Source organism: Schistocerca piceifrons, chromosome 2, assembly GCF_021461385.2.
Source record: "Schistocerca piceifrons isolate TAMUIC-IGC-003096 chromosome 2, iqSchPice1.1, whole genome shotgun sequence".
NCBI classification, from domain to species: Eukaryota; Metazoa; Arthropoda; class Insecta; order Orthoptera; family Acrididae; genus Schistocerca; species Schistocerca piceifrons.
In genome coordinates, this window is record NC_060139.1 from 1,027,734,506 (window position 1) to 1,027,878,684 (window position 144,179).

Genomic DNA, 144,179 nt, shown 5'->3' on the forward strand with positions numbered 1-144,179 from the left:
GAAGCTTTCTTTGTTTCCGTAGTACCTTTCGTACATGATTGTTATACCACGGTGGATCTTTCCCCTCGCTTTGGACCTTAGTCGGTACTAACTTATCTAAGGCGTACTGGACGATGTTTCTGAATTTTTTCCATTTTTGTTCCACATCCTCTTCCTCAGAAATGAACGTTTGATGGTGGTCACTCAGATATTCTGCGATTTGTGCCCTATCACTCTTGTTAAGCAAATATATTTTCCTTCCTTTCTTGGCATTTCTTATTACACTTGTAGTCATTGATGCAACCAGTGACTTATGATCACTGATACCCTCTTCTACATTCACGGAGTCGAAAAGTTCCGGTCTATTTGTTGCTATGAGGTCTAAAACGTTAGCTTCACGAGTTGGTTCTCTAACTATCTGCTCGAAGTAATTCTCAGACAAGGCAGTCAGGATAATGTCACAAGAGTCTCTGTCCCTGGCTCCAGTTCTGATTGTGTGACTATCCCATTCTATACCTGGTAGATTGAAGTCTCCCCCTATTACAATAGTATGATCACGAAACTTCTTCACGACGTTCTGCAGGTTCTCTCTGAGGCGCTCAACTACTACGGTTGCTGATGCAGGTGGTCTATAGAAGCATCCGACTATCATATCTGACCCACCTTTGATACTTAACTTAACCCAGATTATTTCACATTCGCATTCGCTAATAACTTCACTGGATATTATTGAATTCTTTACTGCTATAAATACTCCTCCACCATTGGCGTTTATCCTATCCTTGCGGTATATATTCCGTTCTGTGTCTAGGATTTCGTTACTGTTCACTTCCGGTTTTAACCAACTTTCCGTTCCTAATACTATATGCGCACTATTTCCTTCAATAAGAGATACTAATTCAGGAACCTTGCCCTGGATACTCCTGCAGTTTACCAATATTACGTTAACTTTTCCTGTTTTTGGTCTCTGAGGACGGACGTTTTTTATCAACAATGATAATGTCCTCTCTGGTAAGCCGTCAGGTATTTTATCGTTTCACCCAAGGGGGGGTCCCTCTAACCTAAAAAACCCCCGTGTGCACGCCACACGTACTCTGCTACCCTAGTAGCTGCTTCCGGTGTGTAGTGCACGCCTGACCTGTCTAGGGGGGCCCTACAGTTCTCCACCCAATAACGGAGGTCGATGAATTTGCAACCATTATAGTCGCAGAGTCGTCTGAGCCTCTGGTTTAGACCCTCCACATGGCTCCAAACCAGAGGACCGCGATCGACTCTGGGCACTATGCTGTAGATATTAAGCTCAGCTTGCACTCCGCGTGCGATGCTGGTTGTCTTCACCAAATCAGCCAGCCGCCGGAAGGAACCAAGGATGGCCTCAGAACCCAAGCGGCAGGCGTCATTCGTTCCGACATGTGCTACTATCTGCAGCCGGTCACACCCAGTGCGTTCAATAGCTGCCGGAAGGGCCTCCTCCACATTACGGACGAGACCCCCCGGCAAGCACACCGAGTGCACACTGGCATTCTTCCCCGACCTACCCGCTATTTTCCTAAGGGGCTCCATAACCCGCCTAACGTTGGAGCTCCCTATAACTAATAGGCCCGCCCTCTGTGACTGTCGGGACCTTGCCGGAGAATCGGCCACTGGCCCAACAGGCGAGGCATCCTGTGGTGGCTCGGAAACGATGTCATCACCACTAGGAAGCACCCCGTACCTGTTGGAAAGGGGTAAGGCAGCTGCCACGCGGCCAGATCCCACCTTCGCCTTTCGGCCAGGCACGCGCGAGCCCACCACTGTCCGCCATTCACCCTGGAGTGATGGCTGACCGGTAAGATGCTCACTGCCGGAAGACGCAGCGACATCAGGGGTTCCATGTGATTCCAAGGCCACTGAAGTAGGCATAGGTCTCACCACAGTTGCCCCAACGCCACTACGAGCCGACGCCTGCGCCTCGATCTCGGTGAGCCTAACAGACAAAGCCTCCACCTGCCCCCGAAGAGTGGCCAATTCTCCTTGCGTCCGCTCACAACAACCACAGTCCCTACACATGACTATGTTTACCCTACTCTATACGGTGACAAATTCCCAAGATAATCTTCTGATGAGCTACTCTGATAATCAAGAAACACTCACTGAAATACGAGACGCGAAAACTACGCTAGGTTTTCCCAGAAAAACTATTTAAAAGCTAAGCGCAGCAAATAAGTACAAAAACGCTTTATACAAACAGTACTCGCTGCTGCTGGTGCTCTCACTCTGGCTGTCACAAGACAACTGCTGATTCAAGTGACTAGTGGCTAACGGCCGCGAAACAAACAAAAGACGGTTTTAGGGCGCTTTCTGTTCTAAACGATCAAGAAAACACTAAGAAATCTAACACGAAAACTACGTAAAGTTTTATCAAGAACTGTTAGTTACTATGCAGAGCAGATAAACACAAATAGAATCCCTTCCTTAGTGGAAGGTCGTAAACAAAATGCAAAATAAACGCATTATACAAACAGTACTCGCTGCTGCTGGTGCTCTCGCTATAGTGTAACAGGAAATGCTGCAAAATGGTTCAAATCTTATATCTTTGTCAGGAAACAAAGGATGTTATTAGGAAAGAGACATGTATCAAGCTATCAGGCATCATCCAATGGGGAACTAATTACATGTAGGGTCCCACAAGGCTCCATTTTAGGGCCCTTACTTTTTCTTGTGTATACCAGTAACATTACCAGATGCCAAGTTCGTTTTGTTTGCTGATGATTCAAACATTGCAATGAACAGCAAATCAAGTGTAGTCTTAGAATGATCAGCTAATAAAATATTTGTGGACATTAATCACAGGTTCCTAGCCATTTCCTTATCACTAAACTTTGAAAAAACACACTACATGCTGTTCAGAACTTGTAAGGGGTGTCCCACGAGTATATGCCTAACATATGATGACAAGCAGATAGAAAAAGTGGACTGTGTTAAATTCTTGGGATTACAGCTTGATAATAAACTCAACTGGGAAAAGCACACCACAGAACTGCTGAAGCGTCTTAACAAATCTCTATTTGTAATGCGAATTGTGTCAGACATAGGGGATAAAAAATGAAAAAGCTGCCATACTATTCTTACTTTCATTCCGTAATGTCGAATGGGATTATTTTTTGGGGTAATTCATCAAGCGAAGCTAAAGTTTTCCGGGCACAAAAATGTGCAGTAAGAGTTATATGTGGTGTGAACTCAAGAATATCCTGCAGAAGCCTGTTTAGGGAACCAGGGATACTAACTACTGCTTCCAAATATATTTATTCTTTAATAAAATTTGTCATTAAAAATACATCACTTTTTCAAACCCACAGCTCAATTCATGGAATCAATACTAGAAATAAGAATAATCTTCACAAGAATTTAAATTCACTTAGTCTTGAACAAAAAGGTGTGCATTATTCAGGAACACACAATTTCAATAACTTGCCAGCAGCCATAAAAAGCTTAAGAACCAATGCAATTCAATTTAAAAGAACCCTAAAGGATTTATTGGTAGCCAACTCCTTCTACTCCATTGATGAATTTCTCAGTAGAACCAATTGATTTGTATATATATATATATATATATATATATATATATATATATATATATATATATATATATATATATATATATATGTGTGTGTGTGTAAATAAGTGTGTGTGTGTGTGTGTGTGTGTGTGTGTGTGTGTGTGTAAGTGTACTCTAACTTCTGCATCATTTCAGTGCAGTAATGTGTTCATTGTGAATTACACGTTTATTACCTTATAAATAACTAAAAAAACTTTTTCGTTTTAAATTCAGTGCATTAGTATTTGTAAAATGATTCTTTCATATGATGTCCATTAAAAAAATGACGATCATTCCACTTGGGACCTGTGGAATGGTACATTAGGTTATTTGTTTGAGTTGTAAATATGTGTAATGTATTGTTGTTTTTCTGACATCTTCTACATCATGGAGCACCTCCTCACTACGGATAAATTGGAATGAAAGTAAATCTAATCTAATCTAATCTACAGATCTTTCTTCAAGCGAACTGTGGAAAATGATCGTCCAGTATGGAGCTATTGCATCAGCATACTCTGAAAGTAACCTAACTGGTATACAGTATTAATCGAATTCGTTAAGTGATTTAAGTTGCTTCACCACTCCGATATCTACTTCTACGTTACTCGAGTTGGCTGCTGCTCTTTATTCGAATTCAGGATATTTACTTGGGAAGGCTGTGTTTAGTATCTCTGCTTTGGCACCACTGTCTTCAATAGTAGCTCCACTGACATCATGTCTTGCAACTAGCATACTTCACATACGACCAGAATCTCTCTGGATTTTCTGCCAGGTTTAGAGATAAAGTTTCGTTGTGGAAATTATTATAAGCATCTCCCATTGAGGTCCATCCTAAATTTCGAACTTATGTAAAAGATCGCCAATCTTGGAGATTTAGCATCTGTTTAAAGTTGACATATTTTTTTCGTTGTTTCTGCAACAGAGTTATAACCAGTGTTGTGTACCAAAGAGGATCAGCTCTGTCATTTGTCAATTTATTTGGTATAAATCTTTCATTGGTTGCCAACACGATTTCTTTGAATTCAAGCCACATCTGATCTACACTTATATTGTTAATTTGGAAGGAGTAGAGATTGTCTCTCTGGAAGGCATCAACTGAATTTTTATGTGCTTTTTTGAATAGGTATATTTTTCGTTTAGTTTTGGCGGATTTGAGAATTACAATATTCAGTCTCACTAATCCTTGTATCCGTTTTGATACTTGTTATTAACTCAGGATTATTCATTGCTAAGTGGTCAAGTGTGTTTTCACAATCATTTACTATTCGCTTGGTCTTGTGAACTAACTGCTCGAAATAATTTTCAGAGAATGTGTTTAACACAACTTTGGATGATGTCTTATTTGTACCTCTGGAATTAAACATGTATTTTGGTCAACACAAGAAGGATAAATTAAAGTCACCACTATATTAAATTGTACGAGTCGGGTACATGTTTGAAATCAAACTAGAGTTTTCTTTGAACCTTTCATCAATTGTATCATCTCAATTGGGAGGTTGGTAAAAGGATTCAATTATTATTATATTCCGATTGGTAACAGTTACCTCTGCCAATACTAACTCACAGGAACTACCTACTTCAATTTCGCAGCAAGATGAACTATTTCTAACAGCAGCAAACACTCCACTGCCAACTGTGTTTAGCCTGTCCTTTCAGAAGACCGTCAGGTTCTTTGCAAAAATTACAGCTGAGCTTATCTCTGGCTTTAGCCAGCTTTCAGTGCCTTTAACAATTTGAGCATAAGCGCTTTCTATTATCGCTTGAGGCTCTGATACTTTCCCAACCCAGCTACTACAATTTACAACTGTTATACCGATGGTTCCCGTATCAACATTCTTTGGTTTGGCCTGTGCAGTATATTTTAAACAACGAATATGTTGAATTATGGAACGAATTCTAACATTAACTTTCAAAACTGATTGTGGAAAAACATGCAGGTAAAATATTTTGGAAACAAGTTCTAAATAAACTAATGAAGTTGCTTAGCGACTAGCAATATGGGAAGTTGCAGCAGTCTCTATGAGCCACCCAGAAATATGGGTAATAACCACCAGCGTACATTATGGTGTTTTGGATGTTACATATCTAGGTGTCGCATGAGTCAGCACAGCAGACATCTGTGGTATGAGGGTAGCATCAGCGACTAGTGTGTGCAAATCACAGGTTTGAGACATGCATTAGGATAGATTTTAATATGTGGGGTTGGTCAGCACAACCTTTGTATGGATCAGAATGATTGTATCAACTGCCAGCTTTGATTAGACGTGGTGTTCACGTGTGAAAATTAGTTCTACGAAAAATATTATGAAAATGATAGATGGATACTCACTGTAAAGATGACGCATTGAGTTTCAGACAGGCGCAACAAAAAGCTAGCACACATCATGCACATAAGACTGCTGTTTCCTACCACTCTGGCCAGAATGCCACGAACCACGGACCTTGTCAAGGTGCAGAGGGTTGGTGTGTCTCAGTGTTACAGGTAACCATACTGTAGATACAACCACAGCCCAGGGGTATCTGTGGAGAGGCCAGACTACCCTGTGGTTCCTGAAGAGGTGCAGCAGCTTTTTCGGTAGTTGGAAAGGCAGCACTCTGGATTATTTACTGACTTGGCCCTGTAACAATAGCCAATGTGAGCTTGCTATGTTAGTACTGCATGTGGCTGAAAGTAAGAGGAAACTACAGCCGTAACTTTCCCAAGGGTGATCAGCTTGGCTGTATAGTTAAATGATGACAGCGTCCCCTTGTGTAAAATATTCCGGAGTTAAAACTGTTCCCCATTCAGATCTCTGGGAGGGGACAACCCAGGAGAATGTCGTCATCAATAGAAACAAAAGTGGCATTCCACAGATCAGAGTGTGGAATGATAGATCCCTTAATCATGTAGAGGGGTAGGTTAGAGAATTTGAAAAGGGAAATGGATGGGTTGAAGTTAAATATTATAGGAATTGGTGAAGTGTTCAAATGGCTCTGAGCATTATGGGACTTAACGTCTGAGGTCATCAGTCCCCTAGAACTTAGAACTACTTAAACCTAACTAACCTAAGGACAACACACACATTCATGGCCAAGGCAGGGTTCGTACCTGCGACCGTAGCGGTCGCGTGGTTCCAGACTGAAGCGCCTAGAACCACTCAGCAAAATGGGCTGGCTGGTGAAGTGTGGTGGCAACAATTACAGGGCTATAGATCAAGTCGGTACAGGATTATCAACACAAAATCAAATAGGGGTAATTTCTAGAAAGACTAAAAGCTGCAAAATTTATACCACTGCGTAAAAATGGCGCCAAATCCGAAACTGATGGTTGTAGGCCAGGTTCAGTTTTTTCAGGCTTCAACAAAATTATGGAAAAAATGTTCCTCAGAAAAGCCTTCTCGAATAAAGAAATACTAATAAAAACTTGCAGTATGGGTTCAGAGCTGGAAAGTCAAATCAGCAAGTTTTAATTTTTTAAATGAAGTTCCGTATCTGGAACATTTCTTGATGGCAGCATTACCTTCAACCTTATAAATGAAGATGTTGCGTAACTGCAGGGCAGTCCAAAATATGGATCCAAGCATACCACAATGATCGTCAGTATATTATGGAAATAAAATACAAAGGCAACGAAACACAAAAAATTTCTGGTTTTAACAGTAATAAGAAGTAAAGAAATCAAGTATATCGTCCCACAAGGGCTGGTCCTGGCACCTGTACTTTTTCTCCTGAATTTAAGTGAATGGGCAATAAAATAAATGACAGTACCATATACTCTTTCCAGATGACACTAACATACTAACTACATCAGAAGGTGAGAAAAATCTTCAGGAAACTGTAGCATCAATTAGGAAAAGTTTAGTGGATTGGTCCAGAACCAACTGGATAACCAAAAAATCTAAAAAAAACTGTGGTAGTTAGCTTTCGTGTCATACAAAACCTCCATCCTGCAAAAACTAATTTCAAAATTAAAGGGAAAAATGTCTTAAATTTGAGTCATACAGAATTTTCAGGGATATGTATTGAGGAGGATATGATGTGATAGATGTACCTTAACAATCTAAATAAAAAACTAAATAGACTTATGTAAGCCAATAGGATTCTTACTAAAAACGTCTGCAGCTCGTGGTCTAGTGGCTAGCATTGCTGCCTCTGGACCACAGGGTCTTGGGTTCGATTCCTGGCTGGGTTGGTGATTTTCTCCATCTGGGGACTGGGTGTTTCTGTTGTCCTCATCATTTAATCATCATTCATAGAAGTAGCGAGGCTGGACTGAGTAAAGACTGGGAATTTGTGTGGGCGCTGATAACCGCTCTGTTGAGTGCCCGACAAACCAAATATCATCATCTTACTAAAAAAGCAAGTTGCTCGTCAGTGATGGCGTTGTACCAGGGCACTATCTGATTTTCTGCTGATCTACAGAACAACTCCACAACTTAAAAAACTTTAAAATATGGAAAAAAGATTTTTAGAGTGATAAGGTTAGCTAAATTCGTGGAGACCTCCTTTAAAAGAATAAATTTGCGTCTGCCTTGTTTGTACATGTATGAAATATTAATCTTTACGAAGGTAGTAGCTTAAAAAAGAAAAGTCCTCAAACTGAACTATGATTCACACACATAAGAAGCCAGACAGAAACTTAATCTGCCCACAAACACAGTGGGTACAAGCTTATGCAAAACAGGATTATCTACTACTTGAGTTATATAATGCAAGTATCGGTGTTTAATATGTATATGTGTATATATATATATATATATATATATATATATATATATATATATACACTCCTGGAAATTGAAATAAGAACACCGTGAATTCATTGTCCCAGGAAGGGGAAACTTTATTGACACATTCCTGGGGTCAGATACATCACATGATCACACTGACAGAACCACAGGCACATAGACACAGGCAACAGAGCATGCACAATGTCGGCACTAGTACAGTGTATATCCACCTTTCGCAGCAATGCAGGCTGTTATTCTCCCATGGAGACGATCGTAGAGATGCTGGATGTAGTGGCTTGCCATGCCATTTCCACCTGGCGCCTCAGTTGGACCAGCGTTCGTGCTGGACGTGCAGACCGCGTGAGACGACGCTTCATCCAGTCCCAAACATGCTCAATGGGGGACAGATCCGGAGATCTTGCTGGCCAGGGTAGTTGACTTACACCTTCTAGAGCACGTTGGGTGGCACAGGATACATGCGGATGTGCATTGTCCTGTTGGAACAGCAAGTTCCCTTGCCGGTCTAGGAATGGTAGAACGATGGGTTCGATGACGGTTTGGATGTACCGTGCACTATTCAGTGTCCCCTCGACGATCACCAGTGGTGTACGGCCAGTGTAGGAGATCGCTCCCCACACCATGATGCTGGGTGTTGGCCCTGTGTGCTTCGGTCGTATGCAGTCCTGATTGTGGCGCTCACCTGCACGGCGCCAAACACGCATACGACCATCATTGGTACCAAGGCAGAAGCGACTCTCATCGCTGAAGACGACACGTCTCCATTCGTCCCTCCATTCACGCCTGTCGCGACATCACTGGAGGCGGGCTGCACGATGTTGGGGCGTGAGCGGAAGACGGCCTAACGGTGTGCGGGACCGTAGCCCAGCTTCATGGAGATGGTTGCGAATGGTCCTCGCCGATACCCCAGGAGCAACAGTGTCCCTAATTTGCTGGGAAGTGGCGGTGCGGTCCCCTACGGCACTGCGTAGGATCCTACGGTCTTGGCGTGCATCCGTGCGTCGCTGCGGTCCGGTCCCAGGTCGACGGGCACGTGCACCTTCCGCCGACCACTGGCGACATCGATGTACTGTGGAGACCTCACGCCCCACGTGTTGAGCAATTCGGCGGTACGTCCACCCGGCCTCCCGCATGCCCACTATACGCCCTCGCTCAAAGTCCGTCAACTGCACATACGGTTCACGTCCACGCTGTCGCGGCATGCTACCAGTGTTAAAGACTGCGATGGAGCTCCGTATGCCACGGCAAACTGGCTGACACTGACGGCGGCGGTGCACAAATGCTGCGCAGCTAGCGCCATTCGACGGCCAACACCGCGGTTCCTGGTGTGTCCGCTGTGCCGTGCGTGTGATCATTGCTTGTACAGCCCTCTCGCAGTGTCCGGAGCAAGTATGGTGGGTCTGACACACCGGTGTCAATGTGTTCTTTTTTTCCATTTCCAGGAGTGTATATATATGTGTGTGTGTGTGTGTGTGTGTGTGTGTGTGTGTGTGTGTGTTTTATCAACATGTTAGCAGAGTGTGGTTGGTAAAGTTATCATGAAGTGCAACAGTTGCAGCAGATTTCATCAATAACTCGAAGTTATAGAAATGCAAAAGGCGACACAATGTCTGACAAAAGAGAGTAAATTGAAAAACTTATTAGCGAAGAAAACTGGGGAACTTAGGGAAACATAATAAGAAGCATCTTAGAGTGTGACAAAATTTTTGATGTCATAAATGGTGAGCTGACCAAGCAAGAAAAATATGGGCAAAATTACGAAACCAATCCTGATAAATGGGCAATAGCTAATGCAAGAACAAGGAACTGCATTACGAATGCAACATACACAATAATGGCGCAATATTCTACAATACTGTAGAATATTACTTCAGCATTGTGTGTGTTTCATTCATAATGCAATGATGGAACAGTCAACCAATGTAAGAAAACCACTTATACTATCACTTGACCCAAAGCCTTTACCTCTTATTGGGGAATGCAAGATCACCTAGAATATTTGTGATAGGCTAGATAAGGTTTATGATGTTTACTGATTTACTTAGATATAAATTTCATGACATTATCAGAGAAAGTGCTGGTGGTATAGAAGGCCATCTAGCCAAATTTGATGTCATACAAAATCAACTTCCTTTGATAATGAACTGATCGATGACAGTGATCTTTGTGGACAGTTTTTGCCAATGTTGCTCAATAAGTTCAACTACGTTTGTGTTACATGGTACAATTTTCCTGTTGAAGAGAAAACATGGAATACATTACGAAAACAGTGGTCAAATTATGAGCTGAAAATAACAGATCATGATGATAAAGTATTGCGACAGCAATGATGTCGAAAATGAAGTATAACAGACAGCAACAATGGTGCAATCAAATTACATCTAAAGTAAGTATATCAAAACGCTCATTATAAAAACAGAATGAACATAGAAAATGCTTTTCACATAGTAAGTAGGTCACCCATGAAAAGAGTTTGATTTGTTTTATGTAAGTAAAATGGCCACTGATCAAATGAATGTACTAGTGTAGACAAAAGAGAAGACTGTACTATACTGTCAACTAGTTTAACAACAGTGGGAAGATGAAAAAGTCGTTTCCATGCAGGTAGTTCAAAAACCGAGAAGAAAGTTACAATGGTGAGACACGAGATTTTTTTCTCTATGTATAAACAAACTGTAGTGTGATGAATGGTATATTGACAGTACTGTGACACATTGCAAAACGAATCAACGTGAGTGGTTCGCTACATATGAAACATTTGAAACTCCAAGGAGGTGGATAATGCCAAAAATGATGTACAAATTGAAGCATGTGGTACAGGACGAATTAATGTACAGGTATTCAATGGACAGAAAGGAACAGAGTGATACTTTGAAAATGTTTGATTTTGCCCAGGTGAACCTTGTAACTTATGCTTTGTTTAGAAAACTCAACATAAAGGATTAAATCAAATAGTTAAAAATGGTGGCAAATAATAGGTCTTTTTCAAAAACAATATGGCAATTGTGTTGTAACATCCAGTGGTGAAAATGTATCTGTGTATGCAAAGGAGGAATTATAAACGAGCAATGCGGTTCGAAAATACTGAAGAATGGAAGAAAGGAATGGAGGAACAAATGAATGGTTTGTAGAAAAATAAAATATGGTGCGTAGTTTGCAGAACTATAACAAATATCGCAACCAAAAAGTGATGCGTTTTTGCTACAAAATTAAATGATTTTGCTCAACGTTTTAGAATAGTTTACATTGAAACATTTAGCCCTGTGACAATTTTGAGATCACGTGTGCACTGTTGAGTTTTGGAATTCAACATGATTGGTGTATAAGGCATTTTGGACAACACTTCCTAATAATATTTTGGAGGAGGAAGTCTGCATTTATCCAGCAGAGGGCTTTGATGATGGTAAAGGGTGTGTATGCAAATTACTGAAGAATCTGTATGGTTAAAAGGAAGCCTCAAAATGCCAGTGTGGATGTACTGTTAAATATCTTACTGAATATAGGTCACAGGGAGCTGTATAGATCCACATGTGTTCTATGGGGAAAAGCCGGTACTGCTGTTTAATGTTGATGGATTTGCTATGGGCTCTATTGATGCAACGACTGAGTTTATTCAACAGTTGGGTAAATGATTTCAGATCTCTGTAGAAAAGACTGATTACTTCCTGGGCTTGCAAATCAAGAAATTTGACAATTTTATTCGAGTAAATCAGTCTATACACGGGAAGCGAGTTTTAGAAAAATGAGGTATGCCAGATTAAAAACCATTATTTTCATCCATTGAACTAGGGTGGATACTGGGTGAGTCTCTTCCTTTTAATAATACTAAACTTCAGTCGGAAATTGTTTGCCTTTGATGTAGTTAAGACAAGTTATAAGACCAGACACAGATGTATTTTGCATTGCTCAAAAGAATATTCGGGAATCATAAATCAACAATTGCAGATAATATTAGGTTTGAGAAGGATGACTACTGTAACACTGAAGCTTAGAGTGATGCTGATCGTGATGGGGATAGAGGCACAAGATATTAACAAGTGGCAGTCTCCTCAAGTTTCATGGGGATCAGATGCATAGAAAAGTTACTTACAGTAACATTTTGCTTATTTTTGGATAGAGAGATAATATGTGGCTACAAGTGGATCTTGCAAATCACTTGTATGGTTCAATCGACTTCTGAAAGAAATTATAGCTGTGGATGAGTCCTTCAGCTCCTATTTTGCAAGTAGAACACGAAAATGCTACCAAATTAATTAATAGATCACTGTTTTATACACAATCAAAAAACATAAAGAGAATGTATCATTACATTTGTCAACCGGTTACTGAGAAGAGGGTAAGGGAGGATTACACACCAACTAGAGGAGAGGCACCAAACATTCTGACCAAAGGGTTACCATTTACAAGGCTACAGATGACAAAGGTACTTGTTGGTATTGTGTCTGCTTCATCATATATATAAAAGGTTGTGGGAGAGTGTGAAAGTATTAGTGTTTATTTAACGTTATTGATCTTTGAATGTTGTCAGTTGTCATTATAGAAACTTCTTGCCTTCACTACAGACTATTGTTGGTTTTGTATTAGTCTTCTAGAATTACTGCACTTTTATGATGTTTTTAATGAGTGACTCGCTTTAAAACAGCATTTGATGTTTCATCAAGATATATAACCATATAACTTCTTATTTAAAATGTCTACTGACATTAAATACATTTAAAGTAAAGATGGAACAGTTCTTGCTTAACTGATGCTTCAACTCTCTTTCTGAAACGTCATAATCACTTAACCTAATTAACTAAATATTGTTTATTGTATAATTATATTTTATGTCAGTTTATATTATTACTGATCTTGATTGTGTAGATCATGTAGTCTCACTTATTAACTACTATAGTGATAAATTAATTGTGTTCCTCCTTGCTTGCCCTATATCGTAGATACAAAGAGTGTAGCATGCCACTTTATGTTATTTTATGTTACTGTTGTGTGCATTGTGTTGATCATGTAGTCTCACTTAATAACGATTGTAATTATAAATTAACTGTGTTACCCCTGCCTAGTCCTATGTCATGTGTATGGACAATGTAATAAACGTGATTTACTGGACCAAATGAAAATAAATAAATACATAAAATAAATAGTGACTGACATCTCTGCACGACTTGCTTTCTGAGAGAAGTTTTAAAGAGACTTGAAGAGACGTTTAGTTAAATGACGGTTATTGCTTCTCTGCACAAGAAAGATGACAAGTCTTGTACTAATAATTACCACCCAGTCTCACTTGTACCCATCCTTTCGAAAGTACTACTGGAATATTTCTCTAAGTTCCAAATCACTCAACATGTGTCTGTGAAGAACATTCTTAGTGACTCACAATATAGCTTCACGTCCAGCTTCTAGTCAAAAAAAGCTGTTGAAAATATTGATAATATTCTTCTCAGGGCTCCAGCGCGATCATGAATCATATTGACACAATTCCACAGCCATCCACTTGGCTGCAATCTTCAAGTGAGTATGCTGGTGCACGTAGTCACCAGAACTGTTTGTGAGAGTTCCAGCGCGTTCGTGCACAAACATATTCACTTGAAGATGGCGCCCAAACGTACCATGGAAATATTATGTCAAGATCACTCATGATCCACCTGCAGAATCAAAAAGAATGTTATCAGTTATTACAACAGGAGAGCATACGTAGTCACAGTTGACAGTATTGTTTCATTTATGATATCTTCATTTCAATCGAGGATATCTGTAAGTACTATACTTCTGAATCTCGCCAAGGCACTTGATTCAAGTCAGCCACGTAAATGTGCTATAAAAACTCTACAACTATACTTTTAGTGGTTCAGAACTACCTGTGATGAGATAATATCCGAGTGACAGAATACAGACTGTACAGTTCAACTATATGAGGTCAAATTTCTTGGATATGACGCAGGGCATTCCACAGGGTTCACTTGTTGTTCATAATACATGTAAATTTCGTGCCCAGTATTATGTGGTGTAAATCCACACTCTAACCAGATAATACAACTTTTGTCGTTTGGGAAAGACTTAGGAACACTGAGGCAGGAAATTAGCGATCGCCTCAGAGCAGCCAGTAAATGATTCCAAATCAGTGAATTGTGTATTAATCATTGAAAACTGTAAATATTCTCTTTAGCTTATGCATTAAAGATGGCGCCAATGACTGAGCTTCCTCGAAACTTCTTCGGATATATCTTGATTGAAAATGTATATCGAAGAGTCACGCCGGTTATATCCTTAATCTGTAATTAGTGAGTATGTTTTATATATATATATATATATATATATATATATATATAAACTAAATTTTTGTGTTAGAATTAAACTACTGCATCAGCTTGACAAATGCTGTTTGTTAAGGGGGAATTCCCTTAAGCAAAAAAAGTTCTCGTTTGATAAAAGAAAGCATCTGTGGAGTCACAAAAAATGACTCTCCATATCACATTTTAAAAAATTAAGATACCAACAGTTATATCCCTTTTCATTCTAAGTTCTAATATATATATAAAAGAAAACTAACGCTGTCAGAAACTATGTCGATCTGTCCATCAATATAACATACACCTAAAACAGCAGACCGACATCCCAATCGCTAGATATAAGCAAACTCACGATATATATATATATATATGTAGGGGGTAAAACTATTAACATGTTGCCAGTACAGGCACACAATGTGTCACAGGCTATATTTAAAAACGCGACAAGAAATGGCTTGTAGAAAAAAAAGCATTTTATACAATATTACAGATCAAAATTTCTCCTAAAGCTGATCTTATATACCAATATATTTTAATCTATAATAAATTTATACATGTGAATATATTGTACATTTCATGTGTAGCATGTTGGACAATTGTGTAGACAATAATGATCTTAAGTATCTTTAACAATATGGATTTACTTGTATTGTGTATGAACACAAAAGATGATGTCGATTGCATTTTTAATGCTTAAATATGGATAATAAATAATAGTAAACGGCACCATATGATATCGAAGTCAGCCTCTATTCGTTGTGCGAAAATTTTGTGTAATATGTATTGCTGATGGAAATGTGTATTATAAAATACATAGGTTTCGCCCAAATGCTTCATAAACTGTCAGGTGACTATGTCTGGGGGAGGAGTATCTGTGCCTAAATTTCACTGATTGTGTTTACTTGTACCAAGTGTCAATGTTGTGTTTATTGTTATGGATGTGTAGATGTGCATGTGTGTGATATTTTTTCCGCGATGACAGACCACCAGGAAGAGTTCTTAAATGACTTTTTTAATAATGTGTCGCAGCTTAATTTTGAAAAGGCCAGGGAGCTAGCGGTGGGCATTATCTTCGCTTTAAGACTCTAGCAAACAAACGTACAGATCAGACGATTTTCTTGCGCAAAAAATTTTCCCCGTTTGTGGGTCCCTGTGATAAAACGATATGTTCGGCTTTGTTATTCTATTCGTCTGATTTAATGTTATTAATATTAGGTTCAAAAATTTGTAATTCTAGGGGTTGCAAATATTATTTCTGTGAGAAAACAATGTTTCTGTGGTACACTGCATCGAAGCTCTCTCCAAAAAGCGTCATTTTAGTACGAATTGTTGTTCTGAAGTGTTGGGAATGTGATGTTGACACGTAAAAACTTTACATATATGTATATAGAGAATTGTTATGAGAGGCAGAAATATAAATCGTAGAAAACCTGTATCTCGGAGATTCGTCAGTTTCATTATCATTCGCTAATCGTAATAACATCCCCATCCTCTTGTTTTGAAACTTTTAGACCTTTTGCTCTTAAACGAAAGTTATACGATTAGAAGACTAAAGTGTGTTATTATTATAATTCGTTTAGTGTAGCATTGAAAATTTGTAGTAGACCAGATGACAAATATCATGTTTAAGAGTACTTTCCGGCCACCAATATCAGACCAGCATAAACTTTCAATAGCACTTAAATTTTTTCCCTATTACTTCCAAATAGTACAAGTAGAGATTCGTCCACAGGGTAAATACGAATAGTCGTACTAGGCAGATGGGTAAAGTTTCCGTCAGATGCAACCAAAATCAGTGATATCGCCCATAAGTGACGATTGAAGATTTTTAAACTACCGTGCCGCTATGTTTATTCATTCGATAACATTTTAATGTTGCTTCAATTTATGTTCCTTGACCCAATATTGATATTTTATGCAGAACTGAAACCAGTTAGATGCAGAACAGATTTATTCAAGTATCGTTTGTAGATTCAGTTTTTTCAGTATTTATTGTTGAATAGTAGATGTATTGTGACAGCTATTTTGGAAAAGGTTACGTAAAATTGCAGTAGTAGACGAATCTCAAAACTTTTTACACTTTAGTCAGTGTTACATTTCAGGGGCATGGCTTAGCTACTCTTCCAGTTTGAACTTAGATTGTTGACACAACTACCGCTCATTGCTTTCCACTGTGTATGGAGTTTTGGACTCTAGAGGACAAGATGCTTGCAGGACAAGTCCACATCTCGGAAGCTGGCTTTTCTTATTTTTCTGTCTAATGAGAGCTATGCAAGATTGTTGCCATATTATATTGTTGGAGACAGTCACCTGGGGACATACACATTTCCTAGTATATGTATGTCATTCAGTGGCTGCTGCTGTTATCCAACATTTGTGCCGTCCAGAGTTCAGGATGGATGTGTCTCTTATGTATCTCAGCTTTCAAATGTGTTAGGACTTTGGTAAGCTCTTACCTAGCGGCTAGATTACCTTGATTCTCACTGATTTGCCACTGATATCACTGCCACACTTTCTAAATGACACTAATTTGTATATCTTCCTTAGACATCACCTTTCAGTTTGGAGTATTCCGTAATCAGAAATTTGACTCCACGTAGCCTGTTTTGTGATAATCAGAGTCCAACATGAGCACAATCATGTGATGCCTATACTTGTTGCTGTAATGTTAGTCTTACGAATGCAACACTCATGGCATCATCAGTGCAGAAGAAGACCTTCAGACACAACCTCATGGAATAGTGTCCATGACTATGATGAACAACAGCCGTTGCAGCACCCCCACACCTGATGCAGAGCACTGTTAACTTGTTGGATAGGACAGCTTCAAAGCGAATGCCACTTTTCATGCTCTTGTACACCCGTTTGACACAGTCAGGGATATCTCACGAAATTCCGTAAAACTTATGGAGTTCTCAAAGTTCCTATGAGGAAGTGAATTGTTCAGTGATGGAAAGAAATATTGTGAATTATTTTATTACAACTTACTCCGAGATTCTGCTGTGGAAAAAATCAGTTGTGGAATAACATGAGGAAAGGTGAAAAAGGCCATTGAAAGATTTTAGTATTTGTTACTTGACAATAGGCTATCTCTAGTGCATGCACTGTCCTCAGGAATCATGTTATGAGGGGGGGGGGGGGGGGGGAAATAGCCTGAGAACCCACAGACAGTAACAATTGTCCACTGGTACTCAGCCACGTTTCTCTTTGCATGGTTGTGAGTGCAGTGGAGTGTAACTGTGAATTCATCATTCACACAAAAAGCAAGCTTTTTTTCTAATTTTGTAAAAAAAATGTACATACAGATCCATATTAGATAACACACGTTTTGTAGACCTTGATAGTTAGTTAGTTTCAGTTTTTCACTGGTTTCAATATAAAGTAGTATTTTGCAGAATTTCTTGGACTGTCATGTTTCAAGTCATGATGTGTCACTATGAAAGTCTATTGATATTACATTCTAGTGATAATTGTTTGAGGCATGTTCCTGTATGGATTTCTCATGTACTAGAAGTTATTGCCAAATGATAGGACACAGTATTAAATGGATTGATAACCACCGATGACAGTAATGAAGGAAGAGTTTATCACTTTCAGTATCATTTCCAAAGTTTAAAAAAGTAGCTGAGCTTGAAAACAAAGCCAGGATGTCACAGTATGGTGGAGTTACAGATCATATATGTAATTCTTGTATAACTTTGAGTTTTCTTTTCTACATATAATTTTAGTATTTTCCCACAGTTAACTGTTTTATGTAATCTCGGCTTCATGAGGTATTTACAATCCTACATCTTGTTTCTTCAGGGAATAAACCGGAATAGTATTTATGTCATTTGTAATGTAACGTCAGCATTGGAAATGATCAACCTATATCCGTGATGACGGTTTATGTAATTAAGCTGTTAACATTGTTTGTGCCCTGTCATTACCCTTAAAGGGAATAGTTCTGCAAATAGAAACTTCTTGCTTCTTTGATTTGTTATTCACTATAAATCTGTTCTCATAATTTCACATGTTTTCAATATTTCTATATGGTCTCCTTTTTCATGCATTTTCCTCGACCATTTGTATTCTTTGATACAGGAAAAAGAACGAGAGATTTCGCGACTTGGGCTAACAGGACCATGGGGAATGCTGCTAACACATTTGTCTCAGGTAGCACTTGCTGAACGTTCCTATGTTGATTTAGGGTTTTTTGTAACAAAAAATAAAGGCTTCCTACGCAAAGATGTAAGTATTTTTGTTAAGAATATCTATTAATGACAAGTAAAATGCAATGTACATATCATTAATAAAGACCTCTATTCACCATATAGAAGAGATGTTGAGTCACAAACAAGCACAACAGAAAGACTGCTATACATTTGAGATTTCAGCCAAAAGGCCTTCTTCTAAAATAGAAGACACACACACATGGATGTTCTTGCAAGCACAACTCACATGGATCTGACCACTGTGTGTGGGCACTGAGGCTGGATTTGTTGGCCAGAGACAGTGCTCATGCATGTGCAAGTTGTGCTTGCATGAATATGTGTGTGTTTTCTACTTTAGAAGAAGGCCATTTGGCTGAAAAGCTCAAATGTGTAGCAGTCATTCTGTTGTGCCTGTATGCAACTCAACATCTCCTCTATATGGCGAGAAGGAGTCTATTCTTACAGTATTGTCATTACTCTATCCTGGATTTTCCATTGCTCGACAGTGTACAGATCTCTTTACATAAGTAAACACACTTTTTTTTTTAACTTTACTGGAAAAATACCCAGGAAGTCATTAGTGTTTGACATGTGTAAACCGGGACAAAGTTTAAGAAAATTGGAAAGTATTGTAGGTGGTGCATTTTGAAATGAATGTTATTAATATTGCCTATATCGAGAAACTGTAAAGGAAATCTAATTTTTTTACAATTTTACACTGCTACATTATCTGATCCAAAAGTTCTATGTGAGCTGTTCAAAAAGTATCTGAGCTTATTTTTTATTGTTGAAACCAACAATGTCATTGGGGTGCATGCACACTCTTTGTTTATAGGCATACACAGTGGACAAGCCTAGTTTTTCTCATGATTGCAGTAACAACCAGTTGCTGGCTAACTGTTGACAAGTGAACACATTAAGTCAGATTTTGTGTTGTGGGAAAAATCAGTGAAGAGTGGCACACATTCAGGTAGGCTCTCAACATCCACTGAAGAATTCTTATTGACCACATAAAGACTCTGGTGATGCAGACAGACGGAAATACAGAAGCGTCCGATCCCGCCCGTCTGCTTTGACCGATGACGTCACAATTATGGCGGAAACGACCATAAACAATGATTCCAATATGGCGCATATAAAGTCGTTACGTGCACATTATGAGGACGAAAATACATCGAAAAACAAACAGACACACGTTCCACAAAAAGACTAATGACACTAACGGGACAAGCCGGGAAACGGGGTTTTTGGGTGGGGACAAACAAAATATAAACAAATTTAGACACCCACCCCCATACAAAACCACGCAAAACGACGAAAAAAACCAACATTACAAATCTCCCTAAATACCACTAAACACAATATCATCTGGAATCGGACACTACCCTTGACCTAAATAGCTCAACAGCACCTCCCGATCCCATAAATTAGGACCTAACACTTCCCTTGACCTATATAGCTCAAAAACATTTCCTGATACCAATACCAACATTCACAGCCACACATTGGGATCGAACACTTCCCTTGACCTGTTATCCTTACGACATCTCTACATACAGCCGTACCTGGTCCGAGATGCCGGAACTTTAAGTAAGCCTCATTTATTAATGAAATACTGAACACTTCACGACTTCATCCAAAAATCCGAATAATTGAAGAAATTTTATTAGAGACAACGCACTGTCCCCCATCATAGCCGACAACCAAAAACTGTTGACCCTGTCAGTCATATCCATACCTACCTGACATAAAAAAAAGCAATTTACCAAAATTCACACACGATGCCACACTCACAAACTAAGCCCAAAAACATTACCTAACACACCACCAGAGAGCACCACCGATCGCATCGAAACGACACATACAAACACGCCACTCTCACGCCGCCATGACATCACACACCACAACAGCCTTACGTCACGGGTCAAAGCCGACGGGTGGGATCGGGCGCTTCGGTCGACCCAGACAGACAGATCATGACTGGAGTACTTGCAGATGTGGCTAAAATTAGTATTGGATCCATTCATTCCATTTTAATGGAACATTTTGTCCTCAGGAGGATCTTTGCAAGATTTATTCTAATGTTGCTAACAACTGAGTAAAAGCAACTTTGAGCAAGACATCACTCAGGACATGACTCGATACTGTGAACAGTGATTCCAAGTTTCTTAATACAGTGACAACTGGTGAAGAGTTCTGGGTTTATGGGTTTGACCCAGAAAGAAAGAACTAGTCATTGCAGTGGAAACACCCATCATCCCTGAGACCCAAAAAAGCAACGCAGGTCCGCAACAGTGTGAAAATTGTGCTGACCATCTTTTTTGACTACAGTGGTTTTGTAATGAGTACGCTCCAGAAAGTACTAATGTCAGTAAGAGTTGCTACCACTAGGTTCTGCAATGCCTTCATGAAACAATGAGACACAATCAATCAGACTTGTAAGCAATGGGCGGTTGGCACCTTCACCACGATAATGCACCCACTCGTCGTTCCCAATTAATTCACAGTCTTTTGTCCAAACACAGCATGGATGTGGTTATTCAACCTCCCTATACCCCCCCGACCTAGCACCAAGTGACTTCTGGCTTTTCCCTAAACTGAAAAAAAACTTTGAAAGCGACCAGATTTCAGAAAAACGAAGGCATTATCCAAAATTTGATTGGGCAGCTGCACACTGTACCAAAGGGCTTTTCCAGCGATGCTTGTAGGTGAATAGTGTCAAATAGTTGTATCTGAATAAAGATAGACTTTATAAATAGGATGACCAAATTATGTAATAAATGGCAGAGAACTGTCGAAGTTGCTATATTAATTTCCTCTATTAGTTGATGACTAGTTTTGAGCCTGAGCGCATTATCAAATCATACATAAGTCCCATAGTGCTCAGAGCCATTTGAACCAAATCATACAATGAACTATGCAATATCATACATTACAAGAGCCACATGAATTTTCATTTTAGTTACACACATATTTATTATAAAGCATTAAGGTTCTGAACTTCATTCGCTTAATGAGAGTTCATGTAGCTTTTGTAATGTATGTTATTGCATAGCTTATTGGATGATTTGATAATGAGCTTAGGCTCAAAATTCGTCCTCAAACAATAAAAGAAATTAATACAGCAACTTTGCTGATTCTGTGTAATTTATTGCATAGTTTGGTTAACCAGAATATTTGCAGACATCATGCCTTCCAGAACTCTGGAAATTAGTAAAATGTTGGATACTTTTTGAACAGCCCTCATTCTGGGCGATTATTTCGACTTATTGCTGGTACCAAAAAATGTTGACATTTATTATAAACACATCTTTTTTGAATATGCAGTTAATAATTGTATATTTGTGACCTTTTTATTTAGGTTTGGTTATAATAATCTAAAACATTTTAAGAAGTAACTAGTAAGTTCTTCAGATGTACATTTTACCTCCCAAAAGAACAATCTGTAACTTTTTTTGGGACTGTTATGTGGCAGAATGACACTGTGAGGTGAAAAATGAGCATACATTAAAAACTGTGTGACTGAGCAACATTTTTGTTAATTACTGAAAACCACCATTTTTTATAATGATTCAAGATTGATCCCAGTAACTTCCATATTCTGCTGAATTTCATATTGTTGTACAAGCATTCAGTATCATGGTAGCTTCAAATCAGTTAGACAGAGTACAACCTTAGGTTGCAAAAATGTGATGGATGGCTTGTGCTGTGACCATGCAGCTGTCCAAAAAACTTATGAGAAAGTTCATTCAGACAGCACCGTGTAATTCAGCTTCCAAGTCTCCAGATGCCTCCAGAAATGATCCTCAGCAGAACTCCAAATGACAGATTTGTCTCTCTTGATAGTGATTAGCAAATCCTTAACTAGCTGCTCCTTTGTGGCTTCAGTATTGTGATTGGGACTGTGCCATATTGTACTGGTTCTATTTTTGAACTATGAATGGAACAAACACACACTCTCTCTCTCTCTCTCTCTCTCTCTCTCTCTCTCTGTGTGTGTGTGTGTGTGTGTGTGTGTGTGTGTGTGTGTGTGTGTGTGTGTGTGTGTGAAAAATGTAATTGTGGCTATGGAAAGAAAGGAATCAAGAATGTAACACAGCAAATAAGATGTGATCAGAAAGGTGGTAAATGTATGGAATGAGGAATCAACAGTCATTAGGGCTGGAAGAACAAAAGAGACAAGAGTTTTGTCAATGAAGAAAAGTGAAATTAATTAAGGAACAATGAAAGTGATTTTATTTATTTAAAGTGGAGCGGTAAGGGATATTGTACTTAGCATTTACAATATGATTTCAATACTAGGCAGAGTAAAGGCGTTGAATCGCCAAATAGTGAGGCACTGATTGGTCAGTAGGCACATAAAACAAAACTGCAAATGTTGTTAAGCATTCAGATGATGTCCTTTTCAGAGCTATGTTGTACTAGCATAGCAGCTTATGTAAAGAGGGAGGTTCTATTGGATGCAGTGGATCAGAGGAGAAAGGAGGTGTAGGGAGGATTGGAGAGAAGGATGACTGACAGCTGGGATGAAAAGGCAGCAAATACATGAGATAGAAATGTGGCACCACACCAGTGAGCTCATTATAGTGCAGGCAGCAGGAGATACTTATGGTGCACAGTGATGTATATATAGGAGTGGACTGAGAAGAGGCAAGAAAACAGAAGAAGGGGGTAGCTGCTAAGGGAGGAGGGTGGGGATGTAGAACAAGTGAAATGGGCAGCATTTGGGCTATGGTGGAGGAGAATGTGAGACATGGGCTAGCAAAGGTTGAGACCAGAAGGATTGTGGGTTCAAAGGACATGTTGTAGAGACCATTCCCGTGTACATATTTCAGATAAGCTATTAATTGGGGGGAGGGTGTCCAGATTGTATGGGTCATGAGGTAGTCATTGAAACCAAGCATGTTGTATTGAGTAACTTATTCTGCCTCTGGGTGATCAAATCTGTTTTTGGACACAGTTTGGAAGTGGTCATTTATTCAGGGGAACTGCTATGTCAACATAGAAGACTGCCAAAGTTACAATATGCTTAGTTGGTGCAAAAGACCAGTCCTGCTTATGTGCCTACCAATCACTCTGCACCTCAATTACCTATATTCCTTTCATTCTTTACATTCTGCTAAGGACTTCCCATTGTCATATGAAAATGGTTTAGAATCTGGAACCTATGTAGTGTTCTCTTTGTCAGAAAAATTCCTCAGTTTGCAATACTAAAAAGGAACAAATATTGTTTTTATATTACCTGGTATGTGTGTGTCCTTGAAATTCCTTAGCAAACTCACCAGATGGCAGGGCTGTGCTTAAGAACACTCAGTGTGCATTACTGGCATGGTAATTACGGTTACACAATGGATGCTGATTGTGAGCAGAGAGTGAGCATTAAGTTCTATGTTAAGCTTGGGAAAACTCCTAGTGAAATGTGGCTGATGATTAAGCAAGCACTTTCAAGAAGTCTTGTTTTCGAGTGGCACAAAAGGACTCTTGTAGGCAGAGATTCAGTGCAAGATGATCCCAGAGCTGGTCTCCCATCTACCGCACATACCTGTGCAAACATTGAGCATGTAAGGCAGTTATTGCTAGAAGACCATTAAGTAGCTGTGCTTGTGATATCAGAAGAACTTAATTTGAATTGTGATGTGTCTCATAAGATTTTATACAAGGATTTAGGAAAGGGAAACTTGATGTAGAACTAGTCCCTCATGCACTAACAGACAAACAGAAAGAGGAAAGATGAATTTCTTCTGAACTACTGGATAGAACCAGATGTGACCCCACATTTCTGTCAAAGACTATTTCTGGGTATGAAACTTGGTGACACCTGTATGACCCTCACATAAAGCATCAAAGTGCTGAATGGCGGAGTCCTGGATCACCAGCCTCGGAAAAAGTTGAACGACAACCTTTGAGAATAAAGACAATCTTAATCGTATTCTTTGATTGTAAAGGATTAGTTCACCGCGAGTATGTTCCTCCAGGCCAAACAGAGAGCCAAACTCTGTACATCAAAGTGTTGAGACATTTGCGACAAGCAATTCGATGTTGCCGCCATGATGGGTGGCATTCTCAGGACTGGTTCTTACTGCATGACAATGCAGGATCCCATACTGCTTTATCTGTTACCAAGTATCTGGTCAGAAATTCTGTTATTGCAATCTCACATCCAGCATATTTGCCCAACCTGTTGCCATGCAATTTTCTCTTTTTTCCATGAGTGAAAAGGCGACCGAAAGGAAAGCTTCATCAAGATATCGCAGAAATCCAGTGATCTGTGGCAAATGAGCTTACCAGCATCGCAGTTGAAAATTCCCTGGCTTGCTTCCAAGATCCCCAGAAACATTGACAGTTGTTTATAGATAGCCTAGGACTACTGTGATAGGAGCTAGGATCATTATGTAGTAAGTGCAGTTTTTTTTTTTTTTTTTTTAACTGTCCTGGAGCTCTTCTGACAAAGAGAGTATTTATTTAGTTTAACATACATCATAAATGTGGTAGGAAATAAAAAAGCAGATGAAGCAATTTATCATAGAAGTGTTCAATCTAGCATTCTGTCATAACTTTTATTTGTTTTTCAGAACTCCCTCAAATCAATGTATGACGGTTTACGTACAGATCTGAGCCGTTTGGAAGAGCTGACGAGATCAAGTGGGCCTGATAAAACTGTGAATACTGTTGCAAATCAGCTGACACAATTTTTAACAGCTCGCATTGAACTAATAGACTTGTATCCTTTTGTTAGATGCTAATTCTAATGAATTTGATGTTTTCTGAGAAGAGAAAAAATGCAACATGATGTTGGTTATTAAGTATGAAAAAGTTAGGAACAATGGAGTGCATTTGATTCACTGCACATGTACTTCTTGTTTCATGTAGAAAGCAGTGGAAATGTTTCGCACCTGCTGTTACTATAATTAACTCTATGCATAAACACCTATAACTCTATGCATAAACACCTAAAAAATTCTGGTGTCTTTATTGTGGTCTGAGACCACTGTAAGTCAGAAAGTGTAGTGAGAAATGTAATGTTCACCATTGATTTATGCTATCTTAAACAATATCTATGACGGATGGGTATCTACTCAACTCTGCTTGTCAATCACCGAAACAGGAACAACCGGAGTACAGTGGACAGGAACGCAATAGATGTAAATGATTCAGTGGGTACTGTCCGCAATACAAAAGATTTCAAGTGCCAAATGTACTTTGCTTGTGTAATGGAAACATAAATATTTGTACATTTTGTGAGCTCTATGTCTGTATGTGAGAAATTAGTTGGCTTATCAGTCATGAGAACTTCTTATTAGGCTGTATGTGGTGGCAGTGATAGGGAAGAGTTTATTGGCCTATTGACAGGATAAAAACTGTTGATCATTGTCTCTAATACCTTTTGTCCTGTACTGTGCTACCAATGTTTTTTATTAATTAAACAAAATTTTTCTTTATGATTGTCTTGTAAAGCCCACAATCATGGTACAAAGCAACTTCAAGTAATGTTAAACTGTATGAACACTGTCATAGCAAATACCAATCTAGTAAAAGAAAATCATTCCACCCTCCTTTTCTTAGGAATAACATATGTGGCTACATTATTTATGTAAGTACAGCAATGAAATATTGGAACTGCAAGAGAGAAGTAAACTACCAGGAACAAAGTCCCATCCTTGGCATTTGACAAAAATGTTTACCATTAGCGAATTCCTATGTTGATTAATGTCAAACTTATAAAAGCAGTTCTAAACATTTAGAAGATATAATGCAATAGATATTAAAAGAGTGACTATGACAGGTTATATGCTGTGGTAGTCTATATGAAGACAACAGAATTTGTATTCAACAGTTGCTGACCATACTACTAGGGCACTTTATTAGCCACATTCACTCAACAGTTTAGCAGTGTGGGTCTAGCAGAAGTCACATCAACCGCGCAGTGTCTCTGTTGTGCAGCATAGCTGTGGGTCACTTTATGTGACTGCCAGGAATTGAGATTTTACATACACTATGCTTTGCGGGCGATAGTGTCAGCATTGCTCCAAGAACTTGCATTCTTGAATGTAACTGTTCAGACCAGAACCACACATTTTATATTTTGTACATACCGTAAGTCCCCAAAAATGAAGTGATTTTCTTAGAAAAATGTTGTCTCTGAATTAATTAGTTGAAGATATGACAAACTGGTAATATAGATTGTCATATAGAGCATTAGTAGTCTTTTCCTAGTTATATTTGTTATTGAAAAATTAGGTTAATTCGAGAAATAGACTATTAAGTGCTGTCAGAAACAGCAGCAGCTTCTGCCGTTCCCCCAGAAGCAAAAAGAAAACGTATTACATCTCTAAAAGTAACAAGAGTAATAGTAAGAGGCACAAAACAACAACAAAGATATATGCTACAGGTTGAGCAAATTTAATAACAGAGGTTACCATTGTGTGCTCGTGTTTCACCAGCTCCAGCACAGCTCACACTTGTCCCATTTCTGCCATTTGACAGCAGCCAGTCAGACTGGTTTGGGCATGTGATGCACATGTTCCACCAGTTCAAAGCAGAAAGCAGTAGACATTTTGATCATTGCTGTGATTATTCTTAGTGTTATGTGGTTCTGCTGTTTTTTTGCTGTTGTTGGAGCAGAAGGAGCCCGCCCTCCACTTTCACCCTGGATGAGCTCCAGTGCCGTGCTCACTCAGTTGTGCAGGATATGGTGACCAATGCACAGTGGCCAGTTTTTGTTCAAAGAGCTGGGCGAGTTCATTCTTTTGTTCAGAAGGGGAGGATGACAAGTGTTTGCGACCTTTCGGCCGGTTGGAAATGACAGAATTGACACCCTTGCCGTGCAGTCTTTCTCAAACAATTTTACAGAAACTGTTCAATAAAAAAAAGTCATTTTTGCTTTAGTTGTAGCTTTATATGTCAGGTTCATTATGATGTGTCCATCATTTCTACAATGTCCATAGTTATTGGAATATTTACGTGGAAGTAAGATTCTGCTTGAAATTCAAAAAAGTTTGCAATGAAAAATAGGTAGCTAACATATTGAATTTTTATTTAAACTTGGTTGGACATCTCTGTCTGTCACCAATCTTAGCAAAACTGATCTGACATAGCACACTCATTTGTGATTGCACCACACCAGTGATAAAGCCAGAGTGAAATATCCACAGCATTCCTCATATTTCATAACCGGTTTGAGATATGAAAATGAGATTTTGCCAAATGATAGCACGCAAAGAGGAGAGTATTTTGTTGTGTCGTTATTATGCATAACTTCTTTATCTACTGTATTATTCCAGTAACTAAAGACTTTCCTGATGAAAGAATGTAATTTTTAAGGACCACCGATAGTAGGTGAAATGAGAAATTCTGTGGGTTTGGAACAACATAAGTGAAGTCATTACACATTTATTTTGTGCTTTTTGATGAGATGCTGACCGTACTTTTCCTCAGTTCCTCACTTAATAAACCACTGTTTCAGAATTCTCTCTCAATTGCATCTGCACAACATGTTAGTGAGGTGAGACTGTTTAAACTGCTGAGTTTTGGCAAAAGAAGCAAATTTTAAAATGGCAACAATAGTAAAGTGTAGGTTTTACTCAAAATTCCCCATTTGTGACTCTTCTCTGAAAGTTACAAATGCTATACAAGCAAGGAAAAAATAAATCGGTGCATTTTTGGCAGAATTCTTTTTAAATACTAACCAAAGAAGTAGTGACAGGTCTTTTTGAATGGTCACCATGCACGTGTGAGTGTGGAGAAGCCCCGCTTAATATTTACCAAAAATTTGAGTGCAGGTTTCAGTTTAGAATGGCACTTGCCCTCCAGCACTAGGCATTTCCATCACAGTGCTTTGAGTGACTCCCCACCACTGCTGCTCGCCCCAAGCTTCCCCAGCCGACTACACATCCAGCAACCATGGCATTTTACGTGCGCTATACTATGATCACTGCAGGCAAGTCACATCCATATGGCTGCAATTTTCTTCAGTGCTTGAAACATAATCAGGCCAGTTATTTTTTGAGTTTCAGTAGACCAAAGCTTGAACCTAGTTTCCCAATTTGCATTTACTGGCTCTGAATATTTCAAATTGCATGGTGACACTTGCATATGGAATGGTCTGATGTGAGATAAGATGAGCCAGATCAACAGGTTTTGGCTGACATTGCTTACTTGTCGAATCCTTCTCTCAGTGAAGTGTGATTTGTTGCAAATTTTTTTTAATTGACAGAAGCAGCTGAGTTTTTACCCACGGATCCAGAAGACATTGCTTTTAAAGCATCCTAACCTTATCATTCCCAAATGGTGCCTAGACCCAGCTTGCTCACTCTGGCAGTGCCATCAGATATTACCATCCTGCACAAACTTCTTCCAGTGTCACAATTGTGTAGTGTGCCATTAATGCTGGGCTATCTGTGATGTCTTTGGTTACTAGGAGAGCCTTGAAGTTGTCTGTCAAATCGTAACAGGTACTACAGCTAGGCTCCTTCACTGATGCTGATTGAAGTGGCCACAGGGTGGATCTGTTGTAAGCCAGGCTGTTATCCACAGTGATACATCACGGTATATACGCCCCAGGAAAACCGGGAAATCTAAAAAAAAGGGAATTTTTTCGCCTGCAAAAAACCTGAAATTTTTTTAGAATTCCAGTAATTTTCATTGTTTTATTTTTTTGTTAAATTTTTGTTATTTTGACTGGCAAGAACTGATACTCTAACAAAGAATTTACTTTAGCCCCCTACTGCAGATTAATACTGCCGCAGCAAAACATAAAAGAGAGAACAACACCAAAATAAAATTTTAGTTGCAGAGAAAATGCGCAGTTTACAACAACATAGTGCTTGCACAAGCATCTGCCACCAGCAAAATGTGTCAAAAGATTTAGACAAAGACTGTGCCGTACCATAACAACAAACTGCTTTCCATGAATGTGACATCACAGTGTTTACATTTCTAACAGGGTCATGGCAAAATATTGTGAATGGTGGTTTGAAAAGTGTTACTTTCAAATTAAATTTCCTTTCAACAAGATGAATTATGTTACATGTGAGAATGTATGCTTAACTTCTTAAATCATTGAGCATTTGATGCCATATTTAAAATTTACCGTCAAATTTGTGTTTGATGTATCATAAAGGGTAACACACCAAAAAAAGGTCAGGCTTCAAAGATAGTTTTTCATATTTACTTTAACAACTTAAGGAAAAGATAGTGTTACTTAACCATAAAGATGACACATTAAGTTGCAGACAGGTATAACTAAAAGACACCTACATGCTAGATTTTGGCCACAGCCTTCGTCAGAAAAGGAACCACACACACATTCACTCACACAAGGAAGCACACCTCACGCACATGACTGCCATATCCAGCAGCTCGGACCGGAATGCATTGGTAGGTGATTTGTAAGGGATTCATTGTTTTGTGCATCAATAAGCAGTATGTGATAAATTTGCAGGCATGGAGCATGTGGTGAAATTGGTGGTACTAATAGTAAATTTTTGTAGGTCACATACATTATTATAGTGTTAATTGCCACAGTTTTTTATGGAATTGAATGAGGAGTATGGGTACATTATACACTACAGCAAAGTATGGTGCTTAAGTGAAGTAGCATTTCTGGAATGATTTTTCAAATTAAGACTTGCAATTGTTGAATTTGTGAAGAAAAAAGGAAAGTAGGTGTAAAAATTAGAAAATTTGTAATGGATTGCAGGCTTCACATTCTCAGTGGACTTGACTGCACATTACCCATAGTAAGATGTTGCAAGGTGGGAAACAACTTATTTTTGATTTGGTGTGAATGCATTTAAAAAGCAAATTGGATTGTGGAAGGACAGTTTCTGGGGTGAAAGATCGTCCACTTCTCTAAGCCGCTATCATTAAAGAAAACGTGAATTTTGAACAATTCAGTGTGGTGTTGGAGGGGGGAACACACACACACATTTTGAGGGCACTATGTATCGTACATCTTTTGGGCTGTTTTCAAGGTCATTTGCTGTTTTAGTTTAGAGCACCCTTGTGTTTGTACAGTTGGAACTTATCTATCTGCAGTGTAATACCCATTTAAAAAACAAATTCTTTTACGTTAAACCTGTTCGGCGATTCTGCATTGTTTTTTGCAGGAAGAGTTTCCAAGTCTCCATAATAGTTTACAAACGTGATACAACATTTTGGTCAACATATATGTGTGAAAGACTTTTTTTCTATTATGAAGCTAAATAAATCACCATTATGTGGCAACCTGAATGTCAAAAATCTGCAAAATTGTCTGCATTCATCTGTATGCCAACAGCTTATGCTAGATATAAATAGATTACTATGCCTTCAGCACAACAAAATAATTAAACAATACTGAAAATTGTGACTTGTTCCAGTTTCCCCTGTGCCTCGAACTTTGCAAAATTGACATTGTGATGCAGCTTCCACACCTATGTCTGTACTCTCCAAGCCACCTTGTGATATGTGGTGGAGTGTACTTCTGTTCCTCCCTTCAGTGTTCCATTTGCGAATGTCGTTTGGGAAGAATGAGATTGTTGGTAAACATCTATATTAGCTCTAATAGCCAGGGTTTTCCCATGGTCATTTCTTGAGATGTATGTGGGCGGAAGTAATGTGTTGCTCAATTCTCCCCTTAACTTATTGTCTCAGAATTTCAATAGCAAACGTCTCTGTGATCCACAGTGTGTCTTTTGTAGCATATGACACTGTTTTTGAGCATCTCTATAATGCTGTCATACCAACTAAATGATCCCTTTATGAATTGCACCATTCTTCATTGGATCTTGTCTACTTCTTCTATTAATACGACATGCTAAGGGTCTCAGACTGATGAGTAAAAATCTAGAATCAGTTAAAAAAGTGTTTTGTATGTGTCCTAACCACAAGAACACATCTAGTAATAACTTGTTACAAAAATACACTTGCCACAGAGTGGCTACACTACTAGTTCAATGATCCTAGTCAAAATGTAGCTCTGGGCTAGGCTGGCCAGGGCTGACTATATAAGTTTGGACCACCTGGTAGAGTGCACAAAGAAGGGGTAGTGCGCGCATCCGTGAATGGCGGCCTGTGACGGTTTTGGTGTCTGCTGACTTCTGTGGCATGCCAGAGACCTTAGGCAAAAGAGGCCAGAGCGATGAACGTCCCCCCCCCCCCACCCCCTACCAATTAGAGCATCAGACTGCAGGGTACGTGACAGGCATGGTGATGTCCAGCGGTGGTGTGGAAGGTGGAGATGACTCCGCCACAGGCTGAGGCTGTGCAAGAGACATTGAACTGGTGAGGAGTATGTCGACGGGCTGGGGGGCCTCTGGAGCTACTGCTGGGGGCTGCGAAGTCGTAGGCTCATCGGGCGGACGCACTGATGTGGGTGGGAGAGGAGGCTGGAACACTGGCAGACAGGTGGCCGACTTAGTGACTGCAGCACCCAAAGAAGGTGGTGATGTGGGTGGGGTCGGCACCCATCCAGACTTGGAGCTGATTTCAATGGCTCTGGACGTCCTAGTCTCTAGTCCGGAGGATGGAGATGTAGCTGCCATTCTGATGCACGATGACTGCTGGTAACCAGTGGGGGCACTGACAAGAACGACACCCCCCAGACTTCTGTCCCGGGCAGAAAACTCAGTACAGGGGAATACGATGATGGGCAAGATCCTGTACGGAGCAGGTGGATGGAGAAGCTCCGTGAGGCAATGAGAACCATAGGAGTCATCCAGTAGGCCGTGTGAAGAAACTGTAATGCATCCTTGGCAGAGAAGTCCTGCAGATATTTTTTCATTTGGGTCTTAAAGGTGTGAACCATACACTTGGCTGTCCAGTTAGATCTGGGGTGAAAAGGAGGGGAGCGAACATGGTGAATGCCTGACTGCACACAGAAATCTTGAAACACCTGAGACAGGAACTGAGGTGTATTGTCAGCAACAGTAAGTGGGATACCTTCTACAGAAAACAAAATTGAGAGCGCCTGAACAGTGACTTCAGTGGTGGCTGAGAATATTCAGAAGTGGACCCACAATATCCACATGGATCTGTTCCCAGGGCTGGGTTGCTGGAAGTCATGGGAAGAATGAAGCCTTGAGAGCCGCCTTTTGACTAGCGCACTGGAGACATACAGCACTTAAATGCTCCAGCTACCAGTCAACACCGGGCCAGTACACATGTCTCCAAGTCAAGCCTGTGGTGCAGAAAATACCCCAGTGACCCTCACATAACGTCTTTAAGACCCCTGCAGCAAACTTCTGGGAGTAAGCATCCTGGGAGACGCATTGTCCATGAATAGGCGTAGGACTCTAAGACCTAGAGACGATGACACAAGACAGAGTCCGAGATATATTTCAAAATTAAGATCTGTTCGCTCATAAAAAATAAACTCATGAGAAAAGGTTTTTATTGACTGTAACATTTTACTACACATCTATTTTACTTTTCCACATAATCGCCATTCACACCTATATATGTTTTGTAACACTGCACCAGCTTCTTTAATCCTTCTGCATAGGAGCCTGCCACCCGGGAACTGAACCAGGTGGAAGTACCAGTCTTGAGTTCATTGGCAGTTTGGAATTGTTGTCCACCCAACCACTTTTTCAAATGCAAGAAGAGGGAACAGTTACTTAGTGCATGGCCGGGAGTGTCTGAATGGTGGTAAAAGTTCCGAATGGAAATCTTGAATTGTCTCCTTGGTTTTGTCCAACTGTGTGAGGGCATGCATTGTCGTGGACGAGGATTATGTCAAACGACAGTTTCCCGCAGTGCCAATTTTGCGTCACACATCTCAGCTTTTCATGGTATATGTCAGCTGTAATTGCCCCACGGTTCAAGAAATCAATCAAAAGGACACCCTTTTCATCCCAAACAATGGTAGCCATTATTTTTTGATTTGAGAGTGGAGATAGCTTAAACTTTTTTGGTTTGGGTGAACTTCAATGGTGCCACTGCATTGACGGTTGTTTCAGTTCTGCGTTGGTTATGATATCCATGTCTCGTTGCCCATAACAGTGAGGCAAAACAAATCATCTCCATCTTGTCTGTAGCACTTTGAGAGCCGTCATGCATTATGCATTCTTTGCTCTTTGTGCTGATCAGTTAGCATTTTTGGAACCCATGTCACGTTCAGTTTATGATATCCACAATCTTCATCGACAATCCAGTAAATTGAGGTTCAAGCAACATTTTGAAATTATTAGCCAGAACACATGTTGTCAGTATTTGCTTCACTTATCAACAGTGCCATCGGTCCGAGTACTTGGTCTGTCACTCTGTGTTCGTTGTGAACATTTGTGCAACAATTTTGAAATTCACATCATCATTTACGAATTTGTTTGTCACTCATTATTTCAGGTCCATACACTAGGCATAACTCACTATGGATTTCAACAGCAGAAGATCCTTGTGCCAGCAAAAATGTAATCATGCCATGCACTTCACAACTGTCGGGATCTGTGATTGTTTCAGCCATTGCGATATGCTCTGATCAACTGGCAAATGTCTACTGAATTAAACCAACACTGCAGTAGTTTCCTAAACAATCGGTAGACAATGCTACATGCATGAAATTTCATTCAGGCATTATATTTTTATTATTTTGAGCTTTTCCTCAATACAAAGGCTTATCTCCAGCATAATAATTACTCGGAAATTACTATACAAAGAATAAATTTTCTTAAACTACATTTTCAAAATATTCCTCCAGGTGTTTTGATCTTGTGTGTCCTCTTCCTCTGCATCCATTTTCCTCATTGTGTGCTGTACATTTTGGAGACAGGTGGTCATAGGTTGTCGTCTTCTTCTTCTCCCCTCCGGTTCCCGCTCCAGTATCAATTTCTGGCTTCCTCCATTCATCGTACATGCCTGTACTACTGTAATTTCGTGCTATCCATTACGCCTTATATTCTTTCTTTTATTTCCATTCTCCTTATTATTTTGGTGTTCCTTATCTTCTCTTTCCTGGAGAGTCTTGCCGATCTTCTCCAGAAGTCCATCTCTAGAGCTTGTAATTTTTTGATGTGCTTCAGGTTAATTGTCCAGGTCTCCATTCCATACAGAACCACACTCTCGAATATAGATTTGTATATTAAGTTTTTAGTTGTGCTCATTACATTCCTGCTCCATAAGACTGAGTTAAGCATCCCAATGACCTTACGTCCCCTACTAATTCTTTTATTGATTTCTGACTCTGATTTTCCTTCAATTTCTAAACTTGATCTCAAATAACAGGAAGTATTTATCTTCTTGATTTCCTTTCCGTCAATGTATAGCTCATCTGAATCATTAGCCAAGTACTCTGTATTTTGGTAATTAATCTTCAAACCCCAAGTTTTGTATGCTACTGCTAGTTGATTGCACATATAGTTAGCATCCTCCCCATCTTGTGCTACGACTACTTGATCATCAGCAAACAATAAATGATGTAGGTAAACTCCATCTCTTTTTTTCTAATCCCATACTATTACATTTACGAGACCATGCTCTAAGGCTAATATCTATACAGGTTTTAAATACTGATTGTGACATGGGACAGGCCTGTAAAGGGCCTTTGCTTGTTCTAAATTTCTGTGAAAGTTTATTACCAACTTTCGCTTGGCAAATGGCATTCAGGCATACCAACAGTTAAATATTGGTGGTTGATTCCGAGGCCATCCACCATTGCACATCCCCTCTACCTCCTTCTCCACAAGGTGTGCAACCAGGTCTTCACCCCACTGAAGGAACGTCCGAAGTCAACATCATGTCTAGCTACTTCAGTCCTTGCAGATGCAGATGGCTTGGACAGCCACTGAAGTTTACACCCAAAACTTTCATTCCAGTACACCCCATTACTCTTAGGTCAAGGAGGGGGCTCTGGCCATTGTCTGTGTGGATCACTACAGTAAGCCACTTCTTTCATGAGTTAACTATATTTCATTAAAATTCTTTTAATGAATCTCTGCTTGGCATCTGCTGTTTCTACAGTTTGCTTTATGTTCCCTTGTTGCACATTAGGCTGCTGCAGACTGTCATTTCTAAGTATTTTACGGTATTTGCTGTTTCAAGAACTTGGCATTTGTAGAGTAATCTTACAGTAATGGATTTCTTCATGTATTACTGCACACTATGTTACATTTATGAATGCTCAGGTTCAACTGCCTGTCCCTGCACCACTCATCAGTCCTTTTCAGGGCTTCCTGCTATACACTACAGTTTTCTGGGTTGCTACTTCCTTGTAGGCAGCCACATCATCTGCGAATATCTCTATGGAGCTTCTTATGTTACCTACTAATTCGTTTATATATATTGTAAATAGTAACAGTGGTATCACACTTTCTTGACAACATTCTTATATTCATACTACACAATCCCAATCAATCCAGAGAATCCAGCAGAACTACTCCATGAGCAGTAGACAAAAACAGCAATTAGTCTTTTGTAACCAAATGACCGCTTGAGTGTCTTATACCATCAGCTGATTCCTTGACTCAACTACAGGTCTTGGAGCACCTGGTGGGCGATGTTAAAAGCTATTCCACTAGATGTGCCCCTGCTGATTATCTGCACAAATTGAACCAGTTTCACAGCTAGCAGCAGGAGCCGCATTATCATTGAGAACACTTCCAACATTGGTTGCTAGCCCACAACCATTACCAGCCTAGGAGTACTGCCTACCGATTTGGATTGTTGGGAAGGAACCACTGTCCAAGACACCTACAGCTTGTAGGCAAGTATTCTGCTACCTTAACCAACTTTGCCAGTGGAGTGTGCTACTAATGAGGATCTAGTGCTACCATCAAAAGTAGCACCACACCGTCCAGTACACCAGCCATACGTGACAGTCTTTTATCTCTGCATACTGTGAATATACACGCATTGGCCATGAACTGCATAAGTTTTGTGGCTACCCGAGGATAGTGGCTAAAGCAGAACAACAGAACCAGTTGCTCTCCACTGCCAATGGCCATACTACTAGGCCACTTTATAAATGACAGCTGCAGCCAAGTTCAGCAGTTTTGAAGTATCGTGTTATGAAGTATCCAAGCAATGCCAGAAGTATCAACAACAAAAATATCAAGTCACTGTTTGTATCTCTGACTTTGTTTTCTACATTACCAGATCTGGACATGTATGTCTGCCTGCAATGTGCAATGCAGCTGAGAGTGTCAGCATTAGTCTACAAACTTGAGACTCTGAATTATAACTAACAAAACTGATACTATCAGTGCCTGTATTTTGTAATACCACAAGTGTTAAAAAATTAAATAGTTATTTGTTGTGTCTCAATTAGTTGGCTTCCCGAAACATCATCAGCCAGAATTGATCATGATTGTGGTGGTCATAATGTTAAGATTTCTTTGAATATGATGTGAGATTATGATATCCCACAACGTATTCAACAAAAGCAAAGATCAAAGCAAGTCGTGATCGTTGATCAGTTTCAGTTGCAGTATGATTGCAGAAAAAGGATAACGGTTCATGATATATGCATAATAGATGTTCAAAATGTGTTGACAGGTAAGGACAATTCTCTCTTTTATCATTTGTGATATATCTTTCAATGAGTGGTGTAGTTTTGTGAGCCCAGATGAACAGAAGTGAAGAAAGAGATGCCCAGTTCAAGCTCATTCCCACCAACTCCCTGACCCCCTCCCCCCCCCCCCCCCCCCTCTCTCTCTCTCTCTCTCTCTCTCTCTCTCTCTCTCTCTCTCTCTCTCTTTGTGTGTGCGTGCACGTGTGTGTGTGTGTGCGTGGGCGCGCGCGTGTGCATGTGTGTTTCCCGTAGTGGCCTTTATCAGCTTGTGTAGATGAGAACTGTGTTGCTAAGGACACTTTGTTTTCCTTTACGACATGCAGATATGAAAAAATGCAAGTAATGGGAACTGGAAAGCAAATGCAGTATGAAGAGCTTGTCTCCCATATTGAATGTATTGTTGAAAAACATTCTTTGTCATTTCCACATATGGCTCTAACTTCCATCAAAGCTGCTCTCAGGTAAATCTAAGAAAACTTCCCTGGTGAATTGTATCACAAAGGAAGTTTTAAATTAATTTATGTACAGAGCAGATATTGCACCATGATGTCCAAAGGAAACAGTTTTTATTTTTAATACTGTGCTGGTACTTCATGTGACAGTGTAATGTTGTATAAGAAAACAGTTACAACTAAAAGTAAGAGATTAAGCCTTGCAGAATTTGTGAGGAACAGTTACCTTTGTTAAGAATTTTGTATGAGAAAAAGTCAGTTTCAGGAAGATAGAGACAGATTTATTTTTGTTTCAGTTAATTACAAACTTCCAAATTGTATTTTCTTTTATATTATTTTGTTTACTGTAAGCTGGGCCTTAAATAGAGTGGAAGATCATAGTTAAGTACAGAAGTGAAAACACCACAGACAAAATTAAGTAAGATTTGAAATATGTAGAACTACTCTGCAAATTGCTGTGTTAAAGTGATAAAATATCCAGTGGATAGTAACTCATAAGCCATAAGAATAAAAAATTTCTTCCTGAAGACCCACACAGATGTTAGAACGAGAATCAATGCAAGGGGACTGGAGAAATAATAAGATATAAGAGTACGAGGATTGTCTAAAAAGTATCCAACATTTGATGTTCCTGCGCCAAATACAGACAATAGTGCGGCGCCACTGTACACAGTAAAGGAACAGACCTTTATGCAGATTACTGATTCTCTCAAAATGACTGAACGTGTTGAACAAAGATACTGCATCAAATTTTGTCAAAAGCTTGGTGATTCTCAAAGTGAAACAATTCTTAAGATTCAGCAGGTGCTTGGAGAAGATGTGATGAGTGTAACACAAATTAAGGAGTGGTTCAACCGATTCAAAAGTGGCCGCACATCACCGGAGAGTGACCAGCATTCTGGCAGGTCCCAAACTGCTCGGAGTGCAGCTGTTATTGAGAGGGTGCAAAATTTGGTGATGGCAGATCATTGTTTTACCGTGCGGGAGATTGGCCAAGAGGTTGGAGTGAGTAAAGATTCTACACATGCGATTTTGCGTGATGATTTGAACATGCACCGAGTGGCTGCGAAATTCGTGCCCAAGTTTTTGTCGCTGGAACAAAAAGACCTCAGTTTTGATGTTGCACAGGACGTTCTGGACATGACCAACACTGATCCTGGGTTGCTGAACACCATGATAACTGGAGATGAGTCATGGATATTCAGGTACAACCCAGAAACGAAAAGACAGTAGTCACAATGGAAGCATTCCGAGTCTCCAAGGCCGAAGAAAGTGCTGCAGGTGTGAAGCAAAATCGAGGTGATGCTGACTGTCTTCTTTGATGCCCGTGAATTGTGCGTCACAAATATGCACTGGAAAGAAAAACAGTGACAAAGGAGTACTATCAAGATGTTCTCCGGCGACTCCATGATGCAGTTCTATGCAAAAGACCAGACATGTGGACGGCGAAAAACTTGCAACTGCATCACAACAATGCCCCCGCACATTCATCCCACTTGATCCAAAATTTCTTGGTCACACATGGAATTACATCCATTTGCCAACCTCCCTACTCTCCAAACATGGCTCCTTGCGACTTCTGGTTGTTTCCAAAACTGAAGACATCACTGAAAGGATCCCGTTTTGAGAGTAGAGAAGAGAATGCGGAACATGATGATGTAGCTGAACACCATTCCAAAAGAAGACTCCAGAGGTATTTCCAGCAGTGGAAGGATCGGTGGGCTAAGTGTGTGCAGGCACAAGGGGCCTACTTTGAAGGGGTTGTTAAGCTGGAACCACCTAACAAAGTAGTGTAACTGATTTCAATAGCAATACAATGCTAAAATAAAATTTGGTCCATAGTTGACTTACTTTATTTAATTGCTGGGGAACTTACAGCTCATCTCTGTCTTTGGCCACTTCCTTCAATTTTGACCAGTTCATGTCATTTCTACTTGCTTCCCCTAACACCGGCTTCCTCTGTCTACCTCTGGGCCTGCCTCTCTCCCTTATTCCCTGGGGATTCCATTCCAAAGCCTTCTTCTTGACTGCTCTGCCACGTTTTCTCACTGTGTGTCCCATCCATTTTTACTTTCCCTCACTTATCTGGTCTTCTGTACATATCTGGTTGTTTTCCTCTGGAGCTCCTCGTTACTTATTTTTTTCTGGCCTACAGATATTTGTGATGTCCAGGAGACACCTATTTATGAAGTTCTGTAACTGTGTTGTTATATTCTCATCTACTTTCCAACTTTTACTGGTGTGTGCAAGAGCAGCCTTCACATTTGTATTAAAAATACAAATCTTTGTTTTGCATGTGATGTTTCTGCTTCACCATATTGGGTACAATTATATGAAGGCAATATTTGCCCTCATTGCGCAGTTCTTCACATCTTCTGTCATCATACTACCCAGATATAAGAATGAGTTTACTGTCTTCACCTGCTGGTCCCCTCCATATAGAGGCTCTTTCGTGTTTCTAGAACTTACTCTCATTTCCTTTGTTTTACCTATATTTATCTTGAAGCCAGCAATCTCTTTTCTTTTTTCAGAGAACTTAATTTATTTCTCGTATGTGTCAACCCTTGAGTGGTTAAAACTGTCATCTGTGAAGTCCAATTCCTTGACATTCGTGGATTCCCCATTAGATTCCTCTTAGCCTTCATTCTGTGACTTTTCTCATAACTGAGTCAAGCAGAAGTAGATAAAATGTTTGTGGCAAAATACATAAAACTGTCAGTCCCCAGTTGCTACCTCATTTGGCTCTGCGAGCTCTGGTGCTATGTTGTATTACTGTGGAACCTTTGGGTGACGCATACTGAATGTGACAAAATAAAGGCGTTTTAGAAAGAATTAATTCATTACTTTAGTCTCGAATTATTTCTGAACGGTGTTTCGCACATGTGTGGCCTTTGTCTTGGTCGTCGATAACTGACACTGGTTTCTTTCCTCTCTATGGACAGATGTTCCTTATTGTATGCATATGTTCCTCTTCACTGTCGTAAGTCTGACCTGAATTATTATTTGTTACCATTTTTTACTTATGCTTCTTTAGCATAGCTTGAGCTGGGCTAAAATTACAAAAATTCATGGAAAGGAAGAAAGTTAAAGTAGGATTTAACATTCTGTTGATTACTGGGTTACTAGAGATGGAGAACAAGCTCCGCAGGAAGGGAAATTGGTGATGCCCTTTCAAGGGAACCATCCTGGCATTTGCCTTAAGCAGCTTAGGGAAATTAACCTGAATGGGTATTTGAAACACTGTACTGTCAAATGTGACTAAACTTGGCAGAACATAAATAATGTACCTGAGCTGTCTTGTTGACAAACATACACAATAATAGACACACAAATTTAAGGAACACTTTTCCTACTGGCATAGCTCTCTGTTTTCACTCACGTGGCTTCTGTCAGTAACAGCCTGAAATTGTGTTACATCTTCTTGTCTACATTGCTGGCTATAACAATTTCATTCCAAGGAAGGATAGCAAACAAGCAAATTCTGCTTATTGTGTGCATCAGAACAGTAAGCCATGTGAACCACAGATGATAATGCAGTGTACCCAGTGGCACTCCGTACTGTCAAACCGAATGCTGGGCAGCTCTATGGTGACGATGAATGCAGCGTGGCAACATTCATTCTCCTAAGAACCTCTGCACACAGATATGTCCAGTATTATCATTGGACCCAAAACTATCAGCACACCTTTCTGCTGTTAACATGCTGACAGTTTGCTTGATTTGTTATGTGTTTTTTTTTTCCCCCCTAATTGCAGTAACTTACACTAAGTATGTTCATTATTGTTCTCTCCCCTTCACTTCATAAAGATTTTATGTTTACTGTCCGGTGCCTTCATGATGTTGCAATTGAACTGTCAACATTGCATTTCCATATACTGCATAGTAAAGCTTAGGATCTCCATCTACTTTTCAGCGTCTTATTCAGGCTCAGTAATAAAGCTAAAAATCTTCCGTCTCATCTATGTTCACAGCCTGATTTGGTGCTAATTCTACGATCTTTCTTATTCTTTTAACAAGGGAGAACTTGCAGAAGACCAGTCTTAAATTTTTGTTGGCTTGCATTTAATTTCAATTGATACTATATTTCAAGGTGATATAACTGAGCACATTATAGTAAGTATCATATTTTTCAAAATAAATTACTACATTTTCAAGTTTTTGAAATGACTGCACTTCAGCAATTGTGCATACAAGAGCTTCAGTGGATTAGATATAACAGCCAGCCAGTGGTCTGAGTTTGAGTTTTGTCAGTTTTTGTGACGAGAATTGCTATTTCTTAATCAAGTAGCTCTTCAATGGGCTTCACAGGGGCTGAGTGCACCCTGCTTTGCCAACAGCACTGGCAGACCTAGACAGTCACCCATCCAAATAGTAGCCAAATCAAGCAGTGCTTAACTTCAGTTATCCAATGGATCTTTATCTGTATTATGACAGCATTCAAGTATCATAAATTCTCCATTGCACTGCTTTTTTAATTAATGGTGGTTTATAATAGCAGGCATGTTTTAGTCAAAATATTAGTGCCTAGCTTATTGTTCACATGTAAATGTTAAATAATTCCTGCACTGTTGTCAACTTCTTAGTTAAAATTGTTATAATCATGAACACTTCCTTGTACTTTTAGCATAATGTCTGTAAATGGTGCTTGCAGTGTACACACTATCCACAGACGACATTTAGAAACATTGTTTTGTACTTTATGAAAACACAGATTTCCTGAAGAAATTTGTAGTTATTCCTGATACGCGGAGCAGCGGCGATCATTAAATAACACACCAACATTCATTAATACAACTTTATTATGCGAGAATATTTACAACATCTTATACAGTTGGCAGCACAAAACAGAATGGAAAGCAATATGGTGGCGCACAATAGGTACACATGGGTCTGAGAGCCTGCTATGGCAGAGATACATCACTTGTAGAATCGATAGTCGTCACAGAGCCCCCCCCCCCCCCCCCCTTGCAGTGCGGAGCACGGTGGTGTGTCAGGTCCTGTGCCAGCCCGGCGGGTGTGGGACACTTGGTGGTCCCAAAGCACTTGTCCATGGTGAAATCACACGCACAACACTTGGGAATAGGTGTAGCAAGCTCGACTGAAGCTAGGACATAATCACTGTGCCAACGGAGTGGAACCACCGGTCGTCCAGCCCGTGATGTAGGCTGCAAGGGGGGAGGGGTGGTAGGCCCGTCCAAATCATGATGGGATTCCTGGGAAGGAGGGCGGGTGTCCTGTACATCGGGGTCACTTGCAGAGTGCTCCTGCAAGGTCCACGCAGGTTTCACCCGGTGGAGTGAAACAGTTACTGGTTTGCCGTTGTTAAGTATCGACAGTGTGGATGGGCCTCGGGACAGGACTTTAAACGGACCGGTGTAGGGAGGCTGCAGGGTTGTCCGTACTGTGGCGTCCCGTAACATGATAAATTCACATGTGGCCAGTTCCTTATGCATGAACACACGAGGTCTACAGTGGGCAGAGGGCAAGGGAGATTTGATGAGTGCGATGTGCCCTCGGACACACTTGATGAGTGCTGGGAGCTCGGAAGAGCTCGGTAGTGGCGTATCCTCGACGAATTCGGCTGGTAAAACCAGAGGCTTCCTGTAAAGGATCTCGGTGAGGGAGGCTTGCAAGTCCTCTTTGTATGTGGTGCGAAGGCCTAGTAAAACCCAGGGGAGAGCATCGGACCACTGGCCACTGTGGCACATAAGTGCGGCCTTAAGCGTGTGGTGCCAGCGCTCCACAAGTCCATTGGCCTGGGGGTGATAAGCGGTTATGTGAAACTTTGCGACGCCACAGTACGAACAGAGGGAAGCGAACAGCTGCGATTCAAACTGCCTACCTTGGTCGGTGGTCAGTGAGTTAGGGCTTCCGAATCGGGAAATCCAAGTGGCAACGAAGGCCGAAGCCACAGACTCAGCCGAAATATCTTCCAAAGGGACTGCCTCTACCCATCTAGTGACCCTATCAATAACAGACAGGATATATCGAAAGCCCTTGGAGGGAGGGAGGGGACCTACAATATCAATATGGGCATGTCGTAGACGTGCTTTAGGTATGTCGAAAGTGCCTGGCGGAGGAAGTGCATGGCGGCCCACTTTAGCTTTCTGACACGGTATGCAGGCGCGAGCCCATATCCTACAATCATGTTTAACATCGGGCCAGACGTACCTTTCCGTGACCAATCTGGTGGAGGCTTTGATGCCTAGGTGAGCTAGGTTGTGGAGTGCGTCAAAAACAGAGCGGCGGAGAGCTGTGGGTACGAGAGGGCGGGGGCTACCAGTGGAAACTTCGCACCAGACCAGTTCTGTGGTGCCGGGGAATACACATTGTTCCACTTGGAGGGAAGAGGTTGTGTCTTGTTGCAAGGCATGAATGTTGGGGTCTTCGGTTTGCCGGCGGGCCAGGTCGGTAAGTTTAAGTGGGGTAGTGATGATGTTGACGCGAGACAGGTAGTCAGTGACTACATTGTCAGCGCCTCGGATATATTGTGCATCAGTGGAATATTGGGATATGAAATCCATATGGCGGAAGCGTCGTGGGGGGAGATCGTGTGAGGGGTTACGGATTGCATCTGCCAAGGGTCTGTGATCTGTATAAACTGTGAACAGGCGACCCTCGACATCGGCTCTGAAATATTTGACCGCCTCGTACAGGGCAAGGAGTTCATGGTCGAAGGCGGACCATTTGGACTGGGATTTGGTTAATTTCTTGGAGAAGAAACGGAGGGGTTGGGGGGTATCCAATACATGTTACTGAAGGACCGCACCAATTGCGGTGTCGCTCGCATCAGCTGTAATAGAAATGGGTGTGTCAGGAGCGGGGTGAGCGAGTATGACAGCTTTAGAGAGGGTGGTTTTGAGATTTTTGAATGAATCGGCCATCTCCAGTGTCCATACGAGTTTGCGTTTGCCTTTCGTATCCTTACCTGCCAGAGCGTCGGTCAGAGGGCTCTGGATAGACGCAGCATGGGGCACGTGGCGCCTGTAGAAGTTCACCATGCCTAGAAAACGGTGAAGTTCAGCGAAGTTCTCTGGGGAAGGGAGACTAAGTATGAGTTCAACCCGAGAGGAGGTAGGGCGGACGCCTTCGGCTGTGACTGTGTGACCTAAGAAGGTGACCTCAGGACTGCTAAGCTGAGACTTCTCGTGGTTGATCTCCACTCCATTAGCAGCGAGCAGTGCAAGCACTCTGGAAAGATGGAGAGTGTGTTCCTCAGGCGAGGGAGAGAGAATCAGTATATCGTCTAAGTAGGAATAGGCGAAAGGGAGGTCAAACAACAGTGCTTCGATGAAGCATTGCCATGTCTGTGCGGCGTTTTTGAGACCATATGGCATGGAACAGTACTCGAAGAGGTCAAATGGAGTGATTATGGCTGTCTTGGGGATGTCATCGGGGAACATGGGTATCTGATGATATGCTTTGCTACAATCGAGAATGGAGAAGATCTGGGAACCATGCAACATCTGGGTGAAATCTTGAATGTGGTGGATAGGGTAGTTATCGATGGTAGAGCGTGCGTTAAGAGCACGGTAGTCACCACAGAGGCGGAAAGTACCGTCCTTCTTCGGCACGACATGGATTGGTGATGACCAGTTACTATCAGATTGCCGGAGAATGTTGGAATCCAAAAGATCTTTAACAATGTGTTTAGCACGGCGAAGTTTCTCCGCATTTAGGCGGCACGCCTTATGCCGCACAGGGGTCCTTCAGTTGTGTTTATTCTGTGCCACGTGCCATTGGCAATTGCACGCAAAAACGTGGGAGAAGCAGAAGTGGTAGTGGCAGCGGGGGTAGTGGCGGTGGGGGAGGGGCAAGGGGGGTAGGGGCAGGGGCTGGCCGAACCATTAATGGGATCACAGCTGCAGAACAGTGACCTGGCTGAGGAGGCGTGTCCACAATTGCTAGAGTGGGTGTGCGGAGTTGTAGAAGCTGCTGTTGTGTCTGCAGCAGTTGTGCATAGACTTCGTCAATGCGCACATGCAGGTCGACATTCTGAGTGCGCAACACATCGACATCTGAACGCTCACGAAAGAAAGCTGAGAGACCAGAAGAAAGGTTTGCAGCAAGTGACATACATTCTGAAAGGGCAGAGTGTGAACAGTCAGTAGAAACTTCGAGCTGAGGGGGGGGATGTTGTGACGCACCAGGAACACTCGAACCGGAGACGTGAGTCAGACAGTCGGCTTGCAGATTAGGGGAGAGGGCATAGTGATGAAGAAAATCGAGGCCCAGTACAGGTGCATCAACTTCCGCGACGTAAAATGTCCAGGGGAAAACCTGATCTGGGGCAAATTTAAGCAGGAGATGTGAGGAACCTAGCACCGGAATCGGGGAATTGTTAGCAGCTATCAGTGGCGGTGCAGACAAGGGATCTATGTTAGGGGCGAGGGAGGGCGGGATAACACTAATGTCGGCTCCAGTGTCCACTAGAAAACGAAGTTCGGTGTTGGTGTCCTCAACGAAGAGGCGCGAAGTGGATAACAGTGCAGCAGGCATTGGACGAGATGCCGGTAGGCGCCGTGAGGCAGCGCGGCGGGACATGGCGCCTAGACGTGCCCGCCATAAGCGTTTGGGAAAGCGCACAGGGGGTTTGCAGTTGCGAGCCGCGTCACCAAAGTTAGCATGGAACCAGCAATAAGGAGTGCCAGCTTGCGGTGCAGGAGCATGGCTGGGCGGTGAGGTGGCCAGCTGTGCGGCCGGAGTGTACTCAGGTGCTCACTCAGCCGTCTCTGGTGATCTTTGGGGTGGCAACGTAAAAGCAGGTAGTGCAGTCGGGCGAGCACGGGGTGGCGGGGCCGTTGCTTGCACTGACAGCAAGGCGCATGTCTTGCCGCGGCCGCGGGTAGGCTTGGCTTCTGTTACTGCATAATGCGTGGGGGGAAGGCGGATGCCGGACTCGAAATGATGCTGTAGGCACGGTCGGTGGTGCGCAGGCGTGCTTCGAGGGGCTCATAGACATGGGACAATAGCTGCAGTTGTAACTCAGAAGGAAGTTTAAGTAGCCAAATTGTTCAAAGTGCGACGTCTGATAGAAAGTCTGTGTCCACAAGGGGCATAAGTGGTACCACAGCTGTGATGGGGTACGGTCGTCGATGTGTTCTTCATGGATAATGTGTTGGATTGACTCAGCAGGAGGACGGGATAAGCGATCAATGATACAGGCTTTAGCAAATTTGTACTTATTCTGCACAGGAGGCGAAAGCAGCATGTCACTAATAAGATCCGTGTGATCGTGCAGGTGACTAAGAAGGCACACAAATCGGACTCCATCGTCTAGGACGCCGTGAATGTCCAACATTTTATCCACTAATGCAAACCATGTCTTAGGGTTCTCCGTTTGTAGGGCTGCCAGTTTTGGGAAACTGCTAGGCGCAAGGTACTGAGGAACGGTTGGTGCAGTGAACACACTACTTGGAGGTGCAGACGGTGTAACAGTGTACAGTGGTGCCAAATCGGGATTGTAGGCACCAGGAGCCTGGCACACAGTAGCTGTACTAGTCTGGTTGTTAGGGACAAAACCACACGATTTACAAGCAGCGGGAGTGCAAGAAGAGAATTCAGTCTTGACATGTGAGTTCAGTTGCATAGAGTAGGCAGGTACAGTTGCTGGGGCCCTGGCTGTTTGGGGCACAGTTGGGTGCGGAAGACTCTCCAGTACAGTGGAAACAGGTGCAGTTCGGACTGGTGAGCACGCGAGCGGTGTTTGCCAAGTGAAAGAACCCAGCGCAGAATTCGATGAAACGTTGTGGACCGGCGCGGGTGGGGCGGCTGGTGCCGCCACAGGAGCGGGCGGTAGGCATGCGGGAGCTGTTAACAACAGGTTCGGGAGTGTAGTGGGCGTGGTTGAAACCGACGCGGCAGAGATGGACGAAACCGTCGGGAAAACGTGCGGAAGACGAACAGGAGCCGGGATGGCACACAGCGCGTGAGACGCGGCTGCATCATACCTGAGCGGTTGTAAGATGTCCGTGGAGAGTTGCGTAGTCTGCGGCTGTAGAGCAGGCGTCATGTATGGTTGAAGCAGATGAGCAGGAACGGCAGGCGCTGGTAGTGCTGGGGCGTCGATAAGCAGAATGCAGTCAGACGGTCGTGAGGCAGCCGTAGGCGCGGGAATGTGCTGCGGCGGCCAAGCGGGAACCGTTGAGGTTATCTCGGGGCCACGTAGGTTAAAATCCGGTTGACGGCGGAGTTCACTTTGGCACTGAAACTGCTGCGTGATTTCCGGTATGGGTTCATTTTTCACTTTGAAAAACTGCGTCTGAGAAGTCGGATCACAGGGACTGAACAGTTGTTGAAACATTGTTCGTAGCATAATACAAATCTCTGTTAATAGCACTCGCGAATGGAACTAAAACAGATCGGGCTCACCAATGTGGTTATTCCTGATACGCGGAGCGGCGGCGATCATTAAATAACACACCAACATACATTAATACAACTTTATTATGCGAGAATATTTACAACACCTTATACAGTTGGCAGCACAAAACAGAATGGAAAGCAATATGGCGGCGCACAATAGGTCCGCATGGGTCAGAGAGCCTGCTATGGCAGAGATACATTACTCGTAGAGTCGATAGTCGCCACAAATTTAAACTACCATGCCAATTTCTGAATGTAGTTACAGAGTGCATATTCACTTCTGGAGTAGGCTGTGATCTGATCTCCTGTATGCAGAAAAATGGAATGATCCTCTGGATTTTATTCAAATGATCTTTTAACAACTAAAACTGATAAAATTTTGATCTCATATTGCTGAATTTAGGAGCAAACATTAATAATAGATAAATAAGTGGATGGATATGTTACCAAAAGGATAGATTGCTACCCACCAAATGGAGGAGATGTTGAGTCACAGACAGGCACAACAAATACACTTCTTCACATTTGAGATTTCCGCCAAAATCTGTCCTTTTCATAATATTGTCCTTATTCCATCCTGAATTTTTCATTGTTTAAATGGATAAAAATGTATATTTTGAAATGAAATGAATGTATATGAAAATGTATATTTTGTCCTAGCATTGAACGAATGAGTAACTGTACTTGTAGTTTGTCTGTAGAAAAACACTAATAAGGTAAAATAAATTTCTGAAGCTGATATAGACCTGTGTACAGTGCCTGCTTAGTTCAGTGAGGTATTGTTGGCTTGCAGGAAACATCAATATTAAACTGCTGTCTGTGCCTCAACTAAGGCCCCTGGCATACAGTCATGTTCCATTACATAAAATCCATAACAACATTCAAGATAATTTTGAATATTGAAAAAAATACTGACCAACATACCCAACTATGGTGAAATCACATAAAAAATTACACTAACTGAACACAGCAGTACAGCGTTCAATTCAGATTTCACAGTTGTGTAGTGCCAACAGTATCTGATTGCAGAGCCAGAGAGGGCCTCTGAAAGTATGTGTTTCCCTGATTAGGGTGTCTGACTGGGAGTGCCTCACTGCTTTAAGAATAGAAATCCTCTGCCACACATACTTGGCTCTTACTACAAACGTAAATTTTCCTGTACACAATCTCATGTTTATGTTCCATGTCATCAGTCATTCTTAAGCAGTGAGTTAATCTACTTTGGTAGCTGACATCCTCAAATGTGTTAAGCCAGTGTAATAATATTTGAACATTAGGATTTTGTCTGTGAGTTTTTAGTGTAACATTAGTTTCATTCTCACAATTCCCAGTAGTTATCTTTAGCCTACCAAATCACAGATCATTAAAATTCCGTATTTGTTGTTTCTTCTAGCCATTTTTTGTGTAAACCATTCATTAAAATTAACAAAATTGTGCTGTGTAAGTAATAGAAGCAGTAATGGTAACTATTCACCATCTAATTGAGGTATTATTTGCTAACAAAAGCATAAACAAGACAATGACATTGATGAGCTTTCGAACAATGTCCTCCCTCAAAGCTAACTAACAAGAAGTGCACACACAAATCTAAATTGTCCTGGCTGTCTACACTGTCCAACCACTGAAGCCTGACTGCTGTCAGGGCTTGTAATGGGTAGAACAGGTTACAGGAGTAAGGAGGCAGAGAGGAAAAGGAAGGATAGAGGGAAGGAAGTTGATGGCTGGAAGGAAGAGGCAGCAGAGATTGGGATGTCTATCCCATTCCTTTGTTATCTCTCCCAGCTGTCGGGTTCTCATCACAGAGCACATTAACTACAGTGCCCAAAAGCTGAACAGTGTTTTAAACCTTGTTTTTGTGCGTGTTATATATGGAGAGCGGTTATCTTTACAACTTCTATTATTGCATCCCACCCAGGACTCTGATATATGTACCAGTACTGTCTACTGCTTTACATTCAACAAGTTTCTTCTGTTCCATATCTGATTATTTACAGTTTGGAGTGTGAAATTCTCGACCATTTGTTGCGTGCCCAAGTTGAAATGCAAATGTGGAGGTTTCTTCAGTCCCTAATGCTACTTCATGGTGCTAATACTCGATTATTGGCATGGGAAAATAAACTCCAAAACAGAGAGGTGAGTTCCTGGTACAATACCTTAGACCTGCTTAATTCTTTTCTAATGCAGATGAATACTCTGATGTTAAGAAGAGAAGAATAAGATATTCATCAATCAAGTGTCGATATTCTTATTATTTTTGTAAAACATAATGCCCAACGGGGTCGCCACTCTAAAAGTGTCTCTCATATATTAATCACCCCCCCCCCCTCCTCCCCCCTCCTCTCTCTCTCTCTCTCTCTCTCTCTCTCTCTCTCTCTCTCACACACACACACACACACACACACACACACACACACTTTTCATTCAACATATCTGTATAGTTTGACATCTGCAACAGTATGATACTTCCGAAAATTTGCAAGTAAATTATGTAAACATCAGTGCATACTGTACGTTATTTGAAATTTAAGTAAATGCTGGTAAAATTAGGGTGGAATGATAGTGGCTAAATCCATTTGTTTGGGGGAGGAACATAATGTGACATTGAACACAAAATTTTTCTAAACAATTATCAAATTACTGCAGAAGGGAATGTGTGTTATGTGCCATGTATGGAGGGGATGGTAAATTTGGAGAAAGCTTATTCAGTGTATTGCCTTTTTGTTAGCAGTTGTCTGCGAGACAGGAGACAAAAGTGTGCTGTATTTGTTTTAATTTTGTTCACATCTATCCCTCTCCCATCCCATTAATTGCTTCCTGATCGTAAAAAGCTAAATCCTCATCTTTTGGCATATCACATTTGCTTGTATTCTTTTTATAAACATGTACTGTTTGAATAGTAGTTTCCTTTTCTTTTACATTTAGTTGGTTGGTTGGTTTGAGGGAAGGGACCAAACTGCAAGTTCATCAGTCCCATTGGATTAGGGAAGGATGGGGAAGGAAGTCAGCTGTGCCCTTTCAAAGGAATCATCCCGGTATTTGCCTGAAGTGATTTAGAGAAATCATGGAAAATTTAAATCTAGATGGCCGGATGTGGGTTTTAACCGTCATCCTCCCGAATTACATTTGGTGTGCTGTCTTTATTTCTCTCATCGTCAGTTTATTTAGCACTATTTCTTGACTTGGTCTTTTAAGTTCAGTTACTTTGGTGTTTGAGATTTTCTCACAATTTGGTGTATACATGTAATAATGAAATGCATTTATTCTTTTTCAGTCAAGGAAACTAGGATTTCTGAAGGCAAATCAACTTCCTGCAGTGTTCCAATGGTGTTTAAAACTGAAAGCCGCTTTTGTATCCAAATTCACTTTATATTTTTTTACAACATTGGTTAAACAGACGTCATTTGCTGAAATGAGACAACAGTGTGGTAAACTGTCCTGTGACTATTATCAAAAGTAAGTGCACCTTATGTTTATTTTTATTACTCAAGTATTTTGCAAGCACAAGACCTGATGTATGACTGATTAGTCAGGGTGTATCCTCGTTGTGAGGCCTGCCTGAAACAGGCCAGTGAAAGCATGCCCTCACCATGATGTCAGTCATATGATAACCACAAGTAATGCTAGCTTGTAAATGGAACAGAGATTTAATGACACACACTCACCTTTGTTACATGAAATTCTGTATTTAATATGAAATATAATAATATGGGACAATGTGCAGGGTGAGTCAAAAAGACCTTCACAACTTTGAAATTATATAGAAATTTGTTGAAATAACTTACAGAATCAGTAGATGTGTCATTTTGTAACAAACAACCTCAAGTGTCAAGTGCCACTTTGGTTCAGTATGACTACTGTTGTGACTTGGCAAGACAGCCAAGCCACTATGAGGTAGCCGAAAGGCACGCGTTTAAGCTCACGCAGGCTGGCGTGAGGTCTGGAACAGTTAAAGGAGTTGAGTCTAGTAAAAAAAGTACGTAGCTTCTGGAATACTTAACTTTAATCCATAATTGGTAAACATCGGTCTGACGGTACATGCATCACAAGATAAATAGCAAATGATAATGGCGCCTTGCTAGGTCGTAGCAAATGACGTAGCTGAAGGCTATGCTAACTATCGTCTCGGCAAATGAGAGCGTAATTTGTCAGTGAACCATCGCTAGCAAAGTCGGCTGTACAACTGGGGCGAGTGCTAGGAAGTCTCTCTAGACCTGCTGTGTGGCGGCGCTCGGTCTGCAATCACTGACAGTGGCGACACGTGGGTCCGACATATACTAACGGACCTCGGCCAATTTAAAGGCTACCACCTAGCAAGTGTGGTGTCTGGCGGTGACACCACAACTACCATTTGTGATGCGGTAAACATCCCACTGGTAATCAATTTCTTCCCACACTCATTGCAGCAAATTGGGCATTACGTATGCATTAGCAGCTTAAATACAATTTTTCAGGTCAGCTAAATTGTTTAGTTGATGAGCAACATACGGTAGAGTTTATTTCATGAAACCAAATCACACAGCAAGCACGCTCCGCAACAGTGAAAGTAATCATTTTGACTGTGCGCTACACTGGCACTCCTGATAGCGGAGTGGGGTACTGATGCACTATGTGAATGAAACTTAAGGTTGTTTCATACAAAATGACACATCTACCAAATCTGTAAATTAGCTCAATAAATTTCTATATCATTCCAAAGTTGTACTTTTTGACTCACACTGTGTAAGTCACAATATATCAGTCAACAGAAATGTGTATTTCTAACTTCGCCAGTGCCGGTCCAAAGCCCGGATCCAAAAGAAGGATGGGAAATATGTACTTTATTTCATCAAGTTATGCATGGCACATTATTTCCGCATACAAAAGAGCTCACTCCTACAGATGATTCTATATCATGTGAAGTCACACTGTGCAGGTATCGCTGCCATTAAATGTTTTATAAGGAATGCTATACTTAATTCAAGGGAGCAGTTTTGCAACATAGAGAGAAGCACACGGATTGAAACTATTAAATGATATTATAATTTCAAAAGGAAGAAAGTAAATACGACAGATGGATTTAGTTTGGACAGAAGTAGAGTAAATTCTCAGGCAAGAAAAATACAAATCTAGTTTATGGAAAGAGCTGTTTGTAGAGCTCAGAAATTTAAATTCTCACACTACACTCTGTGATCATCATCTCCCATTTGACATCCATCGCTGGATAAAGGCTGTATCAAGACTTCATCTTGTATTACAGGCTTTAGCTACCTGCATCCATGATGCACCTGCAAATTTCAGTCTCATCTGCCCACCTTCCATTAGTTTGTCATTTGAGTCTTTTCTTATCTTGTGGAGTCCACTATAGTCCAGTCAATAAACACCAAAATGGGTTCACAGAATGAGATTTTCACTCTGCAGTGGAGTGTGCACCATATGAAACTTCCTAGCAGATTAAAACTGTGTGCTGGACCGAGACTCGTACTCGGGACCTATGCCTTTCGCAGGCAAGTGCTTGTACACCACTTGTCCGCAAAAGGCAAGGGTCTCGAGTTTGAGCCTCGATCCGGCACACAGTTTTAATCTACCAGGAAGTTTCACCAAAATGGATTGACTGGGGGAAAAATCGTGTAGTCACCAATTTATGTACAGTGGTAGGGGGGAGAGTCATGAACAGCACACTAAAAATCCGAACCAGCAGAGTGTGTGTGTGTGTGGGGGTTATGGCGGCGGTGGCTACTTAAAGGTCACTTTTTTTTCTTTTTTTCTCGAATATCTCGAAGACCGTGGCTTCTAGTGAAAATATTTCCCCATACAAAATTAAAACTGCATTATTCTTTATTCTCTAGGACTAATAGTGTCCGCATTGCAAGGGATTGAAAAATCACAGAGTATTAAAAGTAACTTTTGTTGGTATAAAATTAATGTTTGTCATTCAGTGAAGTGTAACCGAACAGATATTAAATATATAATACATCTAAGTGCAGGAGAATGGTATTAAGGATAAACTGTTTTCTAAGGATGTGACGACAGGTTGGGGGGCTCTTTGGGGAGGAGAGCAGATATGTGAGGAAAGATTGTGTTTCACACTTCCTTCCTTTGTAAGTCTGCAAACTGGAGAGCAAGCTGTCAATTCCCCACTCTCTCTAGCCCACTGTATCATAAAAGCCATTACAGGGTGTTTCACCCTTCTGCAACTCACTTTGTGAATTACTGACAATAGTGTGTACAGAGACTACAGGAGGTGGTGAAACTTCCTGGCAGATTAAAACTGTGTGCCCGACCGAGACTCGAACTCGGGACTTTTGCCTTTCGCGGGCAGGTGCTCTGCCAACTGAGCTACCCAAGCACGACTCACGCCCGGTACTCACAGTTTTACTTCTGCCAGTATCTTGTCTCCTACCTTCCAAACCTTACAGAAGCTCTCCTGCGAACCATGCAGAACTAGCACTCGTGAAAGAAAGGATATTGCGGAGGTCCCGAGTTCGAGTCTCGGTCGGACACACAGTTTTAATCTGCCAGGAAGTTTCATATCAGCGCACACTCTGCTGCAGAGTGAAAATCTCATTCTGGATACAGGAGGTGGTGTTTATTTTTTACATAGTGTGTTAACCCAATATTGAGTACAGATATATACAGAGTTATAATACTAAAGCAAGGAGAGCATACGGATAGAATCTACATAAATTTATGCAGACTGTCCCATACTGCTAGAGGGAAGACTGATTCTTAGTCATCCTGCAGCGTTCTCCCGGTAAAGGCAACTTCCCCACCACGAACCCTACTCGCTTGTCACTTTACAGACAGACTGGACCTGTACAGCTTTCTTATGTAAGAAGGTGAACTGCTTCACTGAGCTTGTGTTTATATAGTGGAGCTATTTTCAGTTCATTAATGTGTAGCTATTTGCAGTTTTTAAGTGAGCTTTTATGTAAAATATCTTCCTATAAACAATAACAGAGAAGTGCTTAATTTGTAAGTGTAATGTTGTCAGTGACCTGTGTAGTGTTGTTGGGAAAGAGACTGGGTTAATGGTAAATGTGGCACCTTGCTACCGTCTGTCGTTGACAATGTATTGCAAAGCCAAGTATCTGTGTTGTAGTCACTTAATGATAAATTAATGAGTGACCAGAAAGTTACTACTCTTCTCTCTATTGTTTTACCACTAGACTGCACAAATCTCCACAATTCAAGAACAGAGTATTTGACTGTTTTCTGGAGATTGTCTTAAATGGTTAATTATGTCATTTTATGCTCCTAACATGGTCTGTTTTCCTCTTGAATTTCCATATTCTTTTATAAAAATGGAATTTGAATGACCGTTAAATGCTCCTTTTAGATCACGTGATGCCGGTGGCATCAGTGGCTAGTTCGCTGCTCTTACTGTCATAAAGGTAATTTACAGTAATGTCTTGTTTTGGAATTTATGTTTCAAAAAATTGGTTACGAATGGTGTGTAGTACAATGCTACACAAATATATCCATAAAACTCCTGAAAAAGTGTTCTTGAATGTTTCAGAGGATGAGAAGATGTGTAAAATGTTGCCGTTTTGTACTGTCAAATTGCTACCACATCGATGCACAACTTCACTAACTTCATTAAAAATGTGTTGCACTTTGAAGTTAACATTACTTTACCTCCAGATATGCTTTCCCACTGTTACAAGAAAGGATAGTGTCATTTAATGAAATTAAACTGTTAGTGAAAATTGTTGTTTTACCCAGGTTCACATAAATTACTCAGTAGCTCAGTTGTTTGAGTGGTAAACCATCGAATTTTACAAGATGGTGTCCATAAATCACTGTTTTGAATCCAACCTGAAAGAATATTTTATCGTGCTCCAAACACTGGTGTTAGTTTACACTCACAATCATCAGAGACCTTATGTTTGTGTTATCTGCATGCTGTGCTTGCTTTATATCTCTTTGTGTAAAAAACCTCATCATTATACATCTCATTGTATTGTGGGCGTATGATGATATCTTCACTACTAGTAATGCTTTCCAAAAAAGTGAGTTGTTTGTTTGGAAAGTAATTGCATTTATCCTCTGTTGTCCATTTCCCAGACTAAGATTAACGTGAAGTTATATATAATACAACTTGCCATCGAAACAGCTACTACAGACTGTCCTTGCTAACTCCATTTTCGTGTTTGATGTAAAACTTTTAAAAATGTATGACCCTTCCAGGATTCAAACATTTGACCTCATTATCGGTCATTAGATGTGTCACCCATTGCACCACTGAATGCCTTGTCAGGCCAGTATTTCTGCTGAGTGTCTTCTATGTAAAAAATCAGAACTGAGATTTGCCAAGAATAATTTTATTGTACTTTGGGTCATAGCTCATGACTGATAGTTGACAATATAGTTATAATATAGTGACCCATTTGCAAAAGTTCTACAATTCCATGGTTTCTAGCGAGTTTAATGATGTTGAAGGGAACAGGGAAAAGAATGTCTGTCATAGTACATGTTGCCACTTTAAATGGGTGGAGCATGAACACATCAATTTTTGCAAGGTTTCCACGCTCCGCATTCACAGAATTCCTTTATGTTATTACTTAAAAATTGTAATTGTGTTTTCCATCACAAAATAGCTAAACTGTTTGCAGAAAAAGTAGTAAATACCTTGTAACTTCGGCTAACAATCCTATAATGTTTGTATGACTTCGTCTTACTCCTAGTCTTTGACATCACCAGAGCATCAGCCAATAACGGAGTGTTTTCAATCATGTGACCAAAGCTTGATATTTAATGATTTGTAAGCTTTAATTACATAAAAATAACAGATATTTTGTGAGAATATTGACTGTAAATGCCATTTGGATGCTATAATAAATGGAATAACAACAGTCAGAACCATATTTTTAACACAAGAAAATAATCTATTATTGCATTTGTAAAGTGGACTGCACTGAGTGGGGCCACTTACAATACCTCCACAGTACGTCTCGCAAGTAGTAATCTGCTGCAATGCATAGCTTGACGTATGTTGAAATATCTGAAGAAGTTCCATTTCAGTAAATAACCTACTTCTGTTACAGAGGCAGCCAGTTTAAGACTACGGGCCTCCTCAGATATTAGGTGACCTGAGGCTGGGGTGATGTATTTTATACATGCCGTGAAAAGGGTTCCAGACATTGATAGTTGTTGTTGTTGTTGTCGTGGTTGGGGTCTTCAGTCCTTAGACTGGTTTGATGCAGCTCTCCATGCTACTCTATCCTGTGCAAGGTTCTTCATCTCCCAGTACTTACTGCAACATACAATCCTTCTGAATCTGCTTAGTGTATTCATCTCTTGGTCTCCCTCTACGATTTTTACGCTCCACGCTGCCCTCCAATGCTAATTTTGTGATCCCTTGATGCCTCAGAACATGTCTTACCAACTGGTCCCTTCTTCTTGTCAAGTTGTGCCACAAACTCCTCTTCTCCCCAGTTCTGTTCAATACCTCCTCATTAGTTATGTGATCTACCCATCTAATCTTCAGCATACTTCTGTAGCACCACATTTTGAAAGCTTCTATTCTCTTCTTGTCCAAACTATTTATTGTTCGTGTTTCACTTCCATTCATTTCTACACTCCATACAAATACTTACAGAAACGACTTCCTGACACTTAAATCTATACTCGATGTTAACAAATTTCTCTTCTTCAGAAACGCTTTCCTTGACATTGCCAGTCTACATTTTATATCCTCTCTATTTTGACCATCATTAGTTATTTTGCTCCCCAAATAGCAAAACTCATTTACTACTTTAACCTTCTCAGTTTCTAATCGAATTCCCTCAGCATCACCCGACTTAATTCGACTACATTCCATTATCCTTGTTTTGCTTTTCTTGGTGTTCATCTTATGTCCTCCTTTCAAGACACTGTCCATTCTGTTCAACTGTTCTTCCAAGTCCTTTGCTGTCTCCGACAGAATTACAATGTCATCGGCGAACCTCAAGTTTTTTATTTCTTCTCCATGGATTTTAATACCTACTCCGAATTTTTCTTTTGTTTCCTTTACTGCTTGCTCAATATACAGATTGAATAACATCAGGGAGAGACTACAGCCCTGTCTCACTCCCTTTCCAACCGCTGCTTCCGTTTCATGCCCCTCGACTCTTATAACTGCCATCTGGTTTCTGTACAAATTGGAAATAGCCTTTCGCTCCATGTATTTTACCCCTGCCACCTTCAGAATTTGAAAGAGAGCATTCCAGTCAACATTGTCAAAAGCTTTCTCTAAGTTTACAAATGCTAGAAACGTAGGTTTGCCTTTCCTTAATCTATTTTCTAAGATAAGTCGTAGGGTCAGTATTGCCTCACATGTTCCAACAATTCTACGGAATCCAAACGGATCTTCCCCAAGGTCAGCTTCTACCAGTTTTTCCATTCGTCTGTAAAGAATTCACGTTAGTATTTCGCAGCCGCGGCTTATTAAGCTGATAGTTCGGTAATTTTCACACCTGTCAACACCTGCTTTCTTTGGGATTGGAATTATTATATTCTTCTTGAAGTCTGAGGGTATTTCGCCTGTCTCATACATTTTGCTCACCAGATGGTAGAGTTTTGTGAGGACTGGTTCTCCCAAGACCGTCAGTGGTTCCAGTGGAATGTTGTCTACTCCTGGGGCCTTGTTTCTACATCTACATCTACATCTACATCCACATCCATACTCCGCAAGCCACCTGACGGTGTGTGGCGGAGGGTACCTTGAGTACCTCTATCGGTTCTCCCTTCTATTCCAGCCTCGTATTGTTCGTGGAAAGAAGGATTGTCGGTATGCCTCTGTGTGGGCTCTAATCTCTCTGATTTTATCCTCATGGTCTCTTCGCGAGATATACGTAGGAGGGAGCAATATACTGCTTGACTCTTCGGTGAAGGTATGTTCTCGAAACTTTGACAAAAGCCAGTACCGAGCTACTGAGCGTCTCTCCTGCAGAGTCTTCCACTGGAAACTTCCTGGCAGATTAAAACTGTGTGCCCGACCGAGACTCGAACTCGGGACCTTTGCCTTTCGCGGGCAAGTGCTCTACCATCTGAGCTACCGAAGCACGACTCACGCCCGGTACTCACAGCTTTACTTCTGCCAGTATCTCGTCTCCTACCTTCCAAACTTTACAGAAGCTCTCCTGCGAACCTTGCAGAACTAGCACTCCTGAAAGAAAGGATATAGCGGAGACATGGCTTAGCCACAGCCTGGGGGATGTTTCCAGAATGAGATTTTCACTCTGCAGCGGAGTGTGCGCTGATATGAAACTTCCTGGCAGATTAAAACTGTGTGCCCGACCGAGACTCGAACTCGGGACCTTTGCCTTTCGCGGGTAAGTGCTCTACCATCTGAGCTACCGAAGCACGACTCACGCCCGGTACTCACAGCTTTACTTCTGCCAGTATCTCGTCTCCTACCTTCCAAACTTTACAGAAGCTCTCCTGCGAACCTTGCAGAACTAGCACTCCTGAAAGAAAGGATATAGCGGAGACATGGCTTAGCCACAGCCTGGGGGATGTTTCCAGAATGAGATTTTCACTCTGCAGCGGAGTGTGCGCTGATATGAAACTTCCTGGCAGATTAAAACTGTGTGCCCGACCGAGACTCGAACTCGGGACCTTTGCCTTTCGCGGGCAAGTGCTCTACCATCTGAGCTACCGAAGCACGACTCACGCCCGGTACTCACAGCTTTACTTCTGCCAGTATCTCGTCTCCTACCTTCCAAACTTTACAGAAGCTCTCCTGCGAACCTTGCAGAACTAGCACTCCTGAAAGAAAGGATATAGCGGAGACATGGCTTAGCCACAGCCTGGGGGATGTTTCCAGAATGAGATTTTCACTCTGCAGCGGAGTGTGCGCTGATATGAAACTTCCTGGCAGATTAAAACTGTGTGCCCGACCGAGACTCGAACTCGGGACCTTTGCCTTTCGCGGGCAAGTGCTCTACCATCTGAGCTACCGAAGCACGACTCACGCCCGGTACTCACAGCTTTACTTCTGCCAGTATCTCGTCTCCTACCTTCCAAACTGTACAGAAGCTCTCCTGCGAACCTTGCAGAACTAGCACTCCTGAAAGAAAGGATATAGCGGAGACATGGCTTAGCCACAGCCTGGGGGATGTTTCCAGAATGAGATTTTCACTCTGCAGCGGAGTGTGCGCTGATATGAAACTTCCTGGCAGATTAAAACTGTGTGCCCGACCGAGACTCGAACTCGGGACCTTTGCCTTTCGCGGGCAAGTGCTCTACCATCTGAGCTACCGAAGCACGACTCACGCCCGGTACTCACAGCTTTACTTCTGCCAGTATCTCCGCTATATCCTTTCTTTCAGGAGTGCTAGTTCTGCAAGGTTCGCAGGAGAGCTTCTGTAAAGTTTGGAAGGTAGGAGACGAGATACTGGCAGAAGTAAAGCTGTGAGTACCGGGCGTGAGTCGTGCTTCGGCAGCTCAGATGGTAGAGCACTTGCCCACGAAAGGCAAAGGTCCCGAGTTCGAGTCTCGGTCGGGCACACAGTTTTAATCTGCCAGGAAGTTTCATATCAGCGCACACTCCGCTGCAGAGTGAAAATCTCATTCTGGAAACATCCCCCAGGCTGTGGCTAAGCCATGTCTCCGCTATATCCTTTCTTTCAGGAGTGCTAGTTCTGCAAGGTTCGCAGGAGAGCTTCTGTACAGTTTGGAAGGTAGGAGACGAGATACTGGCAGTAGTAAAGCTGTGAGTACCGGGCGTGAGTCGTGCTTCGGTAGCTCAGATGGTAGAGCACTTGCCCGCGAAAGGCAAAGGTCCCGAGTTCGAGTCTCGGTCGGGCACACAGTTTTAATCTGCCAGGAAGTTTCATATCAGCGCACACTCCGCTGCAGAGTGAAAATCTCATTCTGGAAACATCCCCCAGGCTGTGGCTAAGCCATGTCTCCGCTATATCCTTTCTTTCAGGAGTGCTAGTTCTGCAAGGTTCGCAGGAGAGCTTCTGTAAAGTTTGGAAGGTAGGAGACGAGATACTGGCAGAAGTAAAGCTGTGAGTACCGGGCGTGAGTCGTGCTTCGGTAGCTCAGATGGTAGAGCACTTGCCCGCGAAAGGCAAAGGTCCCGAGTTCGAGTCTCGGTCGGGCACACAGTTTTAATCTGCCAGGAAGTTTCATATCAGCGCACACTCCGATGCAGAGTGAAAATCTCATTCTGGAAACATCCCCCAGGCTGTGGCTAAGCCATGTCTCCGCTATATCCTTTCTTTCAGGAGTGCTAGTTCTGCAAGGTTCGCAGGAGAGCTTCTGTAAAGTTTGGAAGGTAGGAGACGAGATACTGGCAGAAGTAAAGCTGTGAGTACCGGGCGTGAGTCGTGCTTCGGTAGCTCAGATGGTAGAGCACTTGCCCGCGAAAGGCAAAGGTCCCGAGTTCGAGTCTCGGTCGGGCACACAGTTTTAATCTGCCAGGAAGTTTCATATCAGCGCACACTCCGCTGCAGAGTGAAAATCTCATTCTGGAAACATCCCCCAGGCTGTGGCTAAGCTATGTCTCCGCTATATCCTTTCTTTCAGGAGTGCTAGTTCTGCAAGGTTCGCAGGAGAGCTTCTGTAAAGTTTGGAAGGTAGGAGACGAGATACTGGCAGAAGTAAAGCTGTGAGTACCGGGCGTGAGTCGTGCTTCGGTAGCTCAGATGGTAGAGCACTTGCCCGCGAAAGGCAAAGGTCCCGAGTTCGAGTCTCGGTCGGGCACACAGTTTTAATCTGCCAGGAAGTTTCATATCAGCGCACACTCCGCTGCAGAGTGAAAATCTCATTCTGGAATCTTCCACTGGAGTTTATCTATCATCTCCGTAATGCTTTCGCGATTACTAAATGATCCTGTAACGAAGCGCGCTGCTCTCCGTTGGATCTTCTCTATATCTTCTATCAACCCTATCTGGTACGGATCCCACACTGCTGAGCAGTATTAAAGCAGTGGGCGAACAAGCGTACTGTAACCTACTTCCTTTGTTTTCGGATTGAATTTCCTTAGGATTCTTCCAATGAATCTCAGTCTGGCATCTGCTTTACCGACGATCAACATTATATGATCATTCCATTTTAAATCACTCCTAATGCGTACTCCCAGATAATTTATGGTATTAACTGCTTCCAGTTGCTGACCTGCTATTTTGTAGCTAAATGATAAAGGATCTATCTTTCTGTGTATTCGCAGCACATTACACTTGTCTACATTGAGATTCAATTGCCATTCCCTGCACCATGCGTCAATTCACTACAGATCCTCCTGCATTTCAGTACAATTTTCCATTGTTACAACCTCTCGATACACCACAGCATCATCTGCAAAAAGCCTCAGTGAACTTCCGATGTCATCCACAAGGTCATTTATGTATATTGTGAATAGCAACGGTCCTATGACACTCCCCTGCGGCACACCTGAAATCACTCTTACTTCGGAAGACTTCTCTCCATTGAGAATGACATGCTGCGTCCTGTTATCTAGGAACTCCTCAATCCAATCACACAATTGGTCTGATAGTCCACATGCTCTTACTTTGTTCATTAAACGACTGTGGGGAACTGTATCGAACGCCTTGCGGAAGTCAAGAAACACGGCATCTACCTGTGAACCCGTGTCTATGGCCCTCTGAGTCTCGTGGATGAATAGCGCGAGCTGGGTTTCACATGACCGTCTTTTTCGAAACCCATGCTGATTCCTACAGAGTAGATTTCTAGTCTCCAGAAAAGTCATTATACTCGAACACAATACGTGTTCCAAAATTCTACAACTGATCGACGTTAGAGATATAGGTCTATAGTTCTGCACATCTGCTCGACGTCCCTTCTTGAAAACGGGGACTCAGGTCTTTCAGTGCTCTGTCAAACTCTTCACGCAGTATCGTATCTCCCATTTCATCTTCATCTACATCCTCTTCCATTTCCATAATATTGTCCTCAAGTACATCACCCTTGTACAGACCCTCTATATACTCCCTCCACCTTTCTGCTTTCCCTTCTTTGCTTAGAACTGGGTTTCCATCTGAGGCAGTATCTACCTTGCCCCTAGTAAGATAAGCCTCTACAGCCTTACATTTGTCCTCTAGCCATCCCTGCTTAGCCATTTTGCACTTCCTATTGATCTCATTTTTGAGATGTTTGTATTCCTTTTTGCCTGCTTCATTTACTGCATTTTTTTATTTTCTCCTTTCATCAATTAAATTCAATATTGCTTCTGTTACTCAAGGATTTCTACTAGCCCCCGTCTTTTAACCTACTTGATCCTCTGCTACCTTCACTACTTCATCCTTCAGAGCTACCCATTCTTCTTCTACTGTATTTCTTTCCCCCATTCCTGTCAATTGTTCCCTTATGCTCTCCCTGAAACTCTGTACAACCTCTGGTTTAGTCAGTTTATTCAGGTCCCATCTCCTTAAATTCCCACCTTTTTGTAGTTTCTTCAATTTTAATCTACAGTTCATAACCAATAGATTGTGGTCAGAGTCCACATCTGCCCCTGGAAATGTCTTACAATTTAATATGTGGTTCCTAAAGCTCTGTCTTACCATTGTATAATCTATCTGATACCTTCTAGTATCTCCAGGGTTCTTCCATGTATACAACCTTCTTTCATGATTCTTAAACCAAGTGTTAGCTATGATTAAGTTATGCTCTGTGCAAAATTCTACCAGACGGCTTCCTATTTCATTTCTTCCCCCCAATCCATATTCACCTACTATGTTTCCTTCTCTCCCTTTTCCTACTCTCGAATTCCAGTCACCCATGACAATTAAATTTTCGTCTCCCTTCACTACCCGAATAATTTCTTTTATCTCATCATACACTTCATCAATTTCTTCATCATCTGCAGAGCTAGTTGGCATATAAACTCGTAGTATTGTAGTACTTGTACTACTTGATAATGAAGACAGCGAAATTGTCTTAGTTGGATACATTTTGCCATTTGACAGCTCCAGTGTGGAACTTCTGTACGTAATAGTTCGCTTAACAACTACAAATAAATATGCACATAATAAAGTGAAAATAACTGCACTATGTAAATACAAGCTCAGTGAATTTATTTTCTCTACTCAAACGTGAAAACTGGACAGGAAATGTTGTGGAGTTATAGTCTCTCTGTAAGTTGAAAAGCGAGCAACACTTATTGTGGGGGATGTTAGCTTTCCCAGAAGAACGCTACAGCTTACACGTAGATTCTGCCCTTATGTATTTCTAGTGTTAGTATTATTAGTAATTCGTATCTGTATTCCATGTAGTGTTAACACACTTTGTGAAAAATGAACACTCCATGGGCTTTTCTGCTTGCTGCAATGCCAGTGATATGTAAGTTGAGCTGTGGAAGGATGAGTATAATTTTGTGAAACATCCTGTAGTTGCTTTTTGTGATGATGTGGGGTAGAGAGAATATAGAATCACCTGCTTGCTCTTCAGCTTGCAGACCTATGAAGGAGGGAGGTGAATGACCATAATCCGGTGACCCACCTTGCTTCATACTTCTACCCCCCTCCCCCCCAATTCCCCTATTAGTGTGAAGCAGTCATTGAAGTGAAGCACATTTTGTTGAGCAGCATGTTCAGCAGTTGGGTGGCCCAACTGTCTCTTCGCCACAGTTTGTCGGTGGCAATTCATGCAGACATAAAGCATGTTGGTTGTCATGCCCACATGTTTCTGTTGAACACATCAGACCAGTAACTTAATGATGTAAATTTTCTTTGCATTGATCATTTGTAGGGATGAAATGTTTCAGAGGAAGCATCCTGAAATTAGCTGATGTAACTGTATCCATTTGCTGAGAGAGTCATTCTGCGCGTTTCTTTGTATGTTAGCTCTCTGAAAAATGACTTTGTTAATGCTTCTTTTATGTAATGAATAGTGTTAATGCTTCTTTTATGTAATGAATAGTGTTAATGCTTCTTTTATGTATTGAATAGTGATACGTATAGCCTAATATATAAATTGGATGAACTTCACAAGCAGCAATTTGAAAATAGATTCATTGCATAACAGAAGCAGTATACATTATGCTTCCTGTGATTACAGTATTCAGATACTGTATCAGTATTATTATTATTATTATTATTATTATTTTTTTTTTTTTTTTTTTTTTATTTTTTTTTTTTTTTTTTTAGCAGCACACTATGAAATTAAAGTGTGAACATCGTTGTTGCCCTGCCTTATCTGCATGAAAAGCTTATATGCTTTTTAAGAATGCTGGGTTCTGCATATAACCAGTGGAATGTGCCTGCATAGTAGTAATTGGTGCTAATTTGTTAGGTTGTTACTGACAATAACTATAATATAGATTGTACTGTAGTGTTTTCATGATGCATCCCCCCATTTATCTTTTCTTCTCTAAAACGAGGCATTGCCCATTTCCTTCTTCATTTGTGTCACATCCCCACCTTTATCATCTTTGGCACCATCACAAATGTCTTTGCAGTGTCATCTTACTCCTTTTTCCCCACTTCATTTTATTGATTTGGAGCAATCTTCTTTTTTCTCAACTTCTTCAAGATTTTCTCATACTTTTTGTTCTGCCTCACTCTAATTACTTCATAAGACAGTTCCTGTCAACTATAGTATTATGTAAAGGATGGATTGCTACCCATCATATAGACAGTCAGTCGCAGACAGGCACAACAAAAAGATTGCTGTACATTTAAGCTTCCTTCTTCTGAAGTAGAAAACATACACACAGTCACAATTTACACACACATGAATACTGCCTCTGGCCGCTGAGGCTGCATCTGGTCTCTGTGGCGAGAGATAATGGTCTTGTGTGTTTGAGTTGTGTTTGTGTGAATTTAAGGTGTGTGTGTTTTCTGCTTTAGAAGGACATTCTTGTCTAGTGCTTAAATATATAGCAGTCTTTTTTCTTCTGCATGTCTGTGACTCAGTGTCTTCTCTGTATGGTGAGTAGCAAACTATTCTTTTCATAATATTGTCATTAGTCCATCCTGGATTTTCCACTGTTTGATTTTTTCATTATCAACTCTTGTTTTTAATATATCTGAAAATGAGTGTGTAATATTTTAAAACAGGTGTAGTGAACAATAGACATGAAACTTCCTGGCAAACTGTGTGCCAGACTGAGACTCGAACTCAGAACCTTTGCCTTTCGTAGGCAAGAGTTCAACCAACTGAGGTAACCAAGCAGTGACTCACAACCCTTCCTCACAGCTTTACTTCTGCCAGTATCTTGTCTCCTACTTTCCTGCAGAGTGGAAATCTCACTACAGAAACATCCCCCAGGCTGTGGCTAAGCCATATCACCATAACATTTCTTTCAGGGGTGCTAGTTGTGGAAGTTTTGCAGGAGAACTTGTGTGAAGTTTGGAAGTAGGAGATGAGGTACTGGCAGAAGTAAAGCTGTGATGATGAGTTGTGACTCGTGCTTGGGTAGTTCAGTTGATAGAGCACACTTGCCCATGAAAGGCAAAGTCCCCGATTTTGTGTCTTAGTCAAGCACACAGTTTTAATCTGCCAGGAAGTTTCATATCGGCACACACTCTGTTGCAGAGTGAGAATCTTATTCTGAAATAGTGTACATGTTTCCTTTGTACTGATTTAATGTCACAAAAAAACTGGAAAATCCATGTTTGTAATCAGATTTACTTACTGTGGCACCTCATACTGAGTTAATGGTAGCCATACTCAGCTTTTTGCATGCAGATACACACTAGGGTATGTTATCAGTCAGGTGCTTGTGGCGTTCGTGATGTAGTAGGAGTTAGCTGTGGGTTAATGTTCAAATGTGTGTGAAATCTTATGGGACTTCACTGCTAAGGTTATCAGTCCCTAACACTACTTAACCTAAATTATCCTAAGGACAAAAACACACACACACACACACATGCCTGAGGGAGGACTCGAACCTCCGCCAGGACCAGCCGCACAGTCCTTGACTGCGGCTATTAGACAGCTCTGCTAATCCTGCATGGCTGTGGATTAATGGCGAGTGTCTTGTATGGATATTACCTTGTAAACTTTATTTTGAATAAGTCACTGTAGAAGGCATTCCATGGTTTAGTGATTAGAGAAACCAACTGCAGTTGATACTCTTGCCAGTCCTGTCACTCTATTTCCCATCTATTCATGCCTGTTCAGCTCAGTAATGACATATCGGGAGATAGCAGTGACCTCGAGTAGACATGTGACTTACATCAAACTACCACTTTAGTTCTGATTTTCTGAGTGCTCCTCAAACTATATGACGAATCCGCGTACCGGAGAAAGTTGTTTAAAGCAACGAAAGAATCTTTTTCTTCCCACAAATGCATTATAGGGGCAGGTTCATAAAATTCCCAGGCAAAACAACACAACAGCCAATTAAGTTCCGTTCTGTGTACTCATTGAGGTAACAACTTCCTCCACCCCTAGGAGGGGACAGTTATATGTACTATGTTGTCATTCACAGTGAGCTGCTTTGCTTGGATTCTTAATTATTTTGCAGTTTGCGGGTGATAATGTTTGCTTTGTCCACAACTGGTAAGTGAGAAGTAATTCTAAATGCAAGAGAAATTGTGAATGGCTTGATATCCAGATCATTGTGAATGGTGAGGCCCCATCATCAAAATTTTAGAAATGTCTCACTAATTTCTGTGCTGACACTAAGCAAGGGCTCATCCTATAAACACTCCAATGCAAATACAATGGCTTTGTGGTGTAATGCATTCATTATTTTCAAATAAGGAAAGTTAAGTCACTTCAGAGATGATACAGCCATAATCAAGTCAGGACCAAATGAGTATGCTATAAAATTGTGATAGACATGACCTGTCTGTCTTCACTTTTTTTCCAGGCGCTACAAGCTATTCATGACCTTCTGTACTCTTATCTTAAGGTTCCTTAGTTGCGACAGCCAGCAGAATTTTGAATTTAAATTGGCACGTGAATCTCACTGAGATGACAGAACTGAGATTGATGCCCTTCACTTACAACTGAAGTCGATATTCACATAGACAGTTTTCTCTCTGAAAACTGCAAAGCTTGTTATTGTAGGTCACTAGGTCACTCCTTGAACTTCTGAGGTGTCATTTATCTTTGGCAAGTTCTGCATGCTACTCTGTGAGACATTTTCGTGTGGAATCCACCAAATAATATCTTCTATGAAAGATCCTAGTTTATGAATATAATAGAAAGAAACATTCCACAGGGGAAAAATATATTAAAAAAAGATGCTCTGACTTACCAAACGAGAAAGTGCTGGTAGATACACAAAATAAAAAACACACACACAAATTCCAAGCTTTAGCAACCCATGGTTGCTTCATCAGGAAAGAGGGAAAGAGAAGGAAAGACGAAAGGATGTGGGTTTTAAGGGAGAGGGTAAGGAGTCATTCCAATCCCGGGAGCAGAAAGACTTACTGTAGGGGGAAAAAGGGACAGATATACACTTGGCACACACACACACATACCCATCCGCACATATACAGACACAAGCGTCTGCTTGTGTCTGTATATGTGCGGATGCATATATGTGTGTGTGTGTGTGTGTGTGTGCGAGTGTATATCTGTCCCTTTTTCCCCCCTAAGGTAAGTCTTTCCACTCCCGGGATTGGAATGACTCCTTACCCTCTCCCTTAAAACCCACATCCTTCTGTCTTTCCCTCTCCTTCCCTCTTTCCTGATGAAGCAACCGTGGGTTGCGAAAGCTTGAAATTTGTGTTTGTGTGTTTTTTATTGTGTCTATCTACCAGCACTTTCTCATTTGGTAAGTCACAGCATCTTTTTTTTAATATATAGATCCTAGTTTTTGTTATATTTTTCTGTTTTAGTTAAAGCATTAATCATTTTTTATTGAATGTTTCAGAATTCATAATTTCCAGAGGCGTTATGATGCAGCTGCTGTCACTCTGTTGTTTGATGCTACAGGTGTGGAAGATTTCAAAGGCTCAGGCTACCATCACCCAAATAAACCTCTTGACCCTCCAACTGGTATTGACTGCTACCAAATAATTTTCAGTCATCCGGCTGTAAGTTAATTGCTTTTTCTGATGTGTTATTTATAATACAGTAGAACATGATTTTTGTCGTAGTGTATATTTTTCCTCGCAAATGATTCAGATCTTTGTTATCAAGAACAGCAAATGAGAACTTTTCTGTGCAGCATGGCTTTCTTACTTTCCTTATACTGACCTCGGTTTACGTAGATTGTATCATTGCTTACTGTCCTTCCTATCCTATCCTATCCTGTCTCTGTTTCCCTCTCAATTCACTTATTTTTTTGTTTAGTCTCACTTCTATATATTGCAGCTTTATTTGTCATCTTACCTTCTCTTGGGTGCTTCTCCTCCATTTACTTCTTGTTTTCCTTTCTTCCACTGTCTTGTCAAAAATTGACACAGTAAGATGGCTCCTGTGAGCAAATATTCCTTTGTAAAATTAAAACAGCAACAGACCACTGCAGTAGTAAGAATGCAGCATGTTTCAATAGTAATTTTCCATATAAAATCTTCTCATGCTTCCTGCCACATTAACTGTTTAAAATGTCACAAGCTTTCTACCAAATACTCCTGACAGCTGCAGTGCCTCCGGATATACTGAAACTGTAGCTTTGACATTAATGGTGTCCCAGCATCATCATATGTAGCATATGTTGCTTCCACTACCACCCCACCCTCAAAACATAAAATGCCCTTGACTTCGTGTCGGTCACATTATAATCATCTTTGATGATACGATGGCATTCTTTATGAATGTACCTATCTAAGGTTCTTTGGACTCGGTGTTCCATTTCTTTGCAAGTGATTGGTCAAGCTACTTAGGCACTATTTTATATCTTCTTCTTCCCTTTTAACCCTCCAATGCCCAATTTCGTGATCATTTTGATGGATTGCAGTGGGTATCCTGTTACGTTAGAGATTAGATGTACTTTTTGTTCAAATTGCTCCATAGCGAGTAGATCCTCTGCAATGTGGAATACGTAAGAAAACAAGAATACGTAACAAATATTTACAAAATAAGAACAGATATGCTAATGTGCCTTCCACAGATCCCAAATGAAATTGCCCTTCTGGATGTGGGAAAAACAACAACAACAACAACAACTTAAGCAAATTTATATTTAAAAGGATATAAAACTTGTCACCAAATATGGCTTCAGCAGTCACAAACCAGTTTATGGAGAAATGCAAAGATATTGCCTTATACAGAGATGTGAAAAGTTCCTGGAACATCTTGGTAGCATCAACAGCCACATCCAATTCTCTAGGAAGATAGAAAAAGATGGTACTTGCTCTTCCTCAATGTCCCTGTCCACCTTAAATGCGTGATGCATGCCTTGGTCACAGCAAGTACAGATAGCCATTGCACACTATTCTGTTCTTGCATACTCTCAACCATCATCACCCAGCACAGAAGTGCACTGTGGTATAGATCATGGTACATGTGCAAGAACCAGATCACGGCATGGAAGTGCACTTTGATATAGATTAGGATACACCATGCAAGAATCAGATCAGCCACTGAAAACTTCCCATTTAGCTGATCTGCTTACACAGTGTCTTCAGGATCAGTGCTACAACAGTCACAAAATTAATTATGTTCATAGGGGCAGAAATCCATTCCAGTACGATTATGCCATAGGTGGTAAATCATTCGAAGCGGTAACGGCCGTAAAATACTTAGGAGTTACTATCCGGAGCGATCTGAAGTGGAATGATCACATAAAACAAATAGTGGGAAAAGCAGGCGCCAGGTTGAGATTCATAGGAAGAATTCTAAGGAAATGTGACTCATCGACGAAAGAAGTAGCTTACAAAACGCTTGTTCGTCCGATTCTTGAGTATTGCTCATCAGTATGGGACCCTTACCAGGTTGGATTAATAGAAGAGATAGACATGATCCAGCGAAAAGCAGCGCGATTCGTCATGGGGACATTTAGTCAGCGCGAGAGCGTTACGGAGATGCTGAACAAGCTCCAGTGGCGGACACTTCAAGAAAGGCGTTACGCAATACGGAGAGGTTTATTATCGAAATTACGAGAGAGCACATTCCGGGAAGAGATGGGCAACATATTACTACCGCCCACATATATCTCGCGTAATGATCACAACGTAAAGATCCGAGAAATTAGAGCAAATACGGAGACTTACAAGCAGTCGTTCTTCCCACGCACAATTCGTGAATGGAACAGGGAAGGGGGGATCAGATAGTGGTACAATAAGTACCCTCCGCCACACACCGTAAGGTGGCTCGCGGAGTATAGATGTAGATGTAGATGTATCATGGTTCTGACAAGGTGGCAAGGACAGCACATAATAATGCTGACCCACAAGTGCAGTGAAAGAAACACTTTATCGGTAAACACGCAAAAACACACACACATTGGTAAAAACAGTTCATAGCTGAGACGTGAAACAGGAAGTAAGATCCATTTCTGGTAGAATGAAAATTTTCCTCACTATTGTCCAGCTGTATGTTCTCTGTCGGTGTGTGTTCAGTCAGTATACCAGAGGCTAGTCGAGGCTAGTGTCTATCTCGGTCAGTTGGAGGATGGTTGTTGTCTTCGTTGTAGTCGTGGGTTGAAGCCTGGTCTATGATCTTTGTGGCACTGAAGACTGCTGCTGAAGATGCAACCTATAGATCAGCTGCAGGGGAGGGGACAGCTGGAGTTGAGCCTGGAGGCATGAATGATATCAGCTAATAGCTGTGAGCATCTTAAGTGATCTGATGGAGGGATTTACTTGCGGTGTCATGTGTCATGTGGACGCATGAAATGTAATGTCCTGTGGAGCCTGCTGGAGTCCGGCATGTACACAGAGTGACGAGTTCCTGTTGTCTGGTGTGTACATAGAGAGGTGTGTTGCTGTTGTAATCTACCACTCTTTGTAAGCCAGCAGTGTGTATGACCAGAATTGGGATTGTTGATTGTGTTTGGCTTTGGTGGAGGATGCCTATGGGTATGGCAACCTACCAGCCATGGATGTGTCCTTTGGTAGCACTGGCCAGGCAACTGTGTGGATACTACAGATATCGCGTAGTAAAAATAATAACGACCTCAATAAGAAGCAGTAGCAGAATTTTACATTTCTGCCATTGTATGGCTACATTGCATAAAATTAACCCCCTTCTGAAGAGAGACAACATTTAATCAGTCTTCATCCGTCCATCAAAATTCTACAAGCTACTGAAATGAGTAAAAGGTGCAACATGTATCAAAATGTGTGAGTAGAAAATCTTACATCAGACAAACAGTGGGAACGATGAAACAGCATCAAAAGGACCATGAGAACTGTGATCACCTGCACTATCGTAAAAAATTACTATTGTTGAGCATGTTTTGGAAAACATTCACAGGATCAAATTTGATGAGCAGTATTGTGGCTTGCACTAACTGGTTTTGGTATATTGCATCTCTTCTGGCCTGTTTGCATGCCATGACAGATGAGCATTGTCCTGTTTAGAAGTGGCACGACTATTCTATTGCATGAGAAGTAACTCCTGAAGATACAGGATGTCAGTGAAGTACGATTGTGACATCAGAGTTCCATCAATTGCTACCAGCTACGACCTGAAATCATACTTGATGGCTCCCACCCGTGATGCCAGCAGTGACATCATGTCTCTCCAAAACATTGGAAGGATGGGATGTCTCCCCAGACTCCACCATACTTACAAATGACAGTCATCTGGGGTAGTACAGAATTGTAAGTCATCACTGAACAGAGTGCAGTACCATTCATCAGCAATCCATGCTTCCCAGACACTGCACCACTACAAATGTAGCTACTTGTTTGTATCGTGGTGTTAATGGCAGACTACGCGTGGGACGATATTTCCCTAGCCTGGCTGCTAATCACATACCAATGGTGTGGGATACATGTTGCAGAGAGTCCATTTCTTGTTTTCAGATGGCATGCACAAATTGTAAGGGGTTGCAGTGAGCTTGGTGCACAATATGGCGATCTTCCCTTGTGGTGGCCAGACACACTCGATAGTAACTTTGACGATGAGTATGCCTGTGCGCATGCTTCCATGCACGCCAGCATCAGACCACTGTCACATATGAATGCCCCACAAATCTGGATAGTGCAAGATTCCACCAGGTGACCACATGAAGACCTACAGTGTGGCCTCTTTCAAGCTGTCAGGTGGTGGTTATGTTGTCTTACATGAATAGGTGGCACCTCTGTGTCCTTCACAATGATCACTCAACATTTAACATTGCTCTTACGCCTTCTGTGCCCTACCAGCCTGCTAACAGCACTAAACATGAACAAGACTAATGTGCTCTGGTAAGTGTTCTATCGGCAGAGATGATTGCAACTCTAATCTTATACATACCTGCCAATGGTGTGTATGTGTACAAAGCCAGAAAATGGAAAGTACAGGTTGGAATATCAACAATTATCAAAAGGATAGATTGCTACTCACTGTGAAAATGGTACGTTGAGTTGCAGATAGGCGCAATGAAAAGACTGTTACATACTGAGCTTTGGCCCATAGCCTTTGTCAGAAAAGAAAGGAAGACACACAGACATTCACACAAGCAGGTACACCACATGCACTCATCACCACTGTTTCTGGCTAGGCTGGAACTGTTGTGTTGAAAGGAAACAGCAGCCCAGAATGAGGCAGGAAAGGGGGAGGGAAAGCAGAGTACTGGTGGGGGAGAGAAGGGTGCTGTCTGGTCGAGCCTGCAGGGGCCAGAAAGCGGCTTCAGGACAGGGCTGTAAGGCACAGCATCGGGAGGCTGTGTGAGCGGAGGGTGGGGAGGGGGGGGGGGTAGTAGAGCTGGGATAGGCTATTGGTTGCATTGGCAGAGAGCGGTGCTCAGTGAGGGTGATAGGATGTGAACTGAGAGGATGTGATAGAACAGAGGGGGTGGAAACTGTTGGGTGAAGCAGGTGGACACAGTAGGTTAAACTGAGACAAGGATAATTTCAAGTGCGAAGAATATGTTGTAAAGATAATTCCTATCTCCACAGTTCAGTAAAACTGGTGGTGGAAAGGAGGATCCAGATGGCCCAGGTTGTGAAGCAGTTGTTGATGTGACTGTGTTCACAGGTAGCCTGGCCTCTAATGGGACAGGATAAGCCTGTGACAGGACTGGAATAGGAAATGCTGGATAGCTAAATTGGGCAGGTCTTTCACCTGGCTCTCCTATAGGATATGATCTCTGTCACAAGGAACTGGGACTGGCACAAGGATGGATTAGGCTGTTGTGTAGGTTGGATGGATAATGGAACACCATTTCAGGAGCAGTTGGAAGGATCTTGGGTAGGATGTCCCTCATTTTGGGACATGATGACAGGTAATCAGAGCACTGACAAAGGATGTGGTTCAGTTATTCCAGCTCAGAGTGGTATTGGGTGGTGAAGGGGCACTCCTTTGTAGCTGGTTCTTGGGGTAACGGGAGGAATGGATGAATGTTGAGATATGGCATGGGAAATCTGTTTGTGGACTAGGTTTGGGTATTTGCCTGTCTGTGAAGACCTTTGTAAGGCCTTCAGCATACTGGGCAAGGGAGTTCTTGTCATTGCATATGTGCCATTCTTGGGTAGCCAGGGTGCATGGTAGGGATTTTGTGGTGTGAGGGATGGCAGTTGTCAAGATGTAGGTATAGTTGATACAGTGAGTAGCAATCCATCCTTTTCATAATTGTTGTGTCCCACGTTACATTGACATCCAACTATGTCTTCTAGATGTTTCACTTTTTTGTCAGGCAGTGTATTTTTGCTTTGATAATAGTTTGTACAAATTATTCATCTGAGAAACATTATAGAACCTTAGATATTAAAATATTCTTGACTTGAAGATAATTCACAACACAGATCATTGTCTTATGTTCTCAAATCAGGGCCAAGGTGTCCTCAAAGAGTTGAATTTCGTGTATTTATATGGAAATAGAAAATGTTGTAGAAGTGAGCTGTATCGTGATTTATACAAGGAAATACCCGTATATTATAAACAAAAGTGAGGAAATCCAACCACTCACCTGCAACTGATTGTTGATGGCAGGTGCGCAAGCGACGGGGGGGGGGGGGGGGGGGGGGGGGGGGTAAAGAAAAGAAAAGAAAGAAAGAAAAGGCAACACTCATCTGTTGCTGATTAATGTGTGACACTTGGAAATGCATCATGCTATGTTGAAGCAGCTGCAGGTGAATGACCTTTCCTTAATTTTCTTTAGGGCTATTCTGTACGAAGTGGTCAAATTTCAGAAAAAGTCCCCACATCACCATCACGGATTTTGTTGAAATTTTGTGTGAACTTTAACTCATGTTCCCAATGAACATTGGTAAAGTTTTACTTTTACCAATTTAATACACACAGTGATAGAGTAATTTTTTTGACTCCATAATTCAGCTATCAACAGCACACCCACGAGTTTTTGGCAGCTGTAGACATAATATCTCCAGCAGTATTTTCTTGAAAGACACAAAATTAGGCTTCTTGCACAACTTAAGTGAAAAACAAAAAAAGGATTTCCTGAGGGATTCGTATGTGCATAATTTGAAGCAAATTCAGCCGAAAAAATACACACTCAAAAAAAATAAGGAGTTGAGCTTTTTATATCTCTGGAAGTAATTGCGGGATATATCTGAAACCTTGCTTGTAATAACTTACTAATACAAGGTCTTAGAATATAAAATCTCATCCTCCTATTGTTTTCCAGTTGAAGATGCCAAAAATGGCTATTTTTTATCCACTTTTAAAAAATTCCTTTAAACAATTTTCATTAAAAAGACCATATTCTAAACCATCTAAAAAACTATTTGGTTTTGCAATGGGAGCATATAAGGCCATAAAAAAGAACAACACGGTTGTGTGCGATGAAAATGGGCCTGTATTCTGCCAGTATTCAAGTTAAATCTGACATCTTTTACTATGTTCTGCAGCTGTTTAGTAATCTCTGTGGAAGACAATATTAAAAAGTCCTGATTACTAGAAAATGAGCTTGATTCAGAAAAACTGCAAGTAAGCAGTTTTATGCATCTCTACAGCAATCGGGTCCACAAAATTCTTTTTATAAAAAATGAGATGGTGTGAAGAATGAAGTAAAAAGAATAGTTTTCTCTTTTTGTGGCTCTAATAATCTGAGGTAATCATTTGTGAAAACTATAATTTTTTTGGGTTCTGCCTTCTCAAAATTTCTTCCCAAACTGTCTCGTCAGTGACATCGCGTGGCTCACAGTATAGTTTTCATCATAACATTCCATAGCAGGTTCATGAAACCTAAAAGAAAATTCAAGTAGGCTGAAGTAAATATAAGCTTAGGGTGCTAAAAGAGACCTCTTCTAGTTTTGGCTTTGACACTTCTATGTATCATCATCTCGGGATCTTGGAATCCTGCAGTAAAGAAATTCACTGGTGGCTGTTGCACAACTACCAGACGTGGCTCCTATGACGATGGGGATTCTGGTTTTCTCACTTCAAAAGAAACAGTCAGTGGTTAGCCACAGTGGACCAACACAAACAAGGCATTTCATGTGTACGCTGGTGTTCCACATTAACTACAAACAATGCTAACGCAAAGTACACTTTACCTTAAACCGGAAATAAACTAGCAATCAGTAACATTACACAATAGAAAAACATACTAATAATTCTCTATAACTTAAATCCATTCCAAAAAATGTAAGGAAGACTCCTGTGAACTTCACCAAAATCTACAGACTGTTCCTATGATGTGTGCTGAAGCTGTCATGGAGCAACTTTACTACCACGATCTACATTGTCTTGGTAATGCACAGTTAAATTGTGAGATTTATAACCAGTTTGATTTTGTAGCTATAGCAGTGAAAACGGACTGAAATATGTCATGATGAGTCGTGACACAAGACACCAGTTTCTTAAAACTTTTCAAGTTATTCAGACTTTCTGATTTCCTATCTTCATGACATTTGGTATTGCATTCCCCAGAGAGTACTAAACAGTTGTAGAACATAATAAAAGATGTCAGATATAACTTGAGTACCAGCGGTAAATGGGCCATTTTCAATGCACATCCACCTTGTCTTTTTTTTTTTAGGGCATTATATGCTCACATTACAAAACCAAATGTAGTTTTTAGGTGGTTTAGAACATGGTCTTTCTAATAAAAAGCCATTTTTGGCTTTTTTTGAAGTCTTCAACTTTGCTCTCAGTTTGTAAACTATTGGAAAACAGTAGAAGAAGGAAATTTTTTTATTTTTAGACCTGTTATTTCTTAGTTATCATGTGCAAGGTTTCAAATGTATCCCGCAATGATAGAAAAAGCTTCCGGCTACAGAAGTGTTGCAGTTAGCAGTATAAGCAATAGTAGCAAGCAGCCAGATGCTATCCTGAAAAATTTTACTGGTGCGCCTAAGCTGCCAGATTCACGTATGCGCAACAGGCCCGGGACTAGGGGGGCGGGGGCAAACAGGGGTATCTGCCCCGGGCGACAGTTTCAGTGGGGGAAGGGGAGGGAGGCGCCAAATTCACATTATTGAGGAAATAGACCTTGTTTCACTAAGCGCCTAGCATCCAGTGCTCGTTGGTATATCGATTACTCATATGATTTTGAACGCATCCCTGTTGGTTTTTGAACATTTTTGAACAAATTTCTGAAATAATCGCAAGTTGATTTTTGAATGCGTGCATAGTGTACGTGATGTCTCTGCCAGGGGAATTCCCGTCGCATCTAGAAATAAACTTTCCTGCAGACCAAAGGGGACGGGTCTATACGAGCTGGGCGGAATAAAGCCGAACGGGTGAATGCCAATCGCCGTTTATGTGGTTCTTTGGATTTACAAATGATCAGCATTGTTGTAACTACTAGCGAATTCCATAGATTCAGACTACCAGAGTGGAAATAAATGAATAAAAGGAATAACAGGCAACAAATATTGCGTGTTGTCTCCTCCGTGTATCCAAGAAGACGAAATTTTGACAGAAAATTTTTGGCCAGACCGCCACACTACTAAGGGCCAGTTATACAGTCCCCGGCTAGCAGTCGCCAAAGTTCTATTCTGGGAGTAGTGCGGAAAACGCGTTGTACGAACACGTAATAACGCCTAACCGGAGAATAAATGCTGGTTAACTAAACTGGTGATTGTGGCAGGGTTAGTGAAGTTAACCAGAGAAGAAGTTTTGACACTGGCAGGAATAGTTACAGAATTAGAGATGACCAGATTGTTTGTTAGAACAAGGAAGGAGAAGAAACGGGGGGACACACAAATTACGGAAGAATATGACGATTCCAAATTTATATAAAAATTTCGTACTACTACTTTTCGATCTAATGCTTCAGAAGCTAGAGAGTATGAATGAAATGTGAAACTATTTCCTAACATAAAACTTTTTGCTTGTAGTTGGCCTAATAGGAATTTGATATTGGTACTTCATGAATTATATTGCGTCTGGTCTTGGGTTCAGTTTGTATTAACAGCTTTTTTAGTATTAAACAACATCATTTCGTTTTTTGAAGTGGCAAAACGTTTGATGAAGTTTGGTGAGATAATAGATCCTTTCACAAAAAGGAAAGGACACCATGTAAAGCTGCAGCAAAGTTCGAGAGAAATTAAGGACTGCAGAAATGTGTACTGTCTTGCTTGTCACTTGTCTTTACTCGTTTTATGTATCCAATACTTAATTTTATGTCACACAAAACAGCAAGTTATTAGCCAATAGGCTGTAAAGACTGCAAATTTTCTGAAGAGTACTTGTTTTGCCGGTTACAAATAATCCCATCCCGTATTAATTCCGAGATTTTTTTTAAAGAGGGGCAGGATGTCAAATCGGCCGACTGGGAGCAGGAGAGGCACCACAGGACATTTTAATTTCCACTGTCCTGAATATAGTTTGATGACACCCATTACAAAATATTATATGTTTGAATTCCACAGAGCAAAATTCAGAGACGTGCGACAGAAAAATGCTGTGTGAAGAGGCATGGCACTGCACTTTGGCACACTTAAGACCAAATAACATGTCTTACTTTCCCTCGACCATATATGTTTCATGTATCAGACTCTTCAGAAATATGTGCGTGTGCTACAAAATGAAGATATTTTATAAAAGTCGATTTTTTTAAATTTTTGGTGTCCAACCTCAAACGCTCGAGGGAGGGGGAGCGCCACTATCTAGTATTGCCCCGGTTTGGAAATATCGTCGATCTGGACCTGATGCACAGAGCAGTCTGAGTGGTAGTGGGGAGGTGGTAGTCTCCACGTGACCCGTGTTTACGTTAAGTGATTTTGCTGTTTCCTCTTCGTTTATTGCTCTCATGTCAAATGAAAACAAAACAGGTGTCTTGGCCGGGAGCTATTAAGTGAATTAAAATACATTCACATAATTACGGAGGGCTAAAATATGTTGTTAGTTTCAGATTTTATTTTGTTTCCACCTTTTTGACAGTCAAGCGTTGAGTGCCTTGCAGAATAATGAAGTTATTTTTGTCGATTTGTCAAAGAAATTTGACTTTTGTTAATCTTTTCTGCTGAGGCAGTCAATTTATTTGAAATGAAGTGTTTAATTCCACACTATTGGCTAGTTTCAACTGTTAACTGCATTTAAAGTTCATGTTTTCATCTTCTAGCACATATGGCATTATGCCTTCATAAGGAACCAAACATTAATACAGTACTGGTACTCCAAGAAAATTTACATCTGAATCTGGACATACTTATGTGCACTTTAAGCCGAATGATGTATTTTAGTGTGGTTCACAAAATTCCGATGCTCTTGGAGTATCCTTTAATGTCTTGTTTCTTTTATGACATAATGTAAGATCTTTTAATGTTTTACACGTACGAACGTACGGGCTTCCTGCATCACTGTAGCTGCGCAAGTGCGGCGATGCCTGTTATCTGGCACTCTGACAACTGCTGAAACGAATCTAACAGGTCGCGGGAAAATATTCGGAATGGTTCTTTGAAAAGCGTTACTTTCAAAGTACGACCATTTACAATATTTTCGAGCCCGGAAGATCAGACATTTATGTCGTCGTTAAAAATTTTACTGGCACTTTGTGTGATATATCTTTAAGTGTAACATGTGGGAAAAAAAAAAAAAAAAAAAAAAAAAAAAAAAAATGGGTGTAAAAGTTTAGCTTCTCTTGCTGCTTATTAATCTTAGAGACCAATATTATACGTAAAAGCTTTTCTTTTCTTGTAGCAACACTGTATATTCATTTAAACTATTATCTTTTCCTATTTGTGTGTTAGCGCTACTTAACAGTGATGTTGCTTTTGGCTATGCTCTGAATATCCGCTGTCATTAGCAGGCGAGATCATTTGTAATGAGCTATGACTGGCTTACAAAAGCGCATAGCAATCTCTATTTCAGTCCTTCAGAAAGTAACATGCGGTGTTTGGTGGAATTGGAATTTATACTTTCGTAATACGAAAATATGCAGTATGCCTGTTGCTGCACATCAGACATCTTTCCAAAAACGTATTTTTTCCCCTGAGTTTCGTTTTCTAAAGTGCCTGGAAATTCTACTCCGGTGTATAAAACCACAACCACTAAAAGGATTGATAAGTTTCACAGTTCCGAGGAAAATTGTACTCCTACTTAACACGGAAAAAGTGTGTTTTCATCCGGGAGAAATTATATTTTTAACCGGGAAAAATCTGGGAATTTTTTTTTCTCGTCCTCGTATACACCCTGACCAGGTATGCTGTCACATCCAATCATGGGACTATATGGTTATTGCAACTAAGCAGTTATCTTCCTCCACACTTACTAAACAATGACTGACTGTAAACCCAACTGCATCTACCCCACAACAGCATTAAATTCAGTAGCTATTTCAGTACTTTCAGCTAGTGCCATTTAATTAGAATTCCTCCTCCTACCCCATGGCTCCCCTCCTCCAACAGTTCTGTAAACTCCTCCAGCATATCCTTCATAATGCCCCCTAGTGTAAACCAAACTCTCTCTCTCTCTCTCTCTCTCTCTCTCTCACTCATACACCATTTTCTCTCAGCTTTGTGGTTGTTATGTTTTGCCACTGCCATTGTGGGTCACCTGTCTCACTTTCTTCTGCCTCTCATTATGTCGTCGTTCCCCCCCCCCCCCCCTCCCCCCAATTCCTTGCTTTGCACATCATTTGCCACTGTGTGTGTGTGTGTGTGTGTGTGTGTGTGTGTGTGTGTGTGTGTGTGTGTTTGGGGAAAGGGGGAACCATGCATGCACACACATGTGTGCAGATTACACTTCTGCTGCTTGCGTGGGCACTACGTTCACAATATGGTTTTGTATTTAATACAAAATATGACTGGCTAATTTTGTTCAGTCTGCCATATTTTTTTATCAACTACCATAGCAGTAATTCTTTTCAAATTTAGATTTATTATTCCTTTGTTTGCCCATAGTTGCAGTTATTTAAGGTATTTCTAATCCATCATTCCTTGTTTAGCGTTTTTTAATAGTTGAAAATACAGATTTGAAATATCTCTAATAATCGAGTTATTCATTTTATTGAGCATTGTTTTTCATTGTGGCATCAATTCCAGTTTTTATATTTGAAAACATTAACTCCCTCCCTGGCTGAAAATGTATATTGTATGTTCGCAGCAAAAACCTGTAAATTACCTGCCAATTATTGTCAATGTTATACAAGAAAATGCAGCTGAATTGATGGCAATGGATCAAGTGATATATCATTTCTGCCCAAGAGTAAGTAGATACCACTTTTTACTTTATATAAGCAGAAATATTCCCCAAGTCTCAGATATTCTTTAGTCTCTTCACCAAAACCATTATAATTGGCTGTTGTATGTGCTTTCCTGGGAGATGGAAGAACCCACTTCCATTTTGATGTTTGTAGTCTGGGAAGGGGCTACTGACATAATGTTGTTAATTTACAAATCCAACTACTATTTCACTGATAAGAAAACAAATTGTGACACATTAATGTGTAACCATAGAGAAATCCCATAAATGTTATGTATTTCGTGTGGCTTTTGAATATGACACAGTTATAATGCATACATCAGAGATAGTACTCTCAACATGGATGATGTGTAATATTATTTTAATTCTTTAAAATATTAAAGCAATATTCTTAACATGAACAAATAAAATGAATATATTCTGTAATGTATTAATTCATATGTCAGCTCATTCAATGTTTACATTAGCCGGGACAGAAAGGCCTCTAACAATGAACCAAATTGGACAAAACTTCTTTTTTTATACAGGGTGTCCCACTTGAAAGAGGCCCCACAAACATGTGTAGCAATTCTGCTGAAATTGCACCATGTAATTAGTGATGTTTGACATGGCAACGCTGCACTCTGCAACATCATTTGGCGCAGCTATGTTTCCACAAGTTGCTGTGTCTGGAGCCCAGTGTTTAGTGACAATGTATCGCTACTCTGTCATAGAGCGCGTGTTTCTTGTGAAACAATATTGGATTACTGGTTTCATTAAGACAAGTCACCAAATGGTTGTTGAACAGTTTGGTGACCAGCATATATGTCTAAGTGCTCGATACGAAAGTTATTGAACAAAATTGAGAGCAGTGGAACAGGGTTGGATCTTCAAGACAGGGGATGGCTGCCATTATTCTTAGAAAAAGTGACTGTTGTGAAACAACCTGCAAAGTCTGTTCAATGTTTCTCTTCAGGAATGTAGAATGTTACAGAGCTGTGGAGAAAACCTTCATGTATCTATACAGGTTTACAATTGTTCAGGAACTCATTGTCAATGACAAAGACAAACGGATTATATTTTGCTGTTGGTTTCGGCAATTTATTGTCCAGAGGCCAGGAATATTGCAGTAAACATGGTTCAGTGATGAGGTGTGGTTCCACACTCTCAGAATACACGTTTGTGGTGTAACGAAAATACACATGCACTGATCAAGCAACCCCTTCATTCACAAAAGATTGGAGTGTTCTGCGCAATATCACAGCATTGCATCATCGGACCAATTTTTTTCGAGTCTACTGTGACAAATGCATTTTACATCAAAGTGTTTCAGGAATTTGTGAACCAGTTGCATGATGAAGAACTTACCCTCGGCTGGTACCAATGGGATGGTGCCACACGCCACACATTTCGAGTGACTGGGGCTGAGGTCAAATCATTTTTCTGCGGCAGAGTGTTTTTAAAAGGAATGTGGCCCCCAAGGTCACCTGATTTAACTAACACCACACGACTTATTCCTCTGGTGTGGCGTAAAGAGCAAGGTCTACTGGAACAACCCACAAAACTTGGAAGTTTTATGAGAGAACATCATCTGCAAAATCCAGGCAGTGACACAAGAGGTTCTGCTAGAAACATTCGAGAATCTGCAGTGTTGTGTTCACAAGTCTTGGGAGGGGGGGGGGGTCGTCACTTCCAGCACCTTTTGTGATTCACCTTTATTTTCCCATGAACGAGGTATGACATGTTCATTTCATTTCATTTCCTGATTTTTATGCAAAACCTTTAAGTGTAATTTAAGCAAATGTTTGTTTGTGGGGCCTCTTTTGAGTGGGGCACCCTATAGTATGTAACACCTATTTGCAGATGCTGTTGTGCAACTAAAAGGAAACCTGTGTCATGACGATGGTGTGCCTATCTCTCCAAATACTGATGATTTAGACCCAATCATTTGGATGAATATACGTTGTTTTTTTTTGCTATCCAGTCCTATCTCCATTGTTAGAACCATTCTTCTCTTCTTCATTTGTTTACCGTATGGTTATATGAGGGTTGTCCACAAAGTAAGTTACGTTTCTATTTCCATCCGTGGCAGCGCTACAATCGCAGTTCCGAGCAAGTGCGGTAGTTACTCTGACTCAAGGAGAAGACATGTATGCCATTTTCAGATTGCTGCTGCCGATGTGTGCTTTGTAGTGCTTCTTTATAATGTCAGCCGTAATTGAAAATGCCGCTGCATGTGAAATCAGATCTGTGATTCATTTTCTAAATGAAAAGAAAGTTAAACCGAAGGAAGTTCATCAGCAAATCTGCAAGGTTTACGGACAAAATGCTGTGAGTGATTCATGGTTAGAAGATGGGTCAGTCAGACTGTTCAATGAAGGACGTGATCAAGTGCACCATGAAGAATGAAGTGGATGCCCATCTGTGCTTACTGATGAACTAGTTCACACAATTGAAGAGAAGATTAAGCACAACCATAAGTTTGCACTCAGTGCCCTTGCTATGGAAGTTCTGCAAATCTCATGATCACTAATTCATAATATTGTTACTGAAAAACTGAAATTTCGAAAACTTTGCTCACGTTAGGTACCCAAAATTCTTACTGAACAACACAAAAAACAACAGATGAGCATTGCACTTTTGTTTTTGACACACTACAATGAGGAAGGCAATGGTTTTCTTTCTCGGATAGTCACAGGTGATGAAACTTGGGTATCGTACGACACCCCTGAAACAAAATTGCAGTCAGTGGAATGGAGGCACACTTCATCCCCAACGAAGGTTAAGCCTAAGTAAATCTTGACACCTCGAAAAGTTGTGTGCACTGTTTTTGAGACAGAAAAGGCATTTTGATGATTGATTTCTTACTATGACGCCAAACAATCAATGCACATGTTTACTTTGAGACCATTAAGAAATTGCGCCACACAATACAGAACAAGCACCGAGGATTGCTGTCTCTGGGACGCATTTGATCATCCTTCATACAACCCGGACCTCGCTCCTGGCAACTTTCATCTCTTCTTACACCTAAAGTCTGTCCTTGGTGGTCAACTGTCAAAAGGTGGTGTTTTTTTTTTTTTTCCACGATAATGCCCGACCTCACATGCCGAATGTGACCAAATGCAGCAGCATTTTCAATTACGGCTGACATTATAAAGAAGCACTACAAAGCACACGTCGGTAGCAGCGATCTGAAAATGGTGTACATGTCTTCTCCTTGAGTCAGAATAACTGCCGCGCATGCTCGGAACTGCAATCGTAGTGCTGCTGCGGATAGAAATAGAAACGGAACTTACTTTGTGGACGACCCATGTACAAATTCTTTTCCACTGTTTTGAGTCATGTTTCATCATTTTCCTTTCTTGTATTTGTTTCTCAGTCTGGCACACAAGTAACACAGGTGACTCCAGGGACAAGATTATGAATTCTGAGATTTTCCATCATACCTCTTCTTAAGATAAGATTTTTTGAGATTTTTCACTTTTATGATACTTTGTTTAATAAGTGAATAACACCTGGTGTATTTATAGGACAAAATGTTTTCTGTTGCTCAACCTCTTTCAGTATGACACCAAAGAAAACACATTTCCATGGATTATGTTGAGTTTCCAATTTGTCTCATGCGATTCGGTGATATCATTTTTTCCCTATCAGTGTTCCACCTCCCATGAAACCACCTCAGAGAGAGATTTTTGTGGAAAAAGGCTATGTAACACAATATAGTTACTATTTTGCCTTTGGAGATCTGATTCTCACAGTCACAACAATATGCTACACATAAGTACCTGCAAAACAACAATCCTTTGCAGAGTCTACATAATTTAAGTGTTTTCCAGTAATTTGGGAACAAATATTGAGTAATGTTTTTCCTGATTAATTAATCTAATTTCCATGAGTAGGTTTAGCAACAAGATGATGTCATGGGAGTCCGTCATGACCATAAAAACTGTCAGGTTTATCTTTGAGTGCTCTTTCCATTGATTAACCGTTTGTGATTATTATTTTAGTGTTTTTGCCCAGCCTACTGGCAGTAGCGTATAGGGTCAGCTGGTAAAGGAATGCATTGTTTCATTAAAATTGCTGGTGTGTAGCAATAATTTATCCAAAATTAATTAAATGATTGGGAATTTAATAATTGACTTTTATTATATTCAAATCACACATGACCCCAACAGAAGAAATCTGTGTCTTATACTTTGAAACAATATTCAAAAGAAAGTCATACACTAAGCTCTTTCTCATGAGTTTTCCATATTTCTCCTACAAGAAGTTACTAAAATGTACACTTATTTCTTCCTTTATTGTCTCACTAGTTTGATAAACAATAAATGCATTGTGTACTGAAATATTCATGAGCTTTATAACCATTTTCATGTAGCACATTACATGTTCTTTTCCCTTACATTATAAAAGTTTGTAATTTCTAATTTCTTCCAACTCACAATCATTCCAACATAGGTCACATTGGAGCATTATACAGCTGACTTGTGGTCAGCTTAGTAAAGGTTTATAAATGCAAAATCGAATAGAGGTAATGCAGAAGTTGAGTTAATAATAATGATAATAATAATAATAATAAGAATGTGGCTAAGCTCTTATGGACAGCATAGTGAACACACGACATAGCGAAGAAGATCCAACATCCAACCCAATGGTACAACACTATGTGCCGAATAGCTCTGCAGATGAATTCATTAAGGGGTCAAATATTGCACCCTCTGACCCTATAGATGACATCTTCCCAAATAATCCTCACTTAGAGATCTGAATGGGGACTATTTTACCTCCAGAATATTTTACCCAAGAGGATGATATCACCATTAAAACATACAACAGAGGTGCATCTCCTTATGAAATAATAACAGCTGTTGTTTTCCCTTGCTTTCAGCCTTTTGCAGTGCCAATACAACAAGGCCATGTTTGCCTATGTTACAAGGCCAGAATAATCAATAATTCAGACTGTTGTCCCAGCAACTTTTGAAAAGGCCGCTGTCCTTCTGGTAATCAGTCCTCTCTGCCAAAATAGTTGCTTATAGAGTACAGGTATCTATCGTTGATCCATACAAACCACAAACCACTCCACCGCAGCAAGGTTCAAGGGGATTAATAATTACAATAACTACTGTCATTTTGGCCATCTGTGGACCATGATGTTGTTTCAACACTCTCTCTCTCTCGTGTGTGTGTGTGGGGGGGGGGGGGATATCTGAAAGATAGTGAAGTTCCCATTCTTTTTTTGTGTGTCTGTCGATGACTCGACATTTCTACTGTGTGGTGAGCTGTCTCCTTTACTCATAGATCATTTATATCCTGCCATAATGTTCCTTACCATATCAGTAATGATATTTAATAGTGGTAAGCTAGTTGATCTAAAATTTTAGTTCCTGTGTGCTCTGCAATTGTAAATCTATAAAAGCAGTTCTCCATTTTGAGAAGCAGTGAACAAGAATAATTTTTTGTGGTATAAAAAGGGCATACTCATCTAGCAATATGGCACATATTAACTGGCTTATCTCAAAAGTCAGGGTAGACATTAACTACACAAATTAGTTATTCCAGAGAACCAGTTTGATACCGACTGGAAACTTTTTAGGTGTTCTTGGGAGATTATTTTTGAAGATGACAGACGAATACTACCAATAAATGCAGTCTATATGAAAATGGTGCCAAATATCTGTACAGTTGTATAAAATTGACAGTATGAAGACATCTGATGCGAAACTATTTAAAAATGGCAAACTGTGGTATTAGCTTCTCTGACATATTTATAATGATGGTTTTATAATGATTATAAATTTTATATGATGATTATTATTGCTCTTTTGTGTTACAGGACAGGACAACATATTTCTTGTCCAGTGTTGATCCACGAATAACACTGGTTGTTATTTTTGACTGTAAGAAAACAGAGAAGGAAACAAACATAACAAATTTTATTACAGATATTAGCTCACAACTACGCTGTAATAAAGTGTTTGCCAACCTGAAGCCGTCATCAAAATAAAATAGCACCAATGTATCAGAACAAGTTTTGCATATTGCAACAATGGTGTATGTGGAAGTATGATAATTTGAACTGTTTTTAATTCGAAAGTTATCAGTTTTACGCAGAATATCTTTTGCCTTCAGCAAGTAATTGATGTACCTTTTAATAAGAGTTAGTTTTAATAATGTTAATGGCTGTGATAATTGTTTTTACATAATTAAAAGTTTAATTTTACTACAGCAAACATTCTTATCTCTTGCATACTTTTATAAGATTGTGTACAAATGTAACATATTTTATTGCTGGATGTTAGCTTGTAGGTCTGCTCCAATAATTTCTTTGGTAGCTTCAAAGTCAAGACCAAAAATTGAAATAGACATTAAACACACATAAGTGGTGAACATTGCTCCAGGTTAGATAGAACCAGATGTGTATCCAGAACTGTCCAATGTTGAACGGAACTATTTGTTAAGTCAGTAATCTTCATGTAAAATACTTTTTGAATCTGCATATCACAATTGGTGTATGTTTTAATAGGAATTACTTTTAATATATTGATGGCTGTGGAAAATAACCTTGAGAGATTAAAGTTTTATTTTATTACTATTATGGAATTTGCAGTGTACATATTGGAATAAATCTAAATACAGTTATTTTAAAATTCTTTGTTTAATCTTTTATTGTTTACTGCAGTAATCCAGACAATTATTTTGTGATACAGCAAGATGATTAACTCTGTTTAAGGTAAAAATATGCCAGTCGATAGCTGTGAACAGAAAACAGGCAGGTATTCTGGTAGGCAAAAAAAAAAAAAAAACCACACACACACACACACACACACACACACACACACACACACAGCCTGGGTTATAATGCAGTGACAACATAGCTGTGCAGATTTACAGCATGGTGGCCATTATACTTGTTTGTGTGCCTTTTGACCTGTCTTCAGAAAGTGCATTAATTCTATATTTATTACCCATTTATAAAGAGAAACTACCTCTTCAGCATTGCCTTGATAAAAGGCCCAAACTAATATAAATTAAACGTATCTACATTTTTTAAGCCTTTGTAAAAGTCATATAGCTTTTCACTGAATCTTTCTACAACACATACCGGAATTTTGTTAAATCTAACACAACAATTTGGAGAGAGCCGGTTTCATTGTGTGTTCCTAAACCTGACAATTGAAATCTAATGCAACTTCTTTATGTGACCTTCATGGACATTCAGGGACTAAGAGCTCTTATCCACTTAAAGATTGCTAACCAGCCAGTGATATTTTTCATTTTTACTGCTATAAATCTGTATTGCAATCCTCCAAATCAAAATACTCCTGCTCACATGATCCTGTTATCGCTTGCTGTCATTCTAATGACATAAAAACATTCAGCTTTTTATGTTATACTTAGTCTTCTCTAGAAAACATAAACCTGCTTTTTCCTTCAATGTCAGCTCTTTTATCTTCCTCTTTTTAAGAAAAAATAACACTGTGACTGCTGACCGAGCCTATTAATAACAGTGTTAGTCTGCTTGGCAGAAAAACCCAAAAAGACAGGAACAACTTGGTCTGACGAGTGGAAAAGAACCTATTCTGAGAGAATTTTCTTTCATTTGTGATAGTTGGAATTTCTGCTGGTTACGTGAGTGTAAAGTGAAAATCTCTCATCCTGGGACAGAGATGACATTGATATCCTATGAAAATGTGATTGCGGCACTAGAATTTAAGTCAAGTGTTACTGTGATCCAATGAGTATCTTCTTGATCCAATTGAAGTGTGAAATAACATTTCCAGGATGGCATATCCCACTTCCAAGCTTCTGAGACAATGAAAGATCTTTGTGACATAGTAGTAAGAAAATGTCGATACATCTCAATGTGGGAGATATACTAATATGTGCAGATGGAAGAACTGTTTGAACCTATCACTTCTACAATGCAAGACTGTGAGTGAGCATCTCCACCTTCAGTATGGGGCCACTTGCTCCTTGGAATCATGCTTTCAGGTTGTTTAGAAGACAAGGAGAAAAAGAGGAAAGGTCATAGCTACAATAGACGCCATGAAAAATTTCTCTCGAATTTGCTTATGTAAAATATACTTCTTTTCTTTATCTTGCACAAGCTACATATGTTTCAGATGTCCGCTTAGTGTATGAGGTGGTGCTGTTATAAAAGAAAGTGTGAATACAAAAATTTTAAAATTCAGTTGTTTACTACATTGAAATTCCATGGAGGACAATTAACACTCTCAGGACCCATTCACACAGAAGGAGACGAAATTCTGTGAAGATTTGTGGAGCACGGTTGGGCGGACTTGACTAGCAGGTCCACCTCAACAAACATGAAGAAAAAGTGACTGAAAGAAATCTTATTAAATAAAGCTACTGATATCAAATGTAAGAGGGTTACAGATCATACATAGGAAATGGAGAACACTAAAGCCATGCTAAAAACCATCGTGGTTCTATTTTGATAAGGGGATGTAGGTGAAGGATACAGATTCATCAGAATAATTTAGTAAAACTGTCATTTCCAAGGGACCGATACCAACAATAAAGAAGAATAGACATACCCAGTGTAGCACAAAAAATTAAATTATAAGAAGAAAAGTAAGTCCAGATACAACCTACTAGAAGAATTTAAAAAACTGAATGAAAAAGGGAACTTTGAGATTGTACTTTGTTGTCCATAGCAACTTGGACAACAGTAATAGATACGACTGTGTTCAAGTCAAACTAGACATAGAGATGCTAGAAGAGTTCATCATTTGACTAAGAAGATTTCCTATCTTAGGTCAGAGGTCTACAACTGACTCAGCAGTCCACGACACCCCTAACTACCGCAGCCAGTGATCGACATGATGAGGCTCATTGACATGCTGCATCAGCTACGCATTTGTTACTCGTTGGTATCACGCTGTTGAGAGCTGTTTTCCTTATCCAGTGATCTCTACTCAGCCCAGAACTGAGATTTCATTTGCTATGTTTGTGTTTAAGCTTTCACAAAACTGAAAGGGTGTAGAAGCGTAGCTAAGAAGTGACATTATTGAAGTACTTTTAAATCTAGATATTTATTTTTGGTTAAAGTTGTGTGCCAGTTTGGACTAGGAAAAATAAGTGGCTTTCATGAAGGCTCAAGTAGAGAAATTAAAAGAATTTGACAAGCTGTCTTCACAGTATTACAAGCCAAGAACAAGCATTGTCTAATTTTTGACAAGGGGAGGCGGTAGCTAAGAATGTAGATAAAATCTCTGATATAGGAGAGACCTCATTAAAACTATCAAAAGAGCTACAGACTCAGAAAAGCAATGCGACTTCAGGAAGTAGGTTCAGGAACAGATTAAAGAGGTAAATGACAAGATGCAACAAATAAAAAATCGTCAAATCTTGAATTAGCAAGTATTCATAGTCAAATCGCAGATATGCAAGGCTGAGTAGAGGTGTTCAAAAAAGGTAGAAAATTTGTGAAACAATTGTGCCCCAAACTCTTGCAATAGTTTGGAGGAGCATCTATAGGAATTAGTGCACCAGAAAGTACAAGAAAAAGTAGACTCTGTCAGTGTTACACCTAATTCTGTGGACAATATTGAATAAAACCAAAAATCATTGCAAAACTTGATGTGAGAACTGGAAAGAACCATAGGAGGGCTTGGCAAGAGGTCAATTGCTGGTGACAATAGGATGTCAGGTAATTGACAGCAATGAAACTTGATGGGGAAGTACACCCTACCTGTTTTTAAAGATACTTCCTAGATCAGTAATCATCAAACTGTGGGCCACAGGCCCCAATCAATTTTTCATGCTGTCTTTGGTTCTCAGCTGCATTTTATAATAATATGCATCTAGCAGCTAACAGCTGAATCCAAAATGTCAATAACTATTAAGAGCTTCTTAAAAGTGTAATTTTTATGCTCGATATCAAACAAAAATACTTAGACAGTAATATTATAAGATGTGCTTAGTTTGAATTGACATTCCTGAATTCAGCTGTGAGGTAAGTAAAGTTGGCTGCTTATCTCTGGTGCAGAGGGGAAAGTAGCATGGTCACAGCAGTGGTAGAAGCTGTGAGAGGGGAATATTTTACTGCTTGCCTTCCACTGCTGACAGCTCAGAGACCTGTCTGCCTCATACCAATCAGCTGCTGTCATATAAATTTCAAACAGAAGTAACGTGGATTCATGAATGTGTATTATAGAGATAGCCATCTTCAAATATGTATATATTTGTAGCAAGGAATAATAAATTAAATTAACAATGTTGTAATACAACACAATAAGTGGAAGAAACACGATATTCAAAACATTTAGTAAACATTTGCACAATGCATTTAAATATGAATACAACTGCTGTATTAATCATTCACTCACACAGACAGCACAACAGTTCATCGGGCAATTACTGTGTCACTACTTTGGGGTTGCTGAGGGTGGCAGCAATCTGAAACAGAGAATGACACGAAGTGTTCCGAGTGATGCTGATTTTCACAGATTAGCACAGGGGCTGGTGACCAACTTATTACTCCCTCACTATACCTAGTCTATTGAGGGGCTCGAAACATACTAATATGGGCAGGTTACCAATTAATAGTAAGTTTGGTATGTATGCGACCGAAGAAGCTGCACCACAATGTCTATATTGGCTCTTGAGCAAAAACGTTTGACAACCAGTACTGTAGATCAGTACCTAATAAATGGGAGAACTCTAAGAATACAGATTTTACTTCAGTTACATGATGGGTGAAACTGCAGAATGGGGAGTTGCCTATTCGGAGGAATTTGAATCGTGGAATGATTTCAGCAAAAGTTTAAAAGAAAGTACAGTTAAATAAACAAACAGAAAGGAACAACTGACATTAGAAGTATTAGATCTGAAGTATTATAATAGTTCATGGGGTAGATATAAGAAGTATACTGAGTGGCATCCAACTAAATCAAAATATTTAGGTTATCTGGTAGAAGAATCACATCTCATAAAAGTATTAGTCCATAAGATGCCATATTATATTAGTAAAGATATTTAGTATCGGGTGTGGACAAATGTTAATGATTTGTTAACATCAGTTGAAGTCGTGGACACTTTAAATAAGGAAAGAGGTGATTATACACAACATGACATTAGTAAGAGAAGCTGTTATCCAAACAAATTCACAAAGAAAAAGGAAAGTAGCTTTGTGGTGTTAATATTAGAAATTGGAAAAGAGGAAATGGTGTGCAAAAAACCATGCAGTCCCAAGTATTTTTCCCCAGTACTGCAGGACATCGACGCTAAGGCCGGTATTACACTATCATATTTCTTTGACAAAAATCTTTGATGTGGCGCTAAAAAGGGATATTACGCTGTCATCTCTCTCTCTCTCTCTCTCTCTCTTCCCCCCCCCCCCCCCCCCCCCTCAGTTCAAGAAGAAGGCTGACAACGACAACTTATTAGCTGCAGCAGTTGCATGTACCGCTATTGAACTGTGTGCACATTTGGAAGAGAAGCAGGGGTAAAAAAAGGAAATGTACCTGGGTGAAGCCAAGGATTTTATGATGAGACAATAAAAGCATTGAACAAAATGAAGTGTATCCTCATATCACAAAGTGCAATACTCACTTAAGAACTGCTATATCTGCAGAAGACAGGCTCACAGTAACACTCTGATTCCTTGCTACAGGAGAGAGTTACTCTAGCTTACACTACAGCTGTCAAATACCACAGTGCACATTAACGAAAATAATACCTGAAATATGTGATGCAAGTTATAAAGCACTAAAGACCACTATCTGAAGGGAAATAAATGTTCTATACAATTTATGTGCATTAAGAACTATTTTTATTTTAGAATCAAGTACCAATTACATTTTGAGTCTGAAAACTACAAAATTAATAGAAATGTATGAAGCTGATGAGGCACTTTACAAAGTGAGCTATCCTGAGTGCAAAAATAGATTAAGAAGACTGGAGAGCTACAAAAAATTTATATATATTATTTTACAGCGTATCGTCCTCTTGTGTGCCAGCTTTCTGGGCGGTAGCCTGGAAATGTCCAGAGGTGGACGGTTGTGGCTGTGGAACTGTCGCATGCAGCAAATCCCACCTGTCCATCAGACACCGAATTAACTCTTGCATAGTGTCTGTTGCAAATGCTTTACCACCCACATTTTCCATCTCCCGCAGTTCAGCTGCAATGTGGGTGGCAAGGGTACTATACCGGTCTTCTCTGACAGTCTGGGACTTCTTTCTGCACGTATCAGCGACAGCCTTCAACATTTTGGTGGCCTCTACAATAACATCGGTTGCAACTTTTCTTCTCTTTGTGGGAGGCCGCTCATGATGCTGGGGCTGGGGTTCACTGCAAGCTACATCAGTCTCTTTTTGGGAAGAGTACTGAGCCTGCATTTCATGCTATAAAATATAGAAATTAAAGCCATTAGCTACATACTATCTTACACATATATAAATCTTATTCACAGGTACCCACAAGCAGAGAAGAGTGGTAGCAAATTGCAAATGATTTCGAGAAGTGGAACTGTTATAACACTATAGGAGCAATGGATGGAAAGCATATTCGCATTAAATGCCCACAAGTTAGTGGATCTCATTTTTCAATTATAAATCCTTTAACAGTATAATTTTATTTGCCATGGTAGATACTACATACAAATTCTTGTATGTTGATGTAGGAACTAAGGGGCATGTTGGTGATGCTGGAGTGTTATCAAAAAGCAAACTATGAAACTATGGGAGTGTCTCATTGATCAATCTATTCTGAACATTCCTGAAGGCAGAAAGCCTGGCAACACAAACATTACAACTCCAATGGTTGTACTGGCAGATGATGCTTTTCCTCTGAGTTACAACGTTATGAAGTCGTACCCCTTAAAACGAATCACTAAGGAAGAAAAGGATTTCAATTACAGACTGTCACGAGGAAGAAGATTAGTGGAAAGCAGCTTTGGCAGTCTTGCCAGTTGTCTCAGGATATTTCTTACTACCATTAATCTGCCTGCAGAAAAAGTTACTACAATTACACTAGCTGCCTGCACACTGCGCAACTAGTTAACTGAAAGAAGAAAACACATGAACACTCGTCAGGAAACAGTGTCTGCCATAGTAGGAAACCGCACTTATCTTGAGTCTCAAAACACTGGGGCCCTACAGCGAATGGTACCAATTGCTTGCCAAGCTGCTTCGGGACGTACAGTACACGGGAGAGCAGTTAGAAAATACTTTAAAACATTTTACAATGGTGCTGGGAAAGTGCCCTGGCAAGGCAATCACATTTCGTAACGCAAAATGTAAACAAATGTACGTACCTCAAACATTTCTTCGAGCGTGGGTGTTCCACGTTCACTGCCACTTTCTGTTCCCTCTACATTACTCACACTTTCGTCCGCCTCTGTGTCCTGATCAAGAAACTTAAGCAAGTGGAACCAGTACACTTGCGGAGTATAAACGGCCTGTGCACTGGCTCCACTTTTGCTTTGAAGCATCTGCAATAATAGTAATAAAAATAATGTAAACTACTTGTTTGTTACGTAAACATTAGTGTGTGTTTCAGTGAACAAATTTATGTAAATCATTTGTATGTCATGTAAACATTAGTTGCATAAATAAAATGAAATAAGTATGTCGATACGTACTTTTGCTTTTTCGTGGGAGTAGCTTGAGCGGAGGCCATTAATTTTCTTTTTTATATCTTCCGCCGTGCAGCCCGACCGTATCTCACGGCTAATGACCTCCGCAATATTTTTGTAGCTCTCCAATCTTCTTAATCTATTTTTGTACTCAGGGTGCCTCACGCTGTAAAGCGCCTCATCAGCTTCATACATTTCTATTAATTTTTTAGTTGACGGTACACACCAACTGAATTTTGCAGCCATGTTTATAAACAATTAAACATTAAACACACTACAGATGACAGAACGCTGCAGCGATGCTAGCGCTCCTCGTGGTAACATGTCACATTGCAGTGAACAGAAGACAAGCGACTTTAATGATCAAATCTACTGCGAGGCCCAAGATTTGATCATATTTATTTGACGACAGACGAGATTTGACAAAGTTACATATTACGCCATCAAATTTCTTTGACATAAATATTTGACATATCAAGTTTGACAAAGAAATTTCGTAGTGTAATACCGGCCAAACCAAGACTCAGAAAAGGGTAATGATCCTATTATAGTAATGGGGAACAGGGAACATTGTGGGACACGAACCACAATCCAGGATATAATGATACAAACATAGGGTCATATGCAGAGAACTTGACTGCTTCCGTACAGACTATTCGTACTAGGGAGTTGTTATTGGAGGAAGATAAGGCATTAAAACAAGAACAAACAAAACCAATACCTGTAGAAAACATGGGGAATGAGAATAGACATTTACAGTGGCTCAGGGAGTGATGTATCGTTGGTATCCCAGGAATTTTTGGGGACAATCAAAAAAAGAATCTGTGTCCTATATTACCAGTGACAGGAGACTTATTTTGTTGGAATAACCAGAAATAAAGGAAGGTTAAATAAAGAAGACTCAAGGTTACCCCTAGATATAAATAAGTTTCAAAGTTCATGCAAACCTCAACAGTGGTATCTGATGTAAATTTGCAAATACTGCTGGGATAATTGGTTACTAACATATAAGGTAAACTAGACTATGATGCTCAAGTATTGTACTGGAAAAATGGAGATTCTAATTATACTGAACCTAGTAAGATGAATTACCTAACAAATAAGCAAAATGTGTTATTGGATAACATGCATTCAGTCACTACTGGTCAAGTAGTCAGCCGAGAGGAATCAGTAATGAACTTTGAGGAATAGATATGAATTAAAGCTTACGAATATAGCTTTTTAATTTTAGTACAAAGGCATGAATTTTATAATGTCTTATTAAAGTCTAGCAGTGTATTCTCTGATAAACCAGAAGTAATGACAATATATTTCCAATTTAAAATAAAAGATAATAAACCCATACTGTTCCCATAAGTGTAAGACCTGTAGTAAAAAGAAGAGAATAAGACGGTAGAAAATAGAATAGTAGAAAAAAGTTTAAGTGTATACAACAATAGCTTATTAGTAGTAAGAAAAGCTACAGAGCAATGCCCATGGTATTAGATGCACAAACACTTATTAAGTATGTAGAAACAGAGAAGGCCAGACCTGTATGTATGGACAAGTTGTTAGCTAAATATGAAGAGGGAAGATACTTTAGCTCAATGGATTTGGCTGCCAGGTAACAGCAGGTAAACTTGCATGAGAACTTGCAGAAGTATACTGCCTTTTCATTTGGGGAAGCCATATCAATTTTTGAGTATTGCCCTTCGGATAAAATATCTGAGACTCAGTGTTCGTACGAGCAGTGGATGAAGCTTTAGGTAAAGAGTTATTTGTAGGTGATATTTTACTAGTGTCATAGACATGGGTGGAGCACTGCATAGTGTTAACCAAAACTGTACAAAAATTTCATGTAAGAGGCATTACCACCAAATTCTCAAAGTCACATTTCGGGAACTCAAATCCTTTGGGCACTTTATAGGAATACACAATATATATCAGATCTAGTGCAATTAAGGTAAATCAAGGACTGCCCAGAACCAAAAAATGTGAAACAGTTATGTTCTTAACTAGAATTGGTCAAATTTTACCATCACTGTGTACAAGATCACCCTATGAACTATCCTAGGCGAATATTGTTATTAAAGCAGAGGTCAAAGCGGGTATAGAATCCAAGGATACTGGAGGCTTTTAAAAATTTCAAACAAGCTTTAGTGATTGCACCAATGTTAAAACACTCAATAGTGTATGAACCATTAAAAATGGAAACAGATGTTTCTGATTATGGTGTGGTATGTGAAATATCCCAGGGTGAATTGTAGCCCAATTTATGAGAATGTAACACTGTCACCTCTGTGGGTGGGAGTTTAAATAAGCATGAACTGAAATACACAACAACCGAGAAGTAGCTGTTAGCTATTGTATGGAGCACACAAAAATTTCAAATGTTAATTAGGGGTTGTAAGATAAGCATATACAGGGTGGTCCATTGATCGTGACCGGGCCAAATATCTCACGAAATAAGCATCAAATGAAAAAAAACTACAAAGACCAAAACTTGTCTAGCTTGAAGGCGGAAACCAGATGGCGCTATGGTTGGCCCACTAGATGGCACTGACAGGTCAAACGGATATCAACTGCATTTTATTTTACATAGGAACCCCCATTTTTATTACATATTCACGTAGTACATAAAGAAATATGAATCTTTTAGTTGGACCACTTTTTTCGCTTTGTGATAGATGGCGCTGTAATAGGCACAAACACATGACTCACAATTTTAGACGAACAATTGGTAACAGGTAGGTTTTTTAAAATTAAAATACAGAAGATAGGTACGTTTGAACATTTTGTTTTCGTTGTTCCAACGTGATACATGTACCTTTGTGAACTTATTATTTCTGAGAACGCATGCTGTTACAGCGTGATTGCCTGTAAATACCACATTAATGCAGTAAATGCTCAAAATGATGTCCATCAACCTCAATGCATTTGGCAATATGTGTAACGACATTCCTCTCAACAGCGAGTAGTTCGCCTTCCGTAATGTTCGCACATGCATTGACAATGCATGACGCATGTTGTCAGGCATTGTCAGTGGATCACAATAGCAAGTATCCTTCAACTTTCCCCACAGAAAGAAATCCAGGGATGTCAGATCCAGTGAACGTGTGGGCCATGGTATGGTGCTTCGACAACCAATCCACCTGTCATGAAATATGCTATTCAATACCGCTTCAACCGCACGAGAGCTATGTGCCGGACATCCATCATGTTGGAAGTACATCGCCATTCTGTCATGCAGTGAAACATCTTGTAGTAACATCGATAGAACATTACGTAGGGAATCAGCATACATTGCACAATTTAGATTGCCATCGATAAAATGGGGACCAATTATCCTTCCTCCCATAATGCCGCACCGTATATTAACCCGCCAAGGTCGCTGATGTTCCACTTGTTGCAGCCATCATAGATTTCCGTTACCCAATAGTGCATATTATGCCGGTTTACATTACCACTGTTGGTGAATGACGCTTCATCGCTAAATAGAATGCGTGCAAAAAATCTGTCATTGTCTTGTAATTTCTCTTGTGCCCAGTGGCAGAACTGTACACGACATTCAAAGTTGTCGCCATGCAATTCCTGGTGCATAGAAATATGGTGTGGGTGCAATCGATGTTGATGTAGCATTCTCAACACCGACGTTTTTGAAATTCCCAATTCTCGAACAATTTGTCTGCTACTGATATGCGGATTAGCCGCGACAGCAGCTAAAACACCTACTTGGGCATCATCATTTGTTGCAGGTCATGATTGACGTTTCACATGTGGCTGAACACTTACTGTTTCCTTAAATATCGTAACTATCTGGTGAACAGTCCGGACACTTGGATGATGTCATCCAGGATACCGAGCAGCATACATAGCACACGCCTTCTGGGCATTTTGATCACAATAGCCATACATGAACACGATACCAACCTTTTCCTCAATTGGTAAACGGTCCATTTTAACACGGGTAATGTATTACAAAGCAAATACTGTCCGCACTGGTGGAATGTTACCTGATACCATGTACTTAAACTTTTGTGACTATTACAGCGCCATCCATCACAAAGCAAAAAAACTGGTCCAACCAAAACATTCATATTTCCTTACGTACTACATGAATGTGTAATAAAAAATGGGGGTTCCTATTTTTTAAAAAAACGCAGTTGATATCCGTTTGACCTATGGCAGCGCCATCTAGCGGGTACCATAGCGTTATCTGGTTCCCCCCTTCAAGCTAGAGGAGTTTCATTCTTTGTAGTTTTTTTGTTTGATGCTTATTTTGTGAGCTATTTGGCCCGGTCACTATCAATGGATCACCCTGTATATGGATCATCTGGCAGCAGCATTCGTTATGGAAATTACTTTATTGCATAACCAATTAATGTGAGATGGATAGTATTCCTCCAGGAATATCAAATAGAGATTAACTACATAAAAGAGTCACAAAATAGAGTACTAGATGCACTGTTACAATTGTCATTGAACCTGAGTGACTTGACTAGAATCGAGAGACCAGGTGTTATTTTCACAATAAATTTTTTAGTTTAAAGTTCCACAAATAAAAAGGTAAGGAAGTTAGCAATAAGAATAAAGCATTCTGCAAGGATATATAAATATTTTAGAGAAAAGCTACAGCAATGTGGGCAAATAATGTTACTACCAGAAAAAACATGTCTGTGGATAATAGGAGAAGGTGCTTTGTTCTGGAGATTAAGAGAGAATAAATTCACTTGCAAGTTTCGTATTCCACAAACAGTAGAAAGAGATGTAATATGGCTTATCCATAGAGGATATGGGCATTTTGGAATATGTAAATGTATTCAACATACAAATATATCCAACATATATTATTTTAAGACTCTAAGTAGAGAAGTGAGAAAGGTATTGAAAACCTATGAAGTACCGGGTGATCAAAAAATCAGTATGAATTTGAAAACTTAATAAACCACGGAATAATGTAGATAGAGAGGTAAAAATTGACACACATGCTTGGAATGACATGGAGTTTTATTAGAACAAAAAAAAAAAAAAAATAAAGTGTTGCTAGACGCATGAAAGATCTTTTGCGCACGTTGTTTGGTGATGATCGTGTGCTCAGACGCAACTTTCGTCGTGCTTGGCCTCCCAGGTCCTCAGACCTCAGTCCATGCGATTATTAGCTTTGGGGTTACCTGAAGTCGCATGTGTTTTGTGATCGACTGACATCTCTAGGGATGTTGAAAGACAACATCCGACTCCAATGCTTCACCATAACTCCGGACATGCTTTACTGTGCTGTTCACATTATTCCTCGACTACAGCTATGTTAAGGAATGATGGTGTACATATTGAGCATTTCCTGTAAAGAACATCATCTTTGCTTTGTCTTACTTTGTTATGCTAATTATTGCTATTCTGATCAGATGAATCGCCATCTGTCGGACATTTTTTGAACTTATGTATTTTTTTGGTTCTAATAAAACCCCATGTCGTTCCAAGCATGTGTGTCAATTTGTACCTCTCTGTCTACATTATTCCATGTTTTATTCAGTTTTCAAATTTATACTGACTTTTTGATCACCCGATATGTCAAAGAGTTAAGATCATAACATTAAAGTGCCATGCAAACTGTACCCAGTAATACTGAAAGTTCTACATGATCTATCTGTAGCAGAGTTTCATGGCCAGTTGCATAAAGTTAGAGAAGACATAACATACATTCTTGTTCTTATTGAATGTTGGTTGAATTATGTAAATCTATATCCAGTTAAACAAGCAAATATGGTTACCATAATAAACTGCTTAAAAGAATACTTTACAGATATAGTGAAACCCCCACAATTACTAACAGGTCACAGTTCATGAGGAATAGTTTTAAAGAGTTTCTAGCATGTGAAGGTGTTAAACACACAGCTATTTCAAAATATCACCCACAATTGAATCTTGTGAGCAAGTAATGAAAAAAACTGGACGTTTGTGCAGAACAAGCTACATGGGTTCAGATGGTTCAATAGTTTCAAGTGATCATAAATGAACTACCACACGTGTCTACGGGACTGTCTCCTGTCGAAGTGAGGAATAAAACTTTTATTGGGGAGCCCCTATTAAAATTAATTAAATGCTCACCTGTAGAAAAGGTAGAAACAGAGCAATTGTGAAGATAGTGAGTAATAGTTTGCACAAGCAAGCAGATATCAGAGTGAAAAGAGACATTGAAAGTGTGAATGTGCCCTTATTCTATACTTATAAATTTTGAAGTTCCCAGGGGAACGTGCACTCTGAGTGTATTCAACAGTTTGATGTCAATTGGGTTTACCAAGTTAACTGTTTCAGTATTTTCTGTTGAGTTTTCTTCTTCTAAACAATTCCTTGCCCGTTCGTTATTCTGTTATCTTTCAGCTGAATTTTTCTCTTATTGTACTATGTTATATTTGGTTAAAAAGTCACACTTATGTTTGTTTCCCTTCCCCTGAACCATGGACCTTGCCGTTGGTGGGGAGGCTTGCGTGTCTCAACGATACAGATAGCCGCACCGTAGGTGCAACCACAACGGAGGGGTATCTGTTGAGGTGCCAGACAAACATGTGGTTCCTGAAGAGGGGCAGCAGCCTTTTCAGTATTTGCAGGGGCAACAGTCTGGATGATTGACTGATCTGGCCTTGTAACGCTAACCAAAACGGCCTTGCTGTTGTGGTACTGCGAACGGCTGAAAGCAAGGGGAAACTACAGCCGTAATTTTTCCCGAGGGCATGCAGCTTTACTGTATGATTAAATGATGATGGCATCCTCTTGAGTAAAATATTCCGGAGGTAAAATAGTCCCCCATTCGGATCTCGGGGCAGGGAATACTCAGGAGGACATCGTTAACAGGAGAAAGAAAACTGGCGTTCAACGGATCAGAGCATGGAATGTCAGATCCCTTAATCGGGCAGGTAGGTTAGAAAATTTAAAAATGGAAATGGATAGGTTAAAGTTAGATATAGTGGGAATTAGCGAAGTTTGGTGGCAGGACAAACAAGACTTTTGGTCAGGTGAATACAGTGTTATAAATACAAAATCAAATAGGGGTAATGGAGGAGTAGGTTTAATAATGAGTAAAAAAATAGGAGTGTGAGTAAGCTGCCACAGCGTAGCAAATGCATTATTGTGGCCAAGATAGACACGAAGCCCATGCCTACTACAGTAGTACAAGTTTATATGCCAACTAGCTCTGCAGATGATGAAGAAGTTGATGAAATGTATGATGAGATAAAAGAAATTATTCAGGTAGTGAATGGAGATGAAAATTTAATAGTCATGGGTGACTGTAATTCAACAGTAGGAAAAGGAAGAGAAGGAAATGTAGTAGGTGAATATGGATTAGGGCTAAGAAATGAAAGAGGAAGCCACCTGGTAGAATTTTGCACAGAGCATAACTTAATCATAGCTAACACTTGGTTCAAGAATCATAAAAGAAGGTTGTATACATGGAAGAACCCTGGAGATACTAAAAGGTTTCAGACAGATTATATAATTGTAAGACAGAGATTTAGGAACCAAGTTTTAAATTGTAAGACATTTCCAGGGACAGATGTGGACTCTGACCACCATCTATTGGTTATGAACTGTAGATTAAAACTGAAGAAACTGCAAAAAGGTGGGAATTTAAGGAGATGGGACCTGGATAAACTGACTAAACCAGAGGTTGTACAGAGTTTCAGGGAGAGCATAAGGGAACAATTGACAGGAATGGGGGAAAGAAATACAGTAGAAGAAGAATGGGTAGCTTTGAGGGACGAAATAGTGAAGGCAGTAGAGGATCAAGTAGGTAAAAAGACGAGAGCTAGTAGAAATCCTTAGGTAACAGAAGAGATACTGAGTTTAATTGATGAAAGGAGAAAATACAAAAATGCAGTAAATGAAGCAGGCAAAAAGGAATACAAACATCTCAAAAATGAGATCGACAGGAAGTGCAAAATGGCTAAGCAGGGATGGCTAGAGGACAAATGTAAGGATGTAGAGGCTTATCTCACAAGGGGTAGGATAGAGACTGCCTACAGGAAAATTAAAGAGACTTTTGGAGAAAAGAGAACCACTTGCATGAATATCAATAGCTCAGATGGAAACCCAGTTCTAAGCAAAGAAGGGAAAGCAGAAAGGTGGAAGGAGTATATAGAGGGTCTATACAGGGGCAATGTTCTTGAGGACAATATTATGGAAATGGAAGAGGATGTAGATGAAGATGAAATTGGAGATATGATACTGCGTGAAGAGTTTGACAGAGCACTGAAAGACCTAAATCGAAACAAGGCCTCAGGAGTAGACAACATTCCATTAGAACTACTGACAGCCTTGGGAGGGCCAGTCCCGACAAAACTCTACCATCTGGTGAGCAAGATGTATGAGATAGGCGAAATTCCCTCAGACTTCAAGAAGAATATAACAATTCCAATCCCAAAGAAAGCATATGTTGACAGATGTGAAAATTACTGAACTATCAGCTTAATTATTCACGGCTGCAAAATACTAACAGGAATTCTTTATAGGCGAATGGAAAAACTGGTTAAAGCCGACCTCGGGGAAGATCAGTTTGGATTCCGTGGAAATGTTTGAACACAGGAGGCAATACTGACCCTACAACTTATCTTAGAAGAAAGATTAAGGAAAGGCAAAATTACATTTCTAGCATTTGTAGACTTAGCGAAAGCTTTTGACAATGTTGACTGGAATACTCTCTTTCAAATTCTGAAGGTGGCAGGGGTAAAATACAGGGAGCTAAAAGCTATTTACAATTTGGACAGAAAGCAGATGGCGGTTATAAGAGTCGAGGGGCATGAAAGGGAAGCAGTGGTTGGGAACGGAGTGAGACAGGGTTGTAGCCTCTCCCCGATGTTATTCAATCTGTATATTGAGCAAGCAGTAAAGGAAACAAAAGAAAAATTTGGAGTAGGCATTAAAATCCATGGAGAAGAAATGAAAACTTTGAGGTTCGCCGATGACATTGTGATTCTGTCAGAGACAGCAAAGGACTTGGAAGAGCAGTTGAACGGAATGGACAATGTCTTGAAGGAGGGTATAAGATGAACATCAACAAAAGCAAAACGAGGATAATGGAATGTAGTCGAATTAAGTTGGGTGATGCTGAGGGAAGTAGAATAGGAAATGAGACACTTAAAGTAGTAAAGGAGTTTTGCTATTTGGGGAGCAAAATAACTGATTATGGTCAAAGTAGAGAGGGTATAAAATGCAGACTGGCAATGGCAAGGAAATCGTTTCTGAAGAAGAGGAATTTGTTAACATCGAGTGTAGTTTTAAGTGTCAGGAAGTCATTTCTGAAAGTATTTGCATGGAGTGTAGCCATGTATGGAAGTGAAACATGGACGATAAATAGTTTAGACAAGAAGAGAATAGAAGCTTTCGAAATGTGGTGCTGCAGAAGAATGCTGAAGATTAGATGGGTAGATCACATAACTAATGAGGAGGTATTGAATAGAATTGGGGAGAAGAGGGGTTTGTGGCACAACTTGACTAGAAGAAGGGATCAGTTGGTAGGACATGTTCTGAGGCATCAAGGGATCACCAATTTAGTTCTGGAGGACAGGGTGGAGGGTAAAAATCGTAGAGGGAGACCAAGAGATGAATACACTAAGCAGATTCAGAAGGATGTAGGGTGCAGTAGGTACTAGGAGACGAAGAAGCTCGCACAGGATAGAGTAGCATGGAGAGCTGCATCAAACCAGTCTCAGGACTGAAGACCACGACAACAACCACAACATGTTTGTTTAAAAACATGTTAGAATGGAATGAACCCTTACCTTTTTATAAAGGTTAAACAGTGTTGCTTAGGCACACACAAAAGTAATAAAACGTAACAACTGATTTGTAGAAGCTGTATTTAGAGATGTGGTTTCATATGTTTTGTATGTGGGATTTTCTACATTTTCTTTCCTCTTATAAATAATGACTAATTTTCTTATATCTTTTATACTGGAGGTTAGGTACTATAAGTCACCAAGTACGTAAGTGATTATGACAAAGATTAAATATTTTATGTAATCACATACATACATACATACACTCCTGGAAATTGAAATAAGAACACCGTGAATTCATTGTCCCAGGAAGGGGAAACTTTATTGACACATTCCTGGGGTCAGATACATCACATGATCACACTGACAGAACCACAGGCACATAGACACAGGCAACAGAGCATGCACAATGTCGGCACTAGTACAGTGTATATCCACCTTTCGCAGCAATGCAGGCTGCTATTCTCCCATGGAGACGATCGTAGAGATGCTGGATGTAGTCCTGTGGAACGGCTTGCCATGCCATTTCCACCTGGCGCCTCAGTTGGACCAGCGTTCATGCTGGACGTGCAGACCGCGTGAGACGACGCTTCATCCAGTCCCAAACATGCTCAATGGGGGACAGATCCGGAGATCTTGCTGGCCAGGGTAGTTGACGTACACCTTCTAGAGCACGTTGGGTGGCACGGGATACATGCGGACGTGCATTGTCCTGTTGGAACAGCAAGTTCCCTTGCCGGTCTAGGAATGGTAGAACGATGGGTTCGATGACAGTTTGGATGTACCGTGCACTATTCAGTGTCCCCTCGACGATCACCAGTGGTGTACGGCCAGTGTAGGAGATCGCTCCCCACACCATGATGCCGGGTGTTGGCCCTGTGTGCCTCAGTCGTATGCAGTCCTGATTGTGGCGCTCACCTGCACGGCGCCAAACACGCATACGACCATCATTGGCACCAAGGCAGAAGCGACTCTCATCGCAGAAGACGACACGTCTCCATTCGTCCCTCCATTCACGCCTGTCGCGACACCACTGGAGGCGGGCTGCACGATGTTGGGGCATGAGCGGAAGACGGCCTAACGGTGTGCGGGACCGTAGCCCAGCTTCATGGAGACGGTTGCGAATGGTCCTCGCCGATACCCCAGGAGCAACAGTGTCCCTAATTTGCTGGGAAGTGGCGGTGCGGTCCCCTACGGCACTGCGTAGGATCCTACGGTCTTGGCGTGCATCCGTGCGTCGATGTGGTCCGGTCCCAGGTCGACGGGCACGTGCACCTTCCGCCGACCACTGGCGACAACAACGATGTACTGTGGAGACCTCACGCCCCACGTGTTGAGCAATTCGGCGGTACGTCCACCCGGCCTCCTGCGTGCCCACTATACGCCCTCGCTCAAAGTCCGTCAACTGCACATACGGTTCACGTCCACGCTGTCGCAGCATGCTACAAGTGTTAAAGACTGCGATGGAGCTCCGTATGCCACGGCAAACTGGCTGACACTGACGGCGGCGGTGCACAAATGCTGCGCAGCTAGCGCCATTCGACGGCCAACACCGCGGTTCCTGGTGTGTCCGCTGTGCCGTGCGTGTGAGCATTGCTTGTACAGCACTCTCGCAGTGTCTGGAGCAAGTATGGTGGGTCTGACACACCGGTGTCAATGTGTTCTTTTTTCCATTTCCAGGAGTGTACTTACTTATGACAGTGGCGAGATACTGTAAGTAAGCAAAGACTTAAGGAACTGATGAGTAGGACTAAGTTACATTCTTCTTCCTCTGGCATTCTAGTGAAGAATCTGACTAGGAGGAAGTGCTGGGGGAGTGAGATGGGAATCTGTCATCTCTATTCCTTCAATCCTAGCACACTTATTCTTACCTTTCATTTCTTTCTTCTTCAGTAGGAGTACCGGTTCTGTCTTATTCATATGTTTCTACTGCTGAAACCCTTCTTTTATCTGTGCCACATAATGGTAATTACAACCTGTTTTCAAAGGACAGCTGAGAGATAATGCATGTGATGAAGGGTAGCACATGTAAGGCACAATGACACAGTCAACATATGTATTAAAAACACACTATATTTGTTTTGACATATTATGATGTTACTGCATTCTTCAAATGGCTCTGAGCACTATGGGACTTAACTTCTGAGGTCATCAGTCCCCTAGAACATAGAACTACTTAAACCTAACTAACCTAAGGACATCACACACATCCATGCCCGAGGCATACTGCATTTTACTAAAACAATCAGTGGTCTAAAATGTGGTAACATAAGTAACAAACTATATGAATACCAGCACAGAGGTACTAAATAAAAAGAATAGTAGGTTGTCATTGTTGTCTTCAAACTGAAGACTGGTTTGATGCAGCTCACCATGCCACTCTGTCCTGTGCAAGCCTCATCATCTTCGAATAACTACTGCAACTTACATCCTTCTGAATCTGCTTACTGTATTCATCTCTTGGTCCCCCTCTATAATTCCCCCCCCCCTTCCTCCCACCCCCACTCCCCTCCAATCCCTTGATGTACCAGAATGTGTCTTATCAACCGATCATTTCTTCTAGTCAGGTTTTGCCACAAATTTCTTTTCTACCCAATTCTGTTCAGTACCTCCTAATTAGTTACGTGAGTTACCCATCTAATCTTCAGCATTCTTCTGTAGCACCACATTTCAAAAGCTCCTATTCTCTTTTTGTCCAACTGTTTATCGACCATGTTTCGCTTCCATACATGGCTACACACCATGCATACACATTCAGAAAAGACTTCTTGCAACTTAAATTAATATTTGGTGTTAGCTAATTTCTCTTCCTCAGAAATGCTTTCATTGCCATTGCCAGTCTAAATTTTATATTCCCTCAACTTTGGCTATCATCTGTTATTTTGCTGCCCAAATAGCAAAACTCATCTACTGCTTCCAGAGTCTCGTTTCCTAATCTAATTTCCTCAGCATCACCTGATTTAATGTAGCTACATTCCATTATCCTTTTTTTTGCTTTTGTTCATGTTCATCATCTTATATCTTCCTTTATAGACATTATCCATTCCATTCAACTGCTCCTCTAGCTTCTTAGCTGTCGCTGAGAGAATTACAAAGTCATCAACGAACCTCAAATTTTTCTTTTGTTTCCTTCAGTGTCTACTCAGCGTATAGATTGAATAACATTGGGATGGGCTGCAACCATGTCTCACTCTGTCTCAACAAATGCTTCACTTTCATGGCCCTGGGGTCTTATAACTGCCATCTAATTTCTGTACAAATTGTAAATAGCCTTTCACTCCTTGTATTTTACCCCCCCCCCCCCCCCTCCCCCATCCCGCCCGTCCTTCAGGATTTCAAAGAGAGATTCCAGTCACTTTGTCAAAAGCTTTCTCTAAGTCTGCAAATGCTACAGATGAAGGATTGCCTTTCCTTAAACCTCAAAGAGGCACGCCATTTTTCAGAAAACAAGTGGGTACATGGTGCACGGTGTACACATGTGAAGGATAGCTGTCTTTATGTTACCAAAGTAAATATGTATGACTGGAATCATAGTTTAATGTTACTTTAATTATATGACAATAAAATAAACTTACATAATATGAGCTAAAGCGCTGTTTAATTAAACAATAGTGAAATAAACCTTGATTGTATCACTCTGTGCTCATTGACAGGGATTTACCCTCAGAAATGACCCACTCAAAGCGTTAAACAGTGCACCTGCATTAGATCCCAGCCAACTGCTTTTTCAATTGCTAATTATCTTGTGACAATGGCCTCATTGTGGGATTGTGCTGGTAGCTCATAATCTGAGTCATTTTTTTTTGCATGGATCATAAATTTTTCTCCCCTAATTCGCCATTTATTTTTTACTGCAGCTGATCACTTGGATATATGACAACACAATATATCATTGTGTCAGCTGAAGCAATAATGAAAGAACAGGCATGGGCTCACAACTGCATAATGACAATAGAATGATGCAAACCCCCCCCCCCCGCAAGGGGCTCACCGCTCTTTGGTGAGTACGTGCTTGGCGACCACGGGACTATATTATCTCTTGTACTGTGCTCTTTCCCCGTATCACTCTTTCCCTGCACTGCTCTTTCCCTGTATTGCCCTTTCCCTGTACTATTTTCTCCTCGTTTTGCTCTTTCCCTGTTTAGCTCTTTCCTGTTCAGTGTTTTCCCTGTTCCACTCTTTCCTTGTTCCTCTCTTTCCTTGTTCCTTTCTTACCTCGTTCCTAACCTTCCTTGTTCCACTCTTTCCTCGTTTCTTTCTTTCCTTGTTGCTTTCTTTCCTTGTTCTGCTCTTTCCTTGTTCTGCTCTCTTTTTCCTCTGCTGTGGCATTTGAGGCCATTCTTTCTTTCTTCCTTTCCTTCTTATCTTTTCTTCTGCTACTTGTTTGTGCCTGATGGCCATCCATGCATTTGATGTGTAACAGGAGACTGAGTAACAGGTAATTCCCAGCCCCGGGTTGGCATTTAGGGCCCATATGTACCTCCGGTACAGGCCAGGCCCAGGGAGAGGTGATTGCCTGAGCTGTTACCTTCCTCCTCTGCCTATCTCTGCCGATTGGTCCCTCTGTTTGTCATTCAGGAGGTGTGACCTAAGGTGAGGACAATCACCTAAGGCGGAGGGCTCCCCTTTGGAGCCCCTGGCTGGAAGGAGTGCGCCATCGGAGACACTGACAATCATGGGGGACTTCTTCCCAATGACTGACTTTCCTTCTGTTTCTCCGAGTGTTTCTCATAAAAGAAAGTGGAATGAGGCTCCTGCCTCAGTGTCTCTTCCTGTTGTGCCTTGATATCTAGTAGTCTCACATTTAGATGAAAACCAGACTTTTGCTACTGTTAACCCCTTTGTTACACAGAAAGGCGCGGATGGCATTGCCGGCCCTGTGAAGTCATGCTCTCATCTCCACAGTGGTACTCCCCTTTTGGAAATTAATAGTGCTCTCCAGACCCGGAAACTACTCAAGGCCCAAATCCTGCACGAATATCCTATAAAAGTGGAGGCTCACAAGACACTTAACCCATCCCACGGTATTATCTACACCCGGCTGTTGGATGGTTTGATGGAGGATGAAATAACTAATTATCTATTGGATCAGGACGTTACTGCTGTTCATCAAGTTATGAAGAAGGAAACTGCCGATTTGGTGCCCATTCGCACATTGTTCCTGACTTTTGATTGGTTAACACTTCCTACTAAGATAAAGGCAGGCTATGAAGTCATCTCTGCGTGCCCTTACGTTCCCAATCTGTTGTAAATCTGTTATAAATGCCACCAGTTCAGTCATACCAGCACGTCATGTAAAAACACAGCCAAATGTGTCACTTGTAGCAGGGATGCACACATGGGCGCCTGTCCAGCTCCTTCCCCTCGCTGCGTTAATTGTCATGGAGAACATGCTGCTTCTTCTCATTCTTGTCCCATCTATCAAGACGAGCGGGCTGTTCAGGAGATAAGGGTGAAGGAGAAGGTACCTTTTCCTGTTGCCTGGAAACTGTTGGTGAGCCTTGCCTTCAAGCTGACACTCCATCTCCCACTTCCTGAGCTGTCGATTCTGCTACCCGTTCTTTGCCCTCACTAGCGAAGACGGTTGCAACATAGCCAGTGACCCGTCAATTCAAAAAGGATTATTCCTGGGAAGATTTCTTGCATACCATGAGTTCGCAGCCGTCTGGCTCTTCTGCCAATCGCAAAAGCCAAAACAATTGTCGAAAGGCAAACAGTCTTCCCCCTCTCCGACTCGTCGGCCCTCTTAGCCTTATCAGTCCTTTTAAACTGACCGACACCAAGGAAGGTTCGTTGATCCTGCTGAGTTGATGGACGAAGATCCCCCACCTATGGATTCCAGTGGCCATCCTCCCTCGACAGCCTGCCCTAAGCGGCTGTTGAGGTGAGTGTTTCTTCTTCATTCTCTGGTGTTCCTAAATTGTATTGCCCTTTTACAGTGGAATATCCGTGACCTTTGGCCTAACAGGGTGGACCTTCAGCTGCTCCTGTGATTGCAATGTCTGCTTGTAGTCAGTCTCCAAGAAACCAAGCTATGTCCTCAAGACCATTTTGCTCTTTCCCATTTTACTTCGCTACGGATGGACCTTCCCCATACGGTGGGGATTGCTGCTCATGGTGGGGTCATGCTGCTTCTCCGAGATGATGTTTGTCTTTGTCCGATCCCCTTGCACACCCACCTGCAAGCAGTTGCTCCCCATGTTTTCCTTCCCGAATGTACCTTTTCCCTCTGCACCATTTATATCCCTTCGTCTTCTGCTGTCACTAGGGCGGACCTGATGCAGCTTGTTTCTGAGCTTCCTCCACCCTTTCTGCTCCTCGGTGACACCAATGCCCATCATCCTCTTTGGGGCTCGCCTGTTGCCTGCCTGAGGGGTTCTCTTTTGGCGGATCTTCTGAATCATCCTAATCTTGTGTGCCTTAACACCAGTGAAGCCACGTTTCTCTCTGATTCCACGCACACTTATTCCCACTTAGACCTCTCGATCTGCTGTGCCCAGCTAGCTTGATGTCTTGAGTGGTGTGCTCTTTCCAATACTTACTTGAGTGACCACTTTCCTTTTGTGACTCGCTTATACCATCAAACCCTGCCATAGCGGCCCGCTCATTGGAAATTCTCTCTTGCTGACTGGATGCTATATTCCTCCTTGGCAGTCTTTGATGAATGGCTGTTTCCCAGCTGTGATGATCAGGTTGAGCACCTCGTGGACATTACTCTCTCGGCTGCCGAATCCTCTATCCCTCATACTACTACTTCTCCCCATTGGGTCCTGGTCCCTTGGTGGACTGTGGATCGTGGATGCAATTCGTGACTGACAATGTGCGCTTAGTGTCTTTCACCGTCATACTACGTTAACGAATTGTATCCACTACAAGCAACTACGTGTGCAGTGCCGTCACACTATTAAGGAAAGCAAGAAAGCATGCTGGGTTTCCTTCACCAGTTCATTCAACAGATTTACTCCATCCTCTCTCGTTTGGGTTGGCCTCCGCCAGCTTTCTGGCACTACTGCCCACTCCCCAATTCCTGGTCTGACTGTGGCGGGAAACGTCATAGTCGACTCTGTCGATGTTTCCAACGCCGTGGGCCAGTACTTTCCGGAGGTTTCAAGCTCCGCCCACTACCATCCTGCCTTCCTTCCTCAGAAACAGGTGCAATCTCTTTTCTCTCTTTGAATCGAAAATGCAACAATTCTCCTTTTACTATGAGGGAGCTCGAGCATGCTCTCTCATCCTGGTATTCTGCTCCTGGGTCTGATACAATCTATGCTGCAGAATCTCCCTCCTGCGGGAAAATGCTTTCTCCTTGATACTTACAACCGTATTTGGACTGACGGTGTATTTCCTACACATTGGTGTGAAGCTACTATTGTCCCCATACCTAAGCCTGGTAAAGATAAACCTCTTCGTTCCAACTATTGCCCAATTTCCCTTACCAGCAGTGTTTGTAAGGTGATGGAATGCATCATCAATGGTCGATTAGTGTGGTGGCTGGAGTCCCACCATCTTCTTACTAATGTTTAGTGTGGGTTCTGAAAGCACCGCTCAGCGGTTGATCATCCCGTCACCCTGTCGACGTTAATCATGAATAATTTTCTGCAGAAGCAACAAACAGTGGCCGTTTTCTTTGATTTGGAGAAAGCCCATGATACCTGTTGGCAGACAGGCATTCTACATATTATGCACACATGGGGCCTTTGTGGTCGTCTTCCCACTTTCATCCAGAAATTTTTAACAGACTGAGTTTTCCGTGTACATGTGGGTTCCTCCTTATCCCACACCTTTTCACAGGAGAATGGAGTGCTCAGGGCTCCGTACTGAGTGTCGTCCTCTTTCTCAGAGCCATCAACCCAATTATGGACTGCCTTCCAGCTGGCATTTCCGGCTCTCTTTTCGTTGACGACTTTGCTATTTATTGCAGCTCTGAGTGCATGTATCTCCTACAATGCTGTCTTCAGCATTGTCTGGACCATCTCTATTCATGGAGTGTCACAAATGGTTCCCACTTTTCTGCTACCACATCCGTTTGCGTCAACTTCTGGCGATACAAGGCATTTCTTCCACTGTCCTTGTGACTGGGACAAAATGCTCTCCTGTTCGTGGGTGCAACGAAGTTCTTAGGTCTTACATTTGATAGGAAACTCAGTTGGTCTCCCCACATGTCCTACCTGGCTGCACGCTGCACCCAGTCCCCCAATGTCCTTGGTGTATTGAGTGGTACCTCTTGGGGAGTTGACTGGACTGTCCTCCTCTGCCTCTATCGATCTCTTGTCCACTCCAAGTTGGATGATGGATGCACTGTCTACTCCTCTGCACATCCACCTATCTTATGCCATCTAAATACAATACACCGTTTGGGGATCCGTCTCGCCACTGGTGCCTTCCGTACTAGCCCAGCTGAGATTCTCTACGCAGATGCCGGTGAACTACCACTGTCCTACTGGCGTGACATCCTACTCAGTAAGTATGCATTTTGGCTTTCTTCCATACCAGGCCACCCAACCTTTGACCCATTTTTTGATGACATTCTGAACCACCAATACGAGATGTACATTTCATTTATGACGCCTGCCGGACCCCGCTTTCGTCATCTGCTTCAGTAGCTACAGTTCACACTTCCTGCCACTTTCTGAATCGGGGAGAGCCCTTCACCACCTTGGCTTCAGACGCCGGTTTGTGTTCATTTTGACCTCAGCTCATTCCCAAAGGATTTGACTCCTGCGCTGACCTATCACTGCAAATGTCTTGAACTTCGATCACAACTTGTCGATAGCATGTTTTTGTGCACTGATGGTTCCAAGTCTGCCCACAGTGTTGGTTGTGCTTTTGTCATCAGGGCTGATAAGTTTCAATACTGGCTTCTTGACCAGTACACAATTTTTACAGCAGAGTTTTTGCCCTCTATCAGGCTGTACACTATGTCAGGAGGCACCAGCTCACTCTCTGTGTGATCTGCTCTGACTCCCTCAGTGCCCTTCAGAGTCTGGATGTCCTGATCCAGTCCACCCCATCGTTCGACGGATCCAGGACTGCCTCCATTTGTTCCCGGATGGGGTAGACCAAGTGATGTTCATGTGGGTTCCTGGCTACGTTGGTGTGCCTGGGAATGATGTTGCTGATACTGCAGCCAAGGCCACAGTCCATCTCGGTCGGCCAGCCTCCTACTCTGTTCCCTTGCAAGGTATTTGTACTTTTCTCTATTGGCGTGTTACATCACTTTGGTATGACCATTGGTGCTCCCTTCATGGGAACAAACTCAGAGAAGTCAAACCTCTCCCAACAGCCTGGTCGACTACCTCCTGGCCATCTCACTGCGAGGAAGTAATGTTAGCTGGGTTGCGAATAGGGCACTGCAGCTTTAGTTACTGCCACTTGTTGAGTGGTGACCCTGCACCCAGCTGCCCTTTCTGTAGACAGCCATTAACAGTAAGACATTTCCTGATCCTCTGCCCCTATTTTAGCCACTTACATCTCAGGGTCGGCCTGCCGCCCACTTTGCCGGACATTTTAGCGGATGACGTGCGAGCTGTGGCTCACGTTGTAGTTTTTAAAATGCAGTAATATGACAAAAGAGATTTGATTTCTACCTGGTGACTCCAGTGTCTTGTCGACATCTTTTAGATACTCTTCCGTAATGTGTTGACGTTTTAGATCTGTTTTTTTCTTCCTTTCTGTATTGGACCTCACAATGGTTTTTTACCCTCTTGGTCCCAGCATTCTACGGTTCTCTACTGGGCACTTAACACCTTAGATGTTTTGCGCCCTAAAATGCCAAACAAACAAAAAAGATGCAAAACACTTTTAGTTGTGACTGTGTGCACTTTATACATAGGTGTGCCCACTCAAGAGTGAAAGCACAGGTGTGAATGTAAATTTGTAGGAGCATGGAAATGTAAATATATAGCGACCAGGATGGGTTGAAAGGTTAAGGAGCAACATCTTTGTATAAATGAATGGGAAAAAAAGACATATTAAATATGTCTGCTTGTGTCTGTATGTGTGGATGGATATGTGCGTGTGTGTGAGTGTATACCTGTCCTTTTTTCCCCCTAAGGTAAGTCTTTCCGCTCCCGGGATTGGAATGACTCCTTACCCTCTCCTTTAAAACCCACTTCCTTTCGTCTTCCCCTCTCCTTCCCTCTTTCCTGATGAGGCAACAGTTTGTTGCGAAAGCTTGAATTTTGTGTGTATGTTTGTGTTTGTTTGTGTGTCTATCGACCTGCCAGCGCTTTTGTTCGGTAAGTCACCTCATCTTTGTTTTTATATACAATATATGGTCAACAATATAAGGTGACAAGGCAAAGGAAGCTTGGGAACTATTTTACATGTAAACCCTCTCATTAGTGTGACAGTATTAAGTAAAATGGAGATGATATCTAAAGTGAAGAGGAAGTAATTCACAAAACTTACATGAGAGGAAGTTAATGAAATGGGAATATGTTTCATAAATGATTATGGTACCTACAGGGGAACTGTACAGCAAATTTGCTACACAAATAGTAAACATTAAACTCCAGACATTTTAAGAGTGTGATGATTAAATAAGAAAAATATTCCGTTATCATAGTGAAATATAAAGCATATAAAAAGGCATAAAGTAAAGTAGAAGATAACTTTAAGATAATAGGACTGAAATGGAGAACAAAGCTCTCATTGATTCTTGAAAAGAAAGTTTAACTACATTGAAATGATTACAATCCTGTATGCAGAAAAGCGTTAATTGATAATGTAGGTTTTGTGATTTATATGAAACAATGCTATCCACAATGCATAAGATAAATGAAAAAGTGTTCTGTAAACAAGACCCCAATTAATATAAATAGAAACGAAAGTTATAGTGATGGGCATTGAAAGGGAACAGCTAGTCTCTTATCTGCTTCATAGTTATGGAATAAAAGCTTAAGTGGGTCCAACTTTAAGGACAAAGGAAGTTTGGGAAGTGTTTCACATGTAAACCCTCTTGTTAGTGTGACAGTATTAAGTAAAATGGAGATGATATCTAAAGTGAAGAGGAACTAATTCACAAAACTTACATGGGAGGTAGTTAATGAAATGGGAGTATGTTTCATAAATGATTATGGTACCTACAGGGGAACTGTACAGCAAATTTGCTAGACAAATAGTAAACATGAAACATAATTGTAAATAATTTGATTGTTAACATCACAATTTTCCAAATTGTTGTAATGAATTGTTTAAGACATCTTTCATCTTAGTGGGGGAATGTGAAGATTGTTATGACCTTTTCGGATGGCGTGTCCCGCTTCCAACCTTCCATGACAATAAAAGATGTTCATGACATTTAGTAGTAAGTGTCGGGACAACCCACTGTGAAAGATATTGTTTCTATGTGTACATATGGGAGAACAGGTTGAACAATGTGCGTGGTGAGCAGTCTTATTGAGAGGAAAAATGGATTTTAAATTTTACATTTTAATTGTCTTTCACATCATATACGGCACTGTCTCTTCAGTGAGAACAGTGGCTGAGGCTGGGTCAACATAGTACCAAACATTTTGTGTGTGAGAACAGTGGCTGAGGCTGGGTCGACATAGTACCAAACATTTTGTGTAACACCTATTCCGAGTCCATGTGAAGATCATTCCACAGGAGTATTGCTGACTAGGGATGCTATGTTGTGTACCACCAACAGAGGGATGTCCACTGAAGCACACTCTGTCCACCAGTAGGAGGACTGGGGACTGTCATGTGGAGTGCGCCAGATGGGATAGTAAGAATGCATTGGTATTGAGAATGCTCTCTTGCCTGCCAGCTCAGTCTGAGACCGGACATGTCCACTAGTTCCTCCTTTTTGCGGACGCAATTTTGCTATCGCAGCCTCCTGTTGCCGTAAGTATCTTGAGTTCTGTGTACCCCTTAGGCATAGAATTTTGGAGAAATAAAACCTCCACTGGAAACAGTCTTTTCTTTTGAATATTTTCTACCAACACCACTCGTCATCCCACGTCTCACTCATTGTCCCATCCTGACCAAGTCAAACATGTACAAATTGTTGTAAGCTGATGTGACAGGTTATCTCACTGTTATGTCCAGCTGACAAGTTTCCTTTGGGGATTATTGCCACTCTAATTTGAGGGATATGAGCTTGCAGAGCCTGTTAGCCAGGTAGTTACCATGTAATCTGGTCCATTATAGAAAACTTCAACGTCCTGTTTGTGCTTGGAAGAGCATATTTTGCGCTTGCCATGAGTCAACATTTGTGGTGAGCACCATCAACACATTAGGCCATAGACAGCCCCTTTGCTGCATGGGCCACATGAGGGCACTCTCCGGACTGTGCCACACTGCTGCTACAGCCTTGGAGATGCTGAGATGCTGTATGCACATTCTTGTGCATGCTGTCAACCACGCTGTGTCTTTGTAGCCACAGAATCTTGTTGCACCACCAGGGATCCATGTCACCTCACCACTGCATACAGATGCTGCCTCCACTGTCCCTGTCATCTAAAAGCCTGGCACTGCTGTACTGCTGGTTTGTCAACACCACCACCTTTGCCACTGTCTCCAGTGATGCAGGATGTTAATGTGTCACTGCAAATACATCTTTTCTTTTCTTCACGATCTGCAATGCTATCCCCAACTGTGGGAACTCTTTGCTGCTTAATCTAGTATTACTTACTGTTGAAACCCCTATTTTGTAACATTGTTGTTCTACAGAAATCTTCGCCTTAATTTTGTAACCATACCTGTTACGCATTCATGTACTTTGCCAGAGACGCTTCTGCACCCATTGTTGCTTCAAATGATGAGGTAGATTGTCTTGTGCTCTTACAAATGCAACTTAATGCAATGGCACTTACGAAATTAGAGTTACAGGGACAGCTTGATGAAGCTTTATTTGAGCCCCACTGGGAAACCTTGCAGGTGTCAGTACAGACTGCTGCAAACTCTTCCAAAGTCACTGTAGTGGCTCCTATCAAACATGTGCCTAATGTTGCGAGTATGCTCCCTGCTGTTACTTTTGCACCTTCAGTTTCTGGAAAACTAGGAGAAAATATCATCATGCTCCTCCTAAATCTCCATGATGTAGGGAAAACATATTCCTGGACTGGCAGTTTTAAATGTATTGAAACTTTCTGGCAATGCATGGATGTATATAGAGTCAGTTGATGTATTACATGACACAGTCACTTTTGATATCGTGGCAAATGGGTTAGCGAATGCAACTCTGATAAGCAGGGTGTCAGTTATTACTGTGATTAGTTATTGACACTCTCAAAGAAGAACAGAGAAAATTTTGAAGTATTTGCTGATTGCATCAGAACTGAATCTTGCCGCAGTTATACCTTAAGGAAGAATCAAACCCGTAATGACGTGCTAATCAAAGAGGCTGAAGTCAGACTGATTGATGTATTTATGTAGGGAATTAATCCACAGATGAGGAGTGAGGTAAAAGTAGCCTCCCCCACCTCTCTGCATGAGGCAATTTGCTTAGCATTATTATGCAAAGAAGCAGGGTGGTTCATTTAGAAACCTGCTCACAGTCATGAATCACACCAAGTTTTTGTTAATGATAGCAGTGGAGCAGAAAGCCAAATCACACTGCAGAGCACTGTTGCACACCTTGTTGCACAAAATGCCACATGATTGGACATCCAAGCTACAAAAGTGTTAATGATTACTATATAGAAAATGTACTGGAAATAGCAGCAATGTTACTGCCCATGTTAAAACTCATAATTGTGTCTGTATACCGCACACCTGATAATGATGTTGAAGTATTTGCACAGGCCTTACAGAAACTGATACTACACCTCGATATGTGGCCTAAATATAAGATTTTAATTGTTGGTGACATAAATACTGATATAAGGCAGAACACACCTAAACAACTCAATCTTCTGAATATGCTAAGATCACATGACATGCACTACATTAATGAAAACCCAACAAGACAGCCTGCCTGCCTTGATAATGTAATCACAAATGTTGAGACAAATGGTATGAACTAGGGCTATTCAATACTCATTTTTTATCAGACCATAAAGGTATTTGGTTAAAATTGATAACAAAAGAGCCAGCATCTGTCTCCAATAAAATTAAGTACATTAGGCTTTTGATTGAAGAGAACATTGATAACTACAGAACACAAATAAAGATGACAAATTGGAATTACATTCTGCTGCAAAGTAACCATATTGAAAAACCATTTACATTATTCATTAGTGCATTGTCAGATACATTTCAAACTTGCTGCCCTAAAGTAATGAGAAAAAATAAGGGAACTATGAGGAAACATGGTCTCACATCAGTGCATAACTGGTTCACACCCGACCTACAAAGGCTCAGAACTCTGTTAATGATTTCCTATGACAAATCAAAAAATAGTGAAGCCGAAAAAGCAAACTACATAAGTCTGAGGAACAAATACAAGGCAGAAATTAGGTTAAGCAAGTGCATAAAATGTAGAGAACATAAAATGTAGAGAGCAACCAATACAGAAAGTTGAAGGCACAAAATTCCTGGGTGCTTACATAGACAGTAAATGTAATTGGTCAGTTCACATTCTTCATCTATGTAAAAAACTTAGCTCGGCAACATTTGCATTACGGGTAATTTCTTCAGTGGCTGAAGTTGACACTATTAAGGTTGCCTACTTTGGCTACTTCCACTCATTGATGTCATATGCTATCATATTCTGGGGGAACCAACCACTTGCAAAAAAAGTTTTCACCATCCAAAAAAAAGCAATCAGAATAATGTGTGGGGTCCATCAAAGACGCTCTTGCAGGCACTTGTTTCGGAAGATAGGTATCCTAACAACTGCCTCACAGTATATTTTTTCCTTGCTCACCTTTGTGTGCAAAAATTATTCCATCTACCAAGACAACAGTAAATTCCATGGTTATAACACCAGAAACAAAAACAATCTACATTTAGAAATGAAACGTCTCACTCTGGTACAAAAAGGAGTTTACTACTCCAGCATTAAGCTGTTCAATGCTCTACCACTACATATCAAATGTGTTCATACAGAACTGCCAAAATTTAAACAAGTTCTCAAAGATTACCTGACAGAGAAATCTTTTTATACTGTGGATGAATACCTGAAAGAAAATGTATACCATCACTAAACGTATTATGTCTAGAAGTAGTTCAATTGATTTTATTGTGCATTTGGGCATTAGCACACTTTTTGTAACAACAGATTGGCTGTACATGTATTTACTCTTGTAGGCCTAATATCTGATTTAACTTTGTGCTCTTATCTTTAACCTTTATTTGAAACTCCTTTTTCTGTCAAATGGTAGTTATGTTATCTAGCTGACATTGTATCTGTTACTGTATTTATAGTATGTCTTACTTAAACTATGTACAATTTGCCATTGAAATGCCCTTGTATTTATTGTAAGTTTAAATTGAAACCTGTACAATTTGACACGTTCCATATACTTGTGATTGACTCACTAACTGGATCTATGGAACAAGAAATAAATAAATAAATAAATAAATAAACAAGGCAAATGATGATTATATTAACAAGTCCCAAAACAAATGCAAAGCAGTCTGGACTATTATCAAGACTCATCTGGGTAGAAATAAAGATGTTAACAAAAATAACTCATATAATGCTTGTATCACACTGGATGATTTCAACACCGTCTTCATTAATGCTGCCAGTATGAATAACAGTGCTGCAAACGAACATACCCATAAATGTGATAACAACCATATCTCAAATAATAGAAATTCATTTCTACAAAATTTTGAGGATATGGTTCCTGTGTTTAAATGGAAAGAAGTAAAAGTAACAGATATTAAAACTGCAATAGCAAAATTAAGTTACTCAAAATCAGAAGACATTTATCGTCTCTCCAACTTTGTAATAAAAAAAATAGCAGATGTAATAGCACATCCACTCTGTTCTCTTATGAACCGGATGTTTGTCAGTGGCTGTTTCCCTGCATCCTTAAAAATGGCAGTCATTACTCCACTGCACAAGAAAGGTGACAAGTCCTGTCCTAATAATTACCGTCCAGTCTCCCTTGTACCCATCATATCAAAAGTAGTGGAATATTGCATACAGCTCCAAATCAGTCAACATCTGTTGTGAATAACATTCTTAGTGACTCTCAGTATGGCTTCAGGTCCAGCCCGTCAACGGCAAAAGCAGTTGAAGATGTTGTTTCATGTATATTGTCATCATTCGAATCAGGATTATCAGTTAATGCCACTCTTGTGGACCTCAGCAAGGCATTTGACTCTGTCAGTCACAGGATACTACTAGAAAAAGTGCACTGCTATGGTATTAGAAGCTCAGAACTATCTCTGATCAGATCCTATCTGAGCAACAGAAAACAAATTGCGCATTTTAAGAATATGAGGTCAAATGTCTTGGATATCATGCAGGGTGTACCATAAGGCTCTGTGTTTGGACCTTTACTTTTTATAATATATGTAAATGACTTGCCCAGCACCATCTTATGTAAATCCACACTCTATGCAGATGATACAACTTTTGTTACAGCAGGGAAAGATTTAGGAAAATTAAACGAGGAAAGTGAGGCTCATCTCAGAGCAGCCATCAAGTGGTTCCAACTCAATGACTTGCATTTAACTCATGATAAAACTGTAAATATTCTCTTTAGCTTGTGTGTTAAGAGTGATAAGATTGATTGGGTCTCACCTAAACTACTTGGGATCCATCTTGACTTTAAATTAATGTGGAAGAGTCATACCGATTATATTTGTACTAAGTTAGCACATGTGTCATATTTGTTAGGTAAACTAAGGTCATGTGTTAGTGGTAAGTTATTACTCAATGCATACTATGCCTTTTTCCACACCCATTTAACATATGCCACTTTGTTGTGGGGAAACTCACCCGGAGCAAAGCAAGTTTTCATGTGGCAAAAGAAGGCAGTCAGATGCATCCATGGAGTCAGAAATAACAAGTCTTGTAGATCATATTTCAAAAATTTAAAAATACTAACAGTTGCAGCCCTCTTTATACTAAGTTGTCTGATACACACAAAAGAAAACCGACAGTCACAAACTACGACAATCTATTCATCACCATGACACGCATATAAAACAGCAAATTGACATCCCAGTTGATAGACTAAAGAAAACTCAAGATAGTTACAGGTAGATGGGAGTAAAACTATTTAACATGTTGCCAATAGAGGCACATGATGTGTCACTGAATGAGTTTAAAAGTGTCACAAAGAAATGGCTTAGAGAAAAAGCTTTTTGTACAATGGAAGAGTTTATAATGTGTACTAAAGATGATCTTAAGTACCGGTACTAATATAGTTTCACTTAGATTAAACTTATACATGTAAATATAATGCAAATACCTTGTGCAGCATCAAGGACAAATTTTTGTATCTTATTAGACAATAATGATCTACAATATATTACACCATTTCTGTTAGTTATGTAAACTGTATATGTACACAAATGACGACATCAATTGCATTTTTAATGCCTAAAGATGGATAATAAAATAAATAAAAATAAATAAATGTTCACAAGGGATGAAGTTTTCCTCAGAGGGCTTCTCCACAAAATGACGGATGACGGAAGAAATGGGAGGCTCCAGTGAAACAATACACAATAGGGAATGAGTGAGGGGCAGGCCCTGCCACCCACACCTCCCCCCCCCCCCCCCCCTGCCTGTTGCCAGTCAGAACTATGAATCCAGTCAAGAAGGGAAGGACTAATGAGGTTATGGGTTTAGTACTAGAAGGTAAAATCAGAGTGGAGACTTTCCCCAAGTTAGTAGATACCGGAGTTCAAATTAGTGTTTTATTTATGTCCCAAAATGACAAGTGTGCGCTCAGGCCACCATGGTACAATATAAGTGGAAGAGTTTGACATGGAAGAAGTGAGGAGATGCAGATGAGATTTTGATTTCATTTTAGGGAATGATTTCCTACACTGTTTTCAGGTGGTGATAGGTTACAAGATATGAACTGTTCAATTCAGTCAGGCAACTCACTGTTTTGGCAGTAAGCGTGCATCTCAGTCACAAGAAACTTGTGGTATGAGGCTTCTTACACAAGCCCAATAGAACCATGTACATGGGCTTTAAAAATTAACACCCATACCAGAATCAGTGGAGGTATGGGAAAAGTTCTCTGGATTGATGTGAAAACAAGAATACCACTAGGCTCAGACTTTCTGGTCAATCTGCTCAGCCAGAAGAACATTCTTGACTGGTTGCCAACCCATGTTAAGAGAAGCGTAAGTAACCAGACGTTTTAGGAAAATAGTGTATAGCACCAGTTTATGTTGATGATTTCAGTCAACAGGATATTGAGATTGCACAGAGAATGATATTGGTAGGTGGAGAAGAGAAACAGATGTTCAAAATGAAAAACAAGTTTAAGCAAAGTAACAGGAAGAACTTGGTAGTGAGAAACATTGTTGAAGTTACACCTGCATTATGGAAGTAGTTGTGAGAGAAGTTGGTGCATTTGCATAAGTCAAATCACAATCTTTACCACCCAGTTCTGGAGGAATATGCATGGATGTTCAAGGAACAGCAGAATTTGCCAGCAACTGGCCTTGTACAGCATGGAATTTTCATGGGAGACACTAGACCGATTGCTCAGAAATCATATAGAGTACCATTTAATTTACAATCTGTTGTTGAAGAAGCTACTCAACCTTCTGGAAGTACATGGTGGTCACCTGTAGTCATGGTCCCAAAAAAGTCATTGAATGGAGAGAAGTCCTTTCATGAGTGTGATGATATGAGAGTAGTGAACAAAGTCACTACCCCTGACACTTACTCTCTACCCCATATCGACAAAACATTGGACTGATTAGGGAATTGTAAGTGTTTTACCACATTTGACATGCACTCTGGGTGTCAGCCTTTTGTGATTCCCGCTGAATTATGTGAGTTTCTCCATATGCCTTTTGGTCTAAGGAATATACCTGACACTTCTCAAAGATTCGCTGCCTTACTCTTGAGAGATTTGAAGCCTATTATGTGTCACGTGTATCTGGATGACATAATAATTTTTTCAAGGACAATTGAGGAACACAGAAAGAGATTAGGGACTGTGTTGTCTAGGTCGCTAAATGCACACCTAAATTTGAAGATGAGAAGTGTCCATTTGCTAAGTAATAGGTCCAGTACCTGGGATATGTTATTATTGCAGATGGAGTTAAGCCATAGGTTGACAAAAGCTGTAGACAATTTTCCAATACCTACAAACTTTAAAGAGTTGCAGTCATTAATGGGACTAGCAAATTTTTATCATGATTCTGTGGAGGTCTATCCTATGATAGCCAAGCCACTGACAAAGTTGTTAAAGGTGGGTGTTGAACTTGAGTGGACAGAGGAATGTGACATAGCTATGAAAAAAATTAACTATGTTTCAATGAGTTCACCTTTGTTAATCTACTCAGATTTTGAAAAACCGTTTATTCTTTCCATGGATGCATCTGGTTACACTGTGGGTGAAATTCTTTCTCAGGAATACAATGATGAAGAAAGACATATAGGTTTCATCTCTAGGCAGATAAATGTAGCTGAGATTAATTATAGCATTACTGAGAAAGAGTTTTGTCTCTTAAGTTTGGAGTTAATTATTTTAAGTGGTATCTGTAGGGATGCAAGTTAACTGTGGTCACTGACCACACCACTCTTGTGTGGATGTTAAGTTTAATTACCCCAGTACTCACTTAACTTGATGGGCATCGAAGCTATCAGAGTGTGATGACACAGTATGTCTTAAGTCAGGCTGTCTCCATCAGAATGCAGATGGGTTGAGCCAAAAGGTCAGAATTGTTCAAATAGGTGATGTTTTAAAAGAGGAGCTATGGGAAGTGCAAGAGAGAGATGTAGAATGTCATCAGTAGGTTTCCTATCCATAATTTGTCACTGAAGACAACCTTGGGTAACAGAGTGGTAATGCTTAAAGAATTACAGCAGTGCATTATGGCGCAATGGCATGACATTATGCAGGCCTGGCATAATGGGTGACATGCCACAAATGCTAGGTTAGCCTCTCACTTTTGGAAGAAAGGCAGACAAACAGATGTACAGAAATATATTGAAAATTGTTTAATTTGTGCACAGAGAGTGCCCTTTGAGGAACAAAATCCCTTTAAAAACCCTTCCAGAAGCTAAAAAAAAATTCAAACTGTCGCATTAGACCCAAAATAATAAGTACATCTTGTCTATTCTTCCTCACTTTTCTTGGCATTTAATTCTAGTGCCACTCGTAGGTATGGTAGAAAGGCTACCAATTTATCTTTTCATGTAATTCTTAGTGACACTCATAAAATTTATCATCATGAGCTGGTTGAATAAGACTCATTCAGGTAAACAAGGTACTGAGCTTTCACATTGATTCTGCTGACATATAGCAAGCTTGGCACCGTACCACCACACCATTAATTATTCATTCTCAGTCAGTCTATACATAGCTAAGCAATGACCAACTGGGCGCACTAGAACATTGAGAAAATAAGATTATATTGTTAAATCAGTATGTTTCATTAACTGAATAAGCAGACAGTCACATCCAAATAGCAACATCAGTTAGGAAGACTTGCATTTAACTGAAGTATCATCACTGGAAAAACTAATACTGTGTAAAGTAATTGCATTTGTTCAGATTAGTTAGGAAGCCAATTCTGAAGTAGGTGATATATCTGCCAATTAGTTTACACTCCTTTAATGAGTTGTTTTGCAAGGAATTAGTCTTGATCAAATTTTTTGCGCTCAGTAATCCATGTCTTTGCAATAATAGGAACCTATTTCTGACTTAAGGAGTCAACCAAGGTAAGTTTATTTTTGCTGGTGCTGATAGATGTAGTACAGTACTACAAGGAATATTACAAGAAATATGTGTTCACACTATGCACCCATGGATCATCTAGAGAATGCCATAATTTTATCCTGTTAAGACACAGCAACCTAGTTATAAGCTGCAAATACCAATAAATTTCATATGGGATGGCACACAGTTATGTCACACTGAGTCGGAATTTGTATTGTGCAGGTTATTCTCTCCTCCACTGCATGGCAACCATCATGAAGAGTGTGAATATAATGTGGAACGTAGCGAGTCCTGCCACAACAGATGGTGCGCATCATCATTCAGCCATGCCCCAAGCCTGCACATGTGTGACGGTGAGGAACACAAATCGTGATCCAGCCTTCAGCTCGATCTGTTGACCATTTCTAATACTATCACCTGATAGGAAAAACAAGATTTTGATCCCATTATAGTTACATCCTACTATCCTTCTTCAAAAATAATGGAAAGGGGACAGTAAAATGTGAAGATTTAATGGTGAACTGATCACTCATTTAGAGTAACGTCTGACATATAGGCATCAAATTAATACCTCTACCACTGTCATGTATAAAAAAGATTATTAATGGCTGGAATGTTTAGCGCTCTTTTGAGACTTTCTTGAAAGCCTTTTGCATAATAACATCCCCTAACCATGGCTGTTTGAAAAGATTTCGTTGGGTTCCACAAGTAATTTGATTTTGCCATTTAATTCTCAGGAACTAATACTGTGGTCAATTTAGTTGTTGGCTAAACATAATTTTGTGTGCCCTGCTAAGACACCTTACTGCCACATCTCCAGTTGGTTTGGATTGTTTTATTTATCATCATGGCGTAGCTGGTTAACGGAGGTCCATATGTGAAGCAGGGCTCTGCTACTATGTGCATCTTTGTGATTTGCCCACTACGAGGAAGATAAGCAAAACAATCCAAACCACCCATGAAATTGTTGACCCTTAACAGCATTGTAATTAAAATTGTGATTATGATGTCATCTTATTCAAGCTACAGTCTGAACAATCCTTATTCCCATCTAACATCCTTTATTTTGCAAACAGACCAAGGTGAAATACATTGTTTATTTATTAGTTCTGAGGGAATAAGATATAGTTTTAGGTAAACAACTAGAATTCTCTCAGATACAGATTTATTAGCACTTCACTTCTACACAGATACAAGTCCGGAGGCGGAAGACGACGTCCCGTCCTGGAGTGGAGGTGTAGCACTTCGTCAGCAGGCAGGCGGAGAATCACCTTGCCAGAAGGCCTAACAAAGGCACGTAAATTGCCACACGCAGCATTTGTGCCCAATTTAAAGTGGCGCACCACACAAGTTTCTGCACTTCCTCCCTCAACATTTTCACACGTGAGTACCACGCACACCATATCGCCATCTACGACAACAGATAATTTATGTATGTCATCAGGGTGTACATGTGTTGTGAATTCTTGGGTGGCACCTGTACGAGCAATGGTAGGGGGGCAGGGAGGTGTGGGAAAGCCATGGCAGGGGGAAGCATCTGCGAAGAGGGGGGTGGCGGGTGCACTGGACTGCTCAGGCGACAACCTTCGGCGATCAGCTGACGGACGAGGGAGTGTGACCGAAGGCAAGCAGGAGCCAGCATGGATTGAACAGCATGACAAAGAGCTGTCACATGAAGATGGTAACACAATGGTAGATTCCGAGTGGTTGGCAGTTCGACTGCAAGGGCTGTGAGGAGTGAAACCTCGAAAAGATTGGCCACTCGAATTAGATGAACGTAGAGAAGAAGCAGTGCTCGGTAGAGAAGCACGCTGTGGAGAATCAATACCTGAATGTATGGCATGAGAAGATGGATGGATGCTCGAAGCAGGAGTGGGAGAAATAGGGGCAGAATCAGGGAGGTTCACCTGAGGCTCAATGAAAGCTGCTTTCACTCGGTTGAGTGAGACCGTGGTTACAGAGTCTTTTATGAGGAGATCCATGTTATTCTCAGAGCGTTTGACGACCCTGTAAGGACCTGTGTACGGCAACTGAAGTGGGGCTTTGATTGAGTCATCTCTGAGAAACACATACTCACAAGAGTCTAGGGTACGCGGTACACACACACGGAGGTGTATGAGTAGCCGGAGGTGGCGGCTGAATTTTGCTGCAGTGCAAGCGCACTCGCTCGAGAAGTGAAGGGAGTTCAGAGGGCCGTGGAAGTGGGGTCGGAGTGACTAATTCTCCAGGCAAAACCAGAGGTTGGCCATACACAAACTCGGCTATGGAACCCTTGAGGTCTTCCTTGAAAGTCGCACGAAGGCCAAGAAGCACGAAGGGCAGTGCTTCTGTCCATATTGAGTCATGGCAACGCAAGGCAGACTTTAAGGTGTGATGCTATCGCTCAACAAGCCCATTACTTTGGGGGTGGTATGCGGAAGTATGAATTTTGACAATACCACACATTTTACATAAGTTGGAGAAAACAAGACTTGAATTGTCGTCCCTGGTCAGTGGTGAGGTAAACAGGTGAGCCAAATCTAGAGATCCACAAATCTAAGAATGCTCAACTTACTGTCTCAGAGGTAATGTTCAGAATAGGCACAGCCTCGGCCCACCGAGTCATCCTGTCAATAGCTATAAACAAGTAACGGAAACCCTCGGAGGGGGGCAAAGGGCCTATGAGGACCACATGAACATGGTGAAACCGGCCTGGCAGTTGGGCAAAACAGCCAAGGGGTGGGGAAGTGTGCCTGGAAACTTTGTTCTGTTGACACAACACGCATGTCCTGGCCCAAGGCTGACAGTCACAGCGCATGTCTCTCCAGACAAACTGTTCAGATACCAGACGGGTGGAAGCTTTGACACCGGGATGTGCTAATGTGTGTAATTTGTCAAAGACCTAGCGTTGAAGGGGCTTAGGAATGAATGGCCGCAACGTACCAGTCGATTCATCACACCACACTAAGTCAGATATGCCAGCGAAAGTAGAGCGTACCGGTTGGAAAGAGGAGCTGTGGTCCGAAATTAACTGCATGGTATCGGGGTCTGCCGATTGCAACCGAGGTAGGTCTGTTAAGTCAATTAAGGTTGTGACAGCACCAACGCGCGAGAGAAAATCAGCAACCACATTGTCCGCTCCTCGGATATAGTGAATGTCATTTGTAAATTGCAAGATGTAATTGATGTGACGAAAGCGTCGTGGGGGCGGATCAGCCACAGGATTTTTTATGGCGGGAACCAACGGCTTATGATCAGCGAGCACATACAAATCTCGTCCGTCAACATCAGGTCTGAAGTGTCTTATGGCCTCGTAAACTGCAAGTAATTCTCTGTCGAATGCTGAGTATGTCTTCTGCGCGTTGTTTAGCTTTTTTGAGAAAAACTGCAGGGCGGTCATAAAATCATTGTATGTCTGACTCAGTACTGCGCCGACAGCATTGTCACTAGCGTCAGTAGTGATAAACATTGTGGCATCTGCACGTGGGTGAGCAATAGTGGCAGCGGAGGCCAACAGCAGTTTGAGTTCGTTAAATGCCTTGTCCATGTCTGGTGTCCATGGGACCTGGGGAGTGCCAGAAGTTTGTGGACCAGCGAGAGCATCTGTGAGAGGAGCCTGCACTGCAGAAGCGGCTGGCAAATGTTTACGGTAATAATTAGCTGTTCCGATGAACCTGCGTAATTCCCTATAGGTCTGGAGGCATGGCATCTTGAGAACAGGCTTGATCTTGTCCTGCGGTGGTGTCAGACCGTCCGACGACACAACATAACTTAGGAATGTGACGGGTGACTAGTGCAATTGAGTCTTTTTATTGTTCAGTTCAATACCAGCAGCTGCTAAAATATTTGTCACGACTTGAACATGGTCCTCACTCTGTTCCAAAGTAGAAGCAAAAACCAATATGTCGTCCATGTATACAAAACAAAAGTCTAGATGGGATAAAGTTTGAGTGATGAAATGCTGCCACGTCTGGGGGGCGTTTTTAAACCCAAATGGCATGGATTTGTATTGAAACAGCCCAAAGGGAGTGGTTATGGCAGTCTTTTCAATATCCTCCAGAGCCATAGGAATCTGATGAAATGCGTGCTTACAGTCCAAAACAGAGAAGTACTTTGCACCTGCAAACGCATGATTGAAGCCCGCAATGTGTGGGACCGGGTATTTATCAATGATGGTGCTGGCATTTAAGCGCCTATAGTCTCCGACCATACACCAAGTACCATCTTTCTTTTGGTCAAACAGGATAGGACTAGCCCAGCAACCGGAAGAAGGTTCAATTATTCCCTTTTGTAATAGTTCATCTAATTGTTATTTTGCGATTTTCATAAATTCCGGTTTGAGGTGGCATGGGTGTTGTGATATGGGCGGCCCATCGGTTAGACGTAACTGATGAACTGTGCCATTAGTGACTACTGCAATATGTGGTGTGGCACGACATTCGGGAGTCCGTGAAGCGGAGCAGGCGGTGGCGGATGGGCAAAGCTGTGGCGCTGAGGGCACGGAAGTACAGGTGTGCCAACCGCTCGTAATCTGCGTAAAGGCCACACGCATGTTAACATGGGTGATGTTGGTACACTGATTCTTGGCAGCGGGCCGTGCCGCGCTATGAGTGCTGTAGGCACGAGTGGACGTGGCCGAACAGCAGCTTGGGAAGTTAATTGTCCATTTGGAGCGCAAGGAACATGAGCACTCGGGCATACACTGTCATTACAAGAGGGGGTGCTGACACAGTTTACAGAGTTCAAAACATTGTCGTTAACGTGTGCAGGCATGGGAACACCAGATTGGCATGGACTGACCTAATCTGTAGCCGACGAGCCGTCTGCTTGTAGTGTCGCGAGGCGTTGTTGTATGGAGGCCAACTCGTGGTGTATGTTGCGGAGATGCAGCAGCATTTCCATACGTTCCATCCGCAACTTTGAAGACTTTACTCCACTAGCCACTTGTTTGTCCAAGATTGCAGCTCCAAGGATAGGTTTAAACCCTTCTTAGCACAGCACACATGTTAGCCGAACTGTCACTCGGAGGAGTGAAAGGAATATGTTTGTTTAGTGGGGGGTAAAACACAGTATTTTGCACAAAATCTAGTGCTTGAGAAAATCAATTCCGAGAATAGGTTCTTCAATTGTTGACATTAGAAACGTCCACTCCAGCTTACACTCGGGCGAAAGTTTCACTGCATACAGAGTAGAACCCGAACACTGTGGGGTAGACAAGTTCACTGCACGAAGTACTGTTTTATGTGGTTGCACTTTATTGGTTGCTAGGCGAACTGGCAGCAAAGAGACATCTGCGCCAGTGTCTACCAGAAAACGTACACCTGATTGTAAAACATGAACATAGACTTGACCACACGTACTGTTGTTGTCCGAAACGGAATGCAACGTTGGATGGTGCCCGTTGTTTACATCACAGGAGGTGGCACTGCAGCCTACCTGCAGTTGGAGTTTGGGTAAGAACACAGTGACTGGCATTTGCGAGCTTGCTCCCCGAATCTTGCGTGGAAGAAACAGTCAGGTTGGGCGGGCCTGTGCTCCTGTGGGTAGTTGCTAGGTTACGGAGTATATGACCCAGAGTCTTCCACAGAGGCCGATGCACTGTCGTTGCGGGGAGTTGAAGGTGCAGTCAGGGCGGCTAGTTTAACAAACTTGTTATTAGTAGCACCAGACAAGGGCGTGGTGTCAGAAAGCTTCTTAGTGCGGTCACGTCCAGAATGCAGTGCACGGAGCTCACGTTGCCTGGTGGAGTATGCTCTGTTGGTGGCACGTAAACGTTCATTTACTGGCCTATCTTCATACGCAGAGATTGCAGTCTGGACAGGCAAAGGCAGCTTTTCTGTCCAGATTTGTGCGTGCATGTCATCAGGCATAACTTGCTCATTGACGAGAAGACGGATGTACCGCCACAGCTGGGACGGAGACCTGTCACCGAGACGCTCTTCATAGATGAGTTGTCGCACATTTTCTCTCCTGGTTTTCAAGACACGCTCCAGTATCGTCTGTTTCGCCATGGCATACTTTCCTGCTAGAGGGGGGGGGGGGGGGTGCTTTGACCAGATCGTAAATTAAATTTACGCGGTCGTGAAGATGGTTCATGGGGCAAGCGAAGCATGCGTCGTCGTCCAAAGCACAGACATTGAATGTTTGCTCAACCAGGTTAAACCAGAACTCTGGGTGAGCAGGTTTGAAGTCTGGTAGTTTTGGCAGATTCGGCACTGCAGTCACTGCGGAGGTGCACCTATTTCTTCGGACGGAAGTAGTGCATGCAGAAGATAGCGAGTCTGAATTATTGGCACCCCGTAATGTGGGTATCGTGAAATGCAGTTGATGCCTGGGGGGGGGGGGGGGGGGAGGGGACGGACGCTCAAACAGTGTGAGGATCGTAGTCAAAATGTGCATTCTCATTATTGACGTGGTAGCTCAGAGAGAAGTCACAAGTACTTAAGTACGCCGGTGAATCTCCGTCATGCACACTGTATTCACTTGACCATGAGTGGTAGGGCTGGTTGTAGATGTTCGGGTAATTACTGTCCAGCACAGAATTGTTGACTTGATTAGAAGCAACACAAGGATCCCACACATGTCCACTAGGATGCACACTCAGTGTGATATTTACTGTTTGACAAGCATTGAGCACACATTGACTAGCCGGCGCGGAAGGATACACACGTGGCGGGAACTGATTCGAGTTTTTTTAGCACTGGATTTTCCACAGTAGCAAAACTTTGCTCGACGCCATGAACTGTATTGAATTGTGCGTTTGACACAGGAGTAGGAATGTTCTGAACAACACTCTGTGGAGAACACATGGAAAGGTCTAGGCTAACAAAGCCAGAGTCCGCTACCGTTGATGGTTGGAAGAAACTGGTGGCACTCGATGAATTCCACTGCATGTTCGGGCTGAATGATTCTGAAGAGTCTTGTGGCATGTCCACTATGACGGTAGGAGTGCTGGAGAGATGTTGCTGAAATCCGGGTGGTGGTGAGTACTGAAAGGCCATTGTCTGAAGCTGAACAACGGCCCTCGTGATCGCGAAGAAACCTGATGCAGTAGGCGCGTAAATAACCTTCGGGCAGTAACTCGGATGCATAATACACAAAAAATGGGGTCACCAGTGAGGGAATAAGATATAGTTGTAGGTAAACAACTAGAATTCTCTCAGATACAGATTTATTAGCACTTCGCTTCTACACAGATACAAGTCCGGAGGCTCTCCCGTTAGCAGCCAACATCCTCCCCAAAGCCCTCTCCTCAAAGATAGCATGCTTATACACTGAACAAATATCGATATTTATGGCACTCTGCACCACAGTACCATACTAAAACTCTTAACATCCTGAAGTAATTTTGTATATTTGACTTACAAAGCCACTGAGGCTATCAATTTGCAACTCCAAAATTACTAAATAATGATTGATTATCTTTCTATACTAGCATACACAGGGATTCCATGCATGACTCCTGTATGTACTACAAATCAATATAGGTGCTGATGTTGTTGTTGTGGTCTTCAGTCCTGAGACTGGTTTGATGCAGCTCTCCATGCTACTCTATCCTGTGCAAGCTTCTTCATCTCCCAGTACCTACTGCAACCCACATCCATCTGAATCTAATTAGTGTATTCATCTCTTGGTCTCCCTCTACAATTTTTACTCTCCACGCTGCCCTCCAATACCAAATTGATGCCTCAGAACATGTCCTACCAACCGATCCATTCTTCTAGTCAAGTTGTGCCACAAATTACTCTTCTCCCAAATTTGTGTTTGTATTTTGCAGCCGTGACTTATTAAACTGATAGTTTGGTAATTTTCACATCTGTCAACACTTGCTTTCTTTGGGATTGGAATTATTATATTCTTCTTGAAGTCTGAGGGTATTTCGCCTGTCTCATACATCTTGCTCACCAGATGGTAGAGTTTTGTCAGGACTGTCTCTCTCAAGGCTGTCAGTAGTTCTAATGGAATGTTGTATACTCCTGGGACCTTGTTTCGAGTCAGGTCTTTCAGTGCTCTGTCAATATCTTCACACAATATCACATCTCCCATTTCATCTTCATCTACATCCTCTTCCATTTCCAAAATATTGTCCTCAAGTACATCGCCCTTGTATAGACCCTCTATACCCTGCTTCCACCTTTCTGCTTTTCCTTCTTTGTTTAGAACTGCGTTTTCATCAGAGCTTTTGATATTCATACAAGTGGTTCTCTTTTCTCCAAAGCTCTCTTTAATTTTCCTGTAGGCAGTATCTATCTTACCCCTAGTGAGATAAGCCTCTACATCCTTACATTTGTCCTCTAGCCATGCCTGCTTAGCCATTTTGCACTTCCTGTTGACCTCATTTTTTAGACGTTTGTATTCCTTTTTGCCTGGTTCATTTACTGCATTTTTATATTTTCTCCTTTCATCAATTAAATTCAATATTTCTTCTGTTACCCAAGGATTTCTACTAGCCCTCATCTTTTTACCTACTACATCCTCTGCTGCCTTCACTACTTCATCTCTCAAAGCTACCTATTCTTCTTCTACTGTATTTCTTTCCCCCATTCCTGTCAATTGTTCCCTTATGCTCTCCCTGAAACTCTGTACAACCTCTGGTTCTTTCAGTTTATCAAGGTCCCATCTCCTTAAATTCCCACCTTTTTGCAGTTTCCTCAGTTTTAATCTACAGTTCATAACCAATAGATTGTGATCAGAGTCCACATCTGCCCCTGGAAATGTCTTACAATTTAAAACCTGGTTCCTAAATCTCTGTCTTGTTGTTGTTGTTGTTGTGGTCTTCAGTCCTGAGACTGGTTTGATGCAGCTCTCCATGCTACTCTATCCTGTGCAAGCTTTTTCATCTCCCAGTACGTACTGCAACCTACATCCTTCTGAATCTGCTTAGTGTATTCATCTCTTGGTCTCCCTCTACGATTTTTACCTTCCACGCTGCCCTCCAATACTAAATTGGTGATCCCTTGATGCCTCAGAACATGTCCTACCAACCGATCCCTTCTTCTGGTCAAGTTGTGCCACAAACTTCTCTTCTCCCCAATCCTATTCAATACTTCCTCATTAGTTATGTTATCTACCCATCTAATCTTCAGCATTCTTCTGTAGCACCACATTTCGAAAGCTTCTATTCTCTTCTTGTCCAAACTATTTATCGTCCATGTTTCACTTCCATACATGGCTACACTCCATACGAATACTTTCAGAAATGACTTCCTGACACTTAAATCAATACTGGATGTTAACAAATTTCTCTTCTTCAGAAACGCTTTCCTTGCCATTGCCAGCCTACATTTCATATCCTCTCTACTTCGACCATCATCAGTTATTTTGCTCCCCAAATAGCAAAACTCCTTTACTACTTTAAGTGCCTCATTTCCTAATCTAATTCCCTCAGCATCACCCGACTTAATTAGACTACATTCCATTATCCTTGTTTTGCTTTTGTTGATGTTCATCTTATATCCTCCTTTCAAGACACTGTCCATTCCATTCAACTGCTCTTCCAAGTCCTTTGCTGTCTCTGACAGAATCACAATGTCATCGGCGAACCTCAAAGTTTTTATTTCTTCTCCATGAATTTTAATGCCTACCCCGAATTTTCCTTTTGTTTCCTTTACTGCTTGCTCAGTATACAGATTGAACAACATCGGGGAGAGGCAACAACCCTGTCTTACTCCCTTCCCAACCACTGCTTCCCTTTCATGTCCCTCGACTCTTATAACTGCCATCTGGTTTCTGTACAAATTGTAAATAGCCTTTCGCTCCCTGTATTTTACCCCTGCCACCTTCAGAATTTGAAAGAGAGTATTCCAGTCAACATTGTCAAAAGCTTTCTCTAAGTCTACAAATGCTAGAAACGTAGGTTTGCCTTTCCTTAATCTTTCTTCTAAGATAAGTCGTAAAGTCAGTATTGCCTCACGTGTTCCAGTGTTTCTACGGAATCCAAACTGATCTTCCCCGAGGTTGGCTTCTACTAGTTTTTCCATTCGTCTATAAAGAATTCGTGTTAGTATTTTGCAGCTGTGACTTATTAAGCTGATAGTTCGGTAATTTTCACATCTGTCAACACCTGCTTTCTTTGGGATTGGAATTATTATATTCTTCTTGAAGTCTGAGGGTATTTCGCCTGTTTCATACATCTTGCTCACCAGATGGTAGAGTTTTGTCAGGACTGGCTCTCCCACGGCCGTCAGTAGTTCCAATGGAATATTGTCTACTCCGGGGGCCTTGTTTCGACTCAGGTCTTTCAGTGCTCTGTCAAACTCTACACGCAGTATCTTATCTCCCATTTCATCTTCATCTACATCCTCTTCCATTTCCATAATATTGTCCTCAAGTACATCGCCCTTGTATAGACCCTCTATATACTCCTTCCACCTTTCTGCTTTCCCTTCTTTGCTTAGAACTGGGTTTCCATCTGAGCTCTTGATATTCATACCAGTCGTTCTCTTATCTCCAAAGGTCTCTTTAATTTTCCTGTAGGCGGTATCTATCTTACCCCTAGTGAGATAGGCCTCTACATCCTTACATTTGTCCTCTAGCCATCCCTGCTTAGCCATTTTGCACTTCCTGTCGATCTCATTTTTGAGACGTTTGTATTCCTTTTTGCCTGTTTCACTTACTGCATTTTTATATTTTCTCCTTTCATCAATTAAATTCAATATTTCTTCTGTTACCCAAGGATTTCTACTAGCCCTCGTCTTTTTACCTACTTGATCCTCTGCTGCCTTCACTACTTCATCCCTCAAAGCTACCCATTCTTCTTCTACTGTATTTATTTCCCCCATTCCTGTCAATTGCTCCCTTATGCTCTCCCTGAATCTCTGTACAACCTCTGGTTCTTTCAGTTTATCCAGGTCCCATCTCCTTAAATTCCCACCTTTTTGCAGTTTCTTCAGTTTTAATCTACAGGTCATAACCAATAGATTGTGGTCAGAGTCCACATCTGCCCCTGGAAATGTCTTACAATTTAAAACCTGGTTCCTAAATCTCTGTCTTACCATTATATAATCTATCTGATACCTTTTAGTATCTCCAGGGTTCTTCCATGTATACAACCTTCTTTCATGATTCTTAAACCAAGTGTTAGTTATGATTATGTTGTGCTCTGTGCAAAATTCTATCAGGCGGCTTCCTCTTTCATTTCTGTCCCCCAATCCATATTCACCTACTATGTTTCCTTCTCTCCCTTTTCCTACACTCGAATTCCAGTCACCCATGACTATTAAATTTTCGTCTCCCTTCACAATCTGAATAATTTCTTTTATTTCATCATACATTTCTTCAATTTCTTCGTCATCTGCAGAGCTAGTTGGCATATAAACTTGTACTACTGTAGTAGGCGTGGGCTTCGTATCTATCTTGGCCACAATAATGCGTTCACTATGCTGTTTGTAGTAGCTTACCCGCATTCCTTTTTTCCTATTCATTATTAAACCTACTCCTGCATTACCCCTATTTGATTTTGTGTTTATAACCCTGTAGTCACCTGACCAGAAGTCTTGTTCCTCCTGCCACCGAACTTCACTAATTCCCACTATATCTAACTTCAACCTATCCATTTCCCTTTTTAAATTTTCTAACCTACCTGCCCGATTAAGGGATCTGACATTCCACGCTCCGATCCGTAGAACGCCAGTTTTCTTTCTCCTGATAACGACATCCTCTTGAGTAGTCCCCGCCCGGAGATCCGAATGGGGGACTATTTTACCTCCGGAATATTTTACCCAAGAGGACGCCATCATCATTTAATCATACAGTAAAGCTGCATGCCCTCGGGAAAAATTACGGCTGTAGTTTCCCCTTGCTTTCAGCCGTTCGCAGTACCAGCACAGCAAGGCCGTTTTGGTTATTGTTACAAGGCCAGATCAGTCAATCATCCAGACTGTTGCCCTTGCAACTACTGAAAAGGCTGCTGCCCCTCTTCAGGAACCACACGTTTGTCCGGCCTCTCAACAGATACCCCTCCGTTGTGGTTGCACCTACGGTACGGCTATCTGTATCGCTGAGGCACGCAAGCCTCCCCACCAACGGCAAGGTCCATGGTTCATGGGGGGGATCTCTGTAAGAAATGAAAGAGGAAGCCGTCTGGTAGAATTTTGCACAGAGCATAACTTAATAACTAACACTTGGTTCAAGAAACATGAAAGAAGGTTGTACGCATGGAAGAAGCCTGGAGATACTAGAAGGGTTCAGATGGATTATATAATGGTAAGATCTCTGTCTTACCATTATATAATCCATCTGAACCCTTCTAGTATCTCCAGGCTTCTTCCATGCGTACAACCTTCTTTCATGTTTCTTGAACCAAGTGTTAGTTATTAAGTTATGCTCTGTGCAAAATTCTACCAGACGGCTTCCTCTTTCATTTCTTACCCCCAATCCATATTCACCTACTCTGTTTCCTTCTCTTCCTTTTGCTACTATTGAATTCCAGTCACCCATGACTATTAAATTTTCGTCTCCCTTCACTATCTCAATAATTTCTATTATCTCATCATACATTTCATCAATTTCTTCGTCATCTGCAGTGCTAGTTGGCATATAAACTTGTACTACTGTAGTAGGCATGGGCTTCGTGACTATCTTGGCCACAAGAATGTGTTCACTACTCTGTAGTAGCTTACCCGCACTCCTATTTTTTTATTCATTATTAAACCTACTCCTCCATTACCCCTATTTCATTTTGTATTTATAACCCTGTATTCACCTGACCAAAAGTCTTGTTGCTCCTGCCACCGAACTTCACTAATTCCCACTATATCTAACTTTAACATATCCATTTCCCTTTTTAAATTTTCTTACCTACCTGGCTGATTAAGGGATCTGACATTCCACACTCCGATCCGTAGAACGCCAGTTTTCTTTCTCCTGATAATGACGTCCTATTGAGTAGTCCTTGCCCTGAGATCCGTATGGGGGACTATTTTTCCTCTGGAATATTTTACCCAAGAGGACGCTATGATCATTTAACCATACCGTAAAGCTGCATGCCCTCGGGAAAAATTATGGCTGTAGTTTCCACTTGCTTTCAGCCGTTCGCAGTACCGACACAGCAAGGCCGTTTTGGTTAGTGATACAAAGCCAGATCAGTCAATCATCCACACTGTTGCCCCTGCAACTACTGAAAAGCCTGCTGCCCCTCTTCAGGAACCACACATTAGTCTGGCCTCTCAACAGATACCCCTCCATTGTAGTTGCACCTACGGTACGGCTATCTGTATCGCTGAAGCACACAAGCCTCCCCACCAACGCAAGGTCCATGGTTCATGGAGGAGTATAGGTGCTGATGCCACCTAATAAAGTGGAATATTGCTGCATACTAGATGTGAATGCTCTTTGTAACAGCTGCCTGTGGAGCTGAAACAACACACTACCACAAGCCACCTGGGCAGATGCGTAACTCTGTCCTGCTGAGATGGCACATACCAAGTGCCGATAAGCAACACACTGTACTGTGGGCCAGATGCGGTAGAGTATATTAGTGATCCAGTACAATCAACTTTAAAAACATTGCTGACATAAGCCATTGTACACTATTTAACATGCAAGTAGTGCAACATTTCTTCTCAGTGTGCTTACAACTGATCACCTTGAAGTACCTACACTGGATTTACTAGTGCAAACCATAATTAAAGGGATTTCATAAACTCTGAGCCTGTAGTTAGCCTGCCCCCTCCGCACTAATTTACACAGTCCCTACTGGACAATCTGGTTGTGTTAAATTGACCTTTTGAACAAAAGAACACAAGTACAACACACTGGAAAAATGTATTCGAAGACATTGATTATCTTTAGCAATCAAACACAGTATCAAAGCTTTTACAAATTTTTGATAATTAGTACTGTATCCCAACACACTGGGGATACTCTTCATTTGTAAATTTTCCCCTCTTACATCATACAATATGGCATTAGAAGACTGCAAACACTGAGGATGAATCATATGCACATGTAAACCCGATAGTGAAATGCTGACTGCTATATTATTACTATTAGTACCTTGAACACAAACTAGATAGTCATGTGCCAAGTTATTTTGATTAATTCACCCAAAGACAGACACAACTTATATATTTTGCACCAAGACAATCCAGTGCTAGTTTAAGAAGCCAATTGCATATTATGTTTATTACTGAGCTCTAATTATTTATAGCATCGGTGTGAAACTTCTGATCTACACAGGCAAGTTCATCACCAAAGGACTGTTGATGCTGCCAATGGGACTTGTCAATCCAGCGTAGCTGTTAGTTATAGATGCAGGTAAGTTGAGCTCAAGTGACTGAAGTGTGAAAATGCACAAGGACTCACATTTGAAATAGAGGCATCTGACCTGGTAACATTTATGACAATAGGAGGTCCCATAAGGAAGTATATCAGAGAACTGGTAACAGTTTAAAAAAGATACAAGGAAACAGTTTTTCTTTACTAACAAGACTCAAGAAGCAGTGGTAACATGCATTGTAAAGATGGCAATCAGTACCCTCATAGGAGACAGACATTTTCAAAAGTACCTTCACAAGTTCAAGAATTTGAGAAATAAAAAAATAAGAGAAAATTGCTCCAGAATTAATAACAGAAGAGCTGACTATGTCCACTGCTGCTCTAGCTACTAATAATGATTGCTGCATTTAGCTTAAGGTTATTGAGGTCCACCTTGCTATTTTTGCATTTGTGTATATTAGATTTTGTAATTTTGTTCAATAAAGAGTGACAGTTTTCCACCACCTCTGTGCTTGGGTGTAGACTTAATTGCATTTTGTGTCATTTGCATACTGATAATTAATTGAAGGAATTGCCTTAATGCAGCTAGGTATTGCTCAATATGAGCGAACATATTTTGATAAATTTAGATAGCATGTATCAATTCTTAGTAGTTCATTTATTCACAACATTGTTAGGAAAAGCTTACTTCTAACATTAACGTCACTTCCACTGCTGTGACTGAGTCAGTGATTTACTATTTTCTGTTGTGGAAGTGTATGCCTTGTTAGGAGGTTGGATTTGAAATTGAACATTTTCACCCAACACAAATTGCTATATTGCCCTTCGATTTGGGTGAAAGCAGCAATTCCAAGTGTGCATGAGTTAGCATAGGTTATTTCCACAAGAACTGTCAGTAGTTAACTGTGACAAGGAAAGTCTGTGATGAGTGATCCCATCAATAACATTATTGCACTAGAGGGACCATATGGGATATACCAATCATCAAGTGACAATGATGCACGATACTGAGGGAACGTTGGTTGGTTGGTTTGGGGGATGAAAGGGACCAGACTGCCATGGTCATCGGTCCCTTTTTCCAAAGACAAAGAACACCCACAGAGAATAAAAAAAGAGGAACAGAAGAGATCACAGACGATACAGAACAAGAGAGACGGAGACAAGGACAAGACAAAACGAACTAAAACCACACAGAGTGTGACGGTGGTTGGCCGACCATAGAAATAAATAAAGGAAAAGCCAACCACTTAGAAACACATTAAAAAACCAGTGGAAAATCATAGGCCAAAGGCCAGAGTCAACACAAAACAATAAAATAAAACAGAAACACTCAGAGTAAATGATAAAATCCCCCTGCCCGAAGAAAACGTAAAACTAAGTCAGCCATAGTGGAGTCGTCTGTTAAAAGGGCAGGGAGCGTAGCAGGCAGCGCAAATGTCTGCCTGACCACTGCTAAAAGGGGGCAGGCCAGCAAAATGTGGGCCACTGTCAAAGCTGCCCCACAGCGACAGAGAGGAGGGTCCTCCCGGCGCAGTAAATAACTGTGTGTCAGCCGGGAGTGGCCAATGCGGAGCCGGCAAAGAACTACTGAGTCCCTGCGAGTGGCTCGCAGAGATGACCGCCACACAGCCGTCGTCTCCTTGACAGCACGGAGTTTATTGCGCATTGGCAGTTCGCGCCATTCATCGTCCCATAGCGCCAAGATTTTGCGGCGGAAGACTGCCCGCAAATCAGTCTCTGGGAGGCCAACGTCCAGAGATGGCTGACTGGTGGCCTCTTTCGCCAGGCGGTCAACATGTTCGTTACCCGGGATACCGACATGACCGGGGGTCCACACAAAGACCACAGAGCGGCCGCAACAGGCGAGAGTATGCAGAGACTCGTGGATAGCCATTACCAAACGAGAACGAGGGAAACACTGGTCGAGAGCTCGTAAACCGCTCAGGGAATCGCTACAGATAACAAAGGACTCGCCTGAGCAGGAGCGGATATACTCTAGGGCACGAAAGATGGCGACCAGTTCAGCAGTGTAAACGCTGCAGCCATCCGGCAAGGAACGTTGTTCGGAAAGGTCCCCTAGAGTGAGCGCATATCCGACACGACCAGCAACCATCGAACCGTCAGTGTAAACAACACCAGAGCCCTGATACGTGGCCAGGATAGAATAAAAGTGGCGGCGGAAGGCCTCTGGAGGGACTGAGTCCTTAGGGCCCTGTGCCAAGTCGAGCCGAAGGCTAGGGCGACGAACACACCATGGGGGTGTATGCAAAGTAGCCCAGAAAGGAGGTGGAACAGTGAAACCCTGGAGCCCAGAGAGAAGCTCCTTGACGCGGACCGCTATTGTACAACCAGACCGGGGCCGACGTTCTGGCATACGGATGACCGACCGCGGGAACAGGAGACGATAGTTTGGATGCCCGGGCGAGCTTAGAACATGGGCAGCATAAGCGGCCAGCAAACGTTGGCATCGGAACCGCAGCGGAGGTACACCTGCCTCCACTAGTACGCTGTCCACAGGGCTGGTGCGGAAAGCACCAGTGGCAAGGCGTATCCCGCTGTGGAGAATCGGGTCCAGCACCCGTAACGCAGATGGGGATGCTGAGCCATAAGCCAGGCTCCCATAATCCAGACGGGACTGGATTAACGCCTGGTAGAGCCGCAACAGTGTAGAGCGGTCGGCGCCCCAGTGGGTGTTGCTCAAGCATCGCAGAGCGTTTAGATGCCGCCAACACGTCTGTTTCAGCTGCCGGATATGAGGCAGCCAAGTCAACCGGGCATCGAAAACCACCCCCAAAAACCTGTGGGTCTCCACCACAGCAAGGAGTTCGTCGGCAAGATAAAGCCGCGGCTCAGGATGGACTGTTCGGCACCGGCAGAAATGCATAACGCAGGTCTTGGCTGCCGAAAACTGAAACCCATGCGCTACAGCCCAAGACTGCGCCTTACGGATAGCGCCCTGTAGCTGACGTTCAACAGCTGCAATGCCAGTAGAGCTGTAATAAAGGCAGAAGTCGTCAGCATACAGGGAAGCGGAGACAGAATTTCCCACGGCCGCAGCAAGCCCGTTAATGGCTATTAAAAACAGACAGACACTTAAAACAGAGCCCTGTGGCACACCGTTCTCCTGGACGTGGGAGGAACTATACGAGGCCGCGACTTGCACGCGGAAGGTACGACACGACAGAAAATTGCGGATAAAAATCGGCAGAGGACCCCGAAGACCCCATCCATGGAGCGTAGAAAGAATGTGATGACGCCACGTCGTATCGTACGCCTTCCGCATGTCGAAAAAGACAGCGACCAGGTGCTGACGGCGGGAAAAGGCAGTACGGATGGCCGACTCCAGGCTCACCAGATTGTCGGTGGCGGAGCGGCCTTTACGGAACCCACCCTGAGACGGAGCCAGAAGGCCCCGAGACTCCAGTACCCAATGCAAGCGCCGGCTCACCATCCGTTCAAGCAACTTGCAAAGAACGTTGGTGAGGCTAATGGGACGGTAGCTGTCCACCTCCAGAGGGTTCTTTCCAGGTTTCAAAACGGGGATGACAATGCCTTCCCGCCATTGCGACGGAAACTCCCCCTCGACCCAAAGACGGTTGTAAAGATCGAGAAGGCGCCGCTGGCAGTCCACTGAAAGGTGTTTCAGCATCTGACAGTGGATGCCATCTGGCCCAGGAGCGGTATCAGGGCAAGCAGCGAGGGCACTGCGAAATTCCCACTCACTAAATGGAGCATTGTAAGATTCTGGGTGGTTGGGGCGAAACGAAAGGCTCCGACGTTCCATCCGCTCTTTAATGGAGCGGAAGGCCTGGGGGTAATTCGCAGAAGCGGAACTCATAGCAAAATGCTCTGCTAAGCGATGGGCAATGACGTCGGAGTCAGTACAAACTGCTCCATTCAGTGAGAGCGCAGGGACGCTGGCAGGTGGCCGATAGCCGTAGACGCGTCGAATCTTGGCCCAGACCTGCGAGGGAGTGACATGGAGGCCAATGGTGGACACATACCGCTCCCAGCACTCCTTCTTGCCTTGGCGGATAAGGAGGCGGGCCCGCGCACGCAGCCGTTTTAAGGCGATAAGGTGGTCGAGGGAGGGGTGTCGCTTGTGACGCTGGAGCGCCCACCGGCGATCTTTAATCGCTTCAGCGATCTCAGGCGACCACCAAGGCACAGCCTTCCGCCGAGGGGACCCACAGGAATGGGGAATGGCAGATTCGGCGGCAGTAACGATGCCGGTGGTGACCGATTGAACCACCGCATCAATGTCGTCGGTAGAGAGAGGCTCAAAAGCGGCAGT

The 144,179-nt window shown here is 41.3% G+C and overlaps 2 protein-coding genes across 3 annotated transcripts; one reads left to right on the top strand and one right to left on the bottom strand.

The window, feature by feature from the left end:
- Positions 1–15,465: 15,465 nt before the first annotated feature.
- Positions 15,466–88,166, top strand: LOC124776914 (KICSTOR subunit 2-like). Of its 2 annotated transcripts, none has more exons than XM_047252125.1 (9): positions 15,466–15,629; positions 18,654–18,800; positions 25,336–25,484; positions 37,571–37,708; positions 50,059–50,197; positions 51,336–51,517; positions 68,820–68,982; positions 81,494–81,595; positions 87,408–88,166. In XM_047252125.1, the coding sequence occupies exons 1-9, from the start codon at positions 15,546–15,548 to the stop codon at positions 87,576–87,578; spliced, it is 1,275 nt and encodes a 424-aa protein (XP_047108081.1). In that variant the 5' UTR covers positions 15,466–15,545; the 3' UTR covers positions 87,579–88,166. The 2 variants fall into 2 exon arrangements, with proteins under 2 accessions (XP_047108081.1, XP_047108082.1); XM_047252126.1 differs by having other exon boundaries at positions 18,654–18,725.
- A 5,196-nt stretch (positions 88,167–93,362) lies between these two features.
- Positions 93,363–95,421, bottom strand: LOC124777366. The gene is made up of 3 exons (XM_047252743.1): positions 95,182–95,421; positions 94,855–95,031; positions 93,363–93,943 (listed from the first exon to the last, which is right to left on the bottom strand). The coding sequence occupies exons 1-3, from the start codon at positions 95,419–95,421 to the stop codon at positions 93,530–93,532; spliced, it is 831 nt and encodes a 276-aa protein (XP_047108699.1). The 3' UTR covers positions 93,363–93,529.
- Between the last annotated feature and the right edge of the window lie 48,758 nt (positions 95,422–144,179).

Excerpts from the sequence above, each read along its gene's own strand:
- LOC124776914 (XM_047252125.1), top strand. The coding sequence starts at position 15,546 with ATGACAGACCACCAGGAAGAGTTCTTAAATGACTTTTTTAATAATGTG. Across the intron at positions 51,518-68,819 it reads TCCTGTGACTATTATCAAAA|AATTCATAATTTCCAGAGGC; the intron begins GTAAGTGCACCT and ends TGAATGTTTCAG. Across the intron at positions 81,596-87,407 it reads TATATCATTTCTGCCCAAGA|GACAGGACAACATATTTCTT; the intron begins GTAAGTAGATAC and ends TTTGTGTTACAG.
- LOC124777366 (XM_047252743.1), bottom strand. The coding sequence starts at position 95,421 with ATGGCTGCAAAATTCAGTTGGTGTGTACCGTCAACTAAAAAATTAATA. Across the intron at positions 95,032-95,181 it reads ACTCCCACGAAAAAGCAAAA|ATGCTTCAAAGCAAAAGTGG; the intron begins GTACGTATCGAC and ends CTATTATTGCAG. Across the intron at positions 93,944-94,854 it reads CGCTCGAAGAAATGTTTGAG|CATGAAATGCAGGCTCAGTA; the intron begins GTACGTACATTT and ends TATATTTTATAG.